This window comes from Numenius arquata, chromosome 5 (assembly GCF_964106895.1).
Source record: "Numenius arquata chromosome 5, bNumArq3.hap1.1, whole genome shotgun sequence".
NCBI classification, from domain to species: Eukaryota; Metazoa; Chordata; class Aves; order Charadriiformes; family Scolopacidae; genus Numenius; species Numenius arquata.
The window spans coordinates 50358187-50502365 of record NC_133580.1 but is presented as its reverse complement, the minus strand read 5'-3'; positions in this window follow the sequence as shown (position 1 = coordinate 50502365).

Genomic DNA, 144179 nt, shown 5'->3' with positions numbered 1-144179 from the left:
GGGGTGGGGCCAGGGGCAAAGGTGTTAGTGCGGGATCTACATACGGGTCAATGGATGGGTCCGTATGATCTATTAACCTGGGGAAGAGGTTATGCTTGTGTTTCCACAGATCACGGGCCGCAATGGATGCCGGCACGGAATGTGAAGCCTGTGTTATCTTCCTCATGATGTGTGCTGTGGTTAACGCATTTTGGATGCCAACGCAGACAAGGACCAATGTATGGATCACTCTAGCCAACATGACTGGCCAAGATTCCATATGTCTGGCCACTACATCACCAGAGAATCCATTTATTACATGTCTCGTTGGTGTTCCAGTGGACAAGTGGCCGGTACCGCATGAAGCACGGGCAACTTTTCAGAACGAGTCGTTGGTTAATACATGGGACGCATGGGTGCCTTATTTGCCTAAAGTGCCTTTGGAACCTCAAGAGCTTGAACTTTTGGGATCTATAAAAATGGACTATTGTCTGTATTTCAATTATACAGGAAAGAATCAATCCCTGGCATGGGTGGTAAATTCAAGTATGACAATTTACAGAAATTCAAGTGTATGGTGTAACTTTACCTCCCCAAATATTTCTTGATCCTCAAATGTCCTTTTGGCGCTACCCCCGGGGATATTCCTGATATGTGGAGATCGAGCCTGGGGAGCCATACCTTCTCACATAACAGGAGGACCATGCAGTTTGGGACGCTTAACATTGTTAACTCCTAATACGTCCATGATTTATCAACATCGCTATTATAAAAAAAAAAGCTAAGAGGAGCCTCCATGCTTACAATGAAGACTGTGATGACCAAGTCACTTTTTGGAATAAGGGTGAAATATGGGCAGCCTCCATGTTTGTACCAGGAGCAGCTGCTGCCAAAGCATTAAGTACCTTGAATAAGTTAGGATGCTGGCTAGCAAAGCAAATGAATGCAACCTCTGCGGCATTAAGCAATTTACTATTAGATGTAGACTCAGTTAGGCATGCTATGTTATAAAATAGAGCGGCAATAGATTTTTTTGTTATTAGCTCAAGGACATGGATGTGAGGATATTGATGGAATGTATTGCATGAACTTGTCAGATCACTCTGAATCAATTCATAAAAGCATACAGTTGTTAAAGGAAGGAGTACAAAAGCTGCAAGTTGACAATGGATGGGATTGGTTGAACAGATTGTTTAGTGGATGGGGACTGTCGGGATGGTTGTTGTCAGTAGTAAGAACGGGATTAGTTATTTTACTGATTGTTGTAATTGTGCTATTAATGTTGCCATGTGTCATCTCCTTGCTGCAAAGGGCCCTGCAGTGGACGATGAGGGCGATATTTTTGGCACAAATACAAAAAGGGGGAATTGTGGGGGACTGCGGCGGGTCCGTGGAACCCTTGATTGTGGGAATGGAGTCAGGAGTTGACCTTGCAGAGATTAAAGTATATCCTTGAGAAAGAAGGGAGTAGAAAACATCCTGAGAAGTAAAACAACTTTTAGGTACCAGCTGGGGACTGACAAGATAAGGAGTAGTTTTGATGTTTTGCAAGAGACAACCAATGATATATTGTTATAACAATATGTAACCAATAGTAAAAGAACACATGTGTTAAGAAAGAATATATAAGAATATACGTGTGCTAATAAAGGGGGACTGTTACTGCTTGAACTGCTGAAGATTGCTGTCCGTGTCGTTTGTCCGTCTCAACAACAACGACAAATCCCCTTCCTAGAAGGACAAAAGCCGATTTAAGTAAATTACCTATGTGAAAACTGTCAAGTAGAGAGAGGAAAGAGTATCTAATAACATAAGAAAACACATTTATAAGCAGAGGCTTTCTGTAGACACGTTTCATCATTAGGAGTTTGGGGGTCAGTTTTCTGCAGGCAGAACAATTGCGATTTCTGTTTTCTGCAGGCAGAACATCCACCCTAGGTAAATATAAAGAAATTCAAATGTCTTTCACTGATGCATATAATCTTTAACTGACCACCTAAAGTAAAGTAAATACAGTGCATAGCAATAGTTCAAATGTGGATAAGTTAGCCAGGTGGGAAAATTGCTAATGGTCTTTATAGTCTTGTTTATTTGACCATATGGAAGCAAGGTCTCGGTGTGATGTTTATCATCAGATCTAATATAGTGGTGTCAAATCTTGAGCAAATTGTTCTGCAAATCCTTTAAAGCTATGTGACTTTTCCTGATAGGATAAGCTAAAAAAGTCAGCCCTGCAGTGAGGCAGGAAAGGCTTAGGCAAAACAAGAGAAAGGGAAAGGCATTCTTGGAACACTTGTGTGTGGATGTTGCTTTACAGTTCTGGTCTATTAAACTTTCTGTGGCACCAGTGCCATAGCTTCTGACTACAGTGCATTAAATGGGGAGAGTATACCTTTGAAGACAGCTCTACAGGCCACTGCCTGGTTTAGTTGGCTGTTGAAGATCACTACAAAATCCAGAATCACCTTCCCATTTAAGGTGACTTAATATTTACATAAAAAGCAGAATTGTGTTTTCATTAGTCACATTACCTACAATGAACATCTGGCTTAACTTTCCATACATAATACTCATTTTCCAGGAAAAAATCCATTCATTTAAAAGAAAATCTAGGAAAGAAAAAAGTCAGAAGTATTATATTGTTTCAACTACTTCTAAGTTAAAAAGAGACTGTGGAAGATAAAAAATACATAATTATACAATTTTAAAATAAAATATTGTATATTAGGAATACACACCAATAGTAGTCTTTCTTTAACATTCTTTGTTACCAACTCTATGAAGTGCAATGAATTTTACCCTCAGTGTACATATTGATTTAACAAACCCCTCCCCTCCCTCAAAAAAAAAAACCAACAAAAAAAAACCCCAAACAAAACCAAAAACCAGGCAACCAGGTACTGGATTTGAGGAAACTAGAGGTCTGGGATTTTGTAATTGCTTTATGTGCAATGAAAAGAGTTGGATCCATGCTGATCCACTCTGTACAACTCTAAAGCAATTCATCATTTTTCAGTCACTTAATAAACTACAGTGGGAGCCAAGCAGTCAGAGCTCATTTTATTCTGCTAACGTCGAGGGCTACATTTCATGAAATCTCACTCTTTCCCTCACATTTCTTCCTGCCACTATTTCTAGAGCGGTTCCCCCTGCAGAGACCAGCACAAACAGCTTGTCTCCAGCCTTACCACTGCATACTTCTGAAGTATGAAACAATGTCTGCAACATTTCTAGTCTACCTCTTTATTCTCTTGGTCTGTTCATCAGGTTTCAATCTTGCTAAAAGCAGGACAAATAAGATATCTTAAGAGCCAGACTGTCAGACAAGTGCAGTAGTGATTTTGAAAGGTATAGAAGATCTAACCAGAACAAATAAGCTGGCATTTCTGTAATGCAACCCTCTCTAATGAACCATGATGACCTTCAAAATACTGAAATTAAAAGTCAAAACAAAATTTAGGACCTCCATCATCAGAGAAAACAACTCTTTTTCTCATACTCTGAAATAAAAGTTTTCGTAATTAGGCCCTCATGAATTAAACAGCGAGATAATGACAGAGGTAGATCAACAGGGAGACATGGTAATACATTCAGGGAAAGTTACTACACACAGTGCTAGATAAAAACTTGTCATTCAGTGAGGTACGGCAATTTTGCGCATGCACAAGATGATAATATGAGCTCTGCAATTATTACTAAGAATAAAAGGACTTTATCAGCAAATCTCAATGAGTTTGTTACAAAGAACTAGAATAATTTGTAAAATTGGAAACTGGGACATATAGCTGTGAAGTGACTGACAGTCATCCAGAAGGCTAGTGTCAACCCTGGGAACAGAACCAAGGACATTCTAATCCCTGGACAGAAATACTCTAAGTTACCACTTTGTCCTCCCCAAATGCTGTTCTGTCAATGAGTCATTATCTTGATCTAGGAACATTGTTTTTCAGGTCTTTGTGCCTATTCATTTCTTGGTGTTCCTGTGAAACAGATGATTTTTATCCCCCACTGTGATTCCTGTCATAAGAACATCTGTGCATGGGGACAGACAGAAAAGTCCCTAGTGTACAGATCCTATTATCTAGCTACCAGAACGTGTAATGTTCTGCTCTCTGAAAATCACAATGGATTCGATTCAACAACTTAAATATAGAAACCATCAATTCCCCAAATAGCTAATTATTTTTGAAAGGGATACATTATTACTGCTATTTTTTAGAAAGGCAAATACTTGGCAAACAGCTGTTTTGCACTTTTTGGAAATGTTCAGGGTCAAAGATGGCTGTTACTCATCGAAGACACAGAGCTGCTTTTCTAGCTTCTAGGTATCAAGAAGACCAGAACAACAGTGAATAGTTTTAGAAATATTTTAAATTCTAACAGGTCCTAGAAACAATCCAGGAAACTTCTAATATACAAAGGCTAAGGGCACTTCAGCTGATCTCGGCCATGTCAGTACCAACATCCTAGAATGCAGTAACGAATAGCGAAGTGTTAAGGAACCATTCTTGTTTCCATCTGAAAAGTTCCTTGACTAAAGCTTCTTTCCACTGCTCTTTGGAATCTTTCTTGCTGAACTAAAAGTGGCAGGCAAGATGAGATGGTGACTTCCATCCAAACTTCATTTACATTTCTGATCAGATTGTTCTTTAACCTATGAACTGGTAAAGTCTTGTTTCCTGGGCATCTATGCCTCAGTTCTTAAGACCAACTGCTTACAATAAATTTAATTATTTCCTAATTCATCCTTTGGCATCTCACTTATTAACCAAACCCATAGAATCACAGAATCTCTCAGTTCAGAAAGGACATCTGGAAATCTTCTAGTACAATCTCCCTGTTTTAAGCATGGTCATCTAGGACAGATTGCACAGGACTTGGTCCAGTTGGGTTTTGAATATGTCTGAGACCGGAAACTCCACAAACTCTTTGGGCAAAGCTGTTCCAGAGTTTGATCACCCTCACAGTAAGAAATTTTATTCTTATGTTTGAACAGAATTGCTTGAATTTCAAGTTGTGCCCAATTCCTCTTGTCCTTTCACTGAGCTCCGCTAACAAGGGTCCAACTGCAGCTTTACCCCTCCATTATGTCTTTATACACACTGCACACACTCGTGCTACATATGCAGTGGGCCACATCAATCAGAGAGCTATTGAAAACATCCTGTAGCCTTTATTTAAATATATTTTCCTCCTTTCCCCCCAGACACTGATTTTTACGACTCTGTTCCACATTTGACATTTTTTGCAACATCTTGGCTTTGGTCCAGTTTCATAGGAAGTGTTAGGTGAACAGGCAATCCTCTAAGGTCTTGTTTCTTAAGGAAATAAGGTTTCTTTTTCTTTTGTTAAAGAAAGAGTTGTCCAGAGAATTACAGGCTTGAGCCTATTACCATAGCTGGATAATTACCATTGCACACTTATATCTTTGTCAGATTTACTGTATTATCTTATTTTGGTTTAAGTTTCTTCCTTCTTCTTTTCCCCTTCGCTCTCCTTTCAGGTGAAGGTGCTTCAGAAAGCACCTTCAGTTTTAAAGGTGCTTCAGAAATATAGAAGCCATCAGCTTCTAGTATAAAAGAAAAAGAAAAAAAAACTGAATGCAAAAGCAATGCTGATAAATGGGCCTGTGGTGATAGTTGAAGGTGCAGATTACTGTGCTTACAGGGCATTAATTATGTTCTTTTATGCCTGTGAAAAACTGCAGCAAAACATGCATCAAAGGTCTGTCTGCAGAACTTGTGCGACATGTCACTGTACAAGCCAGAAGTTAAAAAAAAAAACACAAAAGCAAACAGCTGCCAAAGGCACAAACTAATGTAGCAGTTTGTCCACAGACATCACTTGGGATGGAACTTATTACTAAGTGAAAGAGCAGCGAGTATCCACCCAGCAGAGTACATCCAGAAGTAAAGGAGGTTGTTTAGGGGGTACCACCTCTGCAAAGACACAAAGGTTTTTGGTATGAGGATGAGAGAGGAAGGAGCTGGATAACTCAAAAAAATAACCTAAAAATTCTAATTGTGTTTCTATTGATTTCAGTGATATCTTTCACACTGGCTTTAGGAGAAGGCTCACAAGCTTGCATCCTCAGGTTCTCTGAATTATGCTTTGCGTATTTTGACCTGCTGAAATTTTCTCGTCAAAACTGTTAACTCCTGAGCCTTGAACTCCAGGCTCTGGAAACAAACACCTTTCAAGATTTTGTTTTTCCCCTGGGAATCCCCTGTTTCTCTCTTGATTTACTGCTTTTTACCACTGTCTAAAACAGAGGGACTGCTGGACTCTGTGCCTTGTCATCCTTACCCATTCACTGGGCTGGTCTTTATTCTGTCACCAGATAGCTGGCACTGACATTAGAAGCATTTCTGACGTATGTGGAAGGTTGCTTCTACTACATACAATATAGCAAGCAGATGTATAAATGAAGCTGATGGACTGATGAGCTCTACCATTTCATAAAATGACACTCCGATGCATTACATCAAACAAGAGTTAATAGTAACAGGTCAATATCCCTCACCTTTTCAACATATGAATTCTTCCTCATTTGTAAAGACTATCAGGAACTGGAATCAGGGACTTTCAAATACAAACAGCTCATAAAATCAAATTAAGAGATGAAGTTACTGGTTATTGTTATTTAGGGGAGCAATAAAAGAAGGTTTTCTTAAATTCTTTCAACATATTTTTTGATTTTACATCAGGGAATGCCACCCAAAATTAACAAAAAAAAATTTCAACATGATACAGAGAAATAACATATAAAAACCTTAACTCCTACAATAAACTCTCTCAAAAATAAACTGTAAGAGAAAGATGATAACTTATAGAAATAACATTCATGTTCTACAAGATGAAGAATAAGTGTATTACCAATGCTTAAAAAAAAGTGAGCTTTCAGAATATTCCTATAAAAGCTGAAGTTTGTTAAACTGTAATTAGAATATGAGGAGGATTTTCCATTTCAAGGAAGTAGCCCTGGATTCAAAATATGATGAACTGTGTTATTATCTAGGGAACTATTCACTATTAATTGAATAAAAGGTATTCTTATTCACCTGAAATAAGCTAACAGTCAAGCATTAGTAATTCTGTTCAGTGAACATGCTTAAAAGCAGTACCACATAACAAAATGCAATAATTAACTGGGTCACAAAACACCATTATTTTTCTTAGTTTTCAAGTCTTTCTTGCTAAAAAAAATTTTAAAAATAAATATAAAATTTTCTATTAAATAAAACTTTTTATAAAAACTTTGCCACTTTGCCTAGAAATGTTAGTGATAGAAATTGTGATATAAACAGAATTTTAAAACCAGAAAATTCTGTGGCCATGTGACAGTAACTGCTGGTAACCAAATATTCTGTATGCAGTTCTAAGTATGTTCTCAAAAACAAATAGAAGGAAAAATTACAGGTGAAGGGGGCATGGTTTAGAAAAACTGATCTGAATGCAAAGGTGAAGCGATACCGTGAATTTGCACAGAAGAGCAGGTCAATCATTCTCACTAAAAAGACAGATCAATACATCATAAACCCTGGCAAAGTTGAAACAGACGATCAAGATACATTAGTCAGGTTCTCCGTAACACATATAATGTGGCCTCTACCACCTAAATTAGCTTCTTCAGAGCTACTGTAAATACATTTACATTGTATATTGCACTGTGTCATCTGTACAATCCCCAGTCTACCCTGCCTGCTCTGTGCCTGTACTTTGAGTAAACACTATTGTGGCTATATTGCTAGTAATACAGGCTCAGCCCATGTAGCAAAATTGACTGAAAAAGCGGGTAAATACCCTGCTGAGCTCCAGGTTTTTTGAACGGCTTCAACGGAGTGGGCTTTTTTTGGGAACACCTTTGGAATAACAGTCATGGCAGCACCTAGATCAGCTGAACACGTCAGTCTGCCAAAGGGTCTGTAATCAGCTGGTAAGTGGTTTGAAAAGGGGCTGTACCAATGCAGCACTGTATCTGGTAACCAAAAATGTGGATAAAAAGTTGGGCAGACCAGATGGATAGAGAAAGAGAAAGGAAGGAGAAAGAAATGAAGGTGCTCTAACTTTTTGCTTTGTCCTTGAAAGTCTACAGCTGTTTGGAATAGTTTTAAAGTATTATGGGCTTGCAGACAAAGATCTAGACTTGGACTGCTTGTTTAATGATTCACCTTTCATAGAATCATAGAATGGTTTGGGTTGGAAGAGACCTTTATAGGTCATCTAATCCAAGCTCCCCTCCATTGAGCAGGAACATCCTCAACTAGATCAGGTTGCTCAGAGCCCCATCCAACCTGACCTTGAATGTTTCCAGGGATGGGGCATCTACCACCTATCTGTGCAACCTGTTCCAGTGTTTCACCACCCTCTTGTAAACAATGTCTTTCTTTACGTAGTCTGATCTATCCAATCTATCTTTCACTTTCTTTGCCTGATTCTTAACTTCCATACATGTTGGTTGCTGATGATAATGCTATTTACAGACAAGTCTAGATAACTACCACTGGTAATTCTCTGGATGGTCTAAGTGACAGAGCTGACACCTAAATCTTGTGTTTTGCATCAAAAATCACCTCATAATCAAACGATCCATTTGCTGGCCCTCTTGAAAATGGGATGCTAGAGTCAATCATTTTTTAAAAGGAAAATGGGTTGTTGCTAGCTCCTGCATATGAACATAAATGTTCATAAATGCATATCATCAATTTGTTTGAGATGATTACTTTATTTGTGTAGAAGAGTACACACCACACTGAAATGCTTATGCCAACATTCTCTAGGAACATTTTCGTTAGTTCAAGAAATTTTAAGCTATAACTATTGAAACACATAAGAGAGAATATTTGTTCTTGAAAGATGTCATACAGGCTGAGAGAAACACAAATACAAACAAAATTTGGTCTGAGTCAATTACAGTATGAACCAGGATCATATTGACAATGAATGTTTCTCACTGTTTATGGTGCATGATAAAATGTGTTGCCTGCTGACAGAATGTTTGTCTGGAGAAGAAGATCAATGGATTCTTGCTACTCCTTACTGTTATTTATTTTAGGACTGGTCCAGGTTAACAGAAGTCCAGATGACTTCCCAGGATTTGACACTTTAGTATTACTTAGTATATAATGTTTCTCTTATCATTTGCTTTGAAATAAAAAACCTTGATGAAACATACTTTCTTATGGCTTGTACAAGGATCTGCTGGATGATCTAGCAGTATTTTTTTCACCTTAATTTATGTAAATTTTACTAGGTCAAGGACATTACACATCCTACAGTTAGCAGTGGTAAAAACTCAGAAAAGGGCTCCCGAAGTTACGCATCAATATCTTAATAGCTGCTTGTAGAAACAAACCTTGGCTGTTTTGGTTAGTTAGGAAGGTAACAGAGAGGACAGCTAAACAGGAAGAAGTACCCAGAGATGAAAGGTTTTCCTTTTGGCCTTCTAGAGGATCTATGAAATGAACATTTTCTAAGATCAGAATTTTTGTTGCTAGCTTTTGCTTAGCTTGGTCCCAGGCAACAACGGACCAGTGTCTCTGGAGTGGTACACCAAACAGATTGATTGGTTACAGCACTTCCAAAATGGGATAAAAAACAATGGACTCTGCGCTTCTTCCAAATTATGGACATGGATGAACTCACTTCTTGTCAGGGACATGGTCTGGAAGGGGCTTGAAAACATAGTGTCTTGTGAAGGTTTCACTTGGCTAAAGGCAATTTGGAATAGCCAGTACAAGAAGCCGATGGGATATAGTGTGCATTCTTCTGCAGTTGCTGGTGTCCAGACATAGACAGTGAATTGAACAGAAGAAATCTCTTCTGAAATGAAAATCTTTTATGTTCTTTCCATTTCCATAATTCTTCAAATCTCCAAGCCATCATAGGCTCTGAAAGTGCTGTCATACCCCATAGAACTGATAAATGGTATGGCTGCATGAGACAACCAATTTGAAGCTTCAAGGACTGCAGAATAGCACTTAACTTTTAAAAACATGTTTGTTGCTACTGTTTTCCAGACCAACTTATGGAGATTTACATTTGTAAACATTAAAGTAACTTGGCTAAATGTCATTTTAAGGCTTTCAGTCCTTTTTAGCACTGAAAATACTTGGGATTTCAAACATGACTCATTTTTTTTTCTGAATCAATGTTAAGGTTAACTCTGTGGTGAGTAAGTAAACATTGCTGATGAGACCAGAAGTATCAGAGGAGAACCACACACCACAGATTTTCCTGCTATCTCTGTAATCTGATTAGAGGAAATTCAGAGATACATTTTGCTCACTTTAAAAGATTAAAAAGAAAAAAGAAGACCTGGAATTTTTAAAGCTTTTCCTTTCACACCTTGTGTTTGCATTTTTTTCAAGAAACAATTTTTTCCTTCTTTGGATGTATCTATTTGCACAATGTTATTTCAATGCAAATGTAAAAAAAAACCTCACAAGACCCCTGTTTCTTTAATTAAGAACACCACCTTAAAAGTGAATTATAATTCTGCAAAACCTTAGGAATTTTCAGGACATTTCCAATGTTGTTAAAAAGTCATTCCTGTCCACAAGTAAAGCAAAACCTAATCCATAATACACTTTCTTTGACTGTCTTCAGCAGTTTTTCTACTTGAATTCTGTGTATTTATTGCTTAACCAAATATTGACATAGATTTTTGAGAGTTTCATTTATAGAGTACAAACTGGGTAAGCAATCTGTTATCTATTAAGTCATGCCCTATAGTTCCTAATACTCTGAAATAAGGGATCTTTCAGAGGCAAAGTTTCTCTCTGTTAAAGAGAAATGATGCATGATACCGATGGTTTGTGCAAATGTCATTGCTTGAATACCTCCAAAATGTTTCTAATTATTTATAAGGTGCTTGAGAGGAGAATTTGTACAAGTCTGTACTTATCCTTCACCTAAGGTAAAGGGTATGACAATTTCGAAAAATTTCTTTCAGGTTGGTTGAGTTTTTTTCTTTAATATTCAAGTTAACATAAGACTCTGTGGAAAACTTTGCTTCCAGCTTGTGATTTTCATTCGCAGTAACATAATCAATTCAATGTGAAACTGTGTATTATTCTCCAGGTACTCAAGGATGCATGGCGTTGAACTGGGGTTCTTTTAGAATGGTCTGGAACCAAGTTGTACAATTTAATATATTTTTTACTCTTATTGTGACTCTTTTCTAATATATCTACTTCTTAGGTAATTTCCGTTTAACTTTGCAAGTGGCTCTGACTCTGCTTGGGATCAACTCCAAATTTTCCTCTTTACTCCCCATGACTATGGTGTGGAGAACTGGTTAGACAAAAATTCCTCAATAATTTTAAAGAGGGCTCTGGCCCTGGAAGCAATATAAAAATCAGATGGAAAGAGATATACACTCTCTCCGTTAAATTATTTTATTAGATAGGTAGGATTGCAGCATAAAAAATCTCTTTTCCCCAAATGACAATGCATTTATTTGAAAGGTTTAGGGTTTTTACCACTCTTTATAGAACACAGAAAAAGAAAAGAGAAGAGATTGAAAAGACGAAATGGATTTTTTACGTCAATTTAGAACATTTAAAAGATATCCATAGAACATTTCCAGTGGCAAAACATAAACATGTAAGTACATTTTCTCCTTTGAAGAAGTTCCTGGCAAACCCTACTGTATTCACAGATGAGGGAAAACTGCTAATCAAAAGACACGGATCAATATGATGTTTGTTGGAGCAACAAACAGGGGACCCATTTTTAACTCTATTAAACTGAGCCTGCACAGTCTCTGGGACGTGCCTATGAGTGTTCTCTGCTGGTTTCTCACCATCCTGCCTCAACAGGCCTTCATGGACAGCTTGGAAACTGAACTGCCGTGCGAGGCGCTGGCTGCACCCAGCAATATGTCATCTATCTATGCCTGTGATATTAGGGCACTAAGTGTTGAGATGTACCCAGACCAATGGAGTTTCATGTGCTTGTGAGGTTGGCACTTGGCAGATTTGTTGGCTGCACGGTCATCCAGCATAGTCTGGAGTGAAAAGAAAGTCTAGACATATCTAAAGCTGCTGTAGCATTGTTCTTACTGAAGTGAACAGTATCAGTCTTGCTGTCTCTAGGGCAGTAATATTAATCTGAGGCTAAAAAAATTAGAAAACAACCCTCAGAAACTCCTTCCCTTGACATCATGGAGGCAAAGTTTTCTGCCTTGGATTTATGGACTCAAGGATTGCAAAACCCTTCTGTCCTGTAGACAGTTGCCTTCAGAATGTGGCCTGGGATAATTAGAGTCTGTGATGATATGTGTACTCAAACATCAGGGAGAAAAGCTACCCAAAATGTGTAAATACTCTAGCTAAAAACATTTTCATTTGCCATATTTCATGAAAAAAGCAATCTGATCCTGTGTGTGTCAGGGAAAATGGAATGCATTAGAAAATTCTAAAATCATTTGCTTTAAGTGGTTTGTCACTATAATACCCATGCAATTTTCTTTAATTCAATCAGAAAACCACTTCCTTACTCTGGCTAACTGCGGTGATACAGCACTTCTGCAGAGGATAGGTCAGAAGAGCTCCGTGTTAGAGTGTTTGAGCTAATCAGATTATTAACGGTGACTTATTATCTGGGAAGATAAACATTTTTTATTCTCTTTACTGGATTTTTCTGGGGTTTCTTGCATCTGGTTTTTTTTTGAAACTGCAAACCAATTTACTCACCAAACCATCATCCTTCAATTTCATTTCTAAAAGCTTTTTTAATTATCATGAGGAGGGTCGTGTTAGATACTTTCAACAATTTCTTCTCTACATTATGCAAGTAATAAGCAAGTGATAAAAAATACTGACTGCTACCACAGGTGGTTTGTGGGATTTTTTATACTTTCAAGCAATACAATGTACCCTATTTAACTTTTAAAATATTAACACATTTACATATATTTCCCAAAGGTACTGTATCAAAAGTTGCAATCTAGACTGGATATAATTTAAAACCTTTTGATATCCTCACTCAAGGGAATTGCATCTGAATTTTAATGTCTGTTTTTGCTTTCAAAGTGAGTTTCCAGGTGGCTTTTTTATAATGTACGCCACATGGAAGACTGACAGCTACAATTAGGAGGCTGGATGAGATGATCATTTCAGTCCTTGCTAGCTTTGTGAATGGATAGGCTGGCTTCTCTGTATAAGCAGCTGATACCAGTGCTACTTTGCTGATTTAATCCCACTAAAGAACAAAGCCAGTATGTATAGCAGTGTATATGAAGAATGAACGTGTAAGGATAGTAGCTGGCAGTGGTGGAAGAGGAAACATTTCCTCTGTACTTACACATGGATGGCAGGCTGGGATCCCATGTTACAAGAGAGGAGAAACAAGCCCTCCATCGGTGCAGTTTCCATGGAGATTGTACAACAGTTTTGTAAAGTTTTGCTGTAGAAAGGAACACCTGTGCTTAAACTTCCAGAGATTTAAGTCCAGATGGATTTTCTAATTCACATTTCTAATTTTAAATGTACATTTATTTTTTTTCCTCATTTTAAACCAATGTAATTTCTCCTTCTTGATTTTCTCCTACTGGCTACACTTTACAGCTGCATTTGTTTCTTGTCTTGAATACACTCCTTCAATTGCCAGTGCTGTCATGCCCCTGTGATTCACAGCTAATGTTGCAAAAAACATCGCTGAACAGCTTGTAACCCTGAGACACATGAATGTGTATAGAAGAGAGAGCAGAGAAAAAAAAAAAAAAAAAAAAACTTCCCATCAGTTCCAGTCTAAGACACCAGAGAGGCAAAGGTTCAGGGGAACTGTACATCATGGCGTTTACAGATAAAGAAACCCTCTAAAATTGCTGCTGTAGCTCTCCTATTGTGCTCTGCTTTTTCCCTTCCTGAACTGCAACGATGCTACCACTAGAGGGAGCGGGGACGTGCTTGGATTTGCACTTTGCTTCGTGATTGTCCCAAGGTCTAACGGAGCGCTCTGCAGGTCTGCACCCAAGGGCTGCAAGTAGATCTGTTGAGGCAAAGACACTTCATAGCTATGGGTGGACTTTGATGCAAAAATCAAGAAGCAGACAGAGCAACAGTTCCTGAGCTGGAAGAGATATTTAAAGTCCTCACATATTTGCACCAGCCTCTTCCATTCAGAGGAAGAGTTCATCTTTCATGGCTACACCAAGAACTGTAGAGGTATCGGAGCTGACTAAAACCACAGACAATTTGTAAATTTAAACATATTCAGAATTTGGACAGCTATTGAGTGGGTTTAGCTCCAACAGCTTCAAGTGAGCTTCTTGCCCTCTATACTCATTTATATCCGCATGTGTAAACTGGCACACTAGGTTTAATTTTATTTAATTTTACAAGAAACAGATAACCTAAATCTATTACATTTCAATTTAGCTTGTTTATTCATCTGTTTAAGATGCATGGAGATGACATACAAAGATAGTTAAGATTAATGAGTGGCTGATTAGTAGTTGAGTTCGCATATGGAAACAAAGCACCTGAAATAATTGCAGCAGGAAACTCATAAAATTTATTTTAATTGGTGTGTGGCAGTTTTGTTTGGTTTTGTAAGGGAAAGATTGCTTACAAATCAATTTCCCTTGTGTCACTGAAAATGTACACAGAAATTACCTTAATCCAACAGAACGTGGTAGACACAGAAGTCAGTAGCTATTCTGGTAACTTTTTCATTTGCTATTAGAAATGTGAGGCCTTTATTTTTGAAAGCATATGAGCATGAGCTCGGCTTTAAGCATATGCTTATCTTTACTATTCTGAAGGTTTGCCAGAAAGACGTAAACACAACAGCAGTCAAGTGGCATAGATATTTTTGCATTTGATATGAATAAACATCAGGTTATAAAGAAAAGCCCAGTGCAGCTTATTTAAATTAATGGATAACATTGAAACTTTACAAAATGGCTACAAGCACATCAGGGAATAGCTTTAAGCTGGTGAAGAGAAGAAAGTTTCTAAATGTCAGACGAAATAAGTTTTACAAAGCCTGCTAGTGCGAATAATGATCCAAAAAAATTATCCTCAGATGAAGATGGAACTTGAGAAATTGATGAATGGGTTTATATTACACAGTTGCTTGTGATACCAGCAAACTGGGCTCAGGGAACCAAAAGATGTCTTTCAGCCTGTTGTTCCCTGAGGGCCTTGAAAAGTGGGTCAGGGCCTAAAACACCCTTTGATACCATCCACATTTCACCTGGCTAGTTTCCAGGATAAATTACTTTTGGATAAACCACTTACTAATTTCCTCTCACCTACTGTTTTTTTCTTACTTTGTGAGTGCTCCTGTTGATTCTTGTGGCTCTGTTCAACAAGGAAGATCTTGGATTGTCATAAATTCTGCAGTTATGGTGATTTATGTGTGTGAGAGAGAAAGTCAGAGAGAAAGTGACCTCTTTTCCTGATGATTTTTAAAACCATTGCTAAAAGCATTGCTGGCAGACACAGCCTGTCAGTGCTGGCCAACTCTTAAACCACTCAGCCTGTGGTTCATTTCTCACCTGTAGCACATTGTTGTTTGTGGACTGTGTTCAGAGAGGCATCTGGCCTCTGTGCAATGAGAGAATTAGCAAATAGTTGGCTGGAAAACTGTGATAAGTTCTTTTCCTTCCAATTCTTCTTCTTGGTCCTAATAATGAAATATGATTCAGCATTGCATGGTGGTTTGCTCCATGCCTAAGGCTTCAGGATGGACTTCATCCCTTTGCACTGAAGAGGATCTCACTCTTAACTGGAACACAAAAAACTGTTCACCTAAATAGTTTCACTTAATCTAACCATAATCAAAACATCAAAACTCTTGGATTTTACAGTTGTTGTGGTTTGGAACAACAGTCCTCTCCTCTCCTCTCCTCTCCTCTCCTCTCCTCTCCTCTCCTCTCCTCTCCTCTCCTCTCCTCTCCTCTCCTCAATTTCACTTCTCCACTCAAATACTTCTACTTTGTCTTTTGCTAGCACAGTACCAATTTTCCTTGGTAGGTTGATGGACACACAATTTACTAAACCAGAAGTCTCTAAAAATGTTCCTTCATTTCTGCACAGTCAAATCAACCACCATTTGTTTGGCTTCATAAAGGCTTTGCTTCCATAATTGCTATTCCAGTCTAACTGGCACTGAATTCCATTATCCTTGGGTTAATTTGATGACGTTCTAATGGAGTAGGTGGCATTTTCTAGGAGAAATTTTATTTGCATTCCCAGTCAGGCTGCATTTCCAACCTTTGCAGAGTGATGTCTAATCATTATTAATGGTGACTTATTGTCTTCAAAGAAAAGGGAATTATTTAACACAAAAAAGGTGACATGGTCTAGTGAATAAAGCAGGCACTGACAAGCAAAGAAATAATGCTACTTTTCCCTTTATTTCTTTTAATGGGGTTTGTTGAGTCAGCTGTTGAATGTTTCCAAATGTGATATTAGTCATTTATAAAGAATCGTCACTGTTAAGGTATCTCCGTTTCTAAAATATTAAATCCTAACCCTCCACACTGCATCAGTTCTGCCCATTAACTGTCACCCTGTCAGCCCTTAGCCATAATTTTCACTTCGCAAATTTTTCTAACCATTTTCAAGTATAAGGAGAGCTCAACAGAAGCAGTCAGGAGACCCCTATTATTCATTCAGAAGAGCATACAAAACCACACCCAAACCACCCCAATTATCAGTAGCAATTTCTCCAGACTGCTATTTATCTAGAATGTTTTGATATCAACATGTACTCTGAAAGCCTTTGCAATTCCCTGCTCAATATGCAAGTGAAATTAGCAACAATAAACGGTGTAGGAGGACATGTCTCGTTCTGAAAGAATCCGCTATCTTCAGGCTAATTCTTTTTGTGATAAAAGTCAGTCTTGATAAGGGCCCTAAAGGAAGAGAAGGTAGATCCACACAGTAGTTTTCTGTGCATAGCAGGCACCATGACAAACAAGTGAAATACTGGTAAAGCCAAGATTAACTAGTTTGCTGAACCAGAAACACAGAAATAAGAAACAATAGGAAACGATGGCAAAAGAATTACAAATGAATGAAGAAAAAGAATCGGCAAATGTTAGTTCTTTCAGAATTGGTATGGGAAAGTAGATGAAAAGTTAATTATCTCGTTCTCTTTCTCTTATATATGCATTATAAATGTATCATTTACCATTTACCCAAAAAAGGGTTTCCTGGATGTTTGGTATACCTCAATTGGGAATGGGTGGATTAGGGTGCTATAAAATACAGGGTGTTAACTTCATTTTACATAAAGTCGTGGAACACTGACAATTTTATGTCATCACGATATTTAAGGGAGAAATAGCACCAAGTTAAAGCAAGTAAATGGGCCAAAGAGAAGCTGTGTCTTCAGTGGGAGATGCTGTATTTGGGAGTATCGGCAATGCTGACTTAGGCTCTCCTATTTAAAAAGGTGACGATTCATCAGAAAGGAATAGGTTTCAAGCCCATCTGAAAACTTAGAAAGTGATGAGGCCAAACATGAATTGAATGCCTCACTGTTGTGAAAATTTACACTGCCAGTCTTCATTTTTTATGGTACCTATTATTGGCAAATTGTGCTAGCACGTGATAAGCACTTTTTGCCACAGGCAAAAGAAAAACTGGTCAGCAGGAGGATAGATCTGGATGTTGTGTTTTTTTTTTTCTTCTGTATCTTCTTTTGTCTGTGGATGCATAGACTGTAATTTGAGGCTGGATCTTCCAGTGAAAATGTTGGGTGAAAACCCCATTAGTCAGATTCATCCATGATGATTTTGTGTCCAGCAGAATAACTGTTGTCGTGAAAAAACCACTAAGCATTGGAATTCTCGTTTGTTACTCTTCCCCTAAAAATTTCATCGAAGAAACAGAATCCAATGAAACATGTTAGTTTTGACAGATCAACATTTTTTGCTGAAAATGTTCTGGACAGTGTCTACTTCTAGGGTGGTGAAAGAGAAAAAAAAATAATGCTTTTTCTTTCTGAAAAAGGCAGTTATCATTATACTTTTCAATGTATTGTTTTCTGAAAGTGATATAATTCTTCTGTGGAGGGTAATTTGAACTGTGGTGACCATTTTAGCTTTTTGAAGTAATGAACAGCATAACGGAAACTAAGCTGTTCACTGTTTAACTGAAAGGGATTGGATGGCTGTTTCCTAGGTAACAAGAAAGAAAGGGTTTGGGTGTCTCTTAAAATGTAAAATAGACAAATCCACACTGGTTTATAGTCACATGGTAAAAAGGCTTGCCATAGATAGCACAATTACTACTCAAAATGCCAAAGAATGGCATGTAGGTTTTCTTTGAAATCTCTTTCCTATTCAAGAACCTGATAGTTAACATTTCTTCCAATAGTCAAAATTTATGATGGACTGGAATTAAAGCCTGGGTGAAGGAAAATATTGTCCTTCTTCCTTAAAACAGCAACAATAGGACTGGAGTTAAGGTAGCGTCTGGATATTTCAGCCAGAGTAGTGTACAACTGTCTACAATGAGTTTATTTTTCCGTGAGTTGATGTATAGCAGAAGAGAAGAGCTGCCTTCCCTCGAAAGCCAGCTGAAGGCTTCTCAGTGGTCTGGGCTTAATGCAGGAAGGGAAAAATGGAAGAAAACAGAAGAGGGGAGAAGCAGAAGAGGGAAAAGCTTTGGGGAATCAGGCTTGTGCTCTGGCTGCTATCAGGGAAGGAGAGGAGTGAAGGCCAAGATTTCTTGATGGAGCACCTCTCTAGAAAAGCACCTTCCAACCTGTTATAACTCCTGTCTCGGGGGTAGCAACAACAGCTGCCAGGCAGATACTCCAGGGCACTGGTATAAGAGAAGATGCAGAGCCTTGGTTGTTCACTGCCCATGTCAGCTGCCTGCTGTGACTGTGCCTCAAGCTAGACTTTGATCTTCACCCAGACGTATGCTGTCTGCAATTAGGTGTATCACAAAGAAAAATAGATTTTTCAGGTAGAAATCTGTGAAGAATGGTCATGAAAAAATCTCCACTGACATCCCACAAAAAGTTGTCTGTACTCCCAAATAGTTCTCAAATTATGGAAAACTTTAAAGTTTTCTGCTTTCGTCACCATTTTGCAGAAAAGGCATAGCAGACATTTTTTCCTCTTTCCTCAAACTTATAACTTCATACAATTACAGACAGTCTCCCAGAAGCTTCACTTCACCTGCACTGTGAATCATTGAATCACAGAATCACTGAGATTGGAAGGGACCTTACTGAAGTTGAGATAATCATCATCCGCTGCTCTCACCTCGTTCACCAAGCCAGCCATCTCATTGTAGAAAGCTATCAGGTTGGTCAAGCATGATTGCTTTTCATAAATCCATGTACACTACTTCAAATCACCTTCTTTTCCTTTAAATATTTGGAAATCATTTCCATGAGGATTAACTCCATCACCTTCACAGAGTCTGATGTCACTTGTCTTAAGTCCTCTGGATTCTCCTTCTTGTCTTTGAAGAAAGGAGTGGCATGTGTTTTCTTCCAGTCATCAGTATGCTCTCCTGGTTGCTCTGACCTCGCGAAGATATTTGAGAGTGGGCTAGCAATTACATCGGCTGGCTCCCTCAGCACTTGTGGGTACATCCCATCAGGGACCAGGGACTTATGTACACCCAGCTTGTTTAAATATTCCTTAACCAGATTCTCCTTCACCAGTGATAAGCTGACTTTGATCCCGACTTTCTCTGGTCTCAGTGGCCTGGGATTTCTGAAGACTCGACTTGCCAGTAAAGACTGAGGTCAAAAAGGCATTCAGTACCTTCACCTTCCCCATGTTCTTTGCCAGTATGTCCCCACCTCATTCAGTAGTGGCCCACATTTTCCCTTGTCTTCTTTTTCCTGCCAATATATCTGTAGAAGCCCTTCTGGTTTCCCTTCAAGTATCTTGTAAAACTCATCTCCAGGTGGGCTTTTCCTTTCCTAACCCCATCCCTGCACATTCTGACAGTGTCTCTATATTCCTTCCAGGTCACCTCACCCTGCTTCCATCTCTTGTACATTTCTTTTCTATGTCTGAGTTTTGTCAGAAGCTTTTTGTTCATCCCTGCAGGCCTCCTACCACCTTTCCTTGATTTCCTGCTCATTGGAATGGACTGTTGAGCTTAGAGGAGGTGATGCTTGGAAACGAGTCAGATCACCCGGACCCTTCTTCTCTCCAGGAATCTACTCCCTGGGATTTTTCCAAGCAGATCTCTGAATAGGCCAAAGTCTGTTCTCCTGAGGACCGTGTTATTCCTGCTTTTTGCCTTGCTCCCTCCTGTCAGGATCCCAAATTCCACAATCTCACAGCCACTACAGCCAAGGCTGCCCCCAACTTTCACATACCCAACCAGTTCTTTCTTGTTGTAAGTACCAGGACCAGCAGAGCTTGTCCCCTCCTTGGCTCCTTGAAACTGTCTGGATTGCTTGTGCTCTGCTGTTGTCTCTCCAGCAGATATCCTTGTCCCCCTTAAAGACCAGGGCCTGCAAATGTGAGGCTGCTTCCAGTTGCCTGCAGAAGTCCCCATTTACTTCTTTCTCATCAGGTGGTCTGTAGAAGTCACCCGTGTTGATCTGTCCTCCTGACTGCAGGTAATCATATCCCTCCCCCATCATTCCTAGTTCAAAGATCTCCTCACCAGATTGGCCATCCCATTGGCAAAGATGCTTTTTCCCCACTTAGGTGGAACTTCTCTTTCTAGCCATCTAGGAGATGCCCTTGGCTGCCCCCTGCCCCAACCACCCAACCAGCCCAGTTCCCTGGGCTTGCCTTGGGAGGCCCCCATCACTCCCAACCGCCAGCTTCCCCCAGGAAGACACTGGCTCTGCTGCATCCTGGCACCAAACATGTTATTAAATCCACTTTTATCATGTTATGGGAAATGAAAACAACTTATAAATAAGCATTGTAACTGCACTTGAGAGTTTGTGAATAACACTTGATTTATTTTGGTTAATCAATTTATAAGTGAGAAAATGGAAGAAATTGTTAAATAAAGGCTCAATGTTCCAGTTGCATTAGTGTGTTATCAGAGGGACAGTGATAACCTCCCATTCCACACTTTCAGCTGCCAAGAATGTAAGATAACTGGACTTAGCTTAACCCTATACTGAAGGCAGTTGCACTGCCTTCAGTGAGGAGGGTTGAGAACACACAGGGCATGGGCAGTTCCTGCAGCTCTGATTATGTGCAAAAACCTGATAAAGCACTGTTGCTTGATTATGAAATTGAGCTTGAAGCACTATGAAAGCCAAGGCAGCATTTACTTAAATGGATTTGTCTTGAAACAAGCAAATCAGTGAATAGGAGGAATTAGAAATCTAGTTTAAATCCCAGTATATCTCACCATTTACTTTGGTATTCTCATGAGTAATTCTTGGTCTCATTAATACCATATTTAATAGGAGAAGCTGTTAATATCTCAAATTACAAAAGGATTTTATTATCCTATTGAAAACAATAAAAATAATAATTTAATCCTTTTCTGTGCTTTGTAACATCGTCTCTTGTGAGACCAAGCTGAGTTCGTCTCAGTGGTCTTGTCATATTGAGTGCTGAATGAGTACTGAACTGAATAGTCATTTCTTATTAATACTGTTTCTAGCATCTTTTGGCCTTTGCTCCTTTTCTTTCCTTTCTGCCACTTGCTTGCTGGACTGAAGAGGATGAACTATGCTGAGAGTTACGAAGCTGAAGAACTGTGGAGAGCAGGAGCTGCTGTAAACCCTGTCCCCAGAAAGGGAAAACAACACAAATCTGCATATTCAGGTGGATTTGAGATCAACAAGGTTCGTCCTTACATTAGCAAAACACCTTCACAGCGTGCAGCTCCTGGGTAGATGTGGGCTTACACGCTGAGAGGGACTTGCCCTGGTTCTCAGTACTCTCCTTCTGTGCAAAGTACATCAAACCCTTATTTTTTTTTTTTTTATTTTTTTATTTTCTTAATATTGTGACACATGTCTACCGCAGGATGAGCAGAAGAAATAAAAATCACTTTCTTCAATATTAAGGAAATTAAGTTTTTTCTATCCAGATCAAGCTGTGCTTTTGCCTTGGCAATACTGAAATTTTCCCCCTGCCTAGGCTCAGTCTGCCTTTCGTTGTCCTTGTGATAGGTGGTCCTGGAGCCTCTTTAGAGCTGGCAATCTAACTTTGCCATTAAGCCAGGTTATTTTTCAGATAGATGATTTGGTTTGGGTTTTTTTTTTCAGAGCTTAATAGAAACTGACATTCAAGTTCAAATAAGTTCCAAGTACTCTAACTCTTTATCTACTAAATATTTCAGTATTTTAAAATTAGTGTCTTTAAATATAAGCAGACATTCGAGAAGTCATTTTCTGCTCCCCTCCCCCCAACTCCTTTTTTATAGCATTCGCATAAGTAGTTCTTGGTTTTGCCTTCAAAAAGGATGCTTCTGGGTAAGTTTATTAGCTATTTCATGTTCAAGTGATTTCTTATACTAGTAATCAAGCTGTCATAATTTTTGGATGTCTAATACATGCATGAAACATTGTACAGTTTATGTAGGACTGATTATGGCATATAAGTGTAAAATGCACAAATGCATATACACACATACACATATATATGTGTAACTGTATATGTACCTGTATATGTATAAACCGCTCCAGAACAGCTAGCCTCCAGAACAGCTAGCCTCCAGAACAGCTAACCACCAAGCGTTTAAGAAAAGATACTTCAAGAAAATGAATTGGTATCTTCTGCGAAGTATTTTCCAGCCATCAGTGTGTTTTCTAAAGTTCGAAAATGTTAGTTCATTTGGAATAAAATATTTTCATCAAAGCCCACAGCCATATTTAAACTGGGAACTTTGTGATTGCCTTCTTTTGGTGTTAGATAACCTTTCCTATATTCTTGCAAAGTGGGACTCTTTCTGGAATGTCTTGAAAGATTTGGTTTTAGAGGAAAAGGTCATTATGCATATGCCACGCAGATACCTTTTGCAGAAATAGTGTTCTCCAAAGATTTATTCTAATTGTTTGCTTTAACTTCCCATTAAAAAATAAAGTTAGATATCTGCAATATAATTTCAACCTCAGGTTCAATAGCTATATCATTTTCTATTAAAAAACCCAAACAAGTCACAAACCCCAGTAGCCAGACATTTGGTAAAACACACATTGTGTAATACACATTTTGTAATATATCATCACCATTAAAGAAAGAAAACTCAAACTGTAAAGCCCAATACTAACATCAAGGGGAAAAAGTTGTGAAGAATGAATTTTCGATTTTATAAATGGTTGATGAGCAAGGCATCATAATCTGGAGAATCTGATGTTATTCTTCAATGACACAAAGTAAAAAAACTCTTGAGAAGTTCTTGAATTGGCCTAAAAATCCTTTTTAGACAAGTAGACACACACATTTATGTCTGTATTTGCATGTGTGTATGTACATTTCTGTGTACGTCTATTTGTGTGTGTATAAAAATTTATTTAAGTTCCTTGACCTTATTAATGTAAAAGTATTTGTAGCCATCTGTTAAAAAAATCAATGAAAATGAAGGAAATTTTCTCATCACTGAGCCTCAGAAGGTGTTACGTTATTGGTTTTGCATATACACAAAGCGTTTCCCCCTGCTCACATAGGACTTATTCAACACGACCAATGCCACTCAAATCACTCAAACATAAGCCAAGAGTCAGTCTTTATAATGTTCTGGCTGAATGCTGGGCTGGGTCATCTCCAAAGATCGCATGCAGAATTATGCTGATGGCTATTTTATGTCCATAGTTTCAATTACTTAATAGAAGTCTTTCTTCCCAGAGGAAGCTATGACTTACAAGTGAAAGCACCTGTGTAAGTATGTGGAGGTGCAAAAGGAAACCAATTAGGGCCATTCTTGTCTTAAAACTAGTCACACAGCAGAACTAGTGTGTGAGTAAGGAAGAAAGGCAAGAAGGACACAAAGAGGACCTTTCCGAATTGCTACTTGTGAAATTTTCTCTCTCTGACATGGACATACTACCTACAAATAATAACCTGGCAAAGACAGCATCTGTAAACCGTCCCAAGTCAGAACATATTTCTCAGTCAGCATTGTCTGGTCTTTTATTGATGCAGATTTTTATTGGCATAAAACTGGCTACTCTCCTCCCTGGCAACAGCACGTTTCGCAGGTGGCTGGGTGTCTGCCCATGGACATGATTGTTTCAGATGTCCCTTCTAGTCTCTTCACCTCAAGATATCATGAAATGGATCCAGTTATATGTAAATAAGATTCTCACATAGATGCCACGTTGGTTTCTTCTACTCTTCATAGACCTGGTGTGCCTTTTTCACACATTAAAAAAAGCATCTTAAAAAAGGAAGCTCTGGCTGACTTCTAAAGAACTCAAGTGAAAAGTGATCTACTTCCTCCTGCTCCTCTATAAATCTTAAAAGTCTGTGTAAAATATTATACCAACCAACTTAGGACCAAGTTGAGTTAGATATAGTCCCTTACAAAAAGATAAGTTCCAAGAAGACATATAGATTTCATATAGCCATTATGAATCGGTGGTGTTCTTTTCATATATTTCTATGACTATATTAATATATTTTAATTATTAAATGACAAGTGTTTATTTCTTACAGCTTTCTTTACAATGAATTGCATGCTGCCTTCAGGGAGCTGCATAGTCTTCTCTATAGATGGACATGCTGAGATGAACTCATTTCTGAGATATGAAAATATCTAGCAAAATCCAGAGCCTTTAATTATGGATCCAAGGGTCCAAGAATTAAATTAAGGATCCAACTTCTCTATAAACCAGTATGTTAGTCTGCCTCACTCACCAACAGGACGTGCCAAGAAAAGCTGACCAGGTATTTTCTGACATTTTTTGAAGATGACAGAGGAAATGTTAAAAAAATGGTTAATTAAAACATCTGTATTTAGCAGGTTTTGTCAAATCCAAAATAAGCTTCATACAAAATAAGATAACATGAAATGAAGATATTGTTTCTATTCTTTTGCCCCTTTCCCCGACCTCACCCTGGCTCCCTTTGAGAATTTTATTAGGAGTCAGGGAAGAGCAGCATACATATAAATCTAGTAGCTGTTTAAGAAAGTTGTGTGAGATCAACAGTATATAGGGAAGATGCTAAAATTATTCGTAACCCTGAGTACCACTTTATTCTGCTTGTAACTTGAGTAAGGACAGAGGATGGAGATCATACTGCTGAGACTTGATTATGTTGACCGAAGATTTCTCATGTGTCAGGGCCTTCAGACAGGATCCTCCGCATCAAGCAAAGCAGGCTTATCTCCCACTGAAACCTCCAGCCCCTGGCATACCAAAAAAGATGCTTTCATTTTCCACCTGCAAGGTAGGGGTAATGCTGCTGATTTTTAAATTTATTTTATTTTGGAAAGCCACCTTGGCTGGTTGCAGTCTTGCTACATATGTGTGCAATGCCCAGTGACATGGGGCCATGAAGTAATCTGTAATGCAAACAAAGCAAGGCTATAAATATGTCTACTGAAGCAGGAAGGCAACACTGAATATTAGCACTGTTGAACTAGCATACAAGCATCAGAGTGAATCTGTTATTATGTACCATGTACTTGCTGCACTATAATAATGTACTGAAATAAAATGACAGTAAGACATTTGCTATAACAATAACAGTATTTCAGGTGAATTTTGGTTCTGTGAAAAAAATGCTGTTAATTAGATATTCACAGTGGCAATTATTAGAGATATGAGCTTGAAACTTGAATGACAGCATCAAGTCTCGGTCTTTTTTATGTAGAGAAATACGGCCTTGTCATTTAGCTCTTTTATGTGTAGAAGACATACAGATTGGTACAATTTTCTTAATGTTTGAACTGACTTCATCCTATGAAGTGATCATGATCAAATGTCTCCAGATAATAGGAATATTTTGTGTTCTTTTCTTTTTGCCATTAGCAGACATCATCTCAGTCAAACAAATCAGTATTCTCCATTCTAATATACTCCTTAACACATTGTAAAGCTAACGAAAATGATACTAAGTCTATGTATGTGTCCCTTCTTTAGTCTATGCATCCTTTCTTTCTTTTATGTATTTTAGGAATGCATTTTAAAACCACTTGCTGTTGCTAATGTGGGGTGGGATGTCCTCTAATGGGAACTCCAAAAGCTTAATGGCTTCCTGAGAATCTCTGATGTCAAGCCAAACAAATCCTCATATACGTCCCCACCAGTCAGAAATACGTTAGGGTGTCTCTCAGTGGCTAGATCTGCTCCTTCATCTTTTGAAATGAATTCAGCCCCATTGCTTGGATCTCAGAAGAGAGGAGCTGAATTCCCTCCTTGTAAAGTCCTTCAGAATATACTTACATTTTCCTGTGACTCAGCTCCTTGTCTGAAAAATGAGAATTTTACAGTTGAAGTGGAGGGTAGGAGCCTAAGGAAAAATGAAAGAGGATTCATCTACACCAGCATATTCAGTGAGAGCCATAGTGAACCGGAGCATTTTTATACAGATATAGCATAAGAGAAGACTGTGAAGTGCATGAGAACCTGTTTGAAGATCTTTAGAAATTTTACGTTTGACCCAAAATAACAGTGCTGTTAAAGCGTAACAAGTTTAAAGTGATCCAGTACTTACTTTTTTTTTTTTTGACTAGAAGAGTAATAACTTCTAGAATAAACTAAAGTTCATAAAGGAACACTAAGGATGGAAAGTCAGTCTACATTTTGACAGTTACTTCAGAGTTTTGTTGTCCTATCAGAAGAAGCTGAAGGTGGGAGCGAAAGCAGCCAGAATGTAATTAGTGTGCTGTAGACTAAAATTGTCTCTCCACTGTCCAGTGATAAATGGCCATGTATTAGAAATGGCCTTTCAGATAAGTTAAGGGCAGTGTCAGTAGGGTGAAAACAGCATTATCTGTGAGGCAAGACCACAGGTCTTGTGCTCAAGTGTCTCAAATTTGGTAATTTAAAAATGGAAACAGTCATTTGCTCATCAGAATTGAAGTAGGTCACATATGCTACATTTCTGGATGATGAGAGATGGAATTACTTTAAAAAATGGCTAACTGAGGGGAACAAATTCTATTAGAAATCAGGAAGTCTCCTGGGATACTCAGGTTCAGTGTCCAAAAATTATTTTTACAACTAATCTCATTTAAATCAATAGATGTAGTACCTCCATATCTTTGAGGAGCTTTTGTTATCTATGAAATTCTGCATATGAGCTACATATTTTATTATTACTATTTTGTAGTGACATTGACTTTAATCCCACCATTATCATATTCAGACTGATTTGTAAAGTTACAGTATTGTAAATTAAAAATGTGATTTTTGTTGCTGTTGTTATTTATTTCAATAAGTCAAAATTGTGGAAAAAATATGTAAAATAGCATTTCAGAGAAAAAACCTAATCAATACCTTTATTTGACAACTATTCCCACTGAGATACTAATCTGTCTCACAACAGAAATCTCTGCAAGGCATGGTAGCTTTTAAATGTTTTCCTGTGTTGTTGTGATGGGAATGGGTCAGCAATTTTAAAAGAACTCCTTCATTTAAAAATTACATAGAATAAAGGAATCTGTGGGGACTTCAAGTCCCCACAAGATTCATCAAGTCCCATGAGCCTCTATGAGGTAATGGAGACTCGCATGCTTGGATTATTTCCTAGCCTTCTTAAGAAAGATTAATATTTGGGAGAAAAATATGCAAAAGCATATGCAAATACAAATCTTAACATGTTTCTAGTTAAACTTAGCCACCACTAGACAAAATCCAATTTCCACCAATAAACTCTGGCTGTGTTTAAAAGGTTTTGGCCATGCCTTTAAAAAGAAACAATTTCTAGCACTCTGTCCTATCTCGAGCAGAAGTTGCTTAGGGCAACAATGTCTAAGTAAAGGGCGATGTTTGATTTTTTTCTATAATGAAGGGTGTCAGGCCAGACTATTGGTATTGTCCCTTCCAGCTCTCACACCTCAGAAATGACACACTTGAGTGACGAGATGCTGAAACACGTGCCCTGTTTCTTTCTTTCTCACTGGGGGCATCCAGTTACTGGCGCAGATCCAGTTGAACTGCTGTATAAGCAGGGAAGCTTGCAAAGAATAAGCATATGTGATGTTCATTCCCGAAGCTTTGGTGTTGACAGAAGATAACCACATCCCACCATGACTTTCTTTGTACCTTTTTGGTCCCAATGAAGATTTAGGGCAGGGAAAATGACAAAACGTGATTTGGATCCTTAGTTTTCCTGGATAGTTGGTGAGGTGTAGAAGAAATTATAAATGCCAGCTGTGCAGTTAGTTTTTAATCCTCCTGAACTGACCTGAATACATGATTCGAAGGGACATTTGTACTAATAAATACAACAGATCACGGAAGAGGCTTGATCACTCCCATTTGATTGCTAGCAAACCTGCAGTATGATTTTGACTCCTGGCAACTTTCATTCTAGCCCCAAACTAGTTAAACTCTTGCCCAATTTGGAGGACAACACAATTCAGACATTGTTTCCAGTAAATAGTCTGGACTGTCTTCTGCAAGAAAGACTGTTTAGGTACTTGGATGCTAGTCCTGAATGTCACTTGTCCCCAAGGCCGTGGAAAACTTGCAGGCCTGTTTAGTTTAGTAGCGTAGACATACCCTAAGAGACTGAGCAGTAGTATCATCCAAGCAGCGAGTAGAAAGTTAAGTGTGTGTTTGTAGGACTACAGGCTTCCTAGGTTGATTGATCCCTGCACTACATGTCCTCTTTGCTAACAGGTTCAGTAGTAAAATGAAATTAGCTGACTAGCTATTGCAGTAAATGCTGGTGGATGCCAGATGCTGGTACTATTGATACCATTCTGATCTTCAGTGTTTTGTCCCATATTCTCTTTAAGTTGTGAAACAGTCTCATTCTTTGGGGTATGTTGGCTGGCAACTCCAATTCTCGCATGTGCTGCCTGGATGACTTCCAAGTCACTCAGCAGGGAGCTGGAACGCAGCTCTTTGCTCCAGCCAGGCCAAGCTGCCAGAAGGTGTTGCAAAGAGACAACTCTCCATCTGGACTAATTTAAAGCTGAAAAAATGCATGAAGTTTCATGAAAAAAGAAGGCAAGGAGAAAGGGTCCTACAGGTTATCCCAAATTATATTTAAATGTGCATTCCCTATAAAGTTGTCCAGTAAGACAAGGCAAAAGACTGATCTTCAGTAGTTGTCAATAAAACAGTAAAGGAGTTAAAAGCAGTTAAAAAAAAACATTACTTCCTTAAGGGCAAAATTGATTTTGAAGATGGTGTTCACACTTTTCTGAGAAGACTACCAAAAAATGGAGGCATTTAATTCAGCCTGAAAAACTGGGTGTGACCTTTGAGTGGTCACATTCCAGAGTTATCATTCTTGAACCCCAGGCTGCAAAAAGGGTCGTACAGGAGAAACTGCTAGACATAAATGTAAGACTGCATTCTTTTCCTGAATGTAAATAGATACATTGCACAAAATTCTAGTTTATTTTGTTTACCAAAGATTTTTGAATTCAAGCATAAAGGGTTACTGCATGATATCTTGGCATTTTGGTGAAGTCTGAGAATTTTTAAGTCTTTGACTTAGCTTAGCCTCTAATCTTTTTCTAGTGGACACCATAAAAAAATGGATTTAAAATAATAATAATAATTCATCTACCTGATTGAATTCATTTTACACCCTAAATGTGTGCACAGAACTGATATGGAAATGCGCAGACCTCTCTCTCTGTACAGCAAATATTCTCTGTATATTCAAATACAGTTGTAGCTGTAGAAATAGGTATTGTCCAACTTACAGAGGTTGTCATGTTTTCTGGAGACGAGTCCCAGGTTGGCAGATCTTTAGCAGCTGAAGGGAGGAAGAATCAGGGTCCCTGTGCTGCAGTGAGAGTGTTTTACTGCATGGCTATGTGCATCTGTGCACTTTGCTTAACCTCACAGAGGTCTGCTTTGGCTGTTTGCATTTTGTTTTTCATAACCACAGCTTTCACAGCACTGGAAGGTTTAAACAATATTTGTGAAGGAAACCACCGAAAATGCAAAACAACGCACTAATGTTTATTTTCAGAGCTGTTGGATTCAAGGTGGGGATGAGCTGATGGCCCAGAAGGACTCTTTTATGTGTATATAATGTATTAAATTCTTCTGAATTGTTGCAGTGTCATCACTGATGTCTCATAACTGCAGAGATAGTTGGTTACAATAACTTAGTTTTAAGTCAGATCAAAAGCCTGCATGTTCAGCCATATATATTGTACGAATGTCTTATTTTATCTTTTCCTTTAGCAGTATATATAACAAGTTTTACATTTCTTTAGTTTTGGGGTTTAGTTGTTTTTTGTTTGGTTTGGTTTTTTTCATTATCTGTTTCTTTTGCTTTTACTCTCTCTCCTCTCATGAATCAAGAATTTTTCTGTTATTTGGGAGAATTCATAAAGCAACAAACAGCTTAGACTATCATTGGCACAAATCTTTAACCCTGCATTTCAGATGCTCACAAAACACAGCAGCAAAACAGCATAATAGGAACCTAGAGAGAAACCTAATGTGACACAAGGTAGCTATTTTTAAAGCATGAATGCAGAAGAGGAAACATGTTTTGTCCCACTGAAAGCAATAGCACAGATATTTTCATGACGAAGAACAGCAGCTGCACTAGCACTAACTGCAAAGAAAAATTACAAGGGTTGTCAATTCTCATGTTTCAGATAATGATCTGATCACAAGCTGAAGTCAGTTAGAAATTTCCCCCCATGGTGTATCATTGTCCAATTAGATGTATTATGGAGCTTTATATGCCCTCTTGAAGCATTTGGTGTTAGCTAGTATTTGGGATTATGAGAATGTGTTGGATGGACCATTGCTCTGCTCTGAAATGGCAAATCTGTATTTTTGTGTTTAAAGGAGGGAAATAATGGGTAATGCTTAATGGGGCAGAAGGAAAGTATTCATGTCCCTGAAAATTATTTGTTCGGGGTTGTACTTTTCTACTTGTTGTCCACCTCCCATCTACCTGAAAATCTCAATGATTGGTTTCTGGTAAAGCAAAGTGAGGTCCTGTTTTTATGTTCAGGCAGAGTGGAGGGAAGGACCGCTCCAGATTAAATGCAGAACACAATGAAACAGCCCATCTGTTTCAAAGTGGACTCTCTTCATTCTGGTAAGAGAGGCATCAGAAGAGTGACAAAACTGTTGAATAACTGGATAATACTAAACCTTCACTGCCTTTCATTACTAGATATAGCAAAGGGATGTTTAGATGGTTGAAACACAAAATGTGAGAGCATGTCAGCACAGCACATACCCTCCATTCTCTCAGCTGAATGACTGATGAAAGGAATAGTCTGTCTGATCTGAAGGAGCAAAACATGAGACTCATGATGCTGACCAAGTCTGAATTACCTGGAACTGCTCCTTACTGTTTACAACCCTTTCTTCAACTTATTCATATCAAAGTTTGCAGACATAGCAAGCCAAATCTGCTTCAGTGAAGTCAAGGAGCATGCATGGATGCCAAGTATTACTGTACACTGCTGTTGTTTCTATACCTCATCTGGGGAGATGCTGACCACTTCCCAGAAAAGAAAGGCTTGTCTCAGAGAGTCCAATTGTCAGTAGTCCATAACATGACCACTAAACAAAGGATAGGCTCATTTTAACAAGGGCAAATCAAGATACTATTTTCATAGTTTGCTTGGCCTGTCATCTTAGGTGTAACTTACGCTTAGGTGTAAGCCCACTCCGTAACAGCTCAGTAGTTAACGTGACACCGAGTCCAAGCCAATAAATAGGACATGCAGATAGGAGCTTATGTTTGACACCGCCTCTGCAGTGCAGTGTGCCTTGATTTTCACCATGGCTGTTTTGCTACATCTCCATTGGTCCCAGACCAGTAGATATCTCATTATCTCAGCTCCAGCTGGGGAACTGGGCCATGCTCCCTTCCATTTCCTGCAACCAGCAGCACTGCTCACCATCTTCAGCTACACGTTGAGGCATATAAAATCTGCTGCAGGTGTGAGATAAAGTGTCCTGGGAAATTAAATCAGTGATGGAAATGTGCTGCTAAAGGGGACTCTAAGGGGAAAAAAAGGTGACTTCAGTGACTTCAGTGCCACTTTCTGATACAGCTTTTATCATAATCACCTTTGGAACAAGGTACAGACTGATATTAGTTTTTATAAGCTCTATTTTTTATTAATATATCTAACTCCTCTATTTAAACCAGAGAACAAAACCTAATGCATGGTGAGGGAGAATTGCAACTCCACTCAAAAAACTATGGTGCAATATTATTTTCAAAGAGGTGGAAGGAATCTCTGCTTCTGGTAAAAAAACCAGAACTGAACAAATCTGTAAGTCTTTTACATTGCCTGCAATAATGAGACTATCAGTCTAAAATAAGGTCCAGTTCTGTTTCTCGTGAAATAATTGTTCCTGATTTCCATCTTCTGTATACTTAAATGCTTGATATTTATTTATGGCACACTGACATATTTAGCTGTTTTCATTAAAATAGACGCTATTGAATTTATTCATGCCATTCAGCAATGCCTTATTTCAGCTTCTTTATTGCATGTCCTTCTTTTTAGCTAGTAGACTGTATAATAAAATTCTGATCCTACATAATCAGTGTGTTTTTTAAAATGATCCACTTGTATCTCCAGGGAAAACTAGCTTCTCCTAAATAAACAATGTCACCACTATGCAGAAAGACTGAAACATTTGGAGCAAAAAGAAATTTTGCAATTCAAATTGGGGGTCATAAGGGAAGGTCATTTTGTTGATTTTCATATGGGAACAGAAAAATCTCAAACAGCAAAGACTGGGTTGTTAAATTAGTTCTGAAAATCATCAGCAGCTTTGTTTAGTTCTTTCCAGAAGTACTCATTTCACTCTATTATAGCACAGTCCCAGATACACGCATCAGGTGGTTCAGGAAAAGACAAATATCTTTGCTCTAAAAATATTTGTAATCTATAATTACATATAAATTATGGGAAACAGGAATATTTTGCAGCTCCTTTCTCTGAGTCTCTTCAGATGGAAAAACTGCTTGTATGCCTGTACCTTCGTCCCCATGAGAAGAAATAAAAGACTATGGGTCAGAAGGGAATGAAATCATGTCTCACTTCTGATCCCATATCAGCCAGATCTGTGGACTTGCTGAAGTTTAGGCACCTGGAATATAACTAATTTCACTTAAAAATATATGAGGTGATCTTACACCTAGTGCAGTGTTAGTCTGGGCTACTGGCTGCTACTAAACACAGTAGCTTTATTTTCTTTTAGCTATGGTTGGATCTTCTCACAGCTGTATGTTTTCTTTTTTCTTTTATGGGACCTTGTGACTGAGACATCTGCATCAAACTTACCTGTCACATTGCTGGAGAATACAGTAAATTGTCAGGACTCCAGGCTGCACTTCAGTGAGTCCATCTCATGGGGGAATAGCTATTTTTGGGGGAATGGTTTAGTTTTCTATTGCACCAGCTCACTGAATTTATTTGTCCTGAGGCTGCATGACCCTTAGGTTCAGTTAAAGGGAGGTAACTGAAGATAGGTAGGAGAGAGACTAGAACACTTCTTTTTAACAGTAACCTGAAATTATATGATATTGGGAATGTAGTCAACTTAGGCAGCAGTAGATATCTATACTTTACACATCTGAAATAAAGATTAACCACCTCTGCCTCTCTGGATTAGGTGATTTGATATCCATTTGTTGGACTAAGCACCTTAAATTCAACTCAGTCTAAAGGCTATATTAAGTCTGCAGAAAGCCATGTTATCATGTGAATACATTTTTAATCTACTCACTAAGGTCAAATTGTTGATGAATTGGAAATGCATCCTGGCTTTATTGTTAATACCTCTATATGTCTTTTTCATGCTTCTTTTATCAGAACTAATTCTGTCTATCAGTAGTACAGGTTTTGGGGTAATGCTGTTTTATACACACTTGCTGGTCATTCCATTATTTTATTTTTACCTTGCAGCTAAAAGAGAGATGGAAAAATGACTATTTGAAAAAAATAATTACCTCCTTAGTCTAAGCAACAGTGTTGCAATCCTATGTAATTTCATACAGATCACTGTACAGATACTCAGATCTACAGAAGACGTTGGCTGCTTTGTCTTCTTTCGGTTAGAATTGCTGGATATTTTGGTAACTTGAAGTTCAAGGTAAATTAATAAAACTTAGGTAGTTTTCTATCTATTTGCACATACTGACTTGAACTTACATATACATATGCTTCTTTTATTCCAGCAGCTTGTCTTTGACTCCTTAAGAATTACTCAAATGACATGGATCTTGAGGAAATAAAAAAAAGAGAGAGAGACAAAGAGCCTCATAGGTATTTTCATTTAATAAAAATAAATGTTCCTCTCCACTTTATTTAATTCAGGTACATTCTCTGTTTCATAGCCCTAAGAGTGTATTACAAAGATGAACAGATGTATTGGTAGATTTTTTTTATAGAAGAGTAGAGTCTTGGATGCAAATGGGACATCTTAGTCTTTATAATAACTTAGGCAGTCTCATATCATCTGGCGTTTTTCCATTCAGTTCAGCTTGTCTGGCCAGAGGAGTTTGTGGATTGATTATACAAGTCCGCTGGCTGAAAAATAACAGCTGCAATATCCAGAGCTTCTATCCTGATTAATTTATTAATGTTTAAAATGGTGCCCCACAGAGGCTTCCTAAATACTGTTGGTTTGATAGACAAGTGTGGGGAAGGCTAAAGGGAAGTCATTAATAGTAATTTTCTGTGAACTCTAGTTTGTCATGGTTTTAGGAGGGGGTGTCTCAGTGACATCTACTTAAGTTTCAGCTATGATTGGGAAACAAAAAACTTTCAGGATGTGTTGTACACATTAGTTATCCACTGTCTCATCAAAACAGACCAGACTGTAACTGTTGTCTCCTGTTGCCTTGTTCCATCAATTCCTACAAAAAATGCATCCCCTCTGCTCAAAGCTGAAGAAATATACAAAAAGAAGTAGTGAAATGGCATTGTAACCATGGTTCACATTTTCTAACTTTTCTTTTCTTGCTAGGAAACAAATTATTTGAGTATAATACTTTATTTTCCATCAGTAAATTAAACTGCACCTGCAAATTCTATTTATTTTGTCATGTAAATTGCATGGATTTTATGTGGCTCTTTATTCAACTGTTTATAAGGTAAATATTAGCAATAACCATTATATCTCCCAAAAGAGAGTGCTGCTTATTATTTGTTTGCAGAAGTGTCTGCATCCTATGAGGTAATTTCCAAAGAACTAGTATAGGCAGATCTGTGTAGTGGCAGTCAGGAATGGTCCGAATCTGGAGACAGAGGAAAGGTATAATTTTATAGTTTATACCTCCACTAAAGCAGAGTGTGATAAAAAGACCTTTGAACTGGTCCTTCACTATCCGCTGCTTTCATACATTACAGCAATGCACTGTGCAGAAATAACAGCTTCATGCCACATGCACTGTAGATGCAGGACCACGTAATTTCTTCAGCTAAGAAATCATGGAAATCATCATAGAATGATAGAGATGCCAGTTGGAAGAGACATCCAGTGGTCACCTAGTCCAGCATCCTGCTTGAAGAAGGACCAGCACCACCAGCAGATCAGGTCAGCCATGGCTTTGTCTGAATTAGTCCTGAAATCTCCAAGAATGAAGATTGACAGCCCGTCTGGGAAATCTGTTCAGTGCTGCAACACCCACATGGTAGAAAGCACTTTCCAAATGTCCAAGATGAACCTCCCAAGATTCAGCCTGGGGCCATTGCCAGTGCTAGTAATGAAAAAAGTTTTGGGTTTTTTCTTTGCAACTACCCTTCAAGTAACTTAGGTTGATATTAGATCACCTCCTTAGTGTCCTCTTCACCAGATGACATGGACCAAGCTCCCCCACCTTCTCCAGATAGGTCACATGCCTGAGCTCCTTCACCATCCGCTTCAACCTCTCCCTCCACATCCCTCTTAAACTGATGAGCCCAAAACTGGACCTGTATTTCAGGTACGGTTTCACTGGCACCAATAGAGAGAAAAAATACCCCTGATCTGAAGGCCCTACTCCTCCTCAGGTAGATGAGGGTGCAGTTTGCCTTATTCACCATGAGACCACTTTGCAAAACTGACTGCTGAGAGCACTGTAAAATGGAAATCTAAATCTAAAATTCTGTGTATACCAGCATTCTTCTTTTCCTGCAAATTTTTGTGGCACTTCACCTGTACAACATTGGAAAGGTAAGGTTTACTGTGCACTTACAAGAGTGATTTGCAGACTTGCTGCTTGCCTGGTATATGCAATATTATTTATTAGTATTTTGATTTATGGTACTTATATAAGAAAGTACAGTTCCCAAGCTCTATTTTTATTTTGCTGTAAATTAAAAATACAGTCACATAAAAATGGACAAGTTAATGCTCCTCCCAGAAAAAAAAAAAAAAAAAAGCACCCTAAATTGCATATCGCATGGAAGTTTTATCAGTGTGTCTCACTTTATATAAAATACAATTAGGACATTCTGTATCTCCCACAATTTTGCAGAAATAGATAAGCCATTCTGCAAACTGCTCTGACTGCTACAAAATTGAGGTTGCAGTGGGTCATGAGAAAAGTGTAAATTTTAATGATGTGTGACTTTTATGGAATTTCTTGTCTAGGAAAGGCCTAAGGTTTAGCTGGTCTCGCTGCATACACCAGTGAGGTACAGCGGCAGTGAACAGGTCCAAAGCCACCTTTGTATTTTTGACTGACATCTCCTGTTCCTGGCATGGATGCAGGCCTCATCAATCACGTTTGGTTGGGTTGTTAGCTCTAAAGGCTAAAACCCTGGCTTCTCAACAGAAGGGCATAAATTATAACTGCTGTGGCCTGAAAGTCATAGGGTGTTAACACAGGTTTATGCAGCTGCTTCATGAGGTGTGTGGTATTAAGTGTGTGCAGGAAGCTGAGAACATGTGTTGAATGTCAAGAAAAAGGGGAGGGTTAACAAAGGCCAACTGAAGTGTAGAGAAAGCTGCTTCTTCACATAATATGTGACTAAGCTATGGAAATATCTGTCACAAAATTCTATGCATAATAATAGTGCCCATGAGTCTAGAGATGACTGAACAATTTAATGGAAGAAAAATACCTAAAGGAATGTTTTTAAAACAAAAAATGTAATTTTATAGTTAATGATTATAAAGAACAACACGAGTTGCTCAGGATATCCCTAAAAGGAGAAGTACTGGAGGCTAAGAGGTTTTTTGGGGGAAGTAACCTTGTGCACACACCCAATAATTAGTTTCTGCCTAGGCATTTGCTGCAGGTCACTGCTGGAAAGAGTCTTTTGAGATGCACAGAGCTTTCTCTGATCCAGTGTCTCTTTCTCTGTTCTATCTCTGGTGTTTCCTCTGAAGTCAAGGCAGAGTGCAAAGCTGGAATAGGATCCAGAGCAAGTCTGTGAATTACCTTTTAAAGGAACTTCTAGAGTCTGGGCACCAAAAACTGAAGGGAGGTAAGACTACATAAAGCAAACGTTTGTGAATCTCTCCTTATATAGTGAATGCTGAAGGAACTGTTACTGTTATCTGATCTCACCACGCGGCAATACCAGATAGAACACACTGTCTTGATTTTTAAATTCTGACTTTTTAAAGCAGCTAACTACTCAAGATCACAGCTGACTTTTAAAAGTCAGCAGCTCAAGTATGGTGTTTTTCTATGCAATTTATTAGTTTGTTTTTAAAAGAAATTTCAGATTGATTTAAAAGTGCTCACAGACAGAAATGCATCAAAAGAAGGGAATAAGTAAGAACATGTAATGCTGTAGTTTCACTTCAGAATTTTAGAAGTTCTAGGGTCTGAAACATCATTCAGCCTACTGTGGAAGAAGAAAGCTTTTAAATTTTCTCTATTTCAAACTGATTCATAATTCCCAACTGTTTAGTGTATATGGCTCTTCAAAACAAGTTCTATTGACTTTATTTTTAGACAGGAAAAATTTCCCTTGTGAACTTTTTTTCCAAGTGAACTTGGAAAAATTTAGAAAGCTGAAAGTTTAAGAAAGATCCTGGTGACACCAGCCTAAGGATTATTGTTAGAAATCTTTATGAATTCTTAACAGTTGCACATCTCACCCTACAGCCTCAGTGGGATGAATGCATTCTCTAGAGCTCAGAGAACAGGTTCAAGTAACATCTTGCCTGAAATGCCTTAGGAAAATATAAACAAATAAAGACATGTCAGGTACAAAAAGAAGTGTCATTCAGCATTTATAACACTGGTCTTGGTAAATTCTACCAGTTAAATAATTTTAAAAAAATAAAATAAAAAAAAAAAGGCTAAAAACTGGAAAGTGTTCAAGAAAGAAGGGCAGAATTTGGAAAAAACACCAAAAATTGAAACTATATATATATAACATTTTTTTTTACTTTCTCTTCCTCCTAGTTCATCAAATTCAATATATATATAATTTGTCTAAGAGAAGATAAAGAGGTGATCAATTCACAGTCAGTGCGTCCATCAGGAAGAGAGATTTTAATCCAGTAAAATCACCCAGCATATAAAACAGAATAAACTAATCATTATATCAAGTGATTCAAAGCTAAAGTTAAACAGATGCATATTAGAAATATGTGACAAAAGTTACAAGTAGAAGATAATTCAGCAGTGAAAAAGTTTGCGTTTGAATATGGTGAATTTTTTAAATGAGGATAGGCTGAGTTTCTAGAAGGGAAGTGTTTGTTCAGTTTTCTTAGGCAGGATAAACAAAAGTCTAGAAAATGGATCTGCTGAGGTAACTGGCCCCACTGGGTGAGTACTCAATCGTGCCTCCTGAGGGTTTCCATACCTTTAGCTCAGTGTGCAGCTTAGTGTCTGTAAACCAAGATTTACCTGAAGTGACATAGTAATATGACTCCTGAGTATAAGCAAAGTTCTGTGAAGGCTCGAAAGAAAAACAAAGCCAAAAATAAATCCCCAGAGAAGTGATGCTCTTAATTATCACTCAAAGCACAAAGATAGGAAGCTCATGATCTTAAAGGCTGGCTGGCTGTGAGTGATATAATACATGAAGAGTGTAAGGCTGACTCACTTACATAATTTCGTATGAGCATCTCTGACCTTGAGAGTCTACTGGACCTAATGCTTGGGGCAAGATGGTGTCACAAGTGTGTGATCAAAATGTACCAGCAGTTAGGGGAGGGTTAAAAAAGGCATGATGAAAATTAAATTATGAACAGAACCAAGCCGCAAGAACAGATTTATTGTATATGAGGAGAATCATTACCACAGATGACTGTGGAGTGCAGAAAGGTCGAGACTCATGGGGCTGGACCACCAACAGACCAGTATTTCACCTGTTGCTTTCTGTGCTTCCAATCCAGAGATGTTTGTGAAGGTTGGGGGAAGTGAACCATAGAAAAGCAGTTGACATGGGTTTGTTCAGGATCACAAGATCACGGAACAGTGCAGCCAAAAGGTTTAGGATTAGGGAAGAAGATTCTGGGAGAGATCTGTCTGACTTGAAGATCTAATTTATGAGACAATTGTGAAGACTATCATTGTTAGTTGCCACAGAACTTGCAGTTCAGGGAGAAAGGAGAGAAGTAACACTAAATGGAATCTGTTCAGGATGGAAATTAAGTCATAACATTAATGATTATAAAATACTAATTACACCTGGAGCAGCATTTTAATAATGATAATTCAGATTATGTTAATGTACCATTCTCTTTAAACATGTTAACTGCCTGTTCAAATTGTAGAAGGTCAATGCAATGTGTGGCTGGCTCTCATTAATTTTTTTCTTATATGCTGGAATTCTTCACTGTCTTGGCTGAAGTCCATTTTCCTTTTTCAATCAGTAGTTTATATTTTAAATTAATTCATTAGGTAATAAAAAATCTTTAATTAAAAAAGTAATTTATTCTTAATGGCTTCAGGTCCTATAAACTGACAAAAAGTACTGCTTTAACCCATTTATTAAAGTCTGAGTGACACATTATCTACCAAGAATGCTAAGATGATATGATCATTATCCGTTTTGTTTACTCAGCACACAGAGGACTCATGGCTGTGTGCAGATGACAGTGTCTTTTATTACTTATAGACTGATTAGAAGACCTGCTTGGCGACACTATACACTAAAATGATGTTTGATAGCAACAATGATTAACACCCTTTTCAGCTCTGATAAGAAATGCCCAATGTAAGAGTTAATACTTTAAAGAGCTTCTTTTGGTGCATTAGCTGAGATTCAAGATGCTGTTTGACAGAAGCTGAGGGAAGGAGGAGAGCATTGCTACATGGGTCTGTCTTTTGCCAGATCTAAAGGAAGAAAGAATTGCTCTGAAAAAAGGACTCTAAGTATACTAAAATTAGCTGGATTTTTATACAGCGTGGTCTTGTCTTACTCCTTTCATGTCCAGGGTTACTGCTTTCAGTGCCAAGTGAATAATGCACTAACCTAGTATAGTAGGGTGGAGAGGACATGGGAAAAGGAAAAGAGGAAATAAATTTGGCTCACAGACATATTTTCCCCCTGGGCTTGATCCAAATCTCAGTCAATGGAAAATGTTCTATTAGTTTGGCAGGATACTGCATTGAGCCCTATATCATACTGGGATATAGTGTTTTGTGAAACACAGAATAGATACTCTGTGAATTCTACTGAATTAGGCTTTATTTCTATTTAAACAGACCACTAACTAGCCAGGCAGAATTGCAAATTCTACATTCAGAGAATGAATTCTTGTACTAGTCTCCTAGGAGTGGAAACAAGAAAGTAAACAGAGAAACCCTACATATACATTTGTCAGCTCCGTGGTCTATAAGAGGTAATACGTATTTTGAGATTGTCCTACAACTGAAATGAACCAGGAGTTTGTATACGCAACCCATATTCTGAAGAAAAGCTAGGCACTTAACTGGCCTGTCTTGAATGGAAACTAAGGACTGAATGTCTGACACTTGCTCTATAAGTAGACAAAAAGCCCTTCCTCAATACTTTGTGTATGGCTCAATCAAGCCAAATTTAGTATATTTATAGATATTCTTCTCCAAGAAGAATTAAACATTTTAAATGGTTGCTATTGATTTTAAATTTCGCGTCATTTTTTTTAAGTATGACTTTCTATTTCAGGTTCAGTGAAAGAATTCCAGTGACACAGAAGTTCAATATTTAGAGAAAATCAGTGTGTATGTAGATCGCATCACAAGCGAACACTTAGGAAACATCAGCTCATGATGAATATAAAAAATCAGAGATTAGCTCTAGAACTGCTCATCTGAATTCAAAAGTAAAATGTTGTAAATAGACATTACAACTGTCATGCATTTAGCAAAGCTTCAGCAATTATCTGTTTCATGAATTGGGCCTTGTCAGCATTTAGGAGAAAACGAGATGGAGAAAAAGAGAGTGAACAAACACAATAGGGATTTGCCAGGAATTTTCCTTCATTGGCAGAGTGCTGAAAAATATAGATGAAGTTATAAGCAAGTGTAATGATGATTTGTGATGCCATAAAATCAACTTTATTGCCTGGGCTGTTTTGAAGATCAAGATATTGCACTGTCTGTCCAAGTTGTCCTGGTTAAAAGATTCCAGCAAGTTCTGGGACTGGTACGCTTCAAGTGATGTAGGCTGGTACCCTAGAAACCTGGTAACAAAATGTTCTCCACACTTACCTAATTGCTATGGAATCTGCTTTCTGACTTGAAAGTGTCCTTTTCATTGCAAAATTTGCACACTATCAAATAGTCTCACTTTAAGGGAATATTTACAGGACCTCACTCAAGAGGAAGGCTTCCCAAAGGAAAGGATTTTTCTGACATTGTACTTTGTATCAGATTGATCTTTCAAGACCTGATCAAAAATGAATAAGCACTAGATGGAGAAAATATAATTTTCTAATGTATTTTAACTCCATACGCATTGGTTTTCATGTCTTTCTTGAAATTAAATTTACATATAAAAGAACTTCATTCCTTTAGTATATAGGAAACTGAGATGTGTAAATGTACAGCTTCATTTTCAATAGACCTGAGCCAAAAGCTCTCAGTCCAAAAAAGGAACAATTATTTCAGCTGAAAACAGGAAACAGAAGCTGTCTCTTGAACAATGTATTCCTGATCTTCTGTAACATCCCTCCCACTCTTATCTCATGGTGTCTTTTACAGCACCTCTGGACGCAACTGCATCTGTCCCTCTGGCAGCTGGCCGTGACACCTCAATGCAGCATTAGTTTTTTATAAAAGATATTTTTTCTAGTTCTTTCGCCTCCTTTTCTTCCCTCTTACATATTTCAAAACTTCAGGAGAATAACTGATTTTTCAGCATATGTGCATGCTCTCTGGTTTTGATGGTGGTATTACCAAAGATACCATGGTATGTTACAATGAAGATGTTAAAAATTTTTTTCTTTTCTGGACCAAAATATTTTTTTGCTTTCTTATGAGAAGTTGATCAAATAATAGTGTGACTTCAAGTTGCTATGGAAACCAACCTACCAGAAAGTAAAGCTACTTTAGAGATTAGATTTTCAATTGCCAGACTTGTGATGTTTATATATGCCTTCATAGTTTCAAACATTGCAGAACATACTTAATGCCCACTGCTTGCAAAACATATTTAATGCATACAGATATACTCAGCTCAAAGAGCTTGTCAGTGAGGTCTATAAAATTAAAAATACAATATTTATCATTATCACGTGAAATAAAAAAAAGTCTTCTTTGCAAAAGAATATTTATGCTCTATATGCATTTCCTCAAAATGATATCTTAAGCAGGTATCACCATCATAAACTGAATCCAGTACTAACTGTAGCAAAATATACAAGGAGAAATAAAACACTTTTATTGCAGTAATCCCTAAAGACTTCATGTGGTCATCAGATAGTAAAACGTAATATATAAATAGTAAAAAAACCAGTTGCCCACTTTCTCGTCTGCTAGTGTTCAAAATCCATTTTACAAAGAACTTTAGGGAATATTGTCTTAGATGACCTGTAACTGTTCTTGCAATCACGTCTTTTTAGATGAAATATATTTTGAACTGATTCTCCAACTAATGATCCAGAAATGATCATGGAGAAAAAACCTTAAAGATGAAATACTGGATGTTATGCCTGTTTTCTGTAACTCAAATAGAGAAAAACATTAAAGGTAACTGTAGAAAGTAACATTACAAAGATTTCCATAGGCACTTCCAGTTTGTTTAAGAACAGAATTTACCAGGTTAACATCCTGGCTAATGCAAAGTGATATAGCTCAGTAACTCTGCTTCTTTTCAGGAATTTGTACCAAGGTACTGAATCAAAGACTCCACCTGAGGAAAATTTACAGAAAAATACTGAATAAAAAGGTTCCTCAGACAACAAGGAAAATTTCCACACAGATCCTGAGGATTGTGTCATTATGAATTAATTCAGAGCAGAAATTTGCACACATCATTTGGACTGGACATGAAGACTTCCTATTTCTGCATATCAACTGGGGGAAAAAGCTAATTATACTTAGGGTTGCATCTGTGATTGTCTACCTATGTCCAGTTAAATTATGTTGAAGGCTGGCTTTTTATATATATATATAGTGCAATACAGTCAAAGCTTGTTGGCAGGACGTGACAAGAGAGAAACCCCTTAGCAGAGTGATAGCTCACAAAAAGAGGAGCTACTCTTCTTTGAACTTTTAAGCTCTATTGACTTGAGTGTGGTTTCAAAGAGATGAGCAACAGGAACAATTTGATTAATTGTCGCATACATATGAAATACCTCACCTAACTCTTTCTGTCTACAGACTGTTTAGACTATGCCAGTCATTGAGCGCTAGTTAACTGAGACAAACACCTGCAGAGATTGATTTATCACATCCCCAAAATAATGTCCAAGATCAGTGAGATGAATCACGTCCTCAATAACTTGTTCTATCAAATGCAGAGGGAACCCAGACAATAACTAAAATGACATGTTAGCTTTTAGGCACACAAATTCGCTGAGATGAATCCCTCCTCTGGTAGAACACAAATCCCAAATAATCTCAAGCAAGTGGAGAGACTAGCATCCCAGAGACTGTGAGATGTGCAGAAAACTTGTGCTTTCACAGCAGCCACATCCCAAAAGTGTACCTGGCAAGCAAAGACACCTAAGCATATAGGTGCAGGCTAAAGGATGTTTCAGGAAAGGAGGTACACAAATTGGAATCAGTTAGAGGCAAAAGGGCATTTAGGGAGATGATGTTCCCTGGCTCCTGATTCCTGTGCTTGAACATGTAGCTCAGTGCAGGAAGATCTACCATCTCTCAGACCATGCTGTGTGTCAGGCTGAACATTAAGCAGTGGCATACACACTACCTAGTTTAAAACCAGTGGGAGTGCCTTTACACAGCAGTACACTCTGCAGGGTAGGTGTACTCTGTGGCACTCCATGCATTAATGTTCTTCAAGGAAACAGAATTATCAGACTTCCCTGCAGAGGAGCAATCAAGCATACAACAGTCGAGGTGGGACCAAAAGGGAGAATACGTAATATCTGCAGCTATTTCACCAGATGAATCTGGTAATACACCTCTTAGCTATCCCACAGGAGGTAAAACAGCAATGTTTTGCCAGGCTATGAGAATAAAAAAAATATTTCAGAGCTGGAATTTATTTTTTTGGTTATCAGCAAATCTACTCAGGTTTACTGTGTGGTGTAGCTTGAATCCTTGTTCACTTCCTCCATAAACTTAATCTGAGGTACTGAGTCTTTCCACAGGGTAAGATCTCCAGTATGATGCAAGTGTCCCACTGATTCAAACCATATAACTCCAGGCAGATCTTCTGCCTGCTTCTTCTCTCCCTGTTACAACTCTGTGTTTGCCTTTTTCTTCCCACAGCATTTATCTCCTAAACTCATGGCCTATTCTGTGCTTTCCTTTTTAAGGTTTCATGTTCCTTCTCTTTGTGGATAGCTTTTGTGGCCATCACGTGCAAAGACCAGAGACTGCATTGAGGCGAGATAAGAGGTGAGGCCCTTTATTGCAAGCACTGAATCCAACAAAAGGAAACTTACCAAAACATGACAGACTCGCCAGTGTATTTGAGCAATTATCAAGGGCCTTGCAATTAATTTCTTCATGTCTTCACCTGCAGCTTGTTAGTAATGCACCTGCTCCAGCATTAGAGGGATATGGATTCATACCAGAGGTTGTCATGCAGTTGTGTAGGTGCATAAATTTTTCACACAGATGCTTTTATGGTTGGGTGGTTACTTTAGCAGAAATACTTGCTTCATTACCAATATATTAAATAGGCTTTAGACATTAGCAAAATATTGCTTGACAGAGAAAAAAAAGCTAGCACATGCTGCAGTCTGTCACATCGAAGTTACAGCCATGTAATAATTATTGCCATGTAATAATACAGCTTAGATATGGTTTCAGAAGCCTGGCTGAAATGATCACACTGTAACTCCCATTATTAGTGGTAAAAATGAACTAAAGGAGAGACAGGGGATATATGAGTCATGGTTTTGAAGCTACTTGCTGACCTTGTAGTATGTATATAATTATGGAGTGTGGACTGTGTTCATTCTGGTTTTGTGCAGCACATAGGCCGTGGTTTTGTGCAGCTCATACTAGAATTCCCATGTAGTATCCCAGTGTGAATAATAGGTTCAGAAAATCAATGACTGAGAAAAAGTGCATGAGTTGGAGTCAAACAGTCAAAAGTGTAGAGAGGGGGTGAGTGAATTTTGTTCCTCCGGTGTGGTATAGGCAGTAAATAAATGTAGAGACTGGATATACAAGTTGTTTAGATGTTACAGTGGAGACATTTGGCATTTCTACACTCTGAGTCTACTTTTCCTTCTCTTCTTCTATTATTTTCCAAATAAAAAATGATGAAGCATTACAACTATCAATCCCTACATTAGCATTGTATTATATTCACATGTCAATGAGAAAATTGCTACCAGCTAAATCATGAATTCATTTTTTTCTTTATTTCCTGATAAAAATCAAAACTGTTTGATCCATGATTCAAGGTCAGAATTGACACTGCACTTCAGGAGGGCATAGTCATTGATCACTGGAGGATGTTTTTCGTAAACAAACCTTAGTAGATCAAGTCAATATCTACTTCAGCCTTTTCACACACTGATGTTGTTTTTGTCAGAATTAAAATCGAGCTGAAAAAAGGCTCTTTCTATCTGGTTATAATGGAAAGTTGTTGGGTATTTTTTTCTGAGTCTTTCCAAAACAAGCCTAGAAGTTTATCATGGTTGCATTGTTGTGATTGTTTTTCTTTGATCACTTTTGCAAAAAACAGCTTTCTCCTTTTTATATTTACCTAATTTTAGGGAGTCACATACCTAAACTCCCTGCTTTAGACTCACCATATGGACAACAGAGAAAACCAAGCAGAACCAGGATACGATTCAGCCCAACTGAAATCAGAGTCACTCTCTACAGCTACCTGCCTTCACTGACAGTATAAAGAGCATGAGTTCTAAAGCTGCTCTGTGGAACAAGGGATCTCTTAGTTTTAAAGGCTGGTATTTCTGAAGTAAAGATCATATCGCTCCTTTCTACTGTCAAGAAAATTGTCTGTTAACTGGAAAGTGAAGCCCACAGCTAGCATTCGATAGAGCAGACTTAGTACAAAAGACAACACTTGAGACAGAGGATGTGGGTGTCTCAAGATTCTTATTTTAAAGCTGATTTCTCTCTAGCTTGAGCTTCCCAAGTACAACTCCATTACATACAGGCTACACTTTTTTCCCCACAGTTTTTGTATTTCACAGAAGACTGGTTACCTTTTTAATCTAAAAGGAACTATATTAGCTTTTAATTAAAATAAGGCTTTGATTATATTTTAAAAGGAAGATGGTTGCATTTTATCTGGACACATAATAATACAAAAAGTCATGACAGTTTATAGGACTGGCGTGGCCAGATGAACTACCACCACCGTGTGTCAAACATGGGTTTTTTTGTGTGCTGACATAGCACAGATTTCAGCTCTAGTCACCTGCTCACATTGTCTGTGTGAGTAGCTGAAACACAAATAAACCTTTGTATGGCTATACTTACATCAAATCTTAAGCTGGATGCCATTTTGGTTAGGTTCCAATTAATTCCTGGCGCTAGAGCTCAAACTTAGATGTCCCAGGCAGATGCAGTTAAAAATTTGGCTTTTGTTATCTCTCAGCAACAGTAGTCAGGTTTACCAGACAGGACCACAAGGCTGTACTCCTCCTCCTTTCCTGTTATATGACAGGGAAGGAGCTATAGTGCCTTATTATCACTGTATTTCCATCCAAACACAGACCGTTGAACTGGAAAACACATGTTGCTTGGCAATTGGTACAAATCTGATGCTGAGCATGTTTCATGGAAATTGGTCTGGACGTGGTGGTTATTGAAATATTCAGAAATTCATGAGTTGTGTTCATCCATCCTTAATGTTTCACGTATTTTTTCGCACAAGCATAATTTGATTAGATATTTATTCAAGATGACTATTCTTTAAAATGATTTCCATGAGAATGTCTAGACTCCCAACTAAAAAGTTTCCATGGGCTTGTTAGACAGAAAAAATCAGTGACAATAGACTTAGAAGACATCAATGAACAATAAAAGAAAACATGTAAAATGTCCCAATGCAACAGATGAAAAAACTCTATGACAGTTAATCATCCCAGTCATTAAATGAATATTTATAAACAATACATATCTTTAAAGACATTCAGGATCAGTTCAGAAATGGATCAAATAAAACAAATCACTTTAAATATAACTGACCTTCAAAAGAAATGGTTTGACTAGTGAAGTCAATGCAGCATTGATTAAACAGCTTGGTGTGTAGCGGTTGCAGCTTACTAGGTTTAGCTTCTGAGAAAATAAGACATTTCTCATGTTACTAATCCTTCTGTTACAGTGGTTTTACCCCAGTATGATGAAGTAGTTATTTCTTGTTTACAGTGCTGTACTGAAATAAGACCGTAGCTGGAGCTGATGCTGCACATATGAGCTATGCTCTGGGAATCTTTATTTAAGATGTGGACAAAGCAGCGTATGCTAAATTTAGGGGTGGCTGGGCCAAAGCAACCATATTTATACTCTCTCACACAGCGATATTTAAGGTGAATGAAAGCAAATCACATGACCAATTGCAGGATTTGACTTGGAGAACATAAAAGAATAATAGTTATTAAAAAAAAAATTAAATCAAGGCAACCAGCTCTGAGATAGAAATATAGAATATCTGCTGTTTTTTAAAGGCCATAAATGTGGAAAATTCAGGCAGACTGAAGATATTTTATGGGAATGTATACACTGCTGTGTCCTTAGAGAAACATGATAGTAGGTGATTATAAGGCCAAAGCAGGGGAACTGCTGGGAGGAAAGAAAACTTTTTTCAAGAGAAGTACATCTGAACTCAGGGGGAGGCTTAACTTTGTTGAGAAGGTAAGCCCAAAGCTAAAGTGAACTTTAAAAACTAGAAATAGCTGTGAGGTTAAATAAAAAAAAAAAAAAAAAAAAAGGCAAACTGAAGTTTCAAATGGCGGTTTCAGCATCTGCCAGTTACCAAATTTTCAGCTAAATTCTAATGTCATCACATGAAGAAGATCCAGAAAACAAAATGTGATTAGTAACAGATTTATGGATGCCATAATTGGGCTGAAGAGACTAAACTGATCATGATTCCTCTGACTCACCACAGTGCAAAGACAGGGTCAGAAGTTGTCTTTGTTGTCAGGTATCAGGTAAGGGCTGGGTATAGACAGACAGAGCAGGGAACAAGAGACTATGAGACAATAGATACTAACCAGGATGAGGGTATAGTCACAAGAGAGCAATTGCCTCCCTTTTCTAGGTGTGCTCTTGTTCTGTTTTGACCAGATGGCAAAGCAATGTTTCAAACAGTACCATGCCCAGCGGTGAATACAGGTAAAGAGCCCTGAGTCACTGCTGGTATGGACTGTATGAGTTGCATCCGCTTGCCACTGCTGAACCTCGCTAGGACACGAAGTACATAGATTTAGCCTTTTTCTGTTTATTGAACAGATAAACTTATCCACTATTTTTATCTATTCATTTTTACATCACTAATTTTAAGGAAGGGTTTGAAACAGGATAATGAAGTTATTCTTCTATTTCCTTCTATTGTTGATTCCAGGAAGCTCCTCTTAAACATGAGTGGGCAGCTGGACTAGTTTTTCAGAAGAGAGTGGCATTTACTATGAATGACCAATATGAACAAGCTCTTTGGAAAATGTGATTACTTATTTTGCAGTTCTAAAAGTAAACACTTTTCAAAATCTGTCCTGATTGTAAATGTCAAAAACTTGTTAATGAATACAAGTGTTTTCTTTGTGGGGAGGAAGGAGAAATGTGGAAGGGTGTTTGCTATGCATATTCACAGAGCTCAATTTCACCCTAAAGAGCAAATAAGGATGGCTTTACTAAGTTTGATTGTTATTAGTATATTTCTGATTCTTAATAGAGCAATATGCCTAGAAGAAATGGAAAACTAATTGGCTATATTTGATTGCTGAACCATCAATCATTCATGCACCCATCCATTCATCCATGCATTTAATGAGAGCCACTGAAGTTTCCCTCGGAAGTAATAAACAAAAATACATCCTGCAATTAATTCAGGCATTGCAAGATGTCCACTTAATTTTGCTGGGTACGCTAAATCAATTCTATGCTTCATTCAGTGCATTGCAAGGAGCTGGCTGGCAAGAACTTCATCTGTTATTAACTCACAATGCAAATGAAGATAATGTTTTTATGCTATGAATTGTCCTCTGCTGTTAAACCTGAAAGTCAATGAGCTAGTGGAATACGTTGATTCCTTTTAAAATACAATTCCATTTGTCACATGCAATCAAAACCTAGTAAAAGCTCTAACTTCCAGTATTCTTCACTATGCTTTACCTCATGTAAGAAAAACCTCCTTTCTCTGTTTCAGGCAAAACTCATTTTTTTAAGTTCATGTTTTAAGTTTTTAACTCAAGTTTTAAGTTTTTAACATCTCCAAGAAATGGCACTGTTCTTCAGGTAAAAATTTCTCTAGATACAAATTACATTAACTTAGTTAACATTTTTAATATTTATTCATATGGATGACAGCACTGCACTTATCAAAGTCTGTTCTAAACATGGACTTTCCTCAGCCACCTTTGGTTTCTTTTTAAGCTACATTTCCTGAGTTGGTAAAGGAACTTGAATATTCTGGGGACAAGTTTTGCGATGTTTTTCATAGCACTTTGGATTCTATTTTTTTCAATTTTATCTAGGTTCAATGCTGAATGACATCAAGTTTCATGTTATGTCAATTTTTTGGTTTGTTTGTTTCAGGTCTTTCAGCATAGCATGAAGAGCAGATACAGAAAATAAGCTGGAGGGATATAAACACCTGTGACAAATAAGACATCTCAGGTTCATTGGAAAGTGAGTGTCATGAAAAATGTGACTTCTCTGTGACTCATAACGGTTAAATTGAACATTTCACCTGAGGTTTAAACACTGGCTCATCCCTGGTCACCTAAATGATAAACTTATGGTTAAGTTTCATTTCACCTTACCTCAACCATATAAAATTTGGGCATGTAGGTCTAACTTAGTCAAAGGGTCTCTATGCACAACATGGAGAGGTATAGACAACTTTTTTTAACATTTATTTAACCCTATAAGATAGGATGAATCATTTTCTGGGGATGTTGTCTTCTGCATTAGACAGAGGTGTTCAGAGATTTTCTACCTTGCATATCTCTGCAGGCTTCTGATTCTTATTTTAAAGTGATTCCACTCATTAGCCACAGAACTTGCTAGTGACTTACTGATGAGATTACTTCACATGACTTACTTCACCCATTCTGGATGCACCACCACTCACTGAGGGTATACCAACAGAAAAAATTCTTTATGGATGCCTCAGCAAAAAGAGTAAATTGTAAATGGCAACATTAGACTGCTGCATAAAATACTACCACCAGCAAACAAGTGATAAAATTACAGAATCACAGAAAAATATGGGATTGGAAGGGACCTCTGGAGATCATATAGTCCAACCCCCCTGCCAAAGCAGGTCCACCTAGAGCAGGTTGCATAGGAACGTGTCCAGGCGGGTTTTGAATGTCTCCAGAGAAGGAGACTCCACCACCTCCCTGGGCAGCCTGTTCCAGTGCTCTGCCACTCTCAAAGTAAAGAAGTTCCTCCTCATGTTTAGATGGAACTTTCTATGTTCAAGTTTGTGCCCATTACCTCTTGTCCTGTCACTGGGTACCACTGAAAAAAGACTGGCCCCTTCCTCTTGACACCCACTTAAAGGTAAGTATTTATAGGCATTGATCAGATCCCCCCTCAGTTTTCTCTTCTCTAGACTAAAAAGGCCCAAGTCCCTCAGCCTTTCCTCATAAGAGAGATGCTCCAGGTCCCTAATCATCTTTGTAGCTCTTTGCTGTACCCTCTTCAGCAGTTCCTTGTCCTTCTTGAATCGAGGACCCAGAACTGGACACAATACTCCAGATGGGGCCTCACCAGGGCAGAGTAGAGGGTGAGGATGACCTCCATCAATCTGCTTGCCACGGTCTTCTTGATGCACCCCAGGATGCCATTAGCCTTCTTGGCCACAAGGGCACATTGCTGGCTCATGGTCATCCTGTTGTCCACTAGGACTCACAGAATCACAGAATCACAGAATCTTAGTGGTTGGAAGGGACCTTTGAGATCATCGAGTCCAACCACATTAAAAAAAAAAAAAAAAACAAAAAAACAAAACACAAAAACACACAAACAAACAAAAAAACACAACACAAAACCAAACAAACAACAACACCCCCCAAAAAAAAAAAAAAAAAAAAAAAAAAAAAAGCAAGCAGCATCCATCAACTAAACCCCACACACAACACCCCACCACAAACCAACAATCCCGGGCACTAGAGCATGCCCTGAAGAGCCACGTCTACACGTTTCTTAAATACCTCCAGGGATGGTGACTCCACCACCTCCCTGGGCAGGCTGTTCCAGTGCTTGACCACTCTCTCAGTAAAGTAATTCTTCCTAATATCTAATCTAAACCTCCCCTGCCGCAACTTCAGACCATTTCCTCTGGTCCTGTCGTTATTCCCTTGGGAGAAGAGGCCAACCCCCGCCTCTCTACAGTTTCCTTTCAGGTAGTTGTAGAGGGCAATGAGGTCTCCCCTCAGCCTCCTCTTCTCCAAACTAAACATGCCCAGTTCCCTCAGCCTCTCCTCATAGGACTTGTTCTCCAGACCCCTCACCAGCTTGGTGGCTCTCCTCTGGACACGCTCCAGCACTTCAATGTCTTTCCTGTAGTGAGGGGCCCAAAACTGAACACAGTACTCGAGGTGAGGCCTCACCAGTGCCGAGTACAGAGGCACGATGACTTCCCTGCTCCTGCTGGCCACGCTATTCCTGATACAGGCCAGGATGCCGTTGGCCTTCTTGGCTGCCTGGGCACACTGCTGGCTCATGTTAAGCCGGCTGTCCACTAACACTCCCAGGTCCTTTTCTGCCAGGCAGCTTTCCAGCCACTCTTCCCCAAGCCTGTAGCATTGCCTGGGGTTGTTGTGGCCGAAATGCAGAACCCGGCACTTGGCCTTATTAAACCTCATCCCATTGGCCTTGGCCCATTGGTCCAACCTGTCCAGGTCCCTCTGTAGAGCCTGCCGACCCTCAAGCAGATCAACACTCCCACCTAGTTTGGTGTCATCCGCAAACTTACTGAGGGTGCACTCAATCCCCTTATCTAGATCATCAATGAAGATATTGAACAAGACTGGCCCCAAAACTGAGCCCTGAGGGACACCACTGGTGACCGGCCGCCAACCAGATTTTGCTCCATTAATCACAACTCGCTGAGCACGGCCATCCAGCCAGTTTTTTATCCAGCGGAGGGTACACTTGTCTATGCCATGATTCTCCAGTTTCTCCAGGAGAATGCCGTGAGGGACGGTGTCAAAGGCCTTACCAAAGTCCAGGTAGACAACGTCCACAGCCTTCCCCTCATCGAGAAAGCGGGTCACATGGTCATAGAAAGAGATCAAGTTGGTCAGGCAGGACCTCCCTCTCATAAACCCATGCTGGTTTATGCTGGTTTATGCTCTGAGGAAAAAGACTCCCAGGTCTTTTTCCTCAGAGCTGCTCTCAGAGCAGGTCAGCCCCTAAGCTGTACTGGTGCATGGGACTATTTTTCCCCAGGTGCAGGACCCTCCACTTGCCTTTGTTGAATTTCATCAGGTTGCCCAACTCTCCAGTGTGTCCAGGTCTCGCTGTATGGTGGCACAGCGTTCTAGTGTGTCAGCCACTCCTCCCACTTTTGTGTCATCAGCAAACTTGCTGAGGGTACACTCTATCCCTTCCTCCAGGTCATCGATGAATATATTGAAGAGGACTGGATGCAGTACTGACCCCTGGGGAACACCACTTGTTACAGACTTCCAACTAGGTTCTGTGCCACTAATTACAACCCCCTGAGCTCTGTCTTTCAGCCAGTTTTCAATCCACCTCACTGTCCATTCCTCTAACCCATACTTCCTAAGCTTACCTATGAGGATACTATGGGAGATGGTGTGGAAAGCCTTGCTGAAGTCAAGGTAGACAACATCCACCACCCTCCCCTCATCTATCCATTCAGTCATGCCATTGTAGAAGGCTATCAGGTTAGTCAGACATGATTTTCACTTGGTGAATCTGTGTTGACTACTTTTGATAGCTTTCTTTTCCTCCACACCAAGTGATTCTGGATGCACTTAATGCAGCCCCAAATAATGTTTCTCTAGCTCTTAGTTGTATCCAAGCTCAACTGTGGATGCAATCTACGGTAGCAGCAATTATAAGAGAAAGTGAAGAGAGCATCTTACCCACTGAATTTTGCAAGGTAGTCTGGGATAATGCAACTGAATTTGAAAGGGAATTCCAATCCTGGTGGTATTTAGTCAATTTTACTTATGACCCCATCAACAATAAGGCTACAGCTTTTGCGTTAACAGTGCACAATGCTTTGGTATACACCTGTCCTGGGTTGAAAGACACAGAACTAACTTTTCTTCTAATGCTGGGGAAAATTGCACTTTTAGAAGACTCTAGTGTCTGAATTTGTGAAAATATTTACTTTATAGCCAGCCAGGCTCTGTGGGGTTCAAGGTTTTAGTGTTTTCAAGCCTTGCCAGGTGCAGGGACAAGGAGGAGCAAGGCCTGGGCATTTGACCCAGGCTGGCCAACATGATTATTTCATACCATGAACGTCACATCCAATATAAATTAGAAAAGTTTTCTGCATAGCTCTCTCTCCCTTGATGGCGGTGGTCCAGACAACTCCTTGCCCTTGTGCCAGACCCCTAAGGCCTTCCCTTCCTCTTGAAGCCATTGCACTCGCAGTGTCTGACATTTGCTGTCCACTGCTGGGAGTGCACAGCTTCCTGCTGATATAATTGGCTGAGTATAATTCCTGTATATCTTATATCAGTATCGGTATTAATACAGGTTCTTTAGTATTATTGTTAATTATTTAGTCTATTAAATCTATTTATATTTCAACCCTTGTGTTTCTTTGTGTTCCCCGATTCCCGTTTCCGGGTGGGGAGGGGTCATCGGGTGATAGAATAATTGTCTAAAGACAATAGATTGCTATGGGTTCTCTCAAACCATAACAACACCATATACCGAATCATTGCACTAGGATTAAATTGCAATGAAGCTATACTCTATCCACTAGAATACAGGATATGGGCCCAACGAAACGGAAACAAATGGCAAAGTGTTAATGTTAATACATGCATTGCACGGGAACAACAGGGATCTATTTGTGAGAGTAACACCATCAAAGCCCAAGACATTTGTCTTGATACTGAACAAAATGTTTCTCATTTTGAAATACATCCCGATGAAACTCATGAAACTGTATTTGTATATATTAGAAAAGGAGGTGTTTGTGTGAGAACCTTTTGTGATTTTGTATTCATAGATAACATTACTGTAGATACAAATAATCACTCAATTATTTGTGTTTGTAACTTACTAAAGTATTCAGCTCCTGTTACATTTAATCAATTGTTACAATCTAATTATACACTGAGTCAAGATTTATTGCTTACCCCTATCTGAATGAATCTTACATTGGTGAAGAAACTACTACAACAAGATGACCTGTGTCAGCTGCTAAAACGAGTCTGAGTTGATGGACACAAAACTCTAATCACTGTTCAGCATGACACAGAAGAGATACACTGTGTCTTGGAAAGACATGATAAAACAAATAGCCAAACTCCAACCATCCAAAACATATGGGCTAATGCATAGCAAGTAGCAATGCTTCACTATCTACTTACCATGGACCTTTAAACACATAAATTATCAATATACTGTTTATGGCACAGAGGCAAGAGGCAACTGTATCACTACTCTGTGAGAATAAGATGAATTGACTGTAGTCATGGGGTGGAGCGTGACGGTGTTCTCCCCCTCCCCAGGTACCAACCTGACCTTTATCTCCCCTAACTCCTCCCAAGTGATAACCACCCACAGTGGTCACAATGGGTGCATGTAGTCGTGATGGCTGCGCCCAGCTCAGTGTGGTTTTGGGGAGACAGATAACACAGTAGCCAAGGACTAACTTGAGCAATACTAGTGCTGTGGTCAATATGCAAATATGACTATAGATCAATCATCTTGATCCCATAAATAGTGAACAGCCCTAGAGCCCTTTGAGCTCCCCTGCACGGCAGCGGGCTGCACACCAGGATCTCCCCTGGAGCGGGAAAGCCCACTCAAAGTTACTTTTAGTTCTCTAGACTAAGAGATTCCTTGCTGCAACAGATCCTCAGTAAGTGGCTAATAGCATGCTAAAATTTGAAATCTTAGCCAACTGATAAAAAAGGATTGATCGTGCATATACAATCCTTTAGTTATAAACCATTGACCAAGTCTGGGACTGGGATTGGATCCAGCTGCACCTAGACTCCTCTCTGAGAAGGAGTTTAGAAAGCATGGGGGTTCTTTCTGAATCTTGTGATTTAATGGGAAGGTCTCCCTGACAGCTCTGTCTGACCCTCTCCTCTCTGCAGTAAATAACCAAGTGTGCCTTGCCATCTCAAATCTTGTTAAAACACTGTCACATTTACCATCAAACTTTGTTAAATCCCTGTTTTATATCAATAAATATTTCATTGCTTCTCTCTACGAGTGAAGTGCATCGCTCCATCCATGACATAGTCCTGTCTCCCTTATCACTTCACAAGTGCTTGTACTCCCAGCACTTCTCCAAGAGAGGATTTCTAGTATCTCCTGAATGCAGAAATACATGAATTTAGTCCATAAAAGAACAAAGATTTTTTTTCTACAGTCAAGTTTGTGTCACTTTTCTTTCAAGTAGCTAACCCTAGAATCTGGAGTCCTACCTCAAGTGCTAAAACTCCTAGTACAGCCTGCTTTGGTATCAGCTCAATGCCTCCCTAGACTCCATTAACTGTATTGACTTGGTCTGCATTGACCAAGTACTTAGATACCTCGCTACCATGTAGAAAACCACCTTTAAGTGTCTTAATCTTGGCGCTGAATCCACACTGCAAATGACTACTCACATACTTCAAATCAAAAGAAGAAATTGTTAAAAAAAATGTTTGTTTTCTTTTTGCTTTTCTCTCCTGTCAGTACCATATCAGTCACCACTTCATAACTTTAAATCTTGTCAAAAGTTTTTTATTACAGCAAGTAGGTGACAAGACAAAAACCATAACAACTCTACATAAAGAAAATGTAATAGTACCCTATAAATATTTATTACATATTAATGATCAGTTGCATCAGTAAATGATAAACTGGGCTTTGCATGCAATTTGGGTCACAAAGACTACTCCAGCTTACATGTCTAAAAGATAAATATTTAAGTTCGAACTAGTCAATTGTAGACTCCTCTAACAGTTAATTGAAGGGAACAATTGCCTCCAGAGGGCAGTTCATAGTGCTGTGATGGATCACATCTTTCTCCATGGGCTAAAGGACTAAAAGGATGTCTAGATACCTAACTTTTAAATGCCTAAAATTTGTTGAGACAAATTCTAACCAAGATGTCAATGTCCTCTCTTTTTATAGGAATAATATTCTTTACCCTTTTAAACAGTGTGATATTGGAAAAGTGGTATGTTATAAGTTGCTAAAAAGTGTAATTTAATATATTCAGTATTAAAGCTGGGAAAGGAATTAGATATTAGTACATGGGAAAAGCTGTTAACCTCTTTTTTTAAGTATTTAATTGGCATATGACTATGTATGTCTTCATATTTTCTTTATGCTTTAAATGCAACTGAACATGACCAAAATGTACAAAACTTCCTACTTAATCTATTTTATGTTAAACTATCAAGTTTTCATACCCTTAGTAACAGAGCACGACTCAGCCCAGATGACTTATTTTCAGATCTGGTGTACGGTAAAGTAAGCCTAGGTTTTCTGGAAAGGTATTTGTAGATAACTGCAAATCTGCCAGTGAACCTGGTCTGTGTTTTGTGTTCATAATAAAATCTTAAGTGAATGTTACATGGTTACTTGGGGTGTGTGTGTGTGCATACATGTGGTATGTATGTCTTCCTCACCTCCTCAAAGCATTAAAAAAATACTGTACGAGAGCCTTCCTATCAGTTGCAACATAGAGTGTAACATCCTCTTCATCACAGCCTTTGATGAAATCAGGAGCCAAAGTGCCATTGCCTTTACTGAAGATGATATTTATTTCCACAGAGCCAGGTTTTCAGTTTCCAACAAGTTCTGCATTATAGTTTCCACAGACCTATTCATGGGAGTATTATCTCATTCATAATTTTTTTCTGGATGGACAAAAAAACCCATGAAGCTTTACAGAGGGTTTTTTGGAAGTTCAGCAAGCCAATCAGAACAATTCCAATGAATAAATTGCCTAGTGCCCTAAACTAATAAAGACAGACAAATCTACACAACTCTTAGACAAGTTAAATTCAGGGAATGATATTTTATGTCTAACTCCACATGCCAGTCAAACTACATATTGTGCACGTACTGCCTAACTCTGCAGCATAAGTACAACAGAACTGCTGTGTGACAAAAGTCGTAATTTCCAGGATTTTTGAGGTTGTAACATTGGACCCCTATGTAGAAAGTGTGAACATGAAGAGAAGAGTAAGCATTTGTTGAGAAGACACTCTGAGTCTTGCTTTTGTCTCCCTCGGCATTCCTGGTGCTCAGCTGTTTCTGTGCTGTGGTGTTGGGAGCAGGGTCTTTTATCTTAGAGGCAGAAATAACAGTCTAGTTTTTCTGCAGTCATAAAGTGGGATTAATGTAAAATCACTGGAAATTCAGTGAAAAAACAATGATGAATTGTCATCTGTATATCTAAACATGACTGATTTTTGCCCTCCTCCAGAAAAATGGGATTGAAAATTAGTGGGTGTGGTTCAGTTGCCTAAATACCAATGTGTACTGCTATCTCAGATGCCATAAATTAACAGATGTACTTCAAAAGTTCCTGGATCTTTCATAAACCCTCTGTCATGTCTGTCAGGCTTTTCAGCATATTTTACATACACTGTTCATCAAATGTGCATAGTTCCCTGTGTTTACAGAACTGCTATTGATGATGGAAAAAACAACATCACACATACATAAAAAACAATCCCATCTTTTTGTTCAAGTTCTATGTATTTAACTGAAAGAAATAGAGTCACTGAAATCTGTTGCCTGACCTAATATGCAAATAATCCCTTGGACGATGAAGGGCTATTGGGATTTCTCCCACTGGGAATAGTTATACGCAGTCTTCAAAAAGAGGTCCTGGTTATTAAATATGATCAAAAAGTTGTATGAGCAACTCAGAAAGGTTTTGTGTTACCTTTAGGGAAAGTGTTGGAAAAGTAGGTCAACCAAGCAAATCAGCCAGAGTAGAGAGGAAAGTATAACTGTTATCAACGTTGACAAGCTCTGAAGCTTGTTACAAGGTAGGACATTCAAGTCTTTGAAGTCTTTGTAATTGTTTATGTTTTTTAGTTGTTAAATAGACAGATGGAATGAGCCTTATTTTCAGGAGGCATAAACCAGATCCCTTTGATTTAATCTAATTGACACCAGCTTTGACCTCTGGGACATGTGAAAAGTGTAGGGATAGCAGATTTATCTGTGGGTAGCGGAGTGGTCCACTCAGTGGCAGACAGGACTGACTGTCAGGTGATTTGTTTCTCTTTCATTGACTTGCAGAGAGGGTTAGCTCCTGGGGCAGGCAAAATAGACAGCTGTGTGCTGCGGTAGGCAGATGATGGCAAGAAAAGAATGAGGTTTTCCTGTGTGTTTTGTCTCTAGAAGAGCCTTGGAAAAAGAGAGTCTTGTGACACTGCAAACAACTGATATGATGGCAGCTATAGCCCTTTCCAAAAGCACTAGTTACCCTTTCTCCCTCAGCCATAGCATATCTGCCGTATCACTCACATTCCCCCATACAGACCCACGATAGACCCAGGTTATCTCTGCGGCAACAAAATTTAGACTGAGAAGGTCTGCATTAGTTTTACCTGGGCTGGATCTGGAAGCTGTGCTACCTACAGTGAGCCTTCTTCAGGTGGCTCAGCAAGCTTTTTTTGCTCAGCAACTAAAATTTGTACCTGAGTGCCCAAGAAGAATAATCTTGTTTTTCACTTGGTCTTTCCTCAATTGTAACGCAGGGAGTCTTACTTATCAGTTTTACAAAGTGCTTTGAAATCTGCAGAAGGCAGTTCACCATGAGGCATAGAAATCACAGAATCACAGATTAAATCTCAAATCTCAAATTAAGGGTTCAAATCCCAAGATCAGAAATTTTGTGGAGTTCTAATACGATAATTTCCCATGAAACTTCTCTATTTTATTGAAAATGCACTTTTTTTTTTTTCCTCCCCAGGAAAATCTATTTTGGCAGTTTTTCAGTGATCTCTGTTGCCTGAGAATGGGCACAAAAAGATGTGACCAAGTAATATTAAATTTTTAAGCCAATATCTACCTTCCAGAAGTGACAAAGAAGCCAAATTGGCTGACGAAAGCCAGTGGTTATCACATTACCTGGATCTAATATTGTCAATCTGTTGGACAGATATAAGTTGTACTCACTGACATTTTCAAATTCTCATTAGAAATACTGTCGTCAAAAGTGTTCTCCCTACTTTTAAACAACTCATGAGATTAGTGCTGCATATACTGACAGCCTACCTGACCTGGCTTTTCCAGTTCCCAAAGAAAAGACAGGACAATGTCTTCAGCAACCTGTCATTCTTCCTGCCTTGAGCAGGGGCTGACTTTTAGATGGCCTGGATGATCTCCGGTGGTCCCTTCCAGCCCCAACTAGTCATTGATTCTGTGAAAATCAATCTGACAACTATCTACACTCTAGGGAATTATGTTTTCTTCTTATGTAAATACAATTATTTTTTGACTGAAAGTAAACCAAAGAATATAATGACCTCAGACAACATTATCATTGTTTTGCCATTAACTATATTCTATCTTTAAAGACGTAAGATGTTGACAAAGCAGGTGTTGGGTCTGTAAAAGTTTCTCTCATGGTTTTTGAAAGTTATCAATGACATGGCCAGCATTAGGGGTTGTTTCTCGAATGATTATATTTCACTGTCATTTCCCCTTGTCTCTATCCTGGTAAAACTTTCTTTCAAGACTGCATTGCTGCACAACTGTGTTTTCCAAAGCTGGGCTCATGGAATGAGATGAAACCAGAGATGGTTATGCATGTCCAAACCAAAAGGTGTTGCTAGTTTACAATACCAACATATGGGCATTTAATCCTGTCTTTTTAAGTGATAAGTGTGACCTAAAGGGAGACATCGTAAGTCCTATTTACTTCTAAATATGTCAGCATTTTAGATGGACAGTTTGCTCTGTTACTTTAAAAGCTAATTTAAAAATTAATGTTAATTTAAAAGCTTTTAGTTCTGAATATACTGTAGCCAACCAGTAATCAAAAAGTGCAAAAGTGCAAAAAAGCTGTTATGGAAAAAAGATAAATGTGCAAGTGCTAAAAATCAAAGAAAATATGTTTCTTTGTAGCTGTTTCTAGGGAGACATTTCAGGTAGAACATCTGTTTCACTTATTGTGATTGAGTGCCAGCACTGATGGATTGGTTTAATGTAGCCTTTATTAACAACCAGCAAACTTTGCAACCACCTAACAGGAAAACATTTTGAAAATTCAGGAGAATACTAAAGGCAGCAAAAATGTCATTTGAAATAAATGAGAAGCTCCTCATTTTTTAAAAAAAGAAAATATAAAAATCAAGATGTCCTGTTTGCTCGTACTATGGAATCTTCAAGCTCTTAAGTAAGCTGAAAAACATCCAAGTGAAGACTAGAGGAACACTTTTCAGGTTTATCTTTTATGAATGCAGAAAAGGGAGTACAGGATAGAACCACAGAGACAACCTGACATGGTATGTATTCTGTCAAGCATTAGAAAGTGTGATAATGCTGAAGGTTTTCAAAATAATCTCTTGTTCTTCAGAATCATTGCGAGGATTCCAATAATACATTCCTCCCCCCCCCCTTTTTCTTTTCCCCATCCCCTAACTATTCTGTCAGGAACAATAGCTCTAAATGCTGTTCTACTCTGGTAGGATTTGCACAGCTTTCAGCCAAATTTAGCCTCTGTTTGCTCAGCCTTAGCCTACAGTCAGTTGACATGCTTTTGGTCAATATTCCCTCATTGCTGGGTGGTCCTTGGGCCATTTCAGCTCACAGGTTTCCCAGTACAGTAACAATCCTTTAAAATCCTTCTGTCCTGAAAGCTGAGGGGGTGCCCCAATACTCGGTCATCCTGCTGCCTTTTATCTTCAGTGTAGCAGCAGCAGCACCTACGTTCCTCTCTTTCTAGCTTTTCTTTTGATTGCAATTCTGAGTGAGCAGCTGAGGAAGTTTGCTTGTCATAGGTTTCCATTAACTATCCTTTTTTTTTAGTGATGATCTGCTCAGGAGTGTTCTGGAGATATCTTTCAGCAAATCAAACAGCGATTTATATAATATTGCACCAGATATTTATCTACATTTTAAGAGTCAGATTATTAAATAGCAAAGGCATGTGCCTATAGTTTGAGCATGCTTTGCTCCACTGAGATAATGTTTACCTTTCTGGTAAGGGAAGCAACTTAATCATATTGGTCATACCAGGCTGCTCAATTGCACGTTGGGAAAGTAAATTTCTGTGCAGAAATTTAAGAGGCAACAGGAAGCCAGACTCTGTCTCTTGTATGTGAACTGTTATCTCTACCTGGTTCTGCTCCTCACCTGTTGTGCAGGAATGAAAGTCACAATGGCTAAAATGGGTTTGCAGGTTTTCTGAAATTCCCTGAGCAAGGGACAAAAATGATGCTTGAACACAAAGAATTCTGAAATGAGGCTTAAATGGTTGAAATAGTTAAAAAGCCCTTGTTAGAGTGAATAAGCATGGGCACAGGGGTGAGTTTCACCTCATGCTAACTTTTTGTTTATTTGTTGTCATCAAGTCAATGAAATCTAAGAAAAATTGGAATGGTAGGCTTTAAAAAAAAAGTTTAATCATCCCAGGAAAAGTATAGGCAATGAAAGCTATCAGATTTCTCCTTTAGCTCATTTGGAAAAATTATGCATGTTCTGAAATTACCTACATTTCAGTATGCAAGCAAATACAAACTGTGATAAAAAATCTAACCAATATTAAATTGAATCTCCCATGTACATAAATAAACTTTAAGTTTCTACTATCATGCTATCAGTCAGGTTGGTCTACAGATGTGGTATTTACGCCCAAAGAAATTATTATTTCTTCTCTGAGGCTTCCCTTTATAAATCACTCACAAGAGAGAGGCTGAAGAAAATATAGCAAGAGAGCAAGAAAGTAATCAATGCCTTGCATGTGATTTTGGTAGAAACGCATACAATACTTACAGTGATCTATTTAAGTAAACAGTCTATTTAAGTAAACATATTTCTTTGAAGCGGGATGGCCACGCAAATTCCCTTCAGGACCACAATGGCATGCTTTATTGGAGAATCTCCTCAAAAGGACCTTAACTGAACTATAGTCCTTTTACAGTCTAATGAACTACAAAAAAATTAAATTAGGTCTCAGAGGAAGGGCAGTATTTAAAACACACTCTTATCTCAAAAATCATGTCAGATTACTAGACTAACAGATTTTGATTAAGTTTGATTTCTGTAGCTAACAGAAGACATGGCAACAATGTTGCCAGTACCTCAAAAGCCACATCTATCTCCCTTATATATAGCTGGATGGGTAAGAAACACATTTGTGACCAAAGTCTTACAGGGTTCAGGCTGACACTTCCTTATTACAAAATTTTCCATTAACTCTATTTGTCCTCCAGTCCTAGCCTGTCCCTATTTTGCCAGTTCTATGCCAATATGGTAATAATTACACTATCCCTTTTCCTATAACTCATCACATATAATGGACAATTTTCTCTGTAATGAGTGTAAATATGTTCCCTTTAATATAAATTAGAGAAATATAGTAATATGGACACATTAAGGTTCTATTAGAAATAAATGTTTTCCTTCTCTGTTGCCAGGCAGTATATTCCTCCACTTCCAAATGAATATGTATAGTGTGCACAAATGGGAAAAAATGGCTTAGAAAAGAAAATGTTTTTGTTTTGCTCTCTAAACTTTTTCTAACAGTCTCAGGAAATATTCATTGCATTTTTAGACAATCTCATAACTGCACATGGTGGAAAGAAACTAGTAGAAAATAACTTTCCAGGAATCATCCAATGGATGTGGAAAAAAAACCAACCAAACAAGCCCAAGACAAAGATAGAAAGCTAAACAAGCATGTGAATATTAATCATTCAACAGCTGAAAGATAGATGTCTGTGCAGAGACTAAACTTCTCAGCTGGTATAAATCAACAGAGACCTGTCATAGCTGTGTTGATTTATGTCAGCTGGGGATCCAACTTCATGTTGCTCCTAAAGTAGGAGATAAGATATCTGTTCAAGTCTGCTTGGATCACTAATATAGGTATTTTAAAGAACAAGAGGACAATCAAGCACCAATTCCCATTTACACTCAATGGCAATTTAATATCCAATTCCCGCTACCAGCCTTGAGAAATCTCTATACAAAGCTACTACTTTACATTACCATTTTAATGTGTTCTAAGGATGGATGCCTTTCCTGGAATGTGCATCCAGCTAAAAAATCATCAGATTTTTGTGACAAACCTTTAAACTTTAAATACTTCTTTTTATTTTTATTTTTTTTTTAACTTTGCCTTTTAGCATAAAGGAAGAACTTTCTTGGTTTTGTTGGGAAAGTGGCAGCAGATTTAGTAATAGAGCTATAAGAACAATGATGGGAGTGAGAAATTCATCACTATGTTAATTTGATACAACCCAGCAAAACTGCAGTGAAACACATTATTCCTAACTGTTAATTAGTCTTCCACATAAACAAAAATGTAGTATGGAAAAATTGGCCAAGAAAACAAAGTAATTTTACATTTTGAAAAAATGTTAATATAAACTAGAAAAAGTGACTGAGAAAATAGCTGTTATTCCCATTCATTTATATGCTCAGTTGTTTTCTACTAGTAACCAATAGGTAACCATATATGAGTCCTGATGATGCATGGGTAGTCACCATTTTAAGGCACACATTTGAATACACTTGCAGAGGAAGCAATCCCCCTTCAAAGATTTGCCATGTACTCAGGAGAATACGACATTTCCACCAGGAAATTGGATTGCCTTTCATTTGGATTATAATCCTTTCAATTTGATTGTAAACTTTCAGCCATAAGTGATTATGGATTGGGAACAAACCCATGGATGTCAGTGAAACTGTTCCATAAGGAAATGGCAAAATCTCAGTTTAGGCAACTTTGTTAGCCTTTGGCTGGCAGAAGGAAGGAGACACAGCAAATGTGAAGAGAACAAAGCTGATCATGTCTGCAGAAATTATGTGTGAAGCAACAAAATATGTCTGGGTAAAGGCGGAGTTGCGGTGAATGGCAATGTCAGGAGGAAGGTCTCTAGTTCAACTTTCTTTTCTAATCAGGACTACCGTCAATGTTAGGGCAGGTTTATAAGGACCTTGTCCAGTCAAGTTCTTAAAACATTTGAGGATAGAGATGGGCCCACCTCTCCAGTCACATGTTCCTGTAATTTTGCAGCAGCATAGTGAATAAATTTTCTTTTTATCTAGCCAGAATGTTCCTATTTGCAACTTGTACCAATGGCCACCTTTCACAGCACATATCTGAGATGAGCCTGTCTTTGTTGTCATGAGGGCACAGTGTTGGCTCAGATACAACCTGTTGCCCACCCTGACCTCAAGTGGTTTTCTTGAGAGCTGTGTCACCTGGCCTGTTGTTCCCCAACCTGTACCGACTCACAGGCTTGTACCACCTTGGGTGCTGGATTTCACATTTGTCTTTTTTATATATGTATGTATATATCTCTCTGGATTATTTGGGTTTTTGATTGCTTATAATGGGAAGGCACGAGTTATTAATGCGTTATTTCTTGTATCATAAATGATGTGGTAAGTGCTAGACAGATAATCCCGCAGGACTTTGTCACAGAGTAATGGAATAATTCAGGAGAGGCAGAATGCACCTGAGGAATTTTTACTGGGATATGTGTTTCAAGGGCTGGATTAGAACACAGACTTGAACTTTAATTTTTAATAGGCTGGCATTGCAATTATAGGCTATATTATGGTAGCAGAGTTCCAGGTTGCAAGACTTTCTGGGACAGGGATATTCTGTTTCTTCAGCTGCAACAGTAGTGTTACTCCAAAGGTACTAAAGTAATGCAAGTAAATACATGGTTATTCTTATTTTTTATGATATTGGTGGTGTATTACTGAGAGAAGGGAAAATCTGCTGCCACTCATTCCATCTGCTAAAAGCCATTTGTTTTGTCATAACTCAGACCAAGATGGTGAGCTTACTGAAGCAGGAGAATTTTTCTTTTTGTCAGGTATGAAATATCCTCCTAGTACTTGAAATCAATGCATTTTAGAATAGAAAGAGGCACCCAAAAAAGGGATTCCCATCATCTTGGAAATTTATTTTCCTATCCTTTTCTTCCCCAAAATAAGTGAAAAGCTAAATGTCATTTTCTAATAACAGTGTATTTTTAGTCCTTAAACTATCTGGAATATGATGTCAGCACTTCCATTTACTTCAGTGGTATGAGAACTCTTCTTTCTTACAATGTTTCTTAATATTACTCAGAAGAATTTCTCACTATATGTATATTGAGGTAGCTTCACTGAAATAACCAGTCATAGAATCCATGTATATGATGATTTATATCAACTGAATTTAATTCAATAGTAAATTACTTAATTTAATTCAGCAGTAAAAATCCTGATGTTAACAAGATATTCTTATGGAAATCTCCTTCTAAATTTTTTTAATTACTTTCTTTGTTTTGATAGCTCTGCAGACCTTGGGGCTTACTTTTTCCAAACTTAAATTTATGATATTGTTTTAAATTATAGATAAATGCTTAATACATTTTAAAAATCCACCATAGAACTTCCTGGCTTTATTTCTTAAGCAAATTTTGAAAAACTTATTGTTAATGATATTTTGTTATTAAATTAGCAAAATTTAATCTGGTTCCTTCCCCTTTTTCTTCCTTCTAGCTCTAGACACTAAAAAGCTCTGGGGACTTGCATGAATTTGCTGTTGTTGTACACTGTATAACTGTAAAATATTTCTATACTATTCGAAGGTAAATAAATCAGTTGTATAAAATGAATAAAAGCTATGAAACATCCAGATGGAGCTTTCTAACCATCAAAAAGATAATCAACATTTTGCTTAGCAACCAAACTTTAATTATGCTAGTTAATCTTGGACGTGGAAATAGAAGTGGAAGATCTGATACTTAACTAAAATTGATTGACTCCATAAAATGTCCTTGAACAAAAGGATGGAAATAACTTGACCTTTGAAAACCATTACACAAAGTATAGTTAAAATGACTGTCATCTTGAAAGTGTTTGACTGATCACTGGTAAGTATGTTGTCAACAAGGTGTTACAATTTTCTAATATTTTTCGTCTTTTGAAAGGAAACAATTTTGGGGGAGGGAATAAGGTTGCTGCTACTTCAGGTGTAGGAAAGGTATGATTTCCAATACATATGCAAAACAACAATATGGTGAAAACATCAAGATGTTAACCAACCACTCTTCATAGTATAATTAGTTTTTCTAGAAATGTATATTGACCTGGTGATAACTGTGATTACCAGAACAAATCTGGCCTGGAAATAATCAGACCAAATATAAACTAATGGAGTCATCTATTGTCCTGCTACAATTAGTGGGAACAAGTCAGCTCATCCCCAAAAAATGTTTAACATAGGTCAGCTGAAATACCTGTCTATGTACTGCCTTTATTTATGTATTACGGACGGAGTAAGGAAAATCATCTGACATAATGTGGATATCTACATTGGTACTAAAAGAGTATGATCTATTACAATCTGAAATATTCTAGAGGAATCTCTATTTAACAATCACTATTTCCTTCCCTGACTTAATTAACTTTGACTCTACAGCTCAGCTGTAGAGACCTCAGGGTTGTTGAGAATTTTCACAGCCTTGGTTATTCAGATGAGGTCAACCCAATTGCTGGTTTGATCAGATTGGGGTAGAGATTCTAATATAAAAAGATAAAGACAAGTTTTATTGGAGTCTTTGGAATTCATATGACAACTGGCATAAGCATAGTAAAAATAATATTTTAAAATCAAGTTAGTACATTAAGTCATCTTCTAAAATTGATTCCACAGGATTTGAAGGAATGAAAACCATGAAAAACTTCTGGTATCATGTATGATGACATGCTAATGTGATTCCTTTTCATGTTTACTGTTGTTTCCATGGTGAAAATAAATAAATAAATAAATAGATATATCCCTGCAAATATTTGAATTACGAAAACTCAGGAAATTCCTACTGTCATTGAGGCCTCTTTTACAGACAAAAAAAACCACACAAAAAATACCCCCACCAAAAACCACTGTATTGGAAAAGTTCAAAGTTAATGAAAGTATTCCATTTAAAATATCTGTGACTACTTGGTGTGTTACTGGACTCCTGAAAAGAGCTGGAAGAACTTATCACTGGAAACAGTGAAGAAGCATTGCACTAATCTGAAATTTTTACAAATTGGTTTCAGCACCTTACTCTAGAGACACTTTTATAAGGAATGACGTGTTATAATTTCAGCATGAGGACTTCCTGTATTCAAATCCATATTTTACATGCGCATAATGTGGCTATTAAAAGAGTCCAGGTCCCCAAGTGACCAGAGAGGAGAAAAGTCAAACAAAATGACTTCTACAGACATTATTCTGAACATCCAGAAGTTAAGAAAACTTGCCAGTTTAATTTTCAAAAAAGCTGATTTCTATGCATTTGTTTGAAAGAACCTGTATGATACCAAGATCATCTTCAACTGCACCATCTGGTAGCAGCTCATCATCTCACAGTACCTAAGTGTGATGAAAGCCAATTTAACAATTAATGCAGATGTCTCTCTAGGGGATTCATTGTATATCTCTCTTTGATACTATCCACCAGCAAGCTTATGATGCAAAAGTCTCTTTTGGTCTGACTTTTATCCCATTCTTATCAATTTTGAACCAGGACCTGCACAAATGATAGAAGATTTGCATTTTAGCAGTAAAGTCATGTTAGGGGTGAATCATAGCTTTCCTTCTTCTGTCTAAGAAAAATAATCATAATTTTTCCATCCCTTGCTGAAACTTAACAGTCTGCCAGGTGGCAACTACCATTTCAAAGACATATGCTTGAAAGGCAAAACGTCTATCCAGTCATCCTGAGACAATTGCCCTCAAAAATGTGATTCCAGTGATAACTATGCTGGATTTGGAGCTGTACAGCAAAATTAAACTCATGGTCTCAGAGGATTTTAAAAACAACTTGGCCCGATGATAGAATCACTCTGTGCCAGCAAATTCTTTCTTTTTCTGTTTTTTTTTTTTTTTTTTTTTTTCATATAAAGTGTCCCCAAAGTAGCTGGGGCATTGTTTCTTCTTTTTTAGAGATGCAATTGGTAGCATAGTAAGCAAAGATGCAGACATCTGGACTAGCTCTCAGCCAAAGCACTTGATGTCTTTCCTAACACACTGCTTATCCTTCACAACCGCTGGAGGGCAAAAAGTAAGAAAAAGCAAACCAAAGGAATGCCCCCTGAACAGAAACACTCATGAAATCCTGCATCTACAGGACCTATTGTTGGCCTTTATAAGCCTGAACCAAAACAGTGTAAAAGGCCTCCTGAATTTAGCTGTGGTTATGTTTAGACACAATGCATCTCGTCCTTCCAAACTTTGAGCTAACACCCAAAGGATGAGCTGGATAGACTTAGTAAATACATGTGGCAGGTAAAAGTATGACTGGGGCTGTGCCTTGCTTCATGGGCTTCAGTCAGTGGGTAGCCCCTACATAACTATAGACCTCTGGGAGCCAAGAGTGACCTTGCAAAACAAGCTTGAGAAGGGCAGCTCTGGGAATCTGCGTTGTTGGATTTACTGCATATACACTATAGTCTCTCCATGTGTACAAATGGGGTTTGGCCCTTCAGTATGTATGCTGTGGCCTCAAGCACTGAGTGCTCATGCCTTGTAACAGAATTTGTTTCCCCCTTGAAGTCTCTCTCTGAATGGGTCCATGATGCTGCAGTCATCACAGATTTCAATTTTCCCTTGGATTAATGTTTTGCTTAGCTCTAAAAAAGACAAGTTCAAAGGCTAGCAACTATTCCCTAGTTAGTTACACAGATTATCAGGAATTAGCAGAATGACAAGTTTCCCATTCAAAAAATGCATAAAAAAAGTAAAATCTTGAAGGAGGTACTCAACAGAAGAGTGGAAAAACAGAATATGCAGAGTTTTGCCTTTATAGATTCTTTAGTCTGTTATTACCCTGTCTCTGGGTTCACCTCTGCCTTTGCTCTTCAATTTAAGTAACTCCCAACATTTTTTGCAGTGCACAAAGTGGTTAGTTGATCTTATCTGGGCTACTTTCTCCAAGCTAGACACCTACTCTTCTTTTCATAAGAAGCATATCTAGCTTTCTTGGACTAGATAAGGGTACGTAGATGCTGTTCTCTCTGGCCAATTGCTTGAGCAGTCCATTGATTTCAGGAAAGGGAGCAAGAAATTAAAACTGCTTTTACATAAACCAGACAGAATTCATTGAAAATGGTTGTTTTTACTATAATTCATATAACATTATCTAATTTTCATGAAACATAGCACTCTTTACCGGCAAAATCAGATCACCCTGTTACACCGTGGTACTTTTAGTAGCAAAGTTTATTCACTGCAGCTTTAAAAGAAAAAGGAGATAAAAAAGTGAGAGCAGGTGTTGCTGATTCCAACAGGTAGCCCCAGTAGAGGTACTTCATATTTTTGATGCACCCATCTGTGTGGCCTTACCTCAGGTGATTAGTGACTCTAAAAGATGTGACATTTGCAGCTTACTGATATTATACACTGGCCAGCACTATATCAATCACTGCTGCCAGATGCAAATGCAGCCTGTCACCAAAAGACATCCCTTTTCCCAGAGCAGTTTTATGTCAAGATGAGAGCAGTGTGTTCCTGCTTGAGCTAACACAGACCAACTCTACTGAAGTCCATGGAATTATACAAAAGTTAAACTAGGTTACATTGACCTATATATGGTAAAACCTTCTTTTATCTATTCACTTATAAACCCAGCATGACTACAGTGATGCTACTGCAGTTATACTAATGCTTCAGGGGTATGTGTGCAAATTTAGCCCCATGTGTTACTACTGGAACTAACTGGATTTTTTTCCATGGACAGTTGTTACAATTGGGAAGCGTTGACTATGGGAATGTAATATGGGACTGCAGTAATTTAATCAGTATCTACCGGAGGCTTCACTAGAACAGCATCTGAAAGATGTTAGGAAGACTCCCAGCTCAGTTTAACCCTTAGATATCCATTTTGTAAAAGCTTAGACTCCTAGGGACAGCTGGCTAACTGTCCTGGAAATTTTAGTAGTATCGGCTCCTAGATTCCTGGGTCTTTGGACTAACCCATGACTGAATCAGGAATCCCAAACTTCTGGTTTTCTTCATTTGTGCACTAGAACTATTAATATCCCTAGGATTCAAAAATAGGATGTCAGACAGAGCTCCTAAGGTTTTCTACGCCCAGATTGTTTTCTTTTCAGATGTATCTTCACTTAGTTTATTTATTAATATAAAGTTTCAGAATTTAACACATTTCCAATGTTTCTACTATCAGATTGCAGATACTTAGAAAACTTGACTTGGAAATATATATCAGAATCTTGAATTTTTCCATATACCAGCACTGCCAATATTGTCCAATTCTAGTCACTGAATTTTTGAGATCCTATTATTACTACTAGAGTTATTTGTTGACAGTCATGTCCCAGTAGATAGCCTGAGTCCAGAGTCATGCTAGCATGATGTTTTCCAGGAGTTAATTTTCTCAGGCTAGCTCTGAACATGGGTAAAATTGACATGTGACTGATAGCTTTTGAGTCTGTAAATGTATATTTAGTGGTGTTATCAAGCATCCAGACCCTTTCAGACCGTTATGCTACCTATTTTCAGATGCTTACCTGAAACACCTGAGTATCCAATGCTTAAATTGCAGAATCCAAGAGACAGAGTTCTTGGGTGCATCCCAACACCTTGCAGCATAATTACTCTCCCCTGTCTCAGATCTTGATTTCTGTGCTATGAAACTTAAGTCATGAGTACAGGAAGTGGCTACAGAACAGTTGGATCACTATACTGACATGGAAAAAGGAGAATTCAAGACAATTCAGGCTCACTGATGTGCATAAATCATACAGCATTGAGGACTTCAAATCTCATTCAGTTGACAGCAGCAGCAATCTAATCAGCCAAAAACTGAGTGATTCCTTGGGAGTGCCTCACTGAAGAAGGAACCTGAGGAGACTGAATGTATATACTAGGAATTTCAGGTGTCTGAAATTCAGACAGGCGGATGAATACTAATGCTTTGTGGAATGCTAAATGTTAGAGCAGATTCACAACAGTTTCAGTAGGTATAGTCCTACCACAGTGTTTTATCAAACATGGCCACAGTTAGTCCCATTGACTTCTGTTGGGGTCTTCACAATAGCTTATGGGATACCGGTCCAGAGAAACTTGTTCCTTGTTGCATGTATTTCTCCTAGTTTTTTAAATCTTCTAGTCTTATAGCTTTAAAATATTTATAGATGTTGTAATTACTGAAATGCCTTCTTGGGAGAATTTCAAGCTGTTTTTTTAAAAATGCATAAGTATGGCTTGTTTTCACAACTATTTTTGAATTCAGATGCAAAATATCCCTTCCTTTCACTACTTACTCACTCACTCAACCTTTGGGTTTGGGGTGGGAGCAAAAGAGAGCAAGTTTAGGCATTACATTTTATCAATTTGGCTTTAATACCATTAATACTGCAGCACTGATTATGGTTCCTTTTTGGTAGCAGCAAGAGATGGGCAGAGGATTCATTGACAAGACTGTAATCCTTGCAAAGGTTTTTTTGTTGTTGCATTTTGCAGTATATGAAGTTGTCTTCAGAGACAAAAGTGGCTATCCTTCTCTCTGCCCCTGCCCTTTTAGGGTCCGTCAGTCTGAAATACTCTGTCATTTGAAACGCTACAGAAGAGGATGGTGGGAAAAGGGAAAGCTGAAATAATTATTGATTGACTATTTTCACATACGTGGCAATCTTCCTAGTTTTGCATCTTAGTTTCAGTTCAGTTACAGGTCACATATCAATATAAACTATATAAAATAAAAACAATAATAATAAAGATTGCGATTTTCTGAAAATAATTATAATTATGACAGTATCAATATTACCACGCTGTACTTACCAACTTTCAAGCTTTCAGTATTTTATAAAAAAGTAACTATTATTATCCCTGTGGCTTTTTTAATGGTCGGTAAAACCAGGGAGTAAAGGAGAAATTAATTTGTTCAAGGTCACTCCACAGAGCAATGGAAAAGCTATGAATTGAAATCAGGTTTCCTGAGTCTCAAGTCAGCTCGTTAATGTATGGTGACAATGCTTCTTACGAAGGATAGCAGACACTTAAGAGAAGGAAATACCACAGCATTAAATGAAAAGCACCACATTAAAGATTTTTGTTTTTCACACTTTATAATCTATTCCCTTTAACAAATTCCAGAAGTTCACATTTATTTACAAGACACAGAGGAGAAATAGAAGATGTCCAGTGACTATTACTATTAATAAACTTTTCAGACAATGTTTTTTGTGGATAAAATGTGTTGACATACTTTTGCAGGTAGGATGTATAACAAGGTATGGAATATAATTATTATTGATGTTTCTGTGTTCAGGTGGTGAAGAAGTAGGAAATACACGCATAGATTAGCTAGTAGACCTAAACACTGGCTTCTTGCCTGCTTTTGTCACAAAATATAACACTGCCTGAGGGAAAATATCATGTTTTTGTATTCCAATATGATCTCATCAAGGCCTTGATACTCCCATCTTCCTTTTCCACTGGGAGAGTCAGGTATCACCTAACACCATTAAAGGGTCAGCAGTTGCCACTCATCAGTGTTTGAATTTCTGAAGGTATTTCCTATTCTAGATTTGTGCATGGATTTTTGCATTATCACTTTCAGCTAGTGTGAAGATCTGACAACAAATAAACCAAAAACCAAAACCAGGAGGGTTATCAAGGAGGTGGGAAAATTTACTTTTGTTGATGGTCTCATAAGTTAAGTAAACACTAATTTGTGCGCAATGTTCTTTGTCCATAGGCAATCCCAGTTTGCCAATTATTAACATTACTTTTGATTAGTTCAGCAAATCTCAAAGGGTAAATGCTGCATTAATAATGAGCTGTAGGCACTAGCAGGATGTATGAAGATCTTTCTGTACTGACTGTGGGTATTCCCACTGAGAATATTTGTAGAAATGCAGTATAAATAAGGTAGCTATTAAAATGCTCTGGGTTCTCAATGACTCAGAGAATTTGGAGCACTTAAATTTTTTAAGATATTTGTATTTTTCCTAAAATGGGGAAAAAAAGTGGATTTAAAGTAGTTTAAAGAACCAAAAGATCAGGTTTATCTTTTCAATTTTCTATTTAAATAATCTAATTTTGACACTAAGCTTGGTAAGTAAACATAGTGGGTCATATTTTCCATTGATGTAAATTTTTCAAGATACACTGTTTTTTTTCTGAAAGTTCTATATGTGTTTACCCCAGTGTTTCATAAAGGATTGCGCATCACTTGAATATAGAAGGGTGGCAGCTCTGTCCAGCTGTTAAATACCTCATTGTGGGAAATGTACATAGCGGGACTGCATGAATAATTGAACTGTGTACCTAAATGGTTGGAAAGAGATAGATTGGGTGAAGCTGAAAAGCCTAAATATATGTGTGTGTGATATGAAATATTCCATTCAACTGAAGATAAATTTTTAAAATGGAAAATAATAAAAAGATGGCTATAGGTCTCTGGTCTTAGTCAGGCAGAGGATAAATTTTTATTATGGATACAAATGGTATAGTTTAATATTGTACCTTCTATAGCCATGTCAGACTACTTTCTCCTATGTGAGCAAAAGACCAGTCTTGACAGAGGTAATACGAGTTTAAATATTTTCTAACAGATGGAAAAAGGAAACTTGAGCTCTCCTCCATTTGGTTTTAACCACTGACATATTGTTTCTAGCAATGATATCACCACCTGCCCTTTTACTTCTGTGAAATTAAATAAAAAAACAAATTAAAGTTTTTGCGGAATTGGTGTCTGGTTCATTAAATTTTAGGATAACCGAAAGCTGAGTCTCATGATAAATTTCCTGTTTTACTACTACGACTACTAATGGTAGCAACACCGATACATACTGCTTTCATTATGACCAACATGAGACTATTCGCAGAACTCAAATGAGTGGGGGGAAACTTCAGAGTAGGTACTCTGAAGAGTGATGAACAATTTGATTTATTTAGATTCAGTGTTGTTAAAATTGTTATACTTATTTGACAGCATAGATAAGAGTATGAAGAATATCAGATGAATGGAATTTATGAATGAGGGGTCAAGAAAAGAGAAACATTTTTGTCATTAAGCACTTTTGAAAATGTTGATTTTCCTCTTGTTTAGATCTTGTTATCCCCTTTGTGCACATGTTATTCTCCCTTAGGTCATACAGGCCTAACAGACACTACTTAGATCATCTTTATACTATTCTACATTTAAGTAAGCAAAGAAGCTGTCCTGTGGCAAATATGCAGTAAAATGACTGATTCTCACAGAACTTTTTTGCTAGAACATCCCAAACAGTTTTTATGGAGTACCTCCCAATATTAATCTTTAATCAGTGGAAATCTTCATAGGTATCTCAGTAGAGTCAGTACAGGTCTTCGTGAGGAGAGAACAAAACCAAACACATCAAATGGTTTACGTAGCACTACAAAGTCTTGATTAGCGGATTTGAGTCAAAATATGTCTGGATATCTAGTAGGCATATCAACAGTTCACAGAGAAATGGTGCTCAGGGGTACAACTGAACAGAATACAAGATGAAGACTTATCACAGTGTTTTTTCCAAGTTAATGAAAAAAGAGAAGTATTATTAAATAATTGGAAATGTTTCTATCTTTTTTTCTTTTTTTTTTTTTTTAAATGTTGTCTGCCATGGAAAACCAGACATTTTAATTAAGACCTGAAAATATTTGCTTTCAAAATTGTTTTCTTTCAAATTTCGTTATATCAACAGGAAGTTCTTATTTGTTTCTATTTCTAAATGAAGTTAATAACAAGGTTTTCTGAGAAAATTAAAAACTGTAGATATAAAAGGAATATTTGATTATTTTCAATTAGCCAAAACATAAATGAAATTTCCTATGCAATACCATTGAACTAGCCCTTCAGCAGTTTGAAGAACGATTCCTGAGGAAAGGAGCAATTATATACAAAGATTAGACATGATCTTCCACTTTATAATAAGCAGCATAATTTAATCTAATTCATTGTTTTTCTTTTTATTCAATTCAATTTAGGATTAAATTAGGTTCTTCATTTCACCAATAAATATATGAATTAAATAAAATGGTTTGGACTTCCCTATATACTGAATTTGCTATCATATCAGTTAATGCAGAGTTACAGAACAGCAGTCAAGGACTGAGAAATGAGCTAATACTTTTCAAGGCGAAGAGGTTGATTGCTTTCTCGCTGTTTAATATCTATAAATCCCAAAGTTTAAAATATAACAGTAGGATAAGTTTGGTGTATGTGTGGATTGTGTGTGGTTTGCCATGCTGAAACAACCCTTCTATTAAAAATATACAAAATAATTTGATGATTAAATATAGAAAAAATATTTTAAAAGCTATGAAAAAGTATAAACAGATTTAAGATCAGAATATTGCTAGAAAATGAAGTCATAACTTTTAAGCCCTTTATTTACAGTAGAAATACAAAATAACTTTTATTTCCTTTAACCATTAAATCTACTTTTTTAGATGTCATAGAAATGGATGGATGAATGAATGAACCAGTGAGAGTCCGAAATATTCCATTATAGTAAGACTACTATACACAGAATAAAATATACTTATTTAATCCAAGCATGTATACACTTTAGAAGTACAGTATATGGTAGATTATAATAAAGCAACAACAATAATTCCATGGCTGCGATTATTCTGGTCAGTATTACTTGTCATTCTCTGTGGCCATTCTCCAAAGACTGTGAGATTCTCATTGCCTCTACTATACATAAATCAAAATATATGTTTTTGCAGAGTTTTATACTTTGGTTCTTTAAATAAGTCAATGCAGCCTTTGTGCTGTGAAGAAAATGAAGCATATATACCAAGTGTCCCTCAACTGGGATATAGATTTAATCTGTAAGAAACACACCAGAGTCTTTCAGCAGCACTTAGGCACTAGCACTTTGTTAGTCTTGCAAAACAGCTCTGTCACTGAAACTGAACCCTAAAACTTGATTCTTATTTTCCAAGAAAAGTTTTAAATAAAAATTTTTCACTGCCACTCATAAGCATATGAGAGACTTTTAAATCTGTTGAAGAAAACAATAGCTCAAAGAAATACAAATTCTTACTTTTATGTTGCCTACTATGGTGTAGACTCCTGGAAAACTTACCATGGCAAATTCCACAGCATGATTCCTACCCTGTCTGTGTTTGTGTTTTATTAAGCTGTAAAGGCAGAATTAGAGATTTTTGTATATTGGAATTTTCAAAAGCTCTTAACTTCCCGGGTTCCAATTAAATTGCTCTGCATTTTTTAACATCTAAATATCTTTGAATATCTGCTTCGAAATCCCTGGTCTTTGTGCCCATCGCATACAACCCCCTTAATTGTGATAGCTGAGCACTTTGGACTGCATTTTATCCCTGTGAGACATGCAAGTGCTCTCACAGCTTTGATGCCCGAGAATGGCATACATAATAGATTTAGAGGCTTTCCCAGAGTCACACAGAGAATCTGGGATGAAGCCAAGTGAACTCAAGCTCCTCAAATTCAATCCACTGCTTTATCTGGTCACCCCTTCCTTGTTCCTGGAAAGGAGTGGGAGCAGACAGGATGATGGCTTAAATACACTTCTGTCTCCTTTTCATTATTGTCTGACTCCTTCCCTAATTATTTTACTCCTTGTGCTAATATGCAACAGATTGTCTTGAACATGACATGGTCCACTAGAATCTCGCTTCACTGCAACTTCATTACTCGGAAATTGTAATTGTAATGCTTCATTTGTTTTTGATGTTACTTCATAAGTGACAATTTTGAGAGTCTGCAGAGAATTGGCTAATGTTTCTGCAGTCCCTAATGTGTCACAATGAAATACTGCGCTAAACCCTTAGAGTTGCTTCTCATGCATTTTTTTTTCACAATGCTCTACAGTAAGAGATGAAGACTAAGTAAACAAATATCCCTCTGGACTAGGATTCAGGCACTGAATTGGGACTCACTGTGGGAAAAAAAGTTCAATTGAGACAAAATGAGATTAAGACAATGGAAAAATAGAAAAGAACTAAAATAAAAAGATGATTATTTTTTGGGAAACCTCAATGCCATGGGTTTCCACTCTTTACTTAGCACTACATTTTTGTATTTTCAGAATGAATCAAGGAGTGTGTAGGGACATCCGTCATGGCGGGGGAGTCTGCACAACTAAGTTCAAAAACATGGAAGTGTTCTCATTGTCATCTTTTGAATTATATGAATGTACAGTAATCAAATTTAATATGACAAAAAATGAATTTTAATTTAAAAGTGCTTGAGTTCTTCACATGAAAAGAATTTTAAAGCCCTTACACGTGTTTTATAATTATTTTGATGCTGCTTGTGGCTTTAAGTGCATACAGTATCCCGCAGACAAGTCATCACCTATCCCAAACATCATCAGTTTTAGAAAGAGGCTTATGCGTTATTCTACAGCTCCCCAGTCCTGCTGCTTCTCCTTAGGTTGAAGTTATATTGAGGTTTGTGACATCTCACTTACAGGAATATAATTAGAGACAATTATAACCTCAGATGAGGGAGAAGCAACAGGCATAGATGAGATCTTCAGGAGTAAGTCTCACGTTTGCGTAGAAACATTTGTGAGATCAAATTCGAGATCAGAAAAGAGAGAAAAAGGTAGAAAGTACTACATGGCTGAAACTGTCTCAAATGGATTGTTTTCCAAGTTTTTCAGGAAGCATCTGGGATTGAGACTCCAAATGCAGTGACATTTTACTTGCCAAAATATAACAGAGAAAAAATTAAAATTGGATCACACCATATAAGTCTGAATCTTTCCTCCTTATCTCCCTTTAACTTTCATATATGACCTCCATCACAATAAAGTTTAAGAGTCTCAGCAAATTTACAGTCATGTAAACTGGTACAGTTCTTCAGTGAAGCTTCATTAATTTGTAGTGCTATTGATATGACCCTACTAACATCACTGGAATTACATTTGATGCCTACTACAAATTCAGAAAATGGCTTTGAAAGACATGACTGATTATGCTACATTTGCTTCTTGTAAAGAAAGTGGATATTTCCCTCTGGAACTTTTAAACCCCCATGACATTTCAAGTGTAACTAGTATAATCATAATCAGAATCAAACCCAAAGGATCAGGAAATGAAAAAGAGTAATTACATTATCAGATTAAAGGAAAAATTACCACAGTCTTAAAGAGATGACAGAGGTTTAATTGCTATGTGAAAAATGTTTCATTTTTATAGAAAAAAAAAAGGAATCTTAATATGCACTTCAGTGTAACCTTCATATTTTGTTCTCTGGAAGGTGAACACATGAGACAGCATAACACACTGTGGGTTTCTGGGCAGAGTAGGAAAACCTGAACTTTGTTGGTCTGAGGGAGTGCAGGTGCAAGAAGAGCTGGGGTAGAGGAAAGGGCTGGGGCAAGGTGGGAGAGGAGAGGGATGAGCCTCCCAGCTCCTCTTACTGTTGAGGGATAGGACAAGTATGGAGAACAACCAGCAACATTGAAAGTGTCCTTCTTCCTTTTTTTCCCCAGCAATAACCATTACTCCACGCCCCTGTCTGGAGTGGCAGAAGTGGCCAGCACACCAGTGGCATAGGCAAAGCAGGAAGGAGACTGTAGACATGTTGTTGCCTCTGATGGTCTGTGCTTAGAGCTAACCATCTCCTCTACCTGAAGCTAGAAATGTCTTTGTCCATACAAATGTTATAAAGTCAAATACTTTCAGCCAGGAAATCTACATATTTTCTCAAAGCTATGAAGAAGAAATTATTCTGGATTAAATTCCACAGGTCCTCATGGCAATTTCTGCAGTATGTTGTTAATATTTGAAGACTCCCTTTAGTGTTTTGCAATGCTTACCACGCATTACTTGGTCCATGGACTATGTTTACACTAATCAATGAACCAATGCCACAACAGGGACTTGTAACTCTCTTGCAATCACATACAAGAGTTCAGCCCTTGTCATTTGTCACTGGTGTGGTTTTAGGGCTTGCTGGTGTAACCCCACAAATTCCAGGCACATCTCAAAGGCTAGTACAAGCCAGGAGATGTTCCCACAAGACAGTTTTTCCATCACCGCCGTGTTTTGGGGAAACAGGAAAATTTAGCTGTTTAGAAATAAGTGGTGTTGTACCAAGTTGACCACAGGGAGAAGCATGTGCGCTAATTTGTTTCCTAGGCATAATCAGGTGTTCTGTCAGATGCAGATTATTAAACGTTCTCTCCATCTTTTTTCAGAGATAGATTTGTATCTTTCAAGCTACATGTTAGCCACATCAGTGTGGATCTATTGCACTTATAACTCCTATATATAGGCAGAACTTATTAACTGGGGCTCGGTGCTGTGTTTGCTCAGTTTCTGACTATTTTCTAGTAGAAACATGTAGCCATGCAGTTTTCTACAGGTGACTTTCATGACATAACCAAAAATGTACTTTCCAAATATGATTTGTCACTTTTGATTGTAAATTCAAGATATCAGTGAATTTGCTGTTAAATTCAGGAAGTTAGCAGAAGTTGAAATTTCAGAACTGCTATATTATTCTGCTAAAATCAATAATAAAAAACACAAATCTCATCAGTTGCCATGACTTCTAGCTTTATTTTGCCAAAACATTTCAGAATCCCAGTCATGCTGTCATCTGTACTGTAGTGTTACTTTCTTTGTGTTCTCTGCTGTCACTATGGGTTTTTTTGCTTAGCTGTTGGCTTGCTGCTTTCCTGATGAAGTGAGCAGGATGGGATATGACACAAATTATGAAACTGAAAATGGGAGGACAGGGAAAGAGCACTGATTATTTGACTCAGAATGGATTTGACAATGGCAACATCTCCCTACTTAGCCTTGAAAACCCAGGAGATAAGTTCAGGTACTTACATATTATTTTTTGTCAATTTATTTCAAAGTATTTCACAACCTATGTTTTCATAACTTAATGTGGGATACAAAAATGCATTTCTTCCACCCATCTGTGTATTTCATAATCTTTAGTTCCTGTTTCCCTGGCTTACTGCACTTACGAGTTGGCCCTGAGAAAATTTTATCTTCATGAATATGTAATCTGCTTCAAGTATATCCAGCAGACTTTAATTGCTGACGTGCTCGTGACAGAAAAAATATCTATGTTTTTAAAAATTTAACATTTTAAGTGTTTAATTGAATATATTACTTATTGAGTTACACTACATTTGGGATTCTGTTTGAAATAAATCCAAAAATTCTTACCTTTTATAGTCTTTCAGGCCTCATGGTGGACTTTTAAAATTTTAATTAATTCTTAGAGTCTTTAACTATGGCCATTAAAGAAACTGCTGTCCTTTCTCCTTCACAAACTTTGGAAAGTTGGTTATAAAGAAGAAAGTAAAGAACGCTTAACCAAGATGAAAATCTGAGCTGTATTTCAGAGTAAGTGTAAACATATATTTTTGCTCACTGCTCAATGTATTTAAGATTTCAGATTTGTCCTTTACGACAGCAATCAGAAAATTACTGATGTGCCTTTAGCTGAGATAACTCATTTAACAAAATAAGGAGTAAAAATTATAAACAAATGTTACTCTGCAAGTATGAAAAATAAACAGCAACACAATATTCTCTGAAAATTTATAAAAAGCTCAAACAAGTCAGTAATCCTCTAATAAAAAAAGATTAATTTTAACAGTTCTATCAATAGCCATGTTTCAGTAATACTATTTTTCTTGAGTGTAAGTGATTAACAATAATTATGCTTGCAACGGTTGCCATTGCCATAGGCTGAGTACTGTGTTTGCAAGGCTTCAATATTGATGCTTGTCAGGCTGCTCTGCCTGAACTTTTCCTGACCTTCCAACAAGTTGGGTTTTGTTTGTTTTTTTGTTTGTTTGTTTGTTTGTTTGTTTTCACTTGGTTTAGCTGTAATAGTAATTTCTCTAATTGACCAGGTGTATCTAATTTGTTTTACTTATTTATTTCTGTGTGGTACAAACATAGTTTTACATACACAGCAGTAAGAAGCAGTGGTCGTAGGTAAAATGAGGGTTTTATGGCTCTAACACAGTGATATAACACTGAGAAAATCAGGCCTGGGATGATAGCAGAGACTTTGAGAAGTAGAGGCTTGGACTGCTGTGTAGAGGAGCACAGAAATGGGATGCTAAGAGGTGAGGCACTGGTTGGTACTGGAGATTCCATGGTTATAATCAGGTCTTCAGTGGTCAGCTAAAGTGTAAACCTGGAGGTGGATAAAAGTGTTTCTAGGGGCAACAAAGTGAATAAAAGAAATAGTATCTGACATATGTAATGGACACCATATATATAGTAAATCTGGATGTAACATGGAACTCCAAACCAATGAAGAAAGAAAGAGGTATGAATGCATGTTAGCAAGCTTATAAAGATGACACCAAGTGAATCCTGGTAGGAGGAAGAAGAAACTGTCATTGTGAACCATCATTCATCCTGCCAAGGACTCCAGAAAAGATAAAACAGTATAAAAACATTCCACCAACAACAGCGGAGTGAAACCACCAGTCTTAGGACCCAGAGGAGCAGTAGAAGGGTGAGAATAACTCCAGAAGTAGGAGTAGAAGCTACGTGGGTGTTACAATTTAACTGTGATATTACTATTACTGTGACTTTTTTGTTTAATAAGTACTTTATCTGCATTACTATTTTTTCTTTTTCTTTAATAATTAGACCTAGATCAATGATAATTCTTGAATTAGACTGTTAAAACTTTCATTATACTAACAATAATTCTTAGCTTTATTTATATGTATACATAAGGCGTGCTCCTTTTTGCCCATAAACAAGACCATGAGCTTAACTTACTAATGAAAGTTCTGACCCTATCCCAGTTACGATATATTTTAAACTTGCCCTAAATCTTAAAGTAACATTTTGCACTTTTATCAACTTTAGCCTAAATATTACAATTGCAAAAATTTTGTTTTTTCCAGATCTGTAGCCAAAATTTTTATTACGCAGATCATATTAAGTCACCAGAATGCATGCATGTGATCACGAAGAGAGAGAGGGAGGGAGGAAAAGTTCTTGCAGCTGTAAATGAAAAGTCACTGTCTTTCCACCAAAATTCCGTTGAAATTCAACTGAAATTTGTAGACTGTAGGATAACTTTGTCAGTAGCAGAGTTACAGAAGTTAGACAAACTACAAAAATGTTATTGTGTTTCAAATCTGTGATATTTCAACATTCCGGTGAACTCTGAGTTTGAGCTTTTGAAAGCCAACCTCTGAACATATCAGTAATATGCAGTTGTGTTTGGAAAGAACTAACAAAAATATCAGTATTTTTCATAATCCTGTTTAAATTCTAAACTACTTCACTTAATCCAACAGAAAGGGAGTTGCAATTGGTACTACAGTAATAATCAATAGGTGGCACCTCAGGTGAAATTATTCTTGTGAATAAACAGTGGGTTTTGGCACTTAATATGGTTAATATGGTTAGCTGGTCCCATGTATTTAAATTTTTTGACTAAACATTGTCTCCTGAATTAAAAAACAAACAAACAAACCCCCCAAAAAACCCAAACAAACAAACAAAAACCAAATAAATTAAAAAAAAAAAAAAAAAAGGAAATGGCATTTTAGAGACTTTTAGGTCAATTTAGGAAATTATATTTTTTGTTTATCTGGAGCCAGTACACTAATAAAGGTGGCAGCAAAATTTACTCTAAGTCTCTGGTATTCTGATATTCTGTCTTCTCCGAGGGGAAAAAAAAAAAAAAAGATATAATTAAAATTAGAACAAGTACTCAAAGACTGCTGTTGCTCAAGACTACTGGATGTCCAAGGGGTCAATGGAAGTGGTAAGACTGGGAACATCTTTAGTGCTGCAGCTAAATCATACAGCCAGAAAAAGTGGCCTAGCAAAGTCAGAAATTTCTGCCTTGTTACACTATATGAGGTATCCAAAATAGAGCTCTATAAATAGCTTTTCTCTGAGAATAACTCACTTAGGGAAAACAAAAATTTATGCCATATCTGTCTCATTTAAAACACAAACCAGAAAATCCGTGTGGTTGAGGCATGGATCACTGCCAGGGAAATATCAACAATAGAAGGAAAAAGAATCAACGTTATATACCCGCTTTGCATTTTTACTGCTAACACAATTGTTGACATTGTAAATTGACTCTTAACATCATAAATGGCTTCCCACACATTGTAAAGTAAATCCTGTAGACTTTTATTGGTGTCATAAATGGCTTCTTAACATGTAAATGGCCTCCTTCGCATGGCAATGTAAATCCTGTACGGTTTTATTTACAACATAAGTCATATACTGTATTGCATTTTGCTATCATTTTTGGCTTTCATTTAAAAACTAAATAAAAGTTTGAGGAAATAAAACACAGGGATTTGCACATTTCCAATTGTGGCCACCCTTGGTTTTCTGCTCCTGTGATGAATGTGAAATGTCAAAGACTTGGTAGTCTTATCTTATGTTTAACTCCCCCTTGCAAAATCAAATAGCTGAATGAGAGTTCACCAGCCTTGCTATTTCAGTAGGGGCTGACAAAGCTGACAAAATGGATGTAAGAAACTGTAAAATAGAAACTACAGTCATTCCCATTTTTCTGGCACCTTTCACTCACAAATGTCCCAGAGCACTTCAGAAATACACAAAATGCATGTCAGGAAGCAATACAAGGAAGCATTTTTCATATTAAAATTATGATATAGCCCAAATTCTTAACTATAATACTGCTGTGTTGCTTGGCTTTACCCTGACAGGAAACAGCAGTAGCTGTTTAATAGCACTCAGTAAAACTTCACTACATTTTCAGACATAAAGCATGAACCCAAATATTTTGTAAATCTGGATGACCCTGTGGGCCATGTCCTAATTATTCCACTAATTGGTTAACTTCTTACAATGCAACTGAGGGTGATGATTTGTCTGAGTGAGCAAGCATATAATTTCAAACAATATTGAGACCATAATTTAACAAGATATTTCTCAGAAGCTACCTGAGTGGGATATTGGTTTTATGGTTCTGGTGTGTTATGATTCCTGTAGCTCACTACACATACAAGATACACCATGTTTAAGTCACTAGAAGATGGCAACTCAGACATTTGTGATTATGTGAGCAGAACCAGAATGCAGAACTGAGAAGAGTTCATCAAGAGGCTGAAATGCTTATCACTTATTGCACAACAGCGAATCAGACAACCAGGAGATGAGGAAATACACAGTAGATGAGCTCATAAAACAGTCGGTCTGCTGGCAGGACAGAACACGGCTCAGACTTCCTTGGATACCCTGATGAACTCCGTCCAAATTCTTATAAATTGAGTATTACATATCTACAAAGGTAATGTATGTCTCCTTCTTCTATAACAGAGCTAAAAAAAAATAGCTTTCACATATGTGTATATCTATGTACATATTTTTATATACAGTAATTAAAGCATTCACTGACCGTACAGTATATGGGTGTTAATTTCTTATCTTGCCCTAAGGACATTGCATATGAGAGGACTCAAGTGCATTTGCTTGGATGACAACACTTTAGGTGAGAACAATCATTCTAATCACTGTTATGGGAACAGCTCATGCATTTTATCCAGAGACAGTTTAATGCAAAATACTATAAGCCGCTGGGTGTTTAACACAATGCCTATTCAATTCAGATTTCTGAGGGAGAGTTAGATGCTTGAATAGTTTTGAGGAACTACATCAAAGCGTCAAAAGTCCCATTTAAAAAGGCATTATAAGCCCTAAACCAATAACGGGATTGACCCTTCTCATCAGTCCAATCTGAAATTAAGCCACATGAGCTCAGCTAACCTTAGGGTCCCAGCTGGTAAGTAAGAAACCTGACATTTTAACCTACTATGGTAGGATAGCAGCTTTTCTGCATTCATGAGCAGTACAGCTCCTACCAGGTTTGTTTGATCTTCAGGCTGTACCTTAATCACAAGGTGAGTAATCCTGTTTTAAAGGAATGTAGCCAATGACACTGTCCTTTTTTTTCCAGTAAAAAAGTGAACAACAACCCAAAATTTCCTCAGATAAAGAAGAGCTCAAATATAGTTAACAAAATCGTGACTGTTTTTACCAAACCTGAGTTTTCCCAATATGCAATTACATTAACATACATATTACATTTCTGTTCACATAATGTAACTGGACAACTACATCTTATTTTTTCAATTTAAGTCTAGAAAACAATTGCCGAACACATTCAGACATCACCAGCTTCAGAAGGCTGCTGAACTATTTACATATTTAAAAGTTTCTTTAAAAATTGCCTTAGAGGAGAAAAGATTATATTGTGGAGCTGGTCTGACTTTCAAAGTCAGCTCATTAATCATAGTTAATGCTCCTTGTTATAGCAGATAGTAATCTGTACTTCTTATAAACCAACACTGCCCACAGCATGAAAATGTTTCTGATTTCTGATCCATCTAATAAAAATTTATAGTGCCATTCCCTTCTAAGGCTGGTGTATTATATCCTTCGTAGCAGTTGTCTATGAAGTAAGAAAGTTTCAAAATGTACTTTAAATTTTATTTATATTTATTTTCTATATTAGTATGTTTATACATAAATATGCAGGTATGATATACATATGTAGACACCAGGTTATTGATTTTGCCTAGACAAGTTCTGAAAAGCTGCAAGAATGAAGATTCATCCACATTGCTTGTCCCCTGTTCTTGTGTTTAACCAATCTTATAATGAAGAAATTTTCTCTCACATGAAATCAAGATCCTCAAAAATACCTTGTTCTAATTAGTTATGTTTCAATGGAAATAAAGCAGCTCAGTAGATTGAAAGGTCTGCAGTCAGATGAAGTGGACATCTAAATCTCACTTCAGAAAAGCTCTCGGACTTCAACACGTTGTTTTATAATGAAGTGGAATTTAATCTTTCTGTCATGAGCTCTCTGACACATGACCACTGTAGTTTCCTTTGTGGTTCAGTTCAGAAAGTGTCTTAATGACTCAGCTTGCTAATTATTGCTGCTGTTGGAAGCTGTTAGTATTTCCTTCACTTTGAACACTATCTCGTCCCTAGGTGATGCTCCTAGTGGCTTAAATTCTGGACTCAAGGTGGACTCCAAATCTGGACCTCCAATCCGAAAAGGCTCTGAAGTTTCATAACTGTAACAGCTGTCATGCACTGAATTTTTTGGATGTTAACTAAGTGGTCAGTTTACATACCTTCATCATGGTCATGCATAAGTGAGGATTTCGTGACAGAGAGACTTTACACATAATGCTCAGTGAGACTGAAAGGTGCACCGTACTTTTAAAGCAGCCCTGAATGTTATTTCTTTTCAGCATTTTGTTTTTTTCTTTTGGTTAATAATGACTATTTTAAACTACTTGTTTAAAATCATTGGCTAGAAAATTGCATTCAAATCAGCACACTTAAAGGTATCTCTGTAGAAGGTATGACTTCTACAATGCGTCTTTTTTATTACAACTTGATTCACAGTCTGGAAGTCACTGGTCATTCCTGCTGTGTCTACTTGAATAAACAACCTGCCTTATTATGACTAAACTTCCATTATAAGTTGCTTCCTGGGTGTGTAGGCAACGTCCTGCACAATTTCAGTGTTAGTATGTTAGTCAGCTTGTAAGCCAGGAAGACTCATGCCTTCTGTGGAACTTCTTCAGGTGATAGATGTGGTTTTCTGCCTCACACCTCTGGAGAAGTGTGGTAGTATCCTTGTGTATGTCTTGATTTGAGAAAAGCTTGTGTAAAAGCTGTTCTCCCTTTTTATCATTGTGTCTGCCTGAGAAGCCCGTAAGTCATAAGAAGCACCTGGAAGTGAATGCTGGCTTCTCATCTGAAGAAATAGCAGTCTGGCATACATCAAGCAGAGCACTTAATTACTTAAGATGAGTTTTTGATAAAGCTCACAAGTCTAAGCTAATAGAACGATTGAGAAAAATCCTATCTAACATCTAAGACACCATTAACACCTGCAATTTCAGGTGCAGTTTCTTGGACTTCCTAAATTGCCATTCTTGATAAACTGGGTATCAAAATACTTTTCTCCTTCCAATTTATCTTAGTGATGAAAAAAGACAAATTTCTGTTTCCCTACACGTCTGCAGGAAGCCTAACGTGCTAGAAATATTTAAACCATGCCTTATTCACTTGCACTTAACAATGCTGAGTTAAAAAACTGCTGCTGGAAGTTCCTTTTATAAGAAATTAGTGACAAGAAAGTTGACTCAGGCTGGGATGCCTTGATCCTGCCCTTGTGTGTTAGGTTGGAACTTGATGATCTTTAAGGTCCCTTCCAACTCTAACCATTCTATGATTCTATGATTCTATGAAACTAAAGCACCTTCATCTGAAACTGAGGGGCTAATCTTCATAGGAATGATGTTCCCTCTGCTAATGCTGGAAGAAGGCAGGAATAGTCACTGCATAGTCTGGTATTCAGATTCAGGAATCCAGAAGGAAAGCAGACAAGAGGGATTCAATTTCTAGTGTGGAAGTATCAGCATTTAGCTGCAGATGGAATTCTGATTCTCAGATAATTCTATGTTGTAGCTAAGGAGTATTTAGTATGAATTGCTTAAAAAGCTGAGGGAACAGGATATAAGATTCATATTTCAAGAAAAGTTCCTTTTTGCTCTTGTGCTTGCAGTCAAGGTCAGAGTCTCTTTTAATCCCCTTTTTCCAAGGTTTTTCAGGTTTTTATTTCTTGAAACACACTCACCCAGCTTGAGTGGAAGAGGAATTAAAAACCTGGAAATGGTTCATAATATAGTCAGTACAGGGAGTTTCTCTACCTGAATAGTTAAAATCTATTCAGTTGAAGTATTTAAATACATTAGGAAATTTCAGGCTCTGAGACCCCGTATCATATTAAAAGATTGACTTTAGAAAATCTGCAGTCCTGCAAACTACACTAAACAGTTTTACATATAAATTGTAGGCATTGTTGTGCTGTGGATTATAACATCTAAGGCCTTCTGCTGAAATGTAGTCCTCTTGCTCTGAGGCCTATAATCATGCCTCAGTACTAATGAGTGCAGACAAAAAGATGACTCTCACAGTGGCAAAAATTGAGCAGATTAGCACTGGAAACTTTTCAGATACTACGACCCCAAAGTCAGATTTGTTGTATCCTAAATGCCTCATTGGTTTTATACGCTGTAATTTGCGGTTGTCTGAGTATTGCTCCTCACAAGCCATGCTGACAAGACGTCTTTTAGAATTATTTTCAGTATAGATGAAGGCACTATCACAGGATAGGCATAGAGGAGGACAACTCCCACAAGCTTTCACTTAGACATGCTCCCAGGAAAAGAAAAACTCTTCCTGGGCATTTTATGCAGTTACTTAATGCCCCTGACAGAATGTTACATCACTCGTTTCCCAGGTGAAGACTGGGAACATGTATTTGTATGTGTTGATTCCAGTGAATTCCTCCCCACTGCTGCATGCAAACAGTGGGTTGCATCTCCTTTTTTTATGGACATCTTTCTTTTCGCCTTCAACAGCATAACACAACCTTTACTAGTTTATATAAAAGAATGTGAGTTGCATGAGAGGTCAGCCAGGGTCATCAGAAGGAGTTTGGTCACTGAGTTTAAAGGGAACCTGAGCAGATTGAGCTTCTGATGCTGAAGTGGACAGCTGGGAAGCACTGGCTTCCAGACTAGTAGTTATAGGCTGCTTTGAAGAATAAGCAAGCAGAATCAGTGTTAGAATTTTTTGAGGTTATTATATATATAATGTATTGATGGCAAATTAATTGAGTTTTCCAGGAGTTTCTTGAAATATATTAAAAACAATTTTTAAGAAGAGATGACCCGACTTTTTTGATGTAACTTTTTCTCTCCCTTGGCTGTAGAGGGAGCCAAAACTCACTGGCAATACAAGTTAATTAAAAATAAATGTCAGTAAGCAATAAGAAATTGCATGTTTTTCTACCTTTTCATGGAAGCTGTCTAGGGTCACACCACAGTAACTACTTCTTCTGTGTAAGATCTAAACATTTTAGGTTATGGCAGATATAAAAAAGGAATCATAGAGTGAATTAAATAAACACTCTCTCAAACTCTGTCAAGAGAAGTAAATTCTCTGGTTTATTTCAGTGTCAGGAAAGGTACGCTTCCTTGCAAACATCTTTCTCTTTAGCAAACAGGGTGGTGGTAGTCTCTGGTGAGATTATGGTGACTCTATGTGTTCTTAGACTCTGCTTTATGAAAGTTGTATCTCCAATGTGCTACCATTGAGAGCCAAATGTAAAAACAAAACACTGGGGGTTTTTTTGTTTGTTTGTTTCAAAAAGGGATCTTTTTTTTTCCTTCAAAAAGTAAAGAAATATACTGTTCATAGTCTTGTTAGTTTTTCCCTTATTCTGTTTGAGTTTACAGTATTGAAGTCAAAGGGTCCCCAGGTTGTCTCCCACAATAAGGTGAGAGAGTTCTAATGCAGATCTGACCATCCCCAAATTTCAGAACTTAGAAAATCTGAATTCTCAGAGGAACTGCTTTTTTTTTCTGTAAATGATTATAAAACACTGAGTTCAAATTCTGGATTTTAATTTGGAGTCCAACATCTTCATATTTTGGATCCAAATTTTGCAAATAGAACTCCTACTTATAGGTGAACCTAACTTCCCAGACAACACGTTAATTATTTGAATGTTCAGTGTCTGGAACTGAATCTAAAATTTTGTGTAATGATCACATTCCCCCAAAAGTTACAAACAATCAACTACAAACATTCTGGTTAGTTCCATGTTTATTATACAATGATCTTATTACCGCAGAGCAACTGAGTTTCACATGAAAGCAAAACATAGGAACAAAATGTGTTGGAATTCAAAGGTCAGAACTTCAGCAGCAAATTATATTTCTGTGTAAGATGGATGATGAATTGCAGTTTTTTGATTTAATGAAAGTTTTATAAAAAATAGAGCCTGCAACTTCTCCATTTTATTAGAGCATAAAGGAAAAATAACCCCTTTGATCTAATTTAATGTAGGCTATAATCTAATCCTCCCTTTTCTTTAGGAGTTTATTATCTGAAGGTGATTGGTGTTCTGTAGCATTTAATAGAACATTGTATTATCTATCATTAGCTTTCCTCCCTGAAACCAGTACATCATTTAGCTGAAATATGCATTAAGAGTATAGAGAGCTGTTTAGAACAAGGTCTCCTTCTTCATGTGAACTTTGCACTACCGTAGACTCTTAGCTCTGCATCTCCTTCTGCCACGTGGAAGAATATTTTTGCTTAGCTTGGAGAAGAAATTGTTGACTTTCACAACTATACTAAGATATGTATTCCTCTTCACTTTCAGCTTACTACAACTCTGAAGGCTGCTTATTGCCAAATAGGATACTATAGACATCTTTTGTACAAGTTCAAGTATGAGATGTGGATGAAATTCACATGAAGTAGATCATATTTGGAAACCCTGAGAAAAGCACAGTCTGCAGAGATACAGAACCAGTTGAGGTATTAGTTAAGCCCTTTTTTTCTTTAAAATTGATTATTTATTTGGGTAAAATGAACAGCAGAAGTACTAACTTCTTCAAAGAAGTTTCAGGGTTGTTTTTTTTTTTTTTAACCTCAAAAATAGAACAACCACCAAGAGTGAAAAAAAAAGCAGAACTAGTCCTAGTCCCTTGCTTATGACTCCACTTCTGGGAACAGGCACAAAAGAACAAGGTGTCAGTTCAACCAACAGATGCAATGAAATTCTTTGGCTTGTATAGTACAGCAGACTCTGAGACGAACACCTGGAGAGATGCTAGGATTGAAATAAATGGATCTAGGATAGACATTTTTCCTTTCATAGAAATAAGGGCCTGGAAGAATCTGGCTGAGCTGCTCAACCTGATTTCTTGGGGTCACCAGCAAGTGTGGCAAACAGCCAAAAAGGTCAAAAGAGGGAAATGAGGAGCACTAGCAACACTGTAATAGCACTGACATAGCATTGCTGGAAAGCTCAAATGCTTAAAAAAATAAAGTCTGAAAGAAATATGCTATAGTGGCATTTCAAATGGACACATCCTCTTTTTTCAGCCAAAAGTCAGAACAATAGGTTGCATGCTCTTTTACCTTTATTTTTGTTCATAGATTGGGTGAAATGGTTTCCTCTTTATCTATAAATAAGTTTAGATCACCAGTGAACAAGTTTTTGGTGTGAAAACTCATGCCATGAGCTCAACATAGTACTTTTTCTTAGGAAGTCTAGAAGCAGTACAAAGGTAATTGAAAGACAGCACAAACTAACCATAGCCTGAAGACAGGACTCAAACTTGGACAGAGACAGATGTCTGGATAAAGAAAGGCATTACATTACTTGTTAAAATAATGATATAATGAAATAGTTGTTTGTTAAAGTATAATGTATAAAAGCAAACAATAGACTTTCATATGAACTTGTACCTCCACCCAATATTTTAAGCCAGATCAGAGTGAAACACTTATTTAAAGTGCATTATAGCTGCAATTGACAAAGGGAACCATGTTAGATCTTGCCACCACCTTAATCATTCCCCAGAGAAGAACAGAACCTGAGACATCTGTAGCCTCAATCTATCACCTCCTGGTTTTATACATTTGTTTGTCTGTGGGACAAAGAAACAGTCTTATCACTGTGGTCTCTTCTCTCACATGATCATCACATATGCACCCATCTCTGAAATTCATACATGAACATGCAGCCCAAGACTTAAAACGAAGTTTTCCAGCATGCACCTCCGAGACCTAAGCTTCTGCAAAGTTCAGATCACAATGGTTCCACTATATGTGAGAACAGACTTAGTGAATTGCATTTTTGATCATAAAGGCCTATTTTATATGGAAATATATATGGAAACATGTTATAAATATCACAAGCGTATCTAAGTGAAAATTTAGTTTATTATATGTCTCCAGAGATATTCAGAGATATATTTCGCTTGCGGCTTCCAGGAAACAGTTTTTTCACTGGCATTGTTAGGATCTCAATAATGCTATGCACCTAATTGAACTCTCTTTCTCCAATTCCCTAACCCGAAGTTGTTAAGAGAAATCACAACACAAAAAAAAAAAAGTAAAAGAAATCAAACAGCAGGCAATATGAGATGCCTTAATCTTCCTTCTTTTTTTTTTTTTTTCCCTTTCTAGAGATAGGAGAAAAAGCGTGTTCAGACATGGCTTGGTGTATGTCCAGCCTCACTGTCTTCAGATTGGTGAACTCTGTCCTAATGAAAATGGGAGCGACTTTTTTTTTTTCTTATCATTGTCTCTTTTAAAAACCTTAAAAGTTTCACCAGAAAACTTCTGGCTGTTTGTGTAGGTCATCTTCATTTCAGCTCCTCATTAAGATGTTATGTCTTTGCCCACACTACCCTGATTATATTGTGTGCTTTTGTTTGAACTCCTGTGGGACTCATTTTTTTGCCTTCATAGAAGCCAGTCTAAATTGCATTGACTGATTGTGTGTGACCATCTAGGCTGACAAACTGTGACTTAAATGGGACAGTGTCAATTTTTCTCAGACAAGGAAAGGTCATTTCAAATTCAGAAGCCTGTACTGAAATGATCCATTGAATCTGAGTTATTGGTTTGAAGGTTAACATTTCAGTGATGTACTCTGTCATTAATATGATTAATATTTGCTTTGTGATTGTCCAGTAACAACTGCAAAAACAATGACACAGAAGTTAGTTGTTTTCTAAGCCAAAACAATGTTATAAAAAAGAATCTTTGATAATAATTGTGAAATGGGCCTGTCCTAGAGTCAGTGTCCCCAGTCAGTAATAGGATTTGAGAAAGACAGTTGACATTAAATGCAGAAATAGTGCTCTGTCCCTGACAGCCTTCATCATCACAATTCCTTTTGGCTTCAGTGGGGAAGTTTTGCCCATCTAACCTTAAAAAACAGATTTTTTGAATTATTTGCTTTAGGATGAGAATCTCTCCTGCGAACACAGGTATGCATTTGTCCATGGATGGTTTGGTCTCTATAAACAAATAGGGTTACATGCCCAGGTCAAGAATTTCTCAGAGCTGGATACTGGTGTTATCACCATTCACACTACATAAACATTAATTCTCTCCTGGTTTTTCTTTCAGCAAAGTACAGAACAAATGTGGGTAGTTTTGAAGATTATTTACCCCAAGGATCCCTCTCACTAACCACCAGTATCGGGAATGCATCGTTTGTCTGCTTATGATCTAGGCAGTCTCCAATGCTACCCCAGCATTTGGTCACTTAAGCAAATACCCCATATGCCTTTTTTCCATCCCAGGACACACAGTGTGTATTCTCAATTTCACAGCATAAAAATGCAATTCTGATAGGCTGAAACAGAACCCTCACTTTACCTCATCAATTCTACTTATCAGAAAAAAATATGAAGATGTAATTTTCTAGAGTTGATATTAAGAGAATAGAATATTAAGTAAATCTTGCTTCAAGAAATCACATTGACATTTGGAAAAAGTGTTTTTATGGTACAAATACTGAAATAGGACTCCAAAATTTGTTTTTTATTGTGTATTGTAAAGATTAAAAGACCAGCGGTTGTCTGAGATCTCATGAAATTGGAATGACTGACTAATCTAAGAGATTTAAACTTGTCAGTCTCTTGTGATCTAGTGATGTTGACTTTCTATCACTATCACAATATTTCAAACCTTCATCAACTACAGAACATGCTGTGTTTCTCTGCTCGTATGTTTGTCTGTGGACTGACAGAAATCTAACTCTCCTCCCAAGCAGGAAAATCATCTGTGATAAGACCACTCCAGTACAATTTGTAAGTCATTTTCTGTTAATATAGTTCTGTGGTTACTAGAGAATTCTATTTCATAGAGGTAAGGGATATGCAGCAATATAGTTTGGGATAGGACTAAATTAAAATTACTTTATTATTTAATATCCTATTATGTCTTATTTGTTCTAATGTGTATGTTATTATTAATTTTTGACTAAGAGCTTGGAATCCAAATTTTAATTCCAATTCAAAAGGCCTTGAATTTCCATGGGTTAAAGTCAAAGCCCCCATCTTAGACTTTGACCTACCAGATATCTATTTCTTATTGCTGGATGATGCAGCTCTGTACTGTTGCTTGTGCCCAGTTTTTAATTAAAAACATTTTTACCTACATTTTATTTTTGCAGTAAGTTTTGCTTACACACTGAGGCTAGAGTCTAATGACAGCTTTCTTCTAGAAGAGTAGGAATATTTTTTGCCACTGTCTCCCATTAACTTCATGACTTCCCAGAAAAACATTAGTAGTATTTGATTAGCTATTCTTATAAATTTGCAAGCTAATGTGAAAGAAAAAAAATAAAACATTTTCAGGTTTATGAAAAAAAAAGAAAAAGTGTTTGAAAATCTGTGATCTTGAAACCTCTACTTTTTCTTGTGGAAAGTGGCAGTCTGCTCCACTTTCCCATCAGTCCTGCATAAGTTGGTAACTACTTATTTGTCATCCTTTAGTGTATAATGTACAAGTATGTTTTGCCATAGGTTGGCAGGCACAAACTGGCTTCCAAGCAAATAAATACGTATTGATCACTGGAAGTCCTCCCTGAATATTTTTCAAGTAATTAGGGATTCCATAAAGTTTTAGTTCTGAACAATAAATCTGACAAAACTGAAAAAGGAACAAGAACAACAACAAAAATGAAGGGGATTGAATTACTTGTATACATCAGAACCTTTTAAACCTCTAGTGATTTGTTGATATCTAACAGTGGCTAAATACAAGTGATCAATGAATAAATCATAGCAAATTGCTCTAGGACAAATATTGAAAACACAACCTTCAATTAGTGGTCATCATGGCGAGCTGTACATTTAAACTATTTCTGTAAATTCTGCTCTAAGATCATAAATAGATCCACAGGATATTCTACTGTCACATGAAATGGTATTCATAGCTATAAATATAAAATAAAGAATGCCTTTCTTGAACGTTGCTTCTAAATCTGTGAATCACCTGACTTGATGATCTGACCTAAAGAAAGATAAGGTCAGTTTTATTATCCAGAGAATCACATTTTGGACTTATCATTTGCTTTGAAAGTCTGTCTAAATTTATACCGATTACCTCTTGAATAAGGAAATCTTGGATTAGTGATTTCTATGTGATCATCCTTAAATACCAATCAATTTTAGCAGTAACTGGAGAAAGCTGCCTTACTGTTAATTAATTTGTTATTGCCAGAGTCTATATTATTCAGTGCAATACCATAACTGGATTTCTCTGCTATAGGCTAGCAAATTAATTTTTAATGGACTGTATTTCAGAATTTAATAATGAGGCAATATTATTTAATTATCTAAAGCAAACATGGAAACAATTTCAGGACAGTACACAGTACTTATGAAAAACTAGGCATTTTTCCTTCTAGAGACTTTATACACCCTTCTCTATATTGTAAATATCAAGCAGTGCCTCTGAAGGTCTATCTTGTCTCTTTGTTACTTAGGTTTTCACATTGTATCTCTTCACTTCACGCATTCTGTCTGTAACACAAAGAGGAAAACACTACCAATAAACAGTGGACAGTGAAAATGTCTTAGCTGGTTTTCTAAGGCAATAAAAAAAGATCTGAAAAGTGCACCTTCTTGCCAATTATCAAGTGCTGTATTGGAAGAGAAGTTGAGAAAAGATGATAGACACAACATGACTTGATGATATTCCACACAGAAAATCTGGAAAGAAACTAGACCTCATATTAATGTTGAAATTTCTGAAATGGTTCTATGAGTAAAAATGTGGTATAAAGCAATGGTAAAGCACATGACTACTGTCACTTTTAGGCTTCTGGCTAGCATTAGAAGGGTGTACCTGTGCTCTCAGTGGTGGGGTTTTTTCTACATGGGCAATGGTAGCAAGTTGTGATCTGATTTTGTTGGTACTCCAAGTTGGTGGGACTAGAGATGAGCTCAGTCCAAAAGCTATGTGGATTTTTAAAGGTTGTATTGAATTCTAAACACGGCATATATTGCCTCTGAGTAGGCTTCATTAACTCGAGCTTGATGTTTTACCCGTGTGCTCACATATTGTTAATGACTTGGAAAGCCAGCAGAGCTGCATAAATATACTCACAATATAACGAGTATACAGTGACACAAGTACATGAGTTCTCACAGTGGAGAGAACATCTGTATCAGTATTCACACTAAAACTGCACCATCATATTCACATCTGGAAGAGCCCAAAATAGTTTTGAAAATGCTGTTTATAACTTGTCAGTCCAGGTTAATGGTCTTTGGTGTGTTTGAGCCGGGAAAACTAAAAGAGCAAATCATCAACAAATAAGAGTAGACTTGGGTCATGCTGCTTAACTTTGCAACCAAACATGAAATCTCCACCATTTAGAAGACAGCCAACTGCCCGCTTCTGCCCTGACCTTTATAGAAAAGCACAGATATGGCTCAAGAATGAACTTTATCAGATTATCTTCCCAAAAGTGCATCGCAACACCATCGCTTTTAATTATGCATGAAGGAGTAATTGAGTTTACTTATTCTATGTAAGTAAGAGAAAAATGTTACCAGTTCTCTCTGCTCCCACAGCACCCCAGTCCGTCTGTCCAGGATTTGTTTTCAGTTATTGTTTGATACCCCTGATACACTGACTCCCTCGGGAAGTAAGCGTATTAGAGGTTCCTCCTTCTTCTACTTTCAGCTCCTCCCTCTACCTAATGTATTTATCTTTGTTTTCATTTTCTTTTACTTAGACAACACAGTAACATGGCATAAAAGTGCATTTCTTCTCACTTTTGGAACACAGAGGTTTCTGGATTTGAAATTATGCCACTAAGCATTTCACGAATATCCCACAAAGTGCTGAGGGTTTTTTCCAAGCTGTTTTTTTCATCAAGGGTCTCCAGAAATTGGTAGGCAAATAACACTGTGTTTAAATAAGACTTAAATGTTGTCTGGGCTTATAATGAAGGCTACATTTGCACAAATTAATTGTGCAAGGACATGGACCTAAGCACTGTTTCACCTTTGTCCATAGTGTTAGCACTGTTCTTGTCATGGTTTTACCATATGACACGTTTTTAACCCATGCCACCAGGACTCCATCAAACAATTCCTGGGTACAATTCTTTGAAAGCAGATACTGTTTCTGGAGAGTTCAGATGAATGAATGCATTATATGCTGTGTCAGGTTGCTGCAGAGACATTAGGACTTTGTATTGGTTAATAGTATACTTGTATACAGAAAATAAAACCATGAGGAAAATTATTTATTGTGGTGTTTGGATTGATTATAGAGAAATAAAAGATTATCAACTACAGTGGTATTGCTAACTGATCCATTTATCCAATCTAATGACTTTGCACTGATGTGGTTTAGTATAATGTCAAAAGTACCTTTTATGCAAAATAAATTGACTTTATTGTATCCTAAATTAATTCCTAAAGACTCTAGCTTTTGGCAGAACATGAAAAGAGCTGTAGACATTAAAATTAGGGGTGTATTTGTATGTATCCCTGCATTTGTGTCTCCACATGGTAAAAGCTAAAATTAAAGACTTCAGTTTCCACTGGTTTCCTTGGTAACTTGCCCTGTATGTTCTATATTTTTTTCCCCAATTTCTTTAATATTTTAATTATGCCTTCTAGGTCTCATAACCCTTAGCAATGTGTCAGTTTCTCTAAGTTTCTGTATTCCTATAGTTTTTCATACTGTGTGAAAAAGTCTTTCCCTTAGCTTGTTTTCATAATTTTGATTATAAATTAAGAACATTTCACTTGCAGCTTCACAGAAAAAAAAAAAAAAAAAAGCTTTGCTATTCCTACTAGTATTTCATGGAGCAGTAGTACAGCAATAGATATCCACTAAAGCTGATGTTTTCCATCAGTAGCAGATTTGTACTGCCAAAAATCAGGAGCTCACAGGAAATGGAACTAAAGTTGTTTGTGTAACTTTAATTCAACATTTGAGTCTCCTTCAGCCTCTTTTGTCAGTGGTTTTGAGCTTCTGTAGTTCTTGCTTTTTCTTCAGTGGATGTTGTGAATATTCAGCAGACAAAAAAATCAACTTCCAAATGTTTCAAATAATCCACCTAGAAAATAAGCATCACAGTGAATGCTTGCTAGGAAGAGTTGTTGGTTTTGGGGTTAAGTGTCCCAGAAATTCAAGCAAAACCAAAATTGGTAAATATCAAAGAGAAAACATCTTCCTGTTATGAATTCCCATCCCTTCCTCTCTATTTTGTCACTCACAAAACAACTGCCAATTTTGTGTTGTGTTTGTACCTATGAAAAATGTTAACTTTGATGAGGCTACTTATATGCACAAGGAGAAGGATATATGATTTTCAAAAACAAGCTTTAAGAGCACAAGTTAGCTAATGTCTTTTCCCAAAACAGTCAAAGATGCTACTAATTTTTTTTTTTTTTAACACAGCTCAGAACATTGCAGACTCTGATCAATGCAAGTTTCCAGAAAATCCTCCAGGGACACTTAGCTCTGACTCTGAAAAGTCAACAGAAATTTAGGCATTTTAGCTTGTCTTATGGGTTGTTAGATTCCCCACTGTTTCATTTCTCTTTAGATAAGGGCTGCATTCAGTCCCACAGAGGGCAGCGTGTTATCAAGGTGTTCAACAATGCTGTGAGCAGTTGAATGTGGCATCTGTTAAAACCTACACGCAGATTCTTAATCCTCTGCAGAGTAATTAAGAGGTGCCATATTAATCTCATTTTTTTCTTCTCCATGCATCTTTCATATTACTATGTATATTACAGTGTCCTATTGTTATCTCTGTAACATATATATCAGGTGTATTTCAATTATGTTTTTTCCTCTGGTGGGATGAGAATATATACATTTGCTTCTTAAATAGCTTTAAAGTTATGAAAAATGAGAGATGTAGTTAAACTGTTTTCTTTCCCCCTCATTTAACAGTTGTTACTAAGTGGTAATTACAGAAACACTTCTTGAATGGAGGCAAGCAGAAGAGCAATAATTTATAATTTAACACAATCAGCTTTGCTATTCTTCAGCAAGGTTGCATATGCTTTTTCATTTAAAATGGTCTCTGCATATTTTAGTGAGGACAGTATTATATTTTTATTATAGAATATAGTATTTTGAGTAGAAAATATTGTTAAAAAACTCACTTAATTTACTCCTCATATGAAGTAGCAGATTTACATGAAAGGTAGATTTCCACAGTCAAGATTGAGAACTGAGAAGACAAAATTGTTCACAGAATGAAATCGTCCCCTTGAAAAAGCTCAACCTGAGGCACAAGTTGCGTGAGACATGTTTCTTCTCACCTTTGAAACTCAATATTAGAAACTTCTCCCTTACATGAGGGAGAGTGACCATATCACCTAACCATCCAGAAGTTAAAACATTGACCTAAGAATAAGATAGTTCTCTGGTCTATCTTTTGAGTTAATAAAAAGTTAATATGATTAACTTTGACTGGATGCCTGAGTCTTAGATGTCTGCATCTGAGATGAATTTAACACTTTGCACCTAAATTGAAAAAATACAGCTCAAAATTCTGACCTAATCTTATCATTATCATGATAATCCCAGAGCTGAGACACTGGCCCAGGAAGTTAAACTGAGGAAAACTGTAATCTCATTATTACTCTCTGCTATGTGAAAAGAAATACAAGGTTAATCAGTGTGTGACAGAAACCATTAATCTGTTTTATAAAGTAAGATAGTCTCTCAGTGATGCAGGGGAAGGTCTGACTCCACTTTTTGGTTGTGGGTTTTTTGTTTTTTTTTTTTTTAACCAAAGTCTATTAAACAAGAAGGTAAAAATGATAACAGGAATAGAATTTGCTCTTCACTTTCCTCCCCTCCTCTTCCCAACACATACCTCCTCCAGCCAAATGCAGTGAAATATGCTTTTCTCTCTACCTTTCCTTCTTCTCCAAGATTCAACCCCTTTGTGGAGCTGCTTTAAGACTCTCATATTCTTTCACGTATAGCAGCACAGCGGAGAAAGTGTCTTTCCCGTAGCCTGCAGTTTCTTTGGAATGCAGCAGGTTTGCCTGTCCTTCAGTCACCTAAAAAACCCTTTCTGCCTCTTAAAGAACAAATAAGACACCCATTAATCTGTTCCATAGAGGACGTTCATCATCATCACCCTCCTGGACAAAGTCTGCAAGGAAAGTAATGTATCAACTTAAGTTATTTAACGGGACAGAAGGAAAAAGACCCTGTTAGCTACAAAGAGATTTTGAACCTGAAAGAAATAGGTATTCATTATCTTCCGTCTCTCAAGCTCATATAAAGGACTCAGCATTTTCTTGGGATTGTTCCTAGCTCCTCTTGCAGCATGTAATTTTTCCCCCTCTGATCTTTAAATTTCTTTTTATGGAGCAATCTACAATACCTAGTACCGAGCTTTTATATGTTACTGGTTTTGCTGGAAGCCCTGAGCATATATATTCTCTGCTTTGCTTCAGATGACTCCTCTGCCTGTTCCCCTTCTTCCTTCAAATGTTACTGAATTCATATTTTCCAGCATACATGCATGACTAGTAACTTTCTAAACTGATTAGATGAAAGACAGGTTAGAAAACATCTGTATTGAAAGCGTATATATCATTATGATTATGTGGCTTGAACCTGCCTAGGGAGATGTCACAGAAGTCAGCATGCAGAAAGACTGGGAGGTGAAGAAACATCCATTCCTGACAGAGTAAACTGCATCTGGGCATAAATTAATGCAGCAACTTCCTCACTTAATTCAGCTGCAGCCAGAAAGTGACACATGACTACAGTGTGAACCTTTAATCTCATGAACCTTGCTCATATCTTTTCCATGAGCAAAGCAGTTGTGTATAAATGGATATTTCCCAGTTATGAAGACTATGGAACTAGGTAACAGCTTTCTGCAAGCTGAAAAAGTAGTTATCTAACTATCCAGAAACACCCAGAAATTAAATTCGTGATTGTTCTTCCAATGCCACCATGAATAGATCAAAATAGGGAAGAGTAATAAAAATACAGGGAGCAATCAGCCACTATTGTGAGCATGACTTTTATAATCCTCCAGAAATATTATATGCAACATAATTTTAGTCAGTTTAGCATTTCTCATTCTTTTTCTGTCCAGGAAATAATCTTCCAAAGTGTCTGACCAAAAGCGCCGGCTGACAGAGAGAAGGGAAATAGATTAAAAATGAATTTAGTTAATATGTTTGTGTTGTTCCTTTGGAAGAAATTCAGTGTTAATGACATTATTCACTCTGAGGAATTGAATGAAATGAATCATAACAACAGTGAAACCCAAATCTGCAGTGCTAATACAGCCCTTAAGTCCTTACCAGCAGCTTTTGGCCTCAAAACTGCTAAAACTATTGTATGTGCTCCATCAGCAAATTGTCCGCCAGTGCATCTGCTGTCAATATTTTACATACCCTAAGAAAAATTTTTGCCTTTGACATCTAGTTAACATGAGTTCAGTTTTTACCACATTTGCTAAACATTCTCCATATTAAGCATTAAGGGCCAGTAAAAGATCAAAAGAAATAAATCAGCAATTTTTCTCTCTCGGTTCGCAAAGAAATTATTAAAGCAAAGTTGATGTTTCTAAAGAAAGGGAAAACTGACTCAAAAGAAGTAGCCGAAAGAACTGGCAATGAGGGATATACTTAGTGGTATCTCTTATAACTCTTCAATGTCTTTTTTCATGGATGAGCTTCCCAAGGCTGCATTTAAAATATGTATTTGAAAAGGACTTATCCTTAATCCTCCCCTAAAGCCCCTTTCTGCCAGACAGCCAGTTGACATACTTTGACAGGAATATAGGAATCTAGGGTTCACAGTGATGTCCAAAGACAGGCAAAGATATTATAATCAATAAATATTTTCATTTTCTGCAATTATATTGCTGCATGCTGAATCTCAGGCCAAAGAATTCTGGTTCATCAAAGTGTAGTCTTTTGCATAATGATGAGCACTGAAATATAGCTTTAAAAGTTTCAAAGTCCTGTGATCATTTTTATTTATAAAACATACTAACCTGGCATGACCTTTTTTAACTCATTTTAATTCTGGAATTAAAAAACACAAAACAAAACAAAAAAACCAACCCCCCCAAAAAACCCTCTCCCAAATTTTGTACACCATTGTTATTTTTTCAGCTTAATTTGAAAATTTAAACTGATATTGTTATATGAATATATTTGTGCAACTGTGGTTTTACTAATCTAATATCAACATGTATTAATACTTTTTATTTTTAAGAGGATATTTTTTTCTGTTTACTGTTAGCATTTCATAAAGTCAACCTAAAATAATCTAAAATTCCAGTATCTGGGAGATGTAAATTTTGCAGATAAGTCTGTTGGTGAAAGATGAGTTGAACAGCCACATATAGATATGGAAAAGGACATCTATGCATAGTCTCTTTTCAGCTTAAGAATGTCCATCTGTAGCTATGGATAACACTGGTTTAATAATTTTTTTCCATAATTAACAAATTTGCCTCCTTCAGACCAATCTTGTTTTATTATTCATGGTGTTGATACAACATTGTATTGCACCTTAAGTAAGCTTAAATCCAAATTAACATGCAAATATTGTCACAACTTTACTTCTCAGATAGAGGTATGTACTGCATATAAAGAGGTAAAGGTGACAAGATGTGTTAAAACTTCAGTGAGGCCCAGAAATAAAGTTCAGCCATAAGAAGTACAAAGTTCTGGACTTTGAAGTAACCCCAAGCATCGGCATTGAACGGGAAGTGGTTTGCTGAGCAGTGTCCTGCAGAAGAGGGCCTGGCAGGTGATGGTGGATGTGTGGCTGAATATGAGCCAACAGTGTAGTCTCACTGTGAATAAGGCAAGCAGTATTTTGGGCTACTTTACAAGAAGCATGACTAGCAGATAGGGAACCCTCTTATAGGCTTCCTGGACATGCCATGAAAATGAAGGGGTGTCCTCCAAAATATTTTCAAGCTTGTGCATTTTCCAAACACATTAAGTCAAACAAGAAAGAGCACCCAGTAGTATTGTGATTACTCATTGTGCATTACACTGTCTAACTTTGCAACTTGATTCCTTCTTTGTCATTAGGTGAAATCTCAATCATCAGCATTGTGGTTACTTGCTTATGCACAATTTGAGATATTTTAGTGCATCTCATGGCTTTATAATATATATATAGGATATAATTTGTCTGGCTTGCAGCTGCTCCTTCAAAATGGTGTGCAACTCTGAGCCACAATGAAGTAGTGTAACAGTTTGCTCAGAAAGGCTGTGGAATCTACATCCTTGGAAGTTTTCAAGATCAGACTGGTTAAAGCTTTAAACAATGTGGTCTAAATTCACGGTCAACCTGGTTTTGAGCAGGGGATCAGGCTAGAGACTCCTGAGGTCCCTTCTAATCCTGCGACTCTATATCTTCAAGTCTCATTCAGACTTCTTGGTTATCCTAGGATTATCCAAAATGGCACTAGACACCTATGTTTAGATGACTAAATAATAGAAAATTATGAGCTCCATTCAACAGGAAAAAAACAAAGTTATAACTACAAATGAAAAAATGTTTTATGGGACCATGCTCCTAACAAGGGAAACCTTCAGGTCTAAGCCATTGTTTCAGGTGCAGATACCAGGAAAATAGACATGGCAGACTGAGAGGTTCTTTATGAAATCTGAGTTCTAGTAAGACAGATAATAATTTTCATCAAGATATTATTTAAAAGAAGCATGTGTTGTTTGCCAGTGCTTATGTAAAAGACTGGGTTGGATGAAATCCTAAAAAAAATGTGCAGCAAAATTCCCCCTCACATATATTTTTCCTTCTCAGAGCCCCTTTCCTGTAAAAAGGATTGCAAGCAAATTCTGTCTAGCATTGTGAAAGTTGACAATCTCACTTGATGTCAGTTAACACAGAATAGTGCAGGGCTACTGCTGCAGTTCATTATGCAAATTGATGTAGTCCCAAGGAAACCAAATCTTTTATGCAATTAAATTGTTTACAAGCCTATTTATAACTTAATAATGGTTTAGTCTGGGTGCTTTTTTGTTTCTGCTGGCGCTAAGCATTTAAGCAGGATCTTTCTGTTATCCATATGACCCACACATATTTTTTTGTTGTATGCTGTGGAAGAGATTGAATGGCTCATTTCTATGCAAGGATTCTTTCCTGTGTTCAAATGAGTTTTCAATCCATGAACCACATTTCCAGGGTTTAAGAAAAATTAAAACATTAAGTAACTGCCTCATGCAATTTCATCAGCAATATACAAACACCACACAGCTCAGTGCAGAAAATTTGATGTTTCCTTAAATGTTGCAAATATTTCTTCTATGTATTAAAAATTGAATGAATGAGCTAAATATATTTTCCAAATGAGACTTTTTTGGCCTGTAAGAACTTTAATAGTAAACGCACAGAACCTTTAGCTAATAAAAAAAAGCTTCATAAAAAAAAAAAAAAAAAAAACAAAAAACCAAACAAATGTGCAAAGAAATTGTGTTTTAATTAGGAAAAGGGACTTCATTAACTAATTCAACATTCTCACAGGTTTTGTATAAGAAAGAACTAGCTGAAAATGAGGCAAAGTCCATTCTTTTTCTGTTTCCTTTTCCAGAAATCTAATCTCAACATTTTTAGGAAGAAAATGTCAAGTCTGTAAGGTCAATTTGAATAGAATGTGAAATAAAAACAAACCAAAGCCAACAAGCATACACAAAGTAAAAACCATGCATACACACACACACAACAAAAACACACTGATGCCCACTCCCTCATCTTTTCCCCAGTTTTCACTTTTTAAAGAAAACTGCTACATTTTGAAAAGTGCCTGGGTCACGAAGAAGATTATACCATGACATTTCTTCTTTATTTATTCTCTCATTGTGTGAATTTCTCATTCCTTTTGCTACCATGTCCTACCTTCAACAGAGATAATGTTTACTTCACTTAAATCAAATTATGCTTCTTAGCTTGACTGGGATCAAATTTATCTGAAAGATGTGGGTTTTATGCCTGTCAAACCAAGAGTGTCATAACCTTATACATAATTTCTTGGTCTGAATTTTTTAGCAAGAGGCTTTGTGGAAAAGAAAAGTAACACCACTATTAATTTCCTTTAAAAATAAAATGACAGTTACCTACTTCCCTTTAGAAGAACTAAATGTTAAAGGACAGGAAATCTTTTTAGGCTGTCAATCCTGACCTTGTACAGGTGTCTAGGTCTTCCGGTTCAGTACATACAATATATTCATTGAATGTAGCTTACAATATATGTATACTATCATTATGTTACATGAACAGCCAACAAGGCACTGGGTATACACAAAAAGCCAAACATTTAAGTACAATCATGCCATGCTTACCTTTTTCCTCAGGACAAGGGAGTACACCTAGGAAAATCTCAGGGTATCTACTGACTTTACATGGTTGCAGAGCAATGTTTTTTTCATTGTTCTTTTGTGCATAGACTTCCAAACTGAATTAGACATTTAAATGTCTGAATCTTAACTGTGCGCACAAACTAGGACAGAATGAACTTTGGATCTCAGACAAAAAGAAGTCAAGAACTCTCAATAGTCCCAAGAAAAGGCCAAAACTGAACAATTCCTGTAGTATTAAAATCAAAATTTGATATATTAACTTCTGTATTATTCTGATGAATGAACAATTTCAAAAATATTGATTTATTGTTTTAATCTTAATTACGACCTTCATTTCATCACTTCATTAACGCAGCTTTAAGTAGCTGAGTAAAATTGTGGTACATGATCTCAGTATATTGCTTTTTATAGTGAAGCTTGATCTTTTTCTAAATTAATAAAAATTAACTGAAATACCTGATTCCATCACATTCCAGTGGTAAAAACCTGAAAGTCATCAGGTTGCTCTGGATGGGAATTAGTATGTCACTTGGTCCTGCTCTCAAATATAAACATAGGTAATTCAAATTGCCAGGGAAGAAGGAAAAAGAGCTGTGAAAATAAGCTCTTTGGCCCACTGATCTGAATTTCAGTGCTTCTGCCTTCATCTTTGCAGTCCATGATGGGGCACATCAGTTCCATAGTAATGACAACCACAATAATATCTGTTAAAGCTTTAACTTTGTTGAGACATTAATAAGGTTTTATCTTTCTTTGTGGATTGTTGCTGAGTCTGTGCAGAAAACTTTTCTTCAGTTGATACAGACTGATAATGAGATACAGACTGAGATACAGAAATATATTGTCTTGTCGCAACTTACCTGCCTTTTTTCACATTTGTTGTAATTTAACATTTTTCAGATCTGGACTAGTCTTGTGAATTTACTTGAAACTGGAAAATGTGTTCAGTATTAATGGGGAGAAGTGCCAGATGGATTCATAAAGAAAGAATGAACTCATAAATTTCATTTCGTAAGGGAATTAGGTAAAAAAATCCCTGTCATAGTTTTATTTTCTACTGTTAAGTCTACAAAGGGTGTTGATCATGTTAGTAAAGACATTTGTGTTTACTTATATTTAACATAATAAACACACAGCGCTATATGTCAGGCTTGCTGGAACATATATCTTTCTTCCATACCTATTCTTGCATCTTGATTTGTTCCTTTTTCTTTGGATCTTCTCATAAATAAAATTGCAAAACTTTTGATCAGATGTTGCTAGTGAAGCTGACATTTTGAAAAGCTAAAGGAAAATATTAATAATAAAAATAACATAGTGGAACTCCTCAGAGATGAATGCAGACAGAACTTAATTTTTTAAAGAAATAATTGAGTTCTACTAATTGAGGTTTCTTGTAAAATATTAAATTCTAAGAATATTTAACAAACAACACATTTGTTTGCTTGTAGACTACCAGTATTGAGATCATTAAAATCTTGTGAAATTAAGGTTACAAATCAAATCTGACACTTCATGACAAATTTCCATCACTGGATGTCATAATAAAATTTCAAGTATTTGGAAAGCCAAACCATATTGCCTAAACAACAAGTATAAGCTGGGGTTTTTTTGTTAAAAGACTGCCTTGGGTTTTCTTTTATCTTTTTTTGATGGTCAAGGTCCCAACATACCTAATCACACATTGGATTAAATTAAATAGTAACTAACAGAGTAAAGCATTAGTACTACTACAAGGCTTGTCATAGTAAATGGTATATACCAGCCCCACAAATATCAGTTAATTCAAATACTTCATTCCTCTCTTTTTTCTTTTGGGACTAATCTAATATGAAATGATGTGTTGAATCAAACACATAAAGGCACTGATTTTCTTAGGTGTTTGAGTTTTTTTCTTCTCTGTCAGATCCACTTTTATTCTGCTACTTGTGAAGAGGTATCATCTTATGTCTCTGTGCCCATGAAATACTTTCTCCCCACATTACAGATGCACGTGTGGGCACACAGGTTATCATAAAGGGTGGAAATGCAGAAGAAGAACTTCAGTACCTCTCCAATTGAAATGCTGATACACTGTCCAACCTGTCCGGTTGCCCAAAGGCCAAAACTATTAGTATTATTACAACTGTGATCCATTGCTTCCCACTGAGATGACTGTCCCTGCTTTCTTCCTTTTTCTCCACCATGGAGCTAGGAAATCAGAATGAGGGTTCCTCCTAGCTTGTGCTATTTTTGTTCTGGATGGCAAAGGCTTTTTCCTCTTTTTGGAGTCTTCAGCTAAATAAAGATGGTGATGAAAAATAAAGAATCTCTAAAATGACAGTGAATACATCATGCATCAGTTGGCTAATGGAGCTTTCATGGAAATCAAAGCATGGAGTGCTTTTATTTAGGAAAAGTGCAGAGGTAACCAGCATCCATTTTTGCAAAACCATCAGTAGGGAGAGCACTCACTGCGTAAGTAGAAGACCTTTTTGGTATTGGAGTAAGGTTTAGCCATTTTTGGTATTGGAGAGGATCCAAATCCAGTCCAGAGGGCTTTAATAGCAAAGTAGCCTGCAAAAGGAACCTTATCTCTGCCTCCTGTTCACTGTGTGAGAGAAAGAAGGACCAGAATAAATTTGATTTTCCAGCCTAGTGGTGAGGGCATTTGCTATAAATTGAAGCCTGGATTCAGTCGCCCCTTCAATTGAAACCATTGTAAAAATTGTAGAAGATGCAGTTTGGTGAGTAAGTGCTTGACCATTGATTTCTTTCCTCCTGGGGCATTCCCTTTTGAAACTACAAAGGAGCCTAGTCTGAATGAAATCTGTTACAAATACAGGTACTTGAGGAAAAGCTATCACCTTATGCTTAAGGAATGCCCTAAAGCAGTAGCTGTCTGCAGTTCCTTGGAGTGGTTGCACATGAATTGAGCCTATTGTGCTTAAAGTTGACAGTAAAAGCAGACACAAAGAGAGATTGTCTTGGACAATTCTCAGTGTAATATGACAGGATAATCAAAAGTTAAGAAGGAAGGTCCTTGGAAGTGAAGCAACTTGTTAAAGGTCAAATAACAGGAACATGGACTCTGCCATGAGACTGCCTTAGAACCACAGTTGTTCAGAGAACACAATGAAGTCTCATGAAGTTAGGGTCTGAGTAGGTCCATGAATGTTCTTCCACTGGGTTTAACGAGAAGCAATGACTTTCAGAAGCTAAAAATTTGGCCCTTCAAATATAAAGTTCGACATTAAGATATTTCCAGATACTTCTTGTTATGTCCCTAGGTATCTTTATCATAATGTAATAAACCACATATATGTTCTCTGCAGGTTAGGTTGAACTGAATATCCCAAGCTGAATAAGAAGTGTGACTGGTGCTCGGGAGTATGAATATATTTGCACAAAGACCAACGGCTGTATAATGTCAGACAATATGAAGTACTTGGTGGCAATTGGAGGTTTTTCTCAGCATTCATGACACCCACAGTTGGAACAAAATGTAGGAATTATGTCCCATATTTCTTCTGCTTGATTCTCAAGCAAAAATATGCTAAAGATAAAAACATGGTAATATATGCAGTGATTCTTCAATATGTTTTTTTCTGAACTGAGCTTACTGTACACAAGCCAATAGTTAAGATCTCTACATGGATAATACTAGGATTTTACGCATCCAGTAATTCTTCACTGAATGAGTTTTTGAACATCATTGCTGAATTTATAACTTTATGACACCTGAAGAAAGATTGTAACTGACAAGAAAGAAGGTGGAAGTGGGTTCACCAGCACTTTATATTTCGATTTATCTCAATGCTTTAACTTACTCTGCAGTGCCAGAGGGATGACCAATTAAGGTTACTGGTCCTCATCCAGTCTGCTGACTACACTTACACATCTGTCATTAGAAGAGTGTACCCAGAGAAGTGGAGAGAGAAACAGAAAAGAAAAATACACTCAAGGACTATTTTGCTGGTATAGTCATAGTAACAACAGTAGCTTAAAATAGGACAGTGACCACCAGCTCCTGAGAACACTCCTTTAGGGGTGCCCAACCACATGTCAGTAGTGGGTTACATGCCGTCTCTGACTTACCTCCACAAACTAATTGTGCTGTTCAGGGTTTTAAATGCTGACCTGACTTAGGTATTTTGGCATACTGAGCTACACTAAAAGGGGTTATAGCAGCTTACTGGCTAGATAAAATAACATTGGGCAGATGTGGCTCTACATTTCGCTTTTTGTCTCCTTTATATCACCATATTTGAGTTAGTAGACATAAAATGCAGTAGATTACTGTGCTATGAAAATCCTCTATCTATGATCTCTGACTAGAGTATCTTATTACAAACAATTGTCAGCTATGGGGCCAAGAAAGCATATTCCTTAACACCAGTGACAGACTCCTGAATTCTTTCTCTCCTTTCTGTCTAGAACATGTCACCTTCTAGTGTCATGTTTCAGTTCATTCCTAGATGAAGCGGGAACTTCTTGTCTCCCGTCTTCTATCCATGCTGCCATGTGGTTATGTCAACACTACCTTCAAATCAGCATCAGAATATGTTCTGAATTCCACAAGTGAAATGGTGTAGAGCAGTTTCCACCTAATGTATGTAAGGTCTAGAGCCTTGTGCTAGGTAGTCTTCAGCTGTTCCCAATTTCTCTTTCTGAAGGAACTGCCTGGTTTGTTCTGGTTCAGCCTGTGAATTAATCTCTGTGGAATACAGGAAATCATGAGCTGGTACTTTACTTTACAAAACTGAACCAAAGACCCTTTAAGCGCAAAACTTGTCATTTAGACAAATTTACTGAGTTTGTTTTATTTTTCTCCAACAGACTTTCAAGACTCTGGGATGTTCAGGAGCTTTGATCACTCTATCTCATATTTCTGAACTGCACTTCTCTGACTCTTTCAATGTAGTCTGTGAATACATGATGTATTTCAGTTTTCAGTCTTGTCAATCTGACATTTTCATGAATGCTTCATTTTAAACATAATATGAGAGTGCTAAGGTCATGAGCAACAAGGTGCTGGTGTGACTCCAAGTATCTGAAAAATATGCCTGATATCTTTCTCCTCACATGTACAAGAAAAACATCCTACTCTCTTCACTTGTAAACATCTGCACTGTTCTGCATAGTCATATATCTTCACCAGGGTCTTTGTCTGGGAACTTCAGCTGTCAAACAAAACATATTTCTGCAAAGGGAAGGGATTTTTGTGAAAACAGCTAAATCTGTCCTGTAGAGCTGCACCTTGACACATAGAATGACTTAGATTGTCAAATGAATGGTTTTGATGATGTACAGTTTGAAGCTCCTTTCAGAAATGTAATTCATTTAGTCAAAACCTTTAATCCCTTTAATCCGAAATTCCCTCTTTAGTGTATTGTTTAAGAGCTATTTTCACTACTCCCCACAACGCTTCTGCCAGGTATATAGAAGGAAGACACGTGATGGTGCGTGCAACCAGTATTTGTGTGAATCTGTAATGAGTCATCTGCTTTTTTGATCCAAGAGCTACAGATGGTGTTTGAAGGAATTATTACTTTCTGAAGTTTTCAACACCTTTTAAGGTTTTGAAATTTGGTTTTGTTCCTCAGCAAAACAAAGACAATACTTTGAACAGTATTCACTATTTTGAAATGTTTCTGTTTCAACAAAGCAATGTATTTTAGCTACATTTAATTGCCTTGAAGATATTATTTAAATTTTAAGCTAAATTTTTCTGTTTATGGTATTTCAGAATATAAGGGAAAAGAACTCTGCTAATTGCCCTCAAAGGTAATAAGAATTTGTTGCCTAGAAACTACGCATATCTTTGGAACTTCTGTAGTTTTAAGGATGTCAACAACAATGTCTAAATAATATACATTGTTTCAAGCAAGAAAAAAGTAAGTTTTGAGAAGGTGGTATCATGGTGTAAGCAAGCACTACATCACTTGAAAGCCTGTGGATAAAGGATCTGAATTGACAGTTTAGTCCCTCTGTTATTTTGCACTTACTGATTCGAGGTAGGAACATTTATATTGGTTTTGGGATGCAGGAGAGCACACTGTGTCATAGTAGTTTTGCCAATAAACTTGGACTGTACAGAGTGATGCTCAGTAATCTCTTTTCAGTTCTCTGAGGTTTGGCAAAGCAGATCTGTATGGTGGCTACTACTTGTGATTAGGTGTTAATGCAATCCTAGGGAAGGTTAAGAGTCCTACTGAAGATTTAGTGCTAATAGTTAATAACAAGAACATGCCTTCTGGAGTACCAATATGTCAAATATTATGCTTAGCCCAGTTTAGCCACTTGCTGTACTGTACTCTTATGGGAATAGATAACCCTGAAATAGACAAGATAGCATAAAATAAGCTTCATATAGAACTGTTAACACATTTGATACCATTAACTCTTAGAATTCACTGCAACAAAATATTTTTAGAAGAAACAATTGATTTCTTTTTTAAAGAAACACATAAACATATGTTAAAGCACTACTTCTGTAGTTCCATGAGTTAGGGTAATGCTAAGCCCCCTGTTAAGCCTTGTGTTTCAGTGTTTAGAGTGATAAGATAGGGATAAGAGTGTCTTCACAAACAGGTGATAAAATACAGATAAGAGTGTCTCCACAAACAGGGAAGTTAAATGAAATTACTGGAGTGAGATAGCCAAAAGAATAGGAGAGTTAATCGAAGCTGCAGGACTGAGATAACCAAAAAATAGGGGAATTAACTGGAAATGCAAAAGTTGGATAATTATAAAACTGCAAAAGTTAAGCTTTTATGTAATAGGCAGATCGGGAAGTCTGTACCTTCCTAGTACCTCAGCCAATGGGGAAAGGAAGAGGGTTATATGCAGCTGGGAAATTAGGATAAAATGGAGGCTGCATCCTCCAGAAAATTGAGAGACCCCACAGGGGAATGCCCCAGTGGACTCTCCCTTTATTCGAATAAAGTCTTTGCAGGACTCCTCTGTCTCCTTTATGAACATTGACCTCTGGCTATGGGATTTTCTGCACAAGAGGTTATGAATTTAGTCAAGAGAAGGTATTTTCCCTGGTTTAGCATTAGATAACATTGGGAGTTAGAAAGGGCAATTTATTTTCCTTAAAAATATTAATCAGAAATGCCAGATATTAAATGAGTCTCTGAATGTGAGAATTCAATTCCCATATTTTAAGACAAATAACATATCTAAAGTGGGGTTAAGGTTCAGAGACAATGATATGAAGAAATTAAGTTTCTTCTCCTTGTTCTCATGGACAATCTGTGGAAGGTCTCAGTAGTACTTTAATATCTTCTGGGACTTGGTTGAGAGCTACACGTAACCTTCCATTTTAAAATTCACTGCAGTACAAACACTGTATATCACATGTAAATCCATACAGCAGGTAATTTCAGATCAGGGTTTGCCTGGTACTTGTTTTGAATGGGCAGTGTACATCCAGTATGTTTTTCAGCTGGTCCTCTAACAGGATACTCATGATGACAGTAAAATAAGTCATTTTCTCTTGTGGAGCAAATAAATGGAGCTTCACAAATTTAAGTATCCACCTATTTACCTAGTATTTCTCTCTTTTTTCTGTTAAAGGACAAATAGGCGGTGGTATCCAAGTCTGACAAACTCCATTTTAAATATACTGGTGATCTAAGAAAACATGTGAAATTATTCCACTAAGGACACACTTTATTGTCTATTGTTGAAGTTAATGCATTAAAAGGAATCTGTATGAAAAAAAAAAATGAACGTGAGTTAATATCTACAAAAACTATTTCAACAAGGAAAGATAAATGGTTTTCTAGCATAGTTTGTGCTGAGCTGCTGACATACATATATTTATATTCAGTGATGTCTGAAAAAAAAGTGCTCTAAAAATAAACATTGGAAAAGTAATCACTTGAGATCTGACACTTTAAAACCAGTAATCAAAATTAATATTCTGAAGCCATGAGGCCATAATGTATGTGACTGAATAGCTGCTGTTATTGGAACATACTGATTTATCACCTTATGCAAGGTGTAAAAATGAATTCAAAAGCTATATAATATAATCTCATATGACAAAAAATAGAATTTTATTAGATTCTTTTTACATTGTAGCATTCAATATCCAGAAATTGGACATGAAAATTAGTTAGAAAATAATGTTTTAAATCAGAATATGCAGCCAATAACACTCCCTTCCCCCCAAAATAACCAGACAAAGCAGGTGTGGGGATCTTATTCTCTATGCAAATGACATTTTCAGAAACCTCACAGCATTAGACTCTATTGTTGTTGTTATTATTATTATAGACAAATGTTTTTAAACACTTTAGGTTAGTTGTCATTTATGGATAGCTCAGAAAATAAAACTACTCACAGGCTAAGTGGATTTTGAAAAAGTTTACTTCTTTATATTCAAGGGTAAATCTTTTCAAGTGAAATTATTAAGTGAATGTAGAACAAATACCACTTACAATGACAAATTAAACTACACTTCAACCTAGGAATATTTACTTCACCAGAAGTGTTTTCATCTAAAGAATTACATTTATGAGGAAAATAAAAAAGTTAAAGAGTGTTCAAGTGCTGTAACATGCCATCATTGTCTTTTTTCTAATCCCAGAGTCAAAGAGTTAGGCAACTGTGTACTTCTACACTCTAAGATAGATCAGTCAATAGATAGATAGATAAATACAAAGAAAGCAAGGAAGCCGAAAGAAGGAAAGAAAAATATGTGATTTTAGAGAACTTTATCAGACATTGTGCAGTGGGTCCCTTCTCTGACAAATCTCCTGGTCATGGGAAATTCTGAATACAAATCTTCCTTTCCGTTCTTCTCAGAAGAATAGGTGATGGGAATAATGGTACATACACGCCCAGATTTTAGAGCCATCCTCTAGTGGTTGCAGGTACGGGGCTGGGAGACTTTGTGAAATGAATTTGGAAGCATTTTTAGTTTTGTGTAGATACAAGCCAAAGCCCTACTAAATATTGATGTCTTTAGTAAGTTGCAAAGGTTGCAGTTGAAGACTCAGTGGTGAAACTGCTTGCAGAGCAGCTGATGTAGTCAGTGGGAGGTTTATAACAAGAGCCATAGCAAAGTAGAGGAGAGACTAGAGAAAGAGAAGCGTGTTACTACCCAGATGACTGATCTATGGCCCTCCATGCATGCACACCCTCCTTCTCTGAATGTTAACAAAAAGAGGAAGGAACGCTATAGAAGACCATAATACAACAGTTAATTCTGGAAGGTGACATTTTTATGGCAACATATAAGCAGCTGAGATTCTGAATGTACACAGAAACTACCAGCTAACTGGGGAAACACAGTGGCTGAAACACAGTATTGAACCTTGCAGCTTTATTCAAGACTGTGCAGAACATTTGGATAAGTTCCAGAAACAGGAGAGTCAGTGCAGAGGGTTGCCAAGAGGTGAAATCACTAAATGAGACAAATCTTATTATGAACTCTGGTTTTGTTTGCGTAGAAGCTAAATTAGCAAATGAAACTAATCACAAAACCTGAGGATCCTGCCCTATAATGGACTATTTTCCCTCAAAGCAAAAATAAGAACCTACACTTTTTTAGGTTTCACTTATTCTTTGATAGGGTTTTTGCAATTTTACTCTTTTAGCCAGTTGAGGCAAAACAGCTCTTTCTTAGTTCTGGAAGACAAACATTGGAAACTGCAATGCTTAACTCTAATAGGTCTTAGCAACTAAGGCAATTTTAACCTCCAGCCTATAGCATATTTAATGCTCTGTAAATACATCCAAAGCTGGGTGTCACACAGCCCTGAAAGCTTCAATAGTTGCAGCTCATTTATTAGTAATGAGAAGTCGTTTCAAAGGTGTAATGATCTGAGAGAGGGAGACTGAAAGAAGCTCAGATATTTATGCAACTGTGATTTCTTCAGGTAGCAAAAACCCAGGAGGGAACTGACCCCTTGAAGGAGAGACGCTTGCTTCTGACAGTGCTCCCTTGCTGGGTCCTGCCCCCAGCATCCCCCTGAGCATCCCAGCTCATGGAGAGGAGCATAGCTGGGTACAGAAAGTTGTGCAGATTCCTAACTAATAACAACCCTAATGCATGTTGGAGATTCCAGGGTTCACAGATGTCAATTTTCAACCATCCTTGAAGCTGGGACTATGTACCCAGGAGGAAGGCTGTGGTAGGTTGAAGCCTTCTCTTGCCTTTAGAACAAAGGGACTGCTTGAACTCACACTGAGTAGCTGTGATCAGTTTTCCAGATTAAGACTCTCAAACTAGAATTCCAACACCTCTGATCTGTTTCAGACCCACTACTTACTCCAGTTATTCAGTCTTTACTCAGGCAAAAGTTTTGCTGATGTTGAGGGTAGCTTTGCTGAGCAGAAGCCTGCAGAGAGGTAAATTCCATCCCTATTAATGCCACGAGGCTTACAGAATGCCTCCTTCACACTCCCTTCAATTACACCAAAGCACGTGAAAAGAAGAGCTTCACTTCTTTGACACACACTGGTTCAGTTGTTGGCATGACAAGTGGTTTCTCACTGAAGCTCTTTAAAATACTATTGATTTTGAGAGAATGGCTAAAATGAGTTACTATCTGCTTCTTATCATCTATCATAGTCAGATTGGCTATGGAATCGCAGGGTTTTCCCTGATACTTTCAAACAAGGGGCAGTACACACGTCACAATTTAGGTTCAATTTTTTTGTGTCAAAGAATACAACTGTCTTCTTTTGCCACTTTGAATAAAATGACTCAGATTATCTTGCAATTTTCAGTTTCTCTAGTGAATTACTGGCAGTGTCATTTTTGACAAAGTTCTATATGTAAATAGAATGTGAACCCAGGCAATGTGGTTCCCATATCTGAAGAGTAAAGGAGAATTTATTTTTCACCATCTCATAAAATTATTTTGTCTTTAGTAGAACAAAGAGAGATAAAAAATTAGTCTACTCTTTCTTATGTTTTGTTTTCTGAGGTCCTTGCAGTGAAGCTTCTCTTGTGAGAATACCAAAATGAAATATCATGCAAGGAAAGAACAGAGAACAAAAATACATCACTCTACTTTCATTTTTGTGTAAACTTGTACAAGTCACAAACAATGGAATCTGAGTATGATTTTCTTTTTCTGACCAGCAATTGCTTTTTTTTTGTTCTTTGTTTACAAGATGCCTTTTATTTTATAACTGTAAAAAGGAGAAAGAGTCAACAGATAAATGGTTTGAAGCACAGGACTGAGCGATCTGTGTACTCTTCAGCAGAGGTTTTCTGCGGGTTCACTCAGATGGGGGTTACCTCCTCTTCTCTGTAGAATTACGTATTTGGTATCATGATGGAGACAGACTCTGGACAGAGATAAGGCAGGGAATGACAGCAGAACCATCATACCTTACCTCAGGTTTGTACTCAGATCATATAATCTATCCGTGAATATGAGAAAATATGAAAGAATAATATGAAAGTACAAGCCAGCTATAATATAGTGAGAAAATATTGCTCTTTTGACTTCCATCCTTAGTTTAAATCATGGGAGCTCAGTCGGGTGTCTCTAATCACCACTTTTTAGAACAGACCCTGGGGTAGTTGGTAGGTAGGTGTGAATGAAAGCAATAGCAATAGGAATCAACCATGCAAATCCTTTACAATACAGATGAGACCTGAAGTCCATGCAGTCTTAAACTATACTGAGCACTCTGTAAGGACTGTGGAAAAGCGAGGTTTGCAATTTTTATAAGTCTCTGATATACTTAAGATCACATTTATCCCTTGTCTTAATTGTGATTTTGCAGCTTGCTTACTTCACAGGAAGCCAAGTAATTTGGAAAGCACTTATCAGACTCAGGATGAGCTGGGGAATGTCCCACCGGGGAGAAATGATGATGGCTTGCCCTCCTGGCAGTCCCTACCTGAACTATCATCTGTGACGTGTATCCAACCATATTTTTACTGAGTGAATAACAAAAAGTGGCATTAGTATTTTACTGAACAAAGAGTCTCCTTTCATTAACTCTCATTATGATTTGATTTATTGATGAGTACATGGGAGTGCTTTCCAAGGACAATACAGAAAACGTTGCAGGAGACACAGCGGCACTAGTGTTTAGCAGGCTGCAAAACACCATACAACAGCAATGGTCCAGTGACAATATTCTTTAGCTATAAGGCAATATCATCATAAGTAATGGCTTGTGAGACTGGACCGAGTAGAAAAAGTTCTTTTTGATTTTTAGGAGTTCTTTTTTGGGTGTCATAGAATGGATGTCACTTTACGATTTATTCTTTTTGATTTCCAACATACTATGAAACTATCCTATATTGTAGCACATCTGCAGCCTTTTAGGAATTTATAGCTGCAGTTAGTTTTCATACCTTAGATGTCTCCTGTTTCACTGCAACAGTGGGGATACAACCCAGATCACCTTGCTTACAGTGGCTATTAATATTACGGAGACTATTGATGTTCTGGGTGAGATGCCAGTTGCACACATAAGCCCTAGCTATTTACTTACAGTACTGTATTGTGAGGGTGTAACTCCAAAGTCACTTTGCTGATCACACAATAAGACATATTGGAGCAAAAAAGCACTGACAATTTAAAAATTTGCATTAAGGCATACAACAAATTAAGCATCTTCTACATTGGTTTGTTAAGCTTTCTTTCTAACACACAACCACGCATCAACACATGTAAAATGATACATTAATTAAATTAAGGAAAATATGTAACATTATTTATAACATTCTGATTGAGATATTAGAGAATGTAACAGATGTCTTTTAAAGAGATCTGTTGACTGATTAAGGGGAACTATTTTGATAGTAGCCTTTTGCATTCACTCTCCTTTGCATTTACTTCTCCTTTATAAGCCATTAATGGGTATATCAGAGAAAAAAAGTAGCCCCATAAGAATCAGTTTAGGAAAAGATAATCTGAGATATCTGAGTTCATGTGCCATTAGTGTAGAATTGTTCTCTATAGCATAGTTTAAGAAGCTTTATTCAGTCTGATGTTAAGTAACTCAAGCACAGAATTATTTTTCTGTTTCTCCACAGGCCTATTCACTAACTAGCTGGATAGTTTAAAAGGAAATAAAGAAGTTTTTTTCATTTTCATTCTATTGCTTTTGGTTTCTCTATAACCTATTGCCTAGGATGACCTGTAGCTTCTTTCCTTTATCTGTGTTTATTTAAATAACTTTTCAATTGTATTGTTGCAAACATGGGACAGAAAGCTAGAGATTGGGGTGTGGGGTTTTGTTAAATTTAATTAGAAGATATCAGTTTGTTTCCCAGTTGATAGTAGAAATTTGAAGCAAAATTTTATTTTCTTATGTAGTTATACACCCAGACACAGATCTTTAGTCTGTTGTAATGGTAGGACTCATGGAGAATAGACCTTATTTTTATTTGAAAATCTGAAGAAATTATAAATTATAAAACGCATATTCATAAAATTATTTGTGTTTATTCTTCCATCCAATTTCTGAGAAATATCTCATGACTGACATGAACATTGTATGACAGTGGACAGACATAGAAATTCTTTCTGGCCTTAGAACCACAGGGTTCTCATAACAGACAGAGATGTGAATTCAGATTTTAAAATAACTCCAGTTTGTGAGAATCACTTTATAGTCCATGGGAAAAGGGTAACAAGAGTGAGTCTTTGCATTAAGGTCTGGTTCTATACTGGCCTACAGTAGGACATCTCTATCCAGGTTGCCTCCAAGAGACTAACATAAGATAACCACATAACTCCCAATAATTATACTAATTATAATAATCATAGAAGTTTCTGGTCCAATCTTACTTACTCCTTGTTTAAATCTATTACTACTATTCCATTTTTATTTCCTACATTTTTTTCTTCTCTTTTCCTTTCTATCTCCATTTGTGAGAACCCATGAAATCATAGCCCAAAGCAGTAAAAAAATCCCTGCTAACCATAGCTCCATTTCCTTTTCACATTGCTTCATTCTTTTCCTGACATTAACATGGAAGAACTATAATTAAACATATTTCAACTGCTTCTGTAATTATGCCTTAGTCACTTACTGGGCATAAAAAAATACTACCAAGGTTCATTGTAGAGATACCATGCACAAGCTGCTATCTATCACATATTACCTGATATTTTTTATTAGTTTTTCTGGTAATATATTATTAGTTATCATATCTTGAAAATTGAAATGCTACAACATGCCTTCCACTAGAAAGACACAACCTAGCAGTGGTGCTTTTAATTATGTTATCAAATTGGGTCTATTTGGATAAGTTTAATGTTAAAATTGAATGTACTCAGGTAGCCATGGAATGGCAGAAAACACTGAAGTGTTGAAACAAAGCATGCGTCTTATTTGCTTCTTGTTATCAGATGTCATCCATAAGCACTTTGGTCACTGGATCTTAGTATTTTGGTCTAGGTTCTGGTGAGGAGAAAGCTACTCTGTTCCACAGGAAAGAGATGGTTGAAATGACTGTCAAGGCTTTAAAGTTTCTGGGGAAAAAAAAAAAAAAAACACAACCAACAAACCAACATGGAAGATATCCATCCTGGGTATCCATCCAACCCCAAATTTGGGTTAGTCTTTCATCTTTTTATGAAGTCTGAGTTCAAAATTTCATCTAAATTTTCTCCCAAACTTTTTTATCTAGAACACTTCCTCTTCCCTCTTAGTGAATAAGACAACTGAAATCACTTTAATTTACACATTTAAAATAACTTGACAGAGCTGGTGGACATTTTTACGTAGGAATCTGCATTTCTACCATATCCCTTTTGAAAGATACAGCAAAGTCCATGCTTACTCATCCTTAGATTAAAAAGCACATGATTATATGGCATGCTACAAGTGCATAGTTATCCATGATACAGGTTGCATATATACAAGCAGATAATCACATTTCCTCTAAATATGGTAGCTCCTGAACTAATAGCAATGTTATTGCTTAAACATGTTACTCATTTCAGCTAATTAGTCCTGCAGTAAATGGGGAGGGAATTGCAACACCTACCAGTATTAATTGGAGAAATAAAACTATAGCAACTCCAGCTTGACTTGGTTTAAAAATCATCTCCAGGCTTTTTTTGCCTCGTGGCTTGCAACAAAACCACATATTATTCTTGATAATCCTTCCTGTTACATTGCATAAGTGATTATTTTATGCTACTAGTTTCTGCTTGTGCCAGCAACATGCCAGGCAATGTTTGGTCAGAGAGTAGGTTAAGTTTCATACCAAAAAGTCAAGGGGATTTTTCTGTGAAAATTGACAATATAGCAGAGCTCATACTGAAAGTGAAAGAGCACTCATGGGTAAAATAAAACATTACTGAAGTTTCAGGTTAACAGTTAATGATCACACAGTTCTTTGCAGGCAATTACTGCAGTCTTTTTAAAGCCCCTTTTGTGGCTGTAGAAGGGGCCCCAGTGGTTTTCTGTTCTACTGATACTATTTTACCAAACAATCAGTTTGCTTACATTTCAAAATGCAAAGTTTAACATTCTCCTTTTGTATTGTGTCATGCAATGTTCTCCCTCACAGTCATTCAGCTGAATGTGACTTTTATTTTTACAATAAAGGGAAGTAACATCTGAGAACACTGATACGGCCTCAAAGCACTGAGACTGGTATCTCTGAACAAGTTTAAAATGTATGTGTATCTACCAGTAGTAGTTGTGATTAAAAAGATCATGTATTTATTTTCATTATTTTTGGGTTGACTGTACTACTCCATAGGTTCATAGTAATCAGAGAATTCTTTAGGAAATGACACTAAGAAAACACGTAACAAAGACCAGTCCTGTCCTAAAGACTTTTTAATAGAAATGCATGCAATGGAAAAAAATATAGCTATTGATGCACATGAATGGAGACCCAGAATGAGCAAATAACTTGTCTAAGGTGACAAGAATTCTTTAGCAATGTTCATTGCACATCATCTTTTCACATGAGCCACGCAAATGGGAGAAATACAGCTGATTGTAATCCTCTGTTCTCCTAGTGGTTTTTTGGGTTTATTTCGTCCTGGTGCATTAACAAACAGTCTGTACTGCTTTCAGGACTCAAATGTATTTCTTCATGTTACATAAAAAGAATTAGGTCATTTCATTCTACTTGATGTGTTTTGGGAAAATATATCTATTCAGCTGACGACAAGGAAGAAACTCAACTCACCTTGCTTTAGACAATGGCAGTGTAACTATCTGCACCAGCCACACTAAACTCCTTTTGTTGGCAGTGGTGAGAAACAGGATTTACTAAGGCAAAATTTTATTCATTCATAAATGAGTATCTGAAGTCAGTCAAACTATCTAAAAGTACCCAGCTTGCTAAAAATGCTATGAAGTATTCAATGGTGAGGACGATATATTCTTGTCTATATTTTGTCGAATGGATCACACTTCCACTGTCCATAAGTGGCTTTTGTCTTAAAATATGATCAGTTACAAAGCATGGCTTTTGTACTTGCAAAAGGTGAGAAAGACAGACAAGAAAAATCTTGGAGGAGTGAATTTCTGATGGTCAGCCTTGGATTACAGCTACACCAATGAAAATTTACCTCCTGGAAAATGTTTTTTCTTAAATAGGAGATATTCAATTACAAATTGAACTGCAACTTTTAAACAAAATTTATGAATTCATATTCAGTGGATTTGAAAATAAGCACACTGAATGCTAACAAAGACTTTTTCATTAAACAGTGCTATATTAATATGCATATATGTGCACTAACATATATAATGCACAAAATGCCACCTAATATGAAAATCAGAGTGTACTTAGCTTTTCTGCAATGATTTTTTGAAACAGCATTAACATTAGCATCTGGAGTCTCTGTGCCTGGACATATCTTACATTTATTTGTCTACATCAATAAACCATAGAATTATTTAACTGTCATCATACACCTAAATGCTTATTATAGGAATTTACAGCTTTTAAAACTTTGCTTCTAAAAAGAATCAAACTATATAGGTCAAAATATTACATTTATAATTCACTATTTTTTTTCTTCTAACCTCTTTTATTCTTCTATAGATCCTTTGATATTCCATTAGCATCCTGAAAAACTAAGCAACTTCATTCAATTCAAAGCAAGCATGGGGAAGATTTGATTTTGAATGTATTGAAGCAAAAATATGATGGACACCTTATAGTATTCAACATTAATATCTTAAAAGAGACAGAAATGTTGTTTGCATTTATGTGACTTTGCTGTTTCGTTTTATATGATCCATTAGGTTTTCTTTTCTTGCTTCAGGGTGGATCTCATGAAGAGAATACAGAGTCAAATGACCCATCCATCCATGCATTTTGAAGCATTGCTCTGAGTCAAAAAATGACAGCTTCATAAACATAAGTTTTTACTGTTCAACCATTCCCTATTACAAAAACCTTTGTTGTGATCTACTAAGTTATTTGGAATTCTTATTGCACTTGGAGAGATCGAGGAATGAACAAATATAGGTATCGTTCTTTGGGGCATGGTAGTAAAATAATACAAGAAGTTTGAAATTAACCTGAAATATTCAGTAGTTAATATAAGGATTTAAGAATAATTAGAAAAAGAATTCATTCAGTCTGGTCTTTTGCATAAATTAACAAAGTGAAATCGATGAGATAAAGAACACTGTCTAATTTTAAAATCATGCTTGGGTGTATGCACACGAGAGTTTTGCCTCTTCTCCACATTCACCACCAGACCTAGTGAAAGAAGCAGTGAGTAAATAACAGGTGGGAAGCTGAGCACCCAGAGGCATGCAGGGTGGACAAATGATGAGAGGACTATGCCTCCAGGAGCTGTGAAGAACATTCCAAAAACAGTGTAGATGTATTGTTTCTGCACTTACCTTTGCATGCTTCCCAACAGCTGACATCATCCTGGGTAATGCATCACTACCACTACCTTCTCTTTAACTCTTTTGACATTATTCATTTATTGGAAGAAGGTAGAAATGCATGTGTTCCAGTAAACCAATGGTTTGAAAATATATTCACAGAGGAAAAAGTAAATTCTTGCACCAGGAAGACCTAAGCCTGTCAAGAGACTGGGTCTCAAGAAATAGCTGGTAGTCATCAACAACAGGATACCTTTGCTGCCGCATTCATTCCTGGCTGGCCAGGAGACCTAGTCCAGCTTGTCTCCTATACTTTCTTTTCCTTCATACTACATTTTATTTCTGCCTCTTATTGTAATTTTCTTCTCCTTGTTCCACTCACTTCATCACAGTGCCTCTGTCTCCTGTTTTGTCATTCCATGTAATTTGTTGCTCCATAACAAAAACTGCCTTATCCGTATTAGCCAAATTAAAATCATGGAACATGTCAGCACCCCTTTCATTCTACTTGCATCTTGCATCTCTTTCTTTGTGTCTGTTTTATTTTTGAAACTGCAGATTTTTAAGTATTTCTAGCTTATACTTTCCCAGATAAAATCAGAATAGGGCTCCACTTGTCCATAGTTTCTGAATTCATTGCAGGAAAGAGAAGCACAGCATCCAATTTATGTTCATTCATGAGATATTGTTAGTTATTTGTCTGTATCTGAATAAGTGCTTTTCAGTTGCAAAAAGGTTCATGAATCCTGAGGTATTAAATCCAACATGTCAGGTTTTTTTTTTTTTTAATTTAAAAAGAGCTAAGTGTATTATTTCTTATTCATTCCTCTTTTTTCCTTGTTTTTAATATCTGCCACCTAATTAAGTCTCAGAAAAATGTGTGAATGACTAACATAATTAAGTGCATACAGAATAGTGAATATGGCTTGACCCTAAGTCCCGTGAAGAATAAGTTCCATTAATACCAGTATGTGACAGACTATATCTGTAACACAGCATCCAAGAAAGAAGTTAGCAAATGCATCAGAGCTAGGAAATTATGTAAAAGTGCATTTGTTTGGCTAATTCTTATAAATAATAAACATAATATACTATAGAGTATGAAAGCCAATTTTAAGCTATTTACTAACAAAACATGAGAAGACATTTGTAATAAAGACTAATGACATAAATAATCTGCTTTTACTTACTACAGCACTGAATCTTTTTCATTGCCGGGGGAAGACCACTCCACAGACATACGTCAATGTATTTTCTGCAGTTCAATTTTCAAGGTGTTAAGTCCTGTTTTATCAGTTTTATGCTGCAAATCTGGTTTGCAACAAATGCCTGATGGAATCCAATATCAAGAAAACTTTCCTGTACTAGTATGAGTCTATTTTGACATTTTCAAGCCCTTTCATCATCTTAGCTTCTCTTATATAGCGTACTGTGACCCACCCAGAATCTGCACACTTATTTTTCATTCACGCACTATAATGAATCATGGATTTTTTTATGATATGCCGACTGCTTGTCTCTTCTAAAGGCTTACCTTTACATCTTGGAAGAAGACAGGGAGATAGAGGAAGACAAAGAGAGAAGAGTTATACATACATAAAAACCAAAAGATGGAATTTGGAAGCCATGTCTTAGCTATTGGCAGATTTCCTGTGCTTGAGATACACCTTCTCAAGAAGTTCCTGTGAGGTTATGGTAAAGGTTGGACAAAGAAGAAAAAGGAAAAATTTAAATTAAGTTCATCAGAGTTTCAAGTTGTATTATACCAGATGGTTGATGAATATAAGCTTATAGAAGACCTGATGGATACGAGCTGTAAGAAGAGTTTATAGAGCTAAATTGTCTCAAAGTCAAAACCAGGCATATGTCTTCAAACATATTTCCTTTAATTGTAATGAGACATCAGCTCTGCAATATCTTTGAAAACTTATAGCTCCTTAAAATATTCCAGGTTGCTTATTTCCAGTCTTCTCGTTCTTTAAAAAGATCAAATACTCGTGCTTCTAGCAGAGACTCTTTTCTTTATTCAATGTCTAGTTTGTGATTCTCAAAACCAACAGAAATTCTTTAAAAAGTACTTATTCTTAGTGCACTCCAAATGTTCACTTGTGTTCACTCTTACTGTTCTGGAAAATATAACTGGATAATAACAACTTCTATTGCTGTGATCATTTCTGTCCACCACAGTTTCCTATGGAAAGGAATGGGAAAGATTCCATGAAAAAAAATTAACATAGATCAAATCCCAGTTTATACAGTTTTGCCATGCTGCCTGTCATTATGTCCCAAAAGATCAAAAATTTGTCTTTTGTTCATGTTTTTAATTATGCAGCTGTTTCTCAGCTCTTGATGCAGTTACTGACACATCTTTGCTAGTCTCAACATCAATGGTCAAATGAACATTTTCACCAAAAAGGAAAAGTTTATGATGAAGTGTACTTTCTCCCTATTTTTTTTATATTTACTGTATACATCATTTAGCGCACACTTCATAAGAAATTGAAAGAATATTTGAAAAATCCTTTGTTTGTTTTTACATGAACATTTTTTAACACTTTCTTAATACTTATATTCTGCTTGATGTCCATATCTTAGGGAGAAATGCTTCTGACTTGGTGTTGCTCGATACTGTTATCTGACAACTTCATACCAATGCTTGAATCTGAGTATTAGTCTTTGGGTCTGGCTATCTTACTTTAAGAATCCTTTGTTATTCAATGCCTTTGCTTTAATATATCTTGTGGCTAGTGTTCTCCTGTGCTACTCTTAATAAAGTCTCAGGAGATTCATATCGCCTGACTCGAAATGTCTACAAATGTAGATATCTGCATATGAGACAGGCATCTAAATTCCCTTCATATTCATTGGGAAGACTTAAGTGCAATTCATCTGGCCTAATCTTGATGTCTTCATTAGGATGAAGGGTCCAAGAAGTGTCCATTTCTTTCTACTGGCTATAAATGGAGTGACTACTTAAATGAAGATATACTTTGTGTACATATCTCAACTTTAACAAGATAAATATAGTCTTTTCCATTTTCCATTGTTCTTTAATTATTCACTTTAAATTAGTTATCTTCTTTTCTTACATAAGAATGATTGAAAAACAATCAACCACCTCTTCCCCACAGACAAGTTTTTCAAAATAATTTTTTACCTAACCTCTTCTATCTATGTATCTTCTGGTTACATCTATCTAACAAGTGACTCTCACCAGAAATGTACTGCTCATTTGGTTTTGGAACTTGTTCCAAGATTCAGTATATTCAGTTTTATCTTGCATATATTTTGATGTAATTATCTTTATAGCAATTATAACTATACAGCTATGTTTCTTCAACATCATTGATTGCACTCAGCCCTTCCCCTCCAGCCTTACAATAAACACAGGAAGCCATATTGTCTGCAGTGCCTTACAAACTCTTAACTTCCTCATCATCCTCCTGTCAGGTTCTTGCTTTAAGCTTCAAAAATATTGAGAGAGTAATTCAAAGAATGAATCTCTACCTCATTCCAATCATACAACTTCAAATCATCTATATAAAACAGTTGTGAAATTAGCCCCTCTCCCTTCTTTAATCATTAAATAGCCTTTTCTTTCATGACACGTGACTGAAACAGGAGCATAACAAATTGCAAAAGTGACAAGAAGTCACTTTGGTAAATCTCACATCATGCTTTTACCTTGTTTCATATTTTACTATTATTTTTCTGGTGCAATACATGCTTTCCTTTATTAATTTGTCTATAATTCTCCCACAAAAGATGCATTTTCATCATTTTGGACAGAGTCCATTCATGTGATATGCTGTTATATATTTTTGCTTCATCTCTCCACCATGCAAATTTCTTTAAATCTCACACTCACACTTTGATCTTCATCAACTGACTCTTCACCCCAAAAGCATTCCTTCAGCATCCTTTTATTCTTCCCAGGAAACATATAATTGGTTTCAATGTTTGTCCAGTTTTTTTACTAATGTTTCCAGCAATTACTTTAGGTCATAGGTAAGGCAAGTTACATGTCTTAAACATTTAACATTACCCTTTTTCTCTTTTATTTTCAATTTAATAAGCAAGGTCTTTTATTCCAAATTCCAGTTAGTGGCATCTTTCCCCAATATTCCTTACAAATCTATTCTGGCTGGTGAATGTGTGTGGCAAGGACTCTATCAAATATTTGTGAATTCCATCCATTCCAGGTCCTTTCTAACGTATAGTCATACGCAATCCCCTTTGCACATCCTTGTATGGAATATGCACTTCTTATTCATTAATCATTATTAGAAATATTCCCAAGGGGCTTCAATTAGATTGATTCTCCTTTTTGATGGTACTTTATGTACCACAGAGAATACTGGCGCCATAAAGCCTACACTATAAAAGCTGGTTTTAAAGGCCAGCCATCAAAGGTAACAGTTTTAAGTCCTGCCAGACTGAGACACATAAGATTAGAAATCCATTGAAATTAATAAAAAGAATCCTACAAGCCTGGCCACATTTAAGACCATGGTCTCAGGTGTGTCTAAGTAAATATATACACATTTTTGTGTACATAGTTTCCTGAAAACTTGAGGTGCGATTTTTAATTTGGAAACATGCTTTTATAGTCTTTTAGTTTCAAAAGTGGAAAATTGTATTGTCTTCTAGTACGTAGCACACATGGAAGTGAAGAAGTGGTTTATAATGTTCTGAAGGCCTCCTGCATGAATATGGATATATTGGCATTTTAGATCCTGACTGACATTCTATTTACTGACAGAATTATTGAAAACTTTGCAGCAAAAAAGTATTTTAAAAGATGTAAATCAAGCGCTGCCACTAAAGTGTAACATGAAATATTATCCCTAAGTTTCTGTAACTAGAGAAGTTGACAGCTGCACTTTTATTTCACAGCTAGTCAATTCTCAGTGCAGAATGAACATCAGATGACCCACAGACACAGCTAACAAAAAAGTTACTCATTTCATGATCCACGTTCCTGTTTCCTGTGTTCATGGGCAAGCCCATGGAGTCTTAATCCTGATTCAACATATTCAACAAACATGAGAGGACTCTGGTGTTGACCTTTTCTCATTTAGATAACTTTTTTCTGTTTTGTAGCTCTACAGCAAGTTTGCCTGCCTCTGTCAAGACAAGCAACATCCAGCAACAAAGTTATACCAGAGCTCATGCATTTCCATCTTACATGGACTCAGATTTTCTGTTGGTTTTCTGTAAAGCATCTGCCTACAGTTTGCTTTTTTCTTTTATTCATTCTCATCTCTTTTCATTAATCCATCATGAATCTCTTCCCACATTTTTCTAGTGAGAAATCATATTTAAAGAAGCCATAGAGGATTTTTTTCAGAATGTATGATGTCTAATACTGAAGGAGGAAACTGTAAAGAGCTATAAACATAGGCCATCACACTTTTGCTTCTATGTTATATTAGGTTATGGTCATTGTTAGCGTTCCCCATCTATAGTTTTTTTCTGCACCAAATCTCCACATTTCTGTGTGGTTCATAGTTTGAAATTAGCCCTGGTCAGAACTTAACAGAAGGCTCTCAAATCGTATACGTTACAGTTCCAATGTTTAGAAATGATGTAACGGCTGAACACTTGTCATTTAGATGCAGAACTGAGTACTAGGCACCTAGCAAAGTGGTTTTGTGTGGATGAGACAGCGTTCTGTTCAGTAATGTGAGTATGGACAGTTTATAACTAGTTCAGCAACAGCCAAATTGATATGTAAGCCATGCAAATTCACACACACACCAACAGCTGTTCTCCCACTTGTACTCTCTTATTATTCCCTCTATTGCTGACTCATATTCAATTTATAACTCATTGCAATTATCTATATCCCTCTGTGTTTAAGGTAGATCTCATCAACCTACAACGAAGACAAGAAAAGCATTGCCTTATGTAGAAGAAGAATACATCCCGCCACTCATTTTCCACTCGATTTCTTCAACAGAAATTCTTTGATTTATTTGTATTATTAACCACAAATATAATTTAGTTAAAATTATTGCTGATGACTCTCCATAAGAAAGATTTTTCTGTTGCACTGCCCAGTTTTAAATTATGAAAATAATATACCTTACAGTACAGCTAGGTTTATTAGCAACACTATAAGAACTGGAACTTTAATGTGGACTAAATTACGTGTCATAACTGTTATTGATCCTGGAAACCTAAAACAAGAAAAAACTGCAGAGAACATTGTGGGTGAACAGGATTGTGGAAGAAGCAAGGCCAGAGAAAGGAACAGAAGCAGCAGAAACACTGGCAGGGGACGACCCACCAACAGCGCCTAACGACCCTACTGATTGAGGGGAATTCCGCCTGTCTGGCAGTTGGGGGTTGCAGGGGCGTGTTGTCTGGGAAAGGAGATTTTTGGTACTATATAAGCTGCATGTTTGTTGTAATAAACGATTCTGGTTGCACAGCCGACCGGGGTCCGTGCCTTCATATGCTACAGAACATCTGCTGGACGAACTTCATGATAGAAGTTATTAGCTTCAGCTGGCATGGGATTTATTTTATGGGATTTTTTTAATGACTTTATAAAGTCATTCAAAATACTAGTTGAATTTTTCTCTCATTCATAGCGGCAATTCTGAATTTAATGCAACCTATAACTATGACTATAAAATGGTGCAGCTCTTCACATGTCAGTTTGGTACAAAGGAAACTGAAGATGACTATTATAATCAGTCATAGCCTAGTCAGTAAGTAGGGTCATGCAGCCACTCACTCACTCCCCCACAGTGGGATGGAGGAGAAAATCAGAATAGTAAAAGTGAGGAAAAACTCATAGATTGAAATAAAGACAGTTTAATAAGTAAAGCAAAAGCCACGCACAGAAGCAAAGCAAAACAAGGAATTCATTCACTACTTCCCAATGGCAGGCAGGTGTTCAGCCATCTCCAGGAAAGCAGGGCTCTGTCACACGTAACTGTTACTTGGGAAGACAAATGCCATAACTTGGATCATCCCCCCTTCCTTCTTCTTCCCCCAGCTTTATATACTCAGCATGACATCATACAGTATGGAATATTCCTTTGGTCTGTCGGGGTCAACTGTCCCACCTACGTTTCCTCCCAACTTTTCATGCATTCCCAGTCTACTCACTAGTGGGGCACTGTGAGGAGCAGAAAAGGCGTTGACTAATCCTCAGCAATCAAAAAACATCACTGCACTACCAACATCACACTCATCCCAAATCCAAAAGCTAGCACTACACCAGCTGCAACTAAGAAAGTTAACTCAATTCCAACTGAAACCGTGACACTTTGGCAGACAGACTGAGTAGGAAACAATCATCCAAGTTTAAAATTGACAGTGCTGAATTTCTAGCTGTCATGCGATTACAAAAAAAGTGTACTTCAAACACCCACATGGACAGTCCTCCTGAACTTCATCATTTCTAAGAGGTCACACTTCCGTAATGCTTAACTCCCCATTGGGAAGTTAATGGACTCTTCCAGTTTACACCAGCTGAGTGCCAGTGTGATGTGATGTCCCCGGCATTGAAACACAGCTTGCAAAGAACATGCTGTTCTCAATAAAATTCATCCCCTGAAGGTAGATATCTAAATGTATTTTCAGACCCTTAAATCAGTGGTATGAATTTCTCTATGTGTATAAGTCTCAGTGGGGCATAGGTACTGCAAACAGTTCCAAAGATTAAAGCAAGTGCTAAGTTCTCAGGGCACACAGAAGTTACTAAGCATGTACATCAAGAAATACCAGCTTGACTGTCTCCTGCCTTAATCCATTCTGTTATTACAAAGGGGTAATAAAATTCATCCATTCATAGATATTATAAAATTTAAGCAGGTCTTGCTATAACGCAGTGTAGGTGCAGTTTGTCTTTTTAAAAGCTGGAAATTTTTTCTTATTAAAAATGCTCACTATTGCATATTTGAGGCCTACTATATGCATATTAATAATGATAATTATACTAAATTCCAATACAAACTTCTTCAAATCAACTTGGCTTATCAGCAATTTGGAAGCTATTAAAGTTTACCAATACAGATTGTTTGGTAAGGTCCTGTAATGTGAGAACAAGACAGCCAAAGTGAAATACTGGTATTGCCCATATTTACACTTCAGAAGATGCAAGTAAAATAAAATAGATAAATAAGACGCTACAGCTGAAAGTGAGCAGCATAAAAAATTAACAGGGAACTAGAAAGTGAATAGCTAAATGGGTAAAAAATTCCTAGAAGTTAAGCATTACTGAGAGCATGAAGAGAACTGCTGGGAGAGTAAAGGGGAATGTAGGATAGAGAAAACTAGCCATCATATTAATTAAATTAATAAGTTTATTTTTGCCTCTGGCTCCTGGAATGATAAACGTGGGACTCTGAGAAGTGGCAGAACAATGTCATTTGCTTAAATGTAGCATGGGTAAAGGGTTAAATAGAAAGACCTCTTCATAGACAGTAAGGAATGGCAATGACAGTCCAGTAACATGAATTCAGGCTAATCATAAACACAGCATAGCATTAAGAGAGATACAATGCATAGTTCCAATGCATATTTAGTAAGCAAGAAAGACTGTTTTCATGTGGAAAGCCTGTTCTGGGATTTGGAAGATGGGGACTAAGTTGTCGGCTCTGCCATGGCTGTGTTACATGCTGTCTTCCTGATTTAGCTGTCTGCAAGACGGAGATAATAGCACTTTTCCATCCATCCTCATCATTTCTGTGGTGACCTTTCACATAAGCCAGGAATTGACTTTAAGAAATTTTAAAATATGGAACAGATAGTAGCCTCCATCTAAAGCAGATTCTAATCTCAATAGGAGACTAGAGGTAAGAAATGGATATAACACAGATCAGAAAGTTCAGGGGAATATTGATGTTTTATTGGCCCATGAAGGAGGCAGGGCTTCTTATGCACCTGAACCTCTATCAAGACTTTTTAGAAGTGTCAAGACAAAGGTAATCTCAAGGAAGGTTTTGACCTAAGATAATGGAAAGAAAGGGCAATTCCTTCCCAGCATGCGGGAAGCAGTATTTCCCCATGGAAAAAACATGAACATACCTATCTGTAAATTGAGAGAGTTGAAAATGGGTATTTGTGGAATGGGCAGGACAAAAGTGAGAATCAATTTCTGAATACCTAATAATAGAGAGCAGTAGAATAGTGATAATGAAAGAATTTGAGATAAAGGACTTGCCAGATGCACCAGAGCCACATTGGGAAGGGAATATACAATAGTGTGCAAAGGCCAAAATGAAAAGGTGAGCTGAACAAAACGAGACTCAAGTTGCCAAGGTCAGAGAAAATGGATAATACAAATTCAACAGCTTTGGAGGTTGGAAAAGTTTTCTCTATCTGTTATTTCTATTTAGATTGCAAGATCTCCAGTGCAAGGACTTCCTGGCTTTGAAAGGGGAACTGATTCGATGAAAACCTGAATCTTTTAGCTGCCAAGACTTGGATTTGAACTTTTTGCTTGCAATACCTTTTTCCTTTCTTTAGTGCAGGACAGAGAGGCACTGTATTTTCTGGTAGCTGGGTAGGGCATGTCAAATGTAAGCTGGAAAACAGAAAGTTTGCACCCTGAGTGCTGATCGTAATACAGAAACGAAGACAAAGATTCTGAATGTCTGTGTCCTGGAGACCACTACCTATTTTTCCCTTTCTTTACATCAAAATCCTAAAAATAATTGTGCCCTGTGAGGCATAGACGTCACAGGGATCCTTCGTATCCCATTAATCTCTTTCCATTCCACTTTCTTTACTCCTGCTCCTGTTCAACAGACAAGCACAGAAGCGGGCCTGACACTGTCAACTTCTGTGGGCTGAGAACTTGTAGGCGGGGTGAATTAGAAAGATACTCTATTACAATCCTTGATCCAAAGTCCATGTGAATGTGCCAAGCCATACCCTTTCCTTTATATGTTAGAAACACCTATCTTCAATTTAAATTGTTGCCTTTTCTGCAGAAGGCAGAAAGAAAGAAAAGAAAAGGAAGCAAGGCAAAAATAATGTAATTAAAGAGGTAGGGAGAGAAAGAGGGAGATTAAGACAGGAGGGAGGCAAAAGACAAGTATGCAAACACAAGCAGAGATGAGGTTTTGTAAGAGAGGAAAGGTGATTGCAATAATGAACCCCCCAGTGGGAAAAAAACTGCCCTAAATTGTGAAAGTTACTCATAGCAGCTCCAGCTCCAGGAATTTGAGACGCCAGGCTGGGCTACTTTGTATGCTTCCTGGAACGCCAATACCAAGATTGCACTTCAAGCTCCCAGCTGCTTCACAGCAGTACTGGTGATTCAGCTCTGGGAGCAGAACCAAATATTTGGCTGCGTTTGTGTGTGAAATGCACACTGAGTCCTTTTCTTTTTCTCTATGCAAGACTGTAAGGTGGAAAATAAATTCTCAACAATTAAAGATACCAACAAACTGTCTTACTAATATTCTGTAATTTTTTTTTTTTTTCCTGTTGGGGGGAAAGAAGAGGAAAGGTCCTTTCTGCAGAAATAGAATAGAACAAGGTATTATATAGCAAGTTATGCAATGGCTGCCCTGCTAAATATAATAAAGTAGTAAGGATGATAAGAATATGTGCATGTTACTGGTTGGATGGAAAGCCTGCTTCTCTAGTACTGGAAAATATGGCAACTAACTGGGTTTAGTAAGCTCAAAAGACTTAAGATGTAAAGCAAAAATGTGGTCCATTTGGCCTTTGATTTCTGGATTACAGCCATTTAACATTTTCAAGCTTTCTGCTACAGCTGAGGGATAGAAAATTACTCTCTGCTTTGAATGAAAGCTGAGGTTCTTCTTCAGTTTGTTCAGTTTTTGTTGTTTTTTTTTTTTTTCAGTATCTGGAACTTTTAAGGAAAATAAATGTAGAGAGACTCACAGGAAAATTGCATGAGATGGCAGCATAGAGTTTCATCTATATTTTGTTGGTGGGACAAGAAGGAGCCATTTTCAGCATATAAGCCCAGGGTTTTCCACTCACTGAGATTTGCACACCCTCTGCATATTTTTCAGCAGAGACACAGTTCCCCTTGTAGCAAATTTAAGACTATAAATAACATGCTTTTCTTGTTTACCTCCAGTAGATTTTTACTTAGTACCCCACAGGTCCATGGAGCGCAGGCTGAATGGAACAGTTTTGGTTTATTTTCCCTTCATAACAAAAGACTAAGATTTTCTAAGTGTAATTCTTCACTGAGCAAGTTCTTATCTTTCCAGTACATACTTACATATGCATTTCTTATACATATGCTTCTACAAATATCTTCATAGTCTGCTAGCTTCAAGTTTTTTAAAGACCAATGATGGAGGATTCTAGTGCTTCCAATGATTAATTACTTTCACTCCAAAGAAATATGGCCTATGTTCAATTTGAACAAATAGAAAAAACTTCCAGTCACCATATCACTTGATACGCCTCTTTCTGCTAAAGCGCACCTCACTGTTAAAGTATTCTTCCCTTCTGTATATGGAACTTTTTGCAAATGTGAATAATGCTCTGTGCGAACACAAGAAGAGCGGAAGAGAAGCACAACTTTATTCCCAGCAGGAAGAAGAAGAAGGAAACTTCCTATCTTTGGGGCTTTTTGTTTGGCAAAAAAACAAACCGGCAGTTGCAGAGCTGTGAGATGTTCGTGTAAAGAATCATGGCAGTGTGTCAGCTTGTAAAGAAGAGTGTAGACTGTTTGAAGAAACTGTTGAAAGAGAACCAGTGGCATAAGAGAAATGTGCAAAGCCACATGTAGCAACATAATCATCATAGATTAGAGTAAAAAGCAGGAGGAATAGGTAACAGCCAAGCCAGTGAACTACCAGTCTTTGTCTCTTAGTAGTGTGAAAAACTGAGACATACTTAACATCTATCAGAATAAGCACGCTGATATACTGAAGGACCTGTTCTGTTTTCAGGTACTCTTTCCTGTGTGAGTCATGGAGGTGTTCGCTGTTGTAAGTACACTGGATCTCACAGAGTATTCCTCCTTGTTAAAGAAAAAACTTGGCATTTCGTGTTGTTTGGAGTGTAAGTTATTCTTTGTGCCCTTGTACTGGGCCAGAGTACACCTTGATGCAAATTGGTGTTGCTCTAATAAAGTCAGTACTAATTTAGACCAGCAGAGCCTTTTTCCTTCGTTTTTTATATTCAGAGAGGCTGAATGAATTATACACTTAGTTTTGATCTTTAAGTGCTATCTTATCGTATTTATCTAATTATTTAAACAGTTTATCTATTCTGAGTACTTTGCCAAACATTGATAAAACCGTGCTAAACCCATCAAGGTGAATTGTCTTAGATACTCTAGACAGCTGGAGAGATCATAGCTGGCATTTCAAAAGGTTTCTTTTTCCTAGACTGAATGAGTTTCCTGAGGACACAAAACAAGTTCCAGCAAGTAAGAGAACTTGAAGAACTCCTCCAATGTGATTTCAAATGGCTTTTGGATACCAATCTGTTCAATGTTGCTCTGAGTTAGCTGGGTCTGGGCTATAAGCAAAGTTCACCATTCCATGAAAATATGTCGGATGAAACACAGATGCTTTAAGTCTACAGAAAACTTCTATGGTGACCTGGATTTTGAAGGATTGGTGAAGGATTTTGAAGACCAAAATAGCAGATGCCTTCAAGGAAGTTGTGTGGACCCTGGTTTCACCAGCGTGCATTTTGAATTTAGCCTCATATCCTTACAGCTCCAGCTAATGTAAAAATAAATGCTTCAATGTTCCCAAATGGCTCAAAGAGATTTTGGGTGATAATTACCATTTCTGTACATTGCACACGTGCAGGGCTTTTTTCCCCAGGTGTTAGGACTGTCTTATTTTTGTTTTTGTTAAGTAAAAAATATGGTCTCACATGTGAACCGTTATTATACTTCCATTATCACATTAAGACATAAGAGTTAGAGATAATAAATTTCTCTGATTACCTTTACCAGATTGTGTGAAAGATGATACAGTGGCAGGAACTTATGCCTTAAACATACTAAAGCAACATAAAATTTCTAAAAGAAAACCCAACAGTACAGTAACTAAATTGAAACATCCTTTATGTGTCCATGGTATACGGACAACAAAAACATCAGCACCAAAGACTTATTAGTAAATGCCTAAGAAAGATCATCTCTCCCAGAAAGCAACTCATAGATTATTTATGTTGATTCTGACTGTTGATTAGGATCTTCTTGTCCTTTCCATTATTTATTTTGTTTTATACTATAACACAGTAAAGGAAAACTTTGGATAATGCAGCTGCATTCAAGGTAAAGTCTGCACTTGGCTGAAAATAGGTGCATATTTGTTTCAAATGCTACTGAAGAAAGAACAGGAGGACTCAATCTTTTCTTAATCATGGAGCAGTACCTCCAATTCTGGAAACAAAACCAGAAATGGGTTCCGAAAACAAGGAAGGGAATACAGTGACTCAAATGCACCAAAGTCCAAGGATGCCTTTCCAGTGATTGAATTTGGTAAGAGTGGATGAAGGTCTTTGAATTCAAACTTTAATCAAACAGAGCACAGGTTTTTTAAAATTTCCTTTGGAAGCTAATAAGGAATGCAAAATTATGCTTCTTATTTATTTGGAGACTGAACAGAAACAATCATCATTGACTTAAAGACAGGTGTCTATTTTCTCTGTGACATAGGAAGACTACATTCTTCTTTGTGTGGAGTAAATCAGCAGAAATCTTTCTGCTTGAGGCCTTTCCTGCCTCCCAGCAGATGTCATAAACTCTGTAGATCTCCCTCATAGAAGCTCTGAGTTGTTATATCATTTAAGTCTGAAAAAATTTTCTTCTAACGCCTACACAAGGCATTATATAATAGATATTGTGAACCTACATGTGTCTTATATAGGCTTCTTGCTTGATTTTTTTCCTTCCCCTTAGAGCTGTTTGAAGCATTTGTGGGATTTTTCAGCAAACACAAAACTTTTTTTTTTTTTTTTTTTCAGTTCTGGCTTGAAAACTGAATTATCAGCCTAAATATTTCCTGAAGAAGAAGAGATGTTTGGCATGTTTGTTTTCCCAGAGATCTGCATTAAAATCACCAGTCCAGACATTTTATATGTCAATCTTGATGGACGGTAATTTTTCTCTGAGAAATAATAAAAAAATACACCACAAATGAAAAGATGACAAGCTGTGTTTCTTATTTGTCTCAAGAAGAAAATATCTGTTTTAACCTTTCTATCTGATGAAGGTAGCTGAAGAGAATCATTATTACTCTTTGTGAGTTTCAATTGTTTCTTTAAACTCAGTGTATGTTCCAATCTCATTGTGAGCTGGATGACAGTGTCATGATAGTATGAAAAGGTTTGTATACCTATGACTTCATTAATATCTCTGACCTGTTATATTTCTCTCCAATAAAAAATATACTATCACATATTTTCAAATATGCTAGAGTCCTACCCAGTCCTACCCTTCTTTAGTTTATTATCATGTAATTCCTCAGGATGAGGGGAATCAGTGGTCTTCATCTTCTGGTTTCTTTTGCCTTTCCTTCATATTTTGTTTGAGGTTTTCCAAGTAATGCCTCAGGCTTCTGTCTTGCAATCCCGTTGACTGCAAAACTTTCTCAACTGCATGACTTGAATTGCTTTTAAGCAGAGGATAATGAGTTTCTTTCTCTGATGTTGGTAACAGAGTTTGGAGTTACTTTCTGATGCACAGGTGTAAATCTCTATGCAACTTGCTCATGAGAGGAAAGAATAATATCATTTTGCAAACTGTACAAGTATGGTCATGTGAGGGTCTGGAAAACCAAATTTTTCAATCTGCTTTCCCTTGCCTGATATTTTATTCATGCTAATGTAGACCCAGACTTTTCCTATAATATGTTAGGTAAATAGCCAGTCTAGAAAAGCACTATGTCTAATTAATATATATATTTTTTTTCAGTCTTACTGGCTTCTTAGTGATTTAGCAACTACAACAGAGAGATCTGGTCCTGGTCCAAATGAGTCGCAGAGATGATGAACCCTAAAGACAAGCAGTGAGGTAAGAGTGAGTAGGACTGAGAAGGTAGCAGTTTATGCATGACTCTTTCATTTAAGATTTCAAAGTACTTTTTTTACAACGAACAGATCAGTCAGTGAAAACATTTTGTAATTTTCCATCTTTTCCTCTCTTTTCATGTATTACATGGAAAAATAATTAAGTTTACAAAACAGAGGGAAACATTAATTGCAGAAATAGCAGAACAGGGGCTTCAACAGTATCACTCTCAAGTAAAAAAACCCAAAATTACTATGAAAGCTAATTTTTCTTAAATTATGTTCAGACTTTAGAAATTAACATTTTGCTGAATGCCTTCTTTGCTTCCGTCTTCACTGCCAAAGATGCCCCTCATGAATCCCAGACCCTGGAGACAAGGGGGAAGGTCTGGAGAGAGACTTTCCCTGTTGGGGAGGACTGGGTTAGAGACCACTTGGCCAAACTAGACATCCATAAGTCCACGGGCCCTGATGGGATGCACCCACGAGCGCTGAGAGAACTGGCAGATGTTATTGCTGAGCCACTCTCCATCATTTTTGAGAGGTCTTGGAGAACAGGAGAAGTGCCTGAGGACTGGAGGAAGGCAAATATCACACCAGTCTACAAAAAGGGCAAGAAGGAAGACCCAGGGAACTACAGGCCGATTAGTATCACCTCTGTCCCTGGGAAAATAATGGAGTGACTTGTTCTGGATGTCATCTCTAAACACATTGAAGATCAAGAAGTTATTGGAAGTGGTCAACATGGATTTACCAAGGGTAAATCATGCTTGACCAACCTGATAGCCTTCTATGATGTTATAACTGGATGGCTGGATGAGGGGAGAGAAGCAGATGTCATCTAGCTTGACTTCAGCAAGGCTTTTGACACTGTCTCCCATAACATCCTCATTAGAAAATTAAGGAAGTGTGGGCTAGATGAGGGGGCAGTGAGGTGGATTGAGAACTGGCTGTGTGACAGAACTCAGAGGGTTGTAATTAATGGAGCAGGGTCAAGTTCGAGGCCTGTAACCAGCAGTGTCCCCCAGGGGTCAATACTTGGCCCAGTCCTGTTCAGCATATTCATCAATGACCTGGACGAGGGGACCGAGTGTATCCTCAGCAAGTTTGCTGAAGATACCAAACTGGGAGGGATGGCCGACACTCCAGAGGACTGTGCTGCCATCCAGAGTGACCTGGACAGGCTGGAGAGCTGGGCAGAAAAGAACTTGATGAGGTTCAACAAGGGCAAATGTAGGGTCCTGCACCTGGGGGGGAAGAACCCCAGGCACCAATATAGGTTAGGGATGATCTTCTGGAAAGCACTACTGAGGAGAAGGATCTGGGGGTCCTGGTGGATAGCAAACTTTCCATGAGCCAGCAATGTGCCCTTGTTGCCAAGATGGCCAATGGAATCTTGGGCTGCATGGGGAAGGGTGTGGCCAGGAGGTCGAGGGAGGTCATTCTCCCCCTCTACTCTGCACTGGTGAGGCCACAACTGGAATACTGCATCCAGTTCTGGGCTTCCCAGTTCAAAAGAGACAGGGAACTACTGGAGAGAGTCCAACGTAGGGCAACTAAGATGATTAAGGGATTAGAGCACCTCCCTTACGAGGAAAGGCTCAAAGAGCTGGGGCTCTTTAGCCTGGAGAAGAGAAGGCTGAGGGGAGACCTTATCTATGTTTACAAGCACCTAAAGGGTGGGTTGAAGGATGATGGAGCCAGACTCTTTTCAGTGGTTCCCAGTGATAGGACGAGGGGAAACGGGCACAAGCTGGAACATAGGAAGTTCCATTCAAATATGAGGAAGAACTTCTTTATGGTGAGGGTGACAGAGCCCTGGAACAGGCTGCCCAGGGAGGTCGTGGAGTCCCCTTCTCTGGAGATTTTCAAGACCCACCTTGATGCAGTCCTGAGTAATGTGCTCTAGGCAATCCTGCTTCAGCAGGGGAGTTGGACTAGATGATCTCTAGAGGTCCCTTCCAACTCTGACAATTCCGTGATTCCATGATTCTGCTGGGAACCTGTTCGAAAAGTCTTATCTGCTGGTAAAAATGGCAAAATAGTCACAAATAGATGTGAGGATTGAGCCCACAGTCCCTGCACTTACTGTGTGGGCAGTGTGCTTTGTGCCGTCAAAACCATTTTCAATACCATTTTAAGAAACTTATCTTCTTAGAGAGGACACAATAGGGATCTTTCAGCTACTTAGTAATCTGAAGTCAAATTTGAGATGTTTTGTAGCACACTTAAGAGGCAAGCCATTCTTTTTTTTTCTGTAGCATTTTGAGAAGGATCCCTTTTCTAGATGTTACCAGCTTCAGGACCTTAAGCAAAACCTTTTTGACAGAGATAACTTGATCAAAGCTGCAGCCTTGCTGAATTGCATGGTGAGGGTAACAAAACTAAATTCTGTTTTATATTTTTCAAATAGTGCAGTTCTAAGAATACTTAACTTTCAAATATAATTCTCATATGTATTTCTAAATAACTAGCAAAGATCCAGCCTCATACCTTCATAAGCAAAATGAGATTTGACATTGATCTTATTGGAGTTGGAAAGCTGGTGTAAGTTCACTCTGGATAGAGGACTAAAATCCCTCATAAATTAACAAAATGTGGTAGAAAGTAGTTATCCTTGTCCAGATTTTTTTATTGTTTTTTACTCACCATTTGCTGTGTAACAGTTCCTGACAGAACATAACACATGTCCTAAGGTTCATGAAAATTTAATGGACCTTGATTTCAAAAGTGCAGAGATAAAAATAGATGTTGGAAGAATATCTTAACATAGACTGTTTTGTTAAAACCTCCTTTGTCTCACAAGATAATATCTTACAACATGAATTCTGTCCTTGTTTTCTTTTAGCTCCATCCTGCCACACTAATTTTTAATGAATCTTTATTCTATTTTTGATGACCTGATTATTTACACTTTCATTTTCCAGTTTCAGAAGATTGTGTAGAAACAACCTGCAGATGACATCTAGTTATCCAGCTAACATCCAGTTGCTGGAGGGACTATGTCAATAGTACTCTCTTCTTTCGAAATCTTTTAAACTGAACATGATGATCCCCCACTGCCATTCTGGATGACTCCAGAAAATCACTAGTGATGTAGAAATAGGTAAACATAACTAAATATTGTCAGTTAGTGAGCTGGAAGAAACCAATCATCTGATCAGGGAAAAAGCATAAAAAAAAGAAAGATAAAGAGAATTGTCGATGGTCACAAAGTTGTTCACTAACAGTGATGGGTCAGATCCTATGGTATCCATGTCCCCACCTGCTCTGTTTTTGTCTCTGATATCCTCTACCTATATTTATGCAAATTGGATAGTGTCAGAGTTTTTCCTCCTGCTAAGGTGTGAAAATTTTTCAGATTTTACCATGGCTCTCCATCTTTTAATTTCATACTACAGTAACGGTATAATCTTCCAAATTTCATTTACTGTGGACATTGGAGTCTGGAAAGTTGTGAGATTTTCATGGCTAAGAATGGCTGGAGCTTTAGAAGAAAACATGTCTATTCCCATACCATGTCCTACCTATATTAGCAGTATATAGGTTAAAAATTTACCTGGATATCAGCTTCAGAGGGCAATATCAAGGAGAGGTGGTGTGATTTTCAGGAGGGGAAAAAAACTACCCACAAAAAAAACCAGCAGAAAACAATTCAAACTGTGCTAATATTTAGCTATTAAGGACAGTTTGGCATATATTCCTCAGATTTCATAGTAACACTTCATTTTGTCTTTATATTAAGTGACAATCTCCCAGATTTAGCAAATGCTTATAGGCTGAAATACCATTTCATAGCTCGTGCCCTGGAGAATCAGCTGGTATTGTATTTTAGTTAATAATGCATTTATTTGCAGATTTTGGTATTTCACAGAGACGGAAAGATGGAAGTCAAGGAAGTTGTTTTCCACTGACCTAATACATGAACTTGCATCTGGCTACTCTATTACAGGTCCCCACCTGTAAAACTGATATAATGAGACATATTTACCTATGGACACCTTAATTAATGCTTTTCCTCTGTCAGACACTTCATTAGCTTAGGTCCCTCAGTTGCAACAAAGGAGCTCTGGATGAGCAATAAACACTGCCATGGACACTTGAAGGCATAGGAAATGTTAGACTGCCAATCTCTGTAAATAGATTTGCATTCTCATTTCCTTTGCCATAGTAGTTTTGTAGTAAATGAAATAAAATTAGAATTTAATGCTAATAAAAAACCCCAGACATTTAATTAGCCAAATTATGTATTTATTATGCCAAAGATTTGCTCCCACCTGTGTCTACATTACATATTTTTGTTTATTTAAAAGAGGAAGAGAGAGAAAAAGAAAGGAACTGGATTAATCCACAATTGACAAGAATACTTAACAGGATTTTAGCAATAATTTTCTTTCACCTAAAACCATCTAAGAACCCACCTTCAATGTATAAGCTTTTAAAAATTCTGTCTTGTTACTGGTTTTGCTATTTAGAGAATTTATAAATGGCAAGAACTGTCCACTAAATTCAATAATTTTTGATCAAGGCAATAGTTCCTGTTATGAACTCAGAATATAAATGGATCTCACTTTTATTTTTGCTTTTTCAAACATGGAAAGAAATGTAAGACTTTATAAACATGGGATATTGGGTTTTATACCAAGACTGGAGAATGTAATTTTTTAAAGAAGATAAGATCTTCCCAAAGTAGCTGGATAAATTTACGTACATACTGCCCAGCTCTGCTGCACATCACCACCACATTTTGTATTCAGTGTATTTTGTGCTGATCACAGCTTTCAGTCAGGTCAACCTCATCTGCTTTGTTTACTAAACACCACATGTATCACACCATGACAGTTTTTATTGATTTGAATTTTATGCAATTCCACTGAATGTTACAAAATGCTATAGCTGAGACTAGCACTTGAGATTAAAGCTGCAGAGAGCTGCGTATAAGCAACAACATTTTAAATAAAAAAATGTTTTTAAGTACTACTGTGACAACAGGCTGAACAGTTGACGAAGAACAGGCTCTTGTTCTTAGATGATGCTATGCATTATATAATTTATCACCAAACTGGGCCTGGCC